This window comes from Myxocyprinus asiaticus, chromosome 21 (assembly GCF_019703515.2).
Source record: "Myxocyprinus asiaticus isolate MX2 ecotype Aquarium Trade chromosome 21, UBuf_Myxa_2, whole genome shotgun sequence".
Classification (NCBI taxonomy): domain Eukaryota; kingdom Metazoa; phylum Chordata; class Actinopteri; order Cypriniformes; family Catostomidae; genus Myxocyprinus; species Myxocyprinus asiaticus.
This window is the reverse complement of record NC_059364.1, coordinates 32,810,839-32,955,017: the sequence shown is the minus strand read 5'-3', so window position 1 is coordinate 32,955,017 and position 144,179 is coordinate 32,810,839. Positions and strand designations below refer to the sequence as shown.

At 38.8% G+C, this 144,179-nt stretch overlaps 4 protein-coding genes and 1 pseudogene across 13 annotated transcripts; 4 read left to right on the top strand and 1 right to left on the bottom strand.

Annotated features, from left to right (window-relative positions):
• The first annotated feature begins 22,861 nt into the window (after window positions 1-22,861).
• LOC127412480 (zinc finger protein 501-like) lies at window positions 22,862-30,861 on the top strand. Of its 7 annotated transcripts, none has more exons than XM_051648876.1 (4): window positions 22,862-23,092; window positions 26,323-26,368; window positions 26,557-26,688; window positions 27,285-30,861. In XM_051648876.1, the coding sequence occupies exon 4, from the start codon at window positions 27,418-27,420 to the stop codon at window positions 28,999-29,001; it is 1,584 nt and encodes a 527-aa protein (XP_051504836.1). In that variant the 5' UTR covers window positions 22,862-23,092; window positions 26,323-26,368; window positions 26,557-26,688; window positions 27,285-27,417; the 3' UTR covers window positions 29,002-30,861. The 7 variants fall into 7 exon arrangements, with proteins under 7 accessions (XP_051504836.1, XP_051504834.1, XP_051504835.1 ...); XM_051648874.1 differs by having other exon boundaries at window positions 26,502-26,688; XM_051648875.1 differs by having other exon boundaries at window positions 26,297-26,368.
• Window positions 30,862-37,547: 6,686 nt separating this feature from the next.
• LOC127412476 (toll-like receptor 4) lies at window positions 37,548-41,197 on the top strand. 2 transcript variants are annotated; one of them, XM_051648867.1, is made up of 3 exons: window positions 37,548-37,662; window positions 37,796-37,962; window positions 38,071-41,197. In XM_051648867.1, exons 1-3 carry the CDS (start codon window positions 37,594-37,596, stop codon window positions 40,307-40,309), a joined length of 2,475 nt encoding a protein of 824 aa, XP_051504827.1. In that variant the 5' UTR covers window positions 37,548-37,593; the 3' UTR covers window positions 40,310-41,197. The 2 variants fall into 2 exon arrangements, with proteins under 2 accessions (XP_051504827.1, XP_051504828.1); XM_051648868.1 differs by having other exon boundaries at window positions 37,564-37,662; window positions 37,913-37,962.
• Window positions 41,198-51,488: 10,291 nt separating this feature from the next.
• LOC127412479 (toll-like receptor 4) lies at window positions 51,489-54,524 on the top strand (annotated as a pseudogene).
• Window positions 54,525-80,913: 26,389 nt separating this feature from the next.
• LOC127412484 (transmembrane protein 150A-like) lies at window positions 80,914-125,600 on the top strand. 2 transcript variants are annotated; one of them, XM_051648884.1, is made up of 8 exons: window positions 80,914-81,180; window positions 81,338-81,526; window positions 89,393-89,440; window positions 91,991-92,077; window positions 95,713-95,780; window positions 106,042-106,169; window positions 123,757-123,934; window positions 125,356-125,600. In XM_051648884.1, exons 2-8 carry the CDS (start codon window positions 81,462-81,464, stop codon window positions 125,598-125,600), a joined length of 819 nt encoding a protein of 272 aa, XP_051504844.1. In that variant the 5' UTR covers window positions 80,914-81,180; window positions 81,338-81,461. The 2 variants fall into 2 exon arrangements, with proteins under 2 accessions (XP_051504844.1, XP_051504845.1); XM_051648885.1 differs by lacking the exon at window positions 89,393-89,440.
• On the bottom strand, window positions 125,541-142,945 carry LOC127412481 (S-adenosylmethionine synthase). 2 transcript variants are annotated; one of them, XM_051648879.1, is made up of 9 exons: window positions 142,609-142,945; window positions 139,475-139,552; window positions 138,704-138,826; window positions 138,475-138,587; window positions 138,226-138,369; window positions 136,692-136,910; window positions 134,609-134,791; window positions 134,279-134,412; window positions 125,541-125,870 (listed from the first exon to the last, which is right to left on the bottom strand). In XM_051648879.1, the coding sequence occupies exons 1-9, from the start codon at window positions 142,682-142,684 to the stop codon at window positions 125,681-125,683; spliced, it is 1,260 nt and encodes a 419-aa protein (XP_051504839.1). In that variant the 5' UTR covers window positions 142,685-142,945; the 3' UTR covers window positions 125,541-125,680. The 2 variants fall into 2 exon arrangements, with proteins under 2 accessions (XP_051504839.1, XP_051504840.1); XM_051648880.1 differs by lacking the exon at window positions 125,541-125,870 and adding an exon at window positions 131,586-132,761 and having other exon boundaries at window positions 142,609-142,943.
• Window positions 142,946-144,179: the final 1,234 nt, after the last annotated feature.

Here is a 144,179-nt window from a genome sequence, read left to right as displayed (position 1 = left end):
ATATACAGGGGGGGACAGGTATACAATTATTTCAGATTAATCTCTAAGCAATACTACACTCAGAGTATTATTCCAGCACCTTTCACCAGGTTGCTGAGGTGAGAAGCTCTGCAGGTTTAGGCAGGAGCCCAACAAATAGGGTTGCTGAATGACAGGTATTAAATGATGGCCAACTGTGTCATGTTTCATTCAGACTGCATTGACAAGGAACAAAGACCAAAGCCTCCCCTGTGTTCATAAAAGACAGCACAGGCACACTGTAAGCTTCAAACCACAACTGTTTTTACCAGGTCAACGACGTTAAAACTGTCGGTATAATGTTTAGTTTGTATTGTTTTCGCATTAGAGTCGGGTAAATGTTTTAAATAATTAAAAATGACCACAAAGAATAACTTAATTCGTTTTACAGCACAGTTTCATGGTTTTCTTTTAAATGGTATACTTAACAATGCTCCATTTAGCCTACATTTACCCATTCCACAGAAACTGAAAATAAGCAAAGAGCTCCTCGTTTTTCAAGCATTTTAAGAGTAAAGGCGCCCCATAGTGGCAATACAATAATAGTACCACTAGGTCTAATGAACAGACGCAATTAATTTTATTTTATTATTTTGGATTTCATATCTGGGCAAAGAACGCTGCTGAGCAAGCTGTTATGAGCAGTGAAGCAGGCCACTTTAAATTTGAGCAAAAAGCATCGCTTGAATATAAACTCTGCACAATTAAATGTGGTCGAATAACTAAAAGAAATACAGGTGCATCTCAATAAATTAGAATGTCGTGGAAATGTTCATTTATTTCAGTACTTCAACTCAAATTGTGAAACTCGTGTATTAAATAAATTCAATGCACACAGACTGAAGTAGTTTAAGTCTTTGGTTCTTTTAATTGTGATGATTTTGGCTCACATTTAACAAAAACCCACCAATTCACTATCTCAAAAAATTAGAATATTTTGACATGCCAATCAGCTAATCAACTCAAAACACCTGCAAAGGTTTCCTGAGCCTTCAAAATGGTCTCTCAGTTTGGTTCACTAGGCTACACAATCATGGGGAAGACTGCTGATCTGACAGTTGTCCAGAAGACAATCATTGACACCCTTCACAAGGACGGTAAGCCACAAACATTCATTGCCAAAGAAGCTGGCTGTTCACAGATTGCTGTATCCAAGCATGTTAACAGAAAGTTGAGTGGAAGGAAAAAGTGTGGAAGAAAAAGATACACAACCAACCGAGAGAACCGCAGCCTTATGATTGTCAAGCAAAATCGATTCAAGAATTTGGGTGAACTTCACAAGGAATGGACTGAGGCTGGGGTCAAGGCATCAAGAGCCACCACACACAGACGTGTCAAGGAATTTGGCTACAGTTGTCGTATTCCTCTGGTTAAGCCACTCCTGAACCACAGACAACGTCAGAGGCGTCTTACCTGGGCTAAGGAGAAGAAGAACTGGACTGTTGCCCAGTGGTCCAAAGTCCTCTTTTCAGATGAGAGCAAGTTTTGTATTTCATTTGGAAACCAAGGTCCTAGAGTCTGGAGGAAGGGTGGAGAAGCTCATAGCCCAAGTTGCTTGAAGTCCAGTGTTAAGTTTCCACAGTCTGTGATGATTTGGGGTGCAATGTCATCTGCTGGTGTTGGTCCATTGTGTTTTTTGAAAACCAAAGTCACTGCACCCGTTTACCAAGAAATTTTGGAGCACTTCATGCTTCCTTCTGCTGACCAGCTTTGTAAAGATGCTGATTTCATTTTCCAGCAGGATTTGGCACCTGCCCACACTGCCAAAAGCACCAAAAGTTGGTTAAATGACCATGGTGTTGGTGTGCTTGACTGGCCAGCAAACTCACCAGACCTGAACCCCATAGAGAATCTATGGGGTATTGTCAAGAGGAAAATGAGAAACGAGAGACCAAAAAATGCAGATGAGCTGAAGGCCACTGTCAAAGAAACCTGGGCTTCCATACCACCTCAGCAGTGCCAAAACTGATCACCTCCATGCCACGCCGAATTGAGGCAGTAATTAAAGCAAAAGGAGCCCCTACCAAGTATTGAGTACATATACAGTAAATGAACATACTTTCCAGAAGGCCAACAATTCACTAAAAATGTTTTTTTTATTGGTCTTATGATGTATTCTAATTTTTTGAGATAGTGAATTGGTGGGTTTTTGTTAAATGTGAGCCAAAATCATCACAATTAAAAGAACCAAAGACTTAAACTACTTCAGTCTGTGTGCATTGAATTTATTTAATACACGAGTTTCACAATTTGAGTTGAATTACTGAAATAAATGAACTTTTCCATGACATTCTAATTTATTGAGATGCACCTGTAATTATGTGTTAATATGCACACAAATATTACAGCATAGAGGTATCCCAGTGTTTTCGAGTTAACTGACAGTCGATGTCTGTATCTAAAATTGATTGACTCTTTTACCTGTAACAGAACCCTTCTACATAGGGGAGCGCCTCGCAGCTTCCAGTGTATGAACGTGTGTGTTTTTACTCTTTTCTGTCCTATACAGCTGAAAGAACTATTTACTATACAGTATATTCCATACAGCTAATTATACGATATGCAACATAAATTGTTGCTTCTTTTCTATAACTTCAGAATAGAAGTGGTTTAATGAAGCGATTTGATAGATGTGGGTGAGAAAAAAATCTATATTTAAGTCCTTTTTTACTCAAGGAAAGTCAATGTTTAGATTTACGGTAGAAAAAGGACTAAAATATGTATCTGTTTCTAGAATATGGTAAGAAATAATTAAAGATCTTATATTTCTTGGCTTACAGAAAAGAGAGAAATACACTGTCAACTGTGAATTAAAAATGTTGTTTTCTAAACTTGCTGCCTTATAATTATAATAATGCGGCTGCCTCCATATATTATTAAATCAATTCAAGAATAAAATTACCTTACAATATTTTCCGTTCTAACACTGTCTATGTGCTTACCATCAATGTGCTTATCTGATCAATTTCTTTTCCACAGCATTCTCAGAAAAGACTGAAATAGTTAATTACAAAAAATACATATTCTCTCATGGGAAGTGAGGGTTACCTTGATATGTTATATTCTTATATTGGCATACAGTGAAGCCATAAATGTGGGAGCCAGGCAAAATCAAAATTTTGTCATAAAAAAAATCTCATTCATATCGGTCATTATGGTTCAGGACAAAGTGATGTCACATATTTATTTTTTTAAGGTCTTTTGGCTTTTTACTGGGATAGGGAAAGTAGAGAGGTGACAGGAAATGAGAGGGAGAAGAGTGGGAATAGGATCAGGAAAGGACCTCACGAGCCAGGACTCAGACTCGGGTCACCCGCGATGCATCAGCACCACATGTCATGAGCACAGCCCACTAGGCTACACCTCTGACAGTGATGTCACATATAACTAATTATTTTCTATCCAGTACATTTATTTACTATTAATAATAATAAAAAAAAAAGTTCCTCCCCTTTTCTCCCCAATTTGGAATGCCCAATTCCCAATGCGCTCTAAGTCCTCGTGGTGGGGTAGCGACTCGCCTCAATCCAGGTGGCGGAGGATGAATCTCAGTTGCCTCCGCGTCTGAGACCGTCAATCCGCGCATCTTATCACGTGGCTTGTTGAGCGCATTACTGCAGAGACATATCGCGGCATCCACGCACAATTAACCACGCGCTCCACCGAGAGCGAGAACCACATTATAGCAACCACGAGGAGGTTACCCCATGTGACTATACCCACCCTAGCAACCGGACCAATTTGGTTGCTTAGGAGACCAGGCTGGAGTCACTCAGCACGCCCTGGATTCGAACTCATGACTCCAGGGGTGGTAGTCAGCGTCAATACTCGCTGAGATACCCAGGCCCCCAGTTTGATACATATATTGATATAACGTTCATCTTGTTTAATGATATGACGCATTAAGCACTGCTGCAGGTTATATAAAACACTCTCCCCTGCAGAATGTGCATTTTTAGAGACAAAACACTGATTCCTTGTCAAATTAGAATGATATCTTAGTTTTATCAGCAGTATCATCTGTAATCAGCATTTCAAACACTACTATGGCCAGTTGTGCAGTCCACCAAAAATGTTAGAGTAGCGGCAGCAGTAGGAGCGCCCACCAGTGACACAGACTGCAAAGTCTAGCGACATGCCGCCTGCGGTGTGAACCGGGCTTTACTCGGCAGTCTGGTTAATGGAAGTATTTTTCTCATAGACTTTTCATAAAAGCCTTCATAAAAGAGTTGTAAGTCATGAACCAAACCAACCAACTCAAAGTTAAATCACAACATCACAAACTTAGTTTTGAGCCAAATAAACATTTGAAAATTGAACAAAAAGACAAAGGTACAAGACTGTGTACTTAACATCTTTTATGAGGGCATGCACTACAATCCCATGAAGCATTGCGAATGATGTCACTGAATATAAACGATGGGAAAATATAACACTATTGATTTTAGGTTGTTGATTATAAGTAAAAAAATAAAAAAAAACATATATTTTAAGCTTATTGCTAAATATTCTGATATGTACAAATATATAAGTAGTTTAAGGCTGAAGAGACACCGACTCGATTATGTCATTCACAGTGCATCATGGTTAGGGCTGCAACTAACGATTATTTTGATAATCGATTAATCTAACGATTATTAGAACGATTATTAGACTATTCAGCGATTATTGCAATGATTAATCATTAGCTCTTAACAGATTATTCCGCTTGAGCCCCGACTTAAAAGGTTGTATTAAACGTGCTTACTAATAATAAAGAGGACAAAATCATCTTTTAAAAATACCTCTAAATGACATTTATTGAATTAAAGGGGGAAAAAAACATTTCTTTACGTTTAATTTAGTAAAGAAATTCACTGCAAAAAATCCTATTGTTATCAAGTGTTTTTGTCTTGTTTTCCATTTAATAATGTCTAAAAATCCTTAAAACAAGATACATTTACTGAAGAAGCAACATATATTTAAGATACATTATCTTAAAGCAAGTCTAAATATCTTATAAGTGTATTTTGTATATAAGTGTTTTTCACTTTGTTATACTTTTGCGAGTGCAGTAAAGACAAAATATACTTCTATTCAAGATCTATTCTCTGAAAGCAAGTCTAAATATCTTATATGCTGCTTCTCAGCTGAATGCATCTTTTATTAAAGGATTTTTAGATATTTTAAAATACTTGTATTTTTAAATTATATTCAACATTCTCAGATAACAATATTTTCTTCTGTAGTATAGCTGCTAAAGTAAATGTATGTTGTTTTAAAGGAGTTTTAGATATTTATATTGGAAAACAAGTCAAAACAAAAACAAATCAAAAATGTATTTTGTTGCAGTGTGTAATAAGGAGAAGACTACCTCTCTCACATTTCTGTTCACTTCAATCCATCTTTAACTCACAAAAAACAAACTTTCTCTTATTAATAAAACTGCGTATTGCCAATTTTCTTCACAATAAGAAATGCACTGTGACATATATTATGATTCAATAAGTCACGAGTAGGGATGTAATGGTATGAAACTTTTCACAGTATGAAAACCATCACAAAAAAATACCTCGGTATCAGGGTATTATGGTGCTTATCTTATAAACCTTTAATTTTAGGTTTGGCACATGTCTGATAAACACACAGAATTTTTGTTTTGTTTGTTATAACAAGTTCTTTAACTTTATTTTTTATTTCTTTAGAACACTTTCTTAATCACATGACATAAACATAAACATAAGATAATCATAAAACAAGTTTAAAAAAGTTTAAAAAAAATAATAATTTTTTTGCAATAAGTCAAATGGTTTTTAATATAATTGAAAAATGTCAAATATGTCAAATCAGATTCATACTCTATATCAAGTCAGGGTAGGTTGTGATGCAAAAAAGTAAGCATATTTATGTTATCTGTGCTGAGGCTGAGCATTTTTTTAAGCATAAACCTTGTTGAATTTTGATAAATTGCCCTGAAAACCCAACATTATATTATATTGTGTAAATATATTGTGTAAATGAAATCAAGTTCATATATCTTGAGAAAAATCATTTTTGCAGTGTAATGAATGGATGTAATTTTTTAAAATTTTATGAAATCAAATTGAGCCAAACAAGATACATTTGTGACCTGCTCCAACAAAATGAGACATAAGGATTTTCATTTTATTTATTTATTTTTTAAAAACATGATATTCACAAAATACAAAAAGAACAATAAATTCGAGAGGAGTATATTGCCAAAATGTTAAATATAATATTACATTTTTGCATTAATTTGTATATGTGAATTATATATTTTTTCTTAATCTGTTATTGATGGCTGAGACTTTTCTCGTTCATTCAAAATGCGTTTTGGGGGCAAAATTACCCAAAATTATGGATCTGGTCACATTTGTAGGTAATATATTAATGTTTTACCACAGTAAATTTGACTTTCTGTGGGTTTTTATTATTTTGCAAATACATCATTGCCTTAGTCTTTCAAAATGTTACAGATGCGCTTAGAAAGCAGAAGCACTAACGTTACGTAAGCTTATAAATCAATTCCAAATAATGGGTAACTAGTCTTGTAAACGTGTATTGCATCTGCTTATGTATTCTATGAGAGGGGATCTATATTTTTTAATTGATTACCAGAGAGTTCACAGAGTTTTACACTTACATTCATGTCCACAAATTCTGTGGGATGGTGCTCTCGGAGATGGTGCTTCATGTTTTAAGTGTTTCCCGACTGAGCCGATCACTTTTCTCCGACACATTTTGCACATAGGGTGTCCGTCAACACTGATGTTGCCTCTTGTGTCTTTTAAATGACCGAAATACTCCCACACAGCGGACTTTAACCATTTTGGTAGGGGAAAAGAGGCTCCTCCGAGTCCGACATTTGGTTCTACACAGCGCTCATGTGCTGCTGTCCGTTGGTCTGACAGAGTGACGTGTTGAATGCGACTTTCACCTCTTTCATTTAAACATTTTTTTATTGATTATTATTTTGTATTATTATTATTAAATGAACCATTAGTAAATGGAAATATAATTAATTAACTTGGGATTTTTTAAATTTATATATATTATTTTTTCCCACAATACCGTCATTAAGGAAAAGTCTATGGTATGGAAACCGTCTGTATACCATCATACCATTACATCCCTACTCACCAGCCATCACGTTATAATCTAGCTGCAGCAAGCATGCAGGCTCCAGGGATGAACATCCCCGCAAGAGTGTGCATCAGCCGGGTGCAGTTTCAATCTCTCCCCCTTAGATGATTGGGACATTCGCGCAACTCATACAAGAAGCGCTGACCGCACAGAGAAATGCCAGTTTCGGAGTTTGTAGTTATTTACATTATCTGCTTCCATATTATTTTAACTTTATTAAAGCTATAAAGCATTAAATGTACCTGCATTAAAGATTTAACGCCGTTGTGTTTCCTTTAAAGAGCTCCGGCTCTGCTTATTCCACAACGAGAGTGCTTCTGTATTTACTTATTTGGTATTTTTGCATTATAATTCCCTCATACTTTTCGATCTACATCACCTGAAGCTGTTTGGAAAGTTTAGAGTGCATCTGGACTGTGATCTGTGTAATTCTTCCTCTCCTCAGTCAGGCGCAAACTGCAGTGCTGCTCTAGCGCATCATCATTAGAGTTTCATATGATCTCATGCTATGTTAAATGAGATCAAGTGACTATTCGACAACGAAAATTTTTATCGGCAATTTTTTATTTTTGACGTTGTCGAAAATGTCAACTAATCATTTCAGCTCTAGTCATGGGAGTGCACGGTTTGACCGAAGCACGTTTCGTAACACAGTTCACTGATTGCTGAAGCTTTCACTGCTGAACCATGGGTAATGTAGTTGTTTATCATAAATTTTGCTATCAAACAGGATTTTTAAACAATGAAGTTGAAATAACGCAGATGGATGGCTTCAACAGAAGCATATCCCATTGATGAACAACCCTGGAACTCACTGTATGTCTGTCGTTAAAGGTTTATCCACCTTATTTTTCAGCAAAACTAGGGCACCGCCATTAGCAATATTGAATGTGGACCACTTCTGGTATAAGCCACTTCCAGCTATTATAGCAATGCAAACATACTACATTATGCTGCTTTATAGTGCAGGCTGGCAATAAATGTTGACATATTATTATCATGAATTACGATTTTCATAAACTCATTGGTTTTGAGCGCATATAGTTTTACCGTTTATCGCATTTTGCCATCGTTTAATCACACACTGTTGCTCATGCAGAATGAAATCAGGCGCTGACACGGACAGTCCTGGGAGCCATCTTAAATGCCTCCACAAACTTTACACAACCAGCAGAGGGAAGAAAGATGCCAGGAAAATGCTGCTTCAACTTTCTTTGCTCCAAAACTGCATCTTGTTTCTTCCTGGCAAAATAATAAATGCATTTTACTCTTCGTTCTTGTCACAGAGCATTCTCAATTTCTTAGTGGTGCATAGTAAACTGATACGCAGATCTCACATTCAGCATGGCTTATGAAACATTGCCTTTGGAAGTAAATAAATAAAGGCATCATCTCAGGTTATGCAGGTACATATGAACGGAGGTTTACATGGAGACAAGAAAGACTGCATCGTCACAATCTCGGTAAAGAAAGAAGCAGATTTTATTACCGTCTCTTCAATACAAAAACACAGCAACAAGTGAATGATTTACTTACTCTTTTACTTCATTGGCACATAATTCTGCTGTACATCTTGTGGTTGTGTGATAGTTTATAAGCCCAGATCACTAACTCTGGTATTATAACCTTCGAGTTATTTACACTGCGGTCAATGCCAGCAGAACTTTCTCACATTCGCCGGAAATGCAGCCGCTGCTGACTTCCACGTTGCAAAATAAGGTGGCTAAGTTATCCTTGAAAATCAATTAGTCTGTGGGAAAAATAAATTGGATTTTTACTTCCAGAATCAGACTGTTGCGCTCTATTGACATCCTATGGGAGGTACATTGGTGAGGAAATAAGATGGCCTTTTTTTTTTTTTTTTTTAAATGGATGTCTATGGAGGAGATGCTTCAGTGTGCTGAATAAACTGCATTTGTGAGGACACAGTTCATCACTTGAACCACCTGTCTGCCAATCTTCAGCATGTTTTACACTAAACAATCCTTTTGAAATGAACTATGTATGTGGTTTACTATGATAAAAGTGCTGTTTTATAAGAGAAGTCACAGACAATTTTGTGACAGGTAGGTCAGTTTTCTGCTCTACCCATTTTTTTATATGGTATATTTTTTATACTCGCAAACGGTGACTTATTGTCGTAACATGCTAGTTGACCATTACGCTCTCTCCTTATGGTAAAAGCACAGAGGTTGTTGTCTCAGTAAATAACAGAATCTCTGCCTTTATGGCGGGACTTTTTATCTTTCTTAATCCACCATATAGAGCTGTTTAGCTTGTAGTCCAAAAACCTGGAAGATAATTTGCTATGGGTTCCTTCAGGATTTTTCTATGGGTTTTTATAATGGGTTTTTTGAACTTATGAGAAAAATAAGGTCTGTGGTAAACATTACTTTAATTAATCATTAATAAGTGGATGTTTTGTTCTACAACATAAATTACACACAGTCATAATTCAAACATTCATTTTGAAGTCGTATTGAATTACATACTTTTCAAATAATCAAGTAATGTTTACCACAGACCTTATTTAACTCAAAAGTTCAAAAACTTCATTATAATAGGAAAATCCAGAGGAAACCCATGGCAAATTAGACTTCCAGGTTTGCCTACAAATTGATGTCATGGCTGAACAGCTCCCGGAAGTAAAAATCCCATTAAATTATCCCATAGACTAATTGATTTTCAACAATAACTTATAAACCTTTAAAAGACAGACCTATCTTGAGCTCCAAGGTTGTTCATCGATGGTATATTCCGTTGAAGCCATCCGTCTGCATTATTTCAACTTCATTGTTTAAAATCCTGTTTGATAGCGGAATTCAGGGTAAACAACTACATTACCCATAGTCCAGCAGATAAAGATCCATTAATTAGAGAACTGCAGCCAACAAAATCCGCAAAATATTCTTCGGAGCAATTGCGCGCTCCCATGACGCACTGTGAATGAGTTGAACGAGTTGATCTTGACTTACCCTTAAACGAGTTGATCTCCCTTTAACCTTAAACCACTTATATATTAGTTCACATTGGAATGTTTTGCAATAAACATAAAATATAGTTTCTTTAAGCAATATCACACGAGCAAGAGTGCGATATTGCCCTACATCAGCACTGCTGTCATTCGGCAATCATAACAGTGCTGATTTAGGGCCACATAGCATGATTGCGAGTGTGATATTGCTTATATACAACAGTTCAATGAAGAAGTACATTTAAAAAAATTAGAAAAAACTGAGTACGGTCCCAAAAAATTTAATTTGTGCATGGAACTACTTTCTTACACGATGGATCAGAATCTGCCGTTGCTGGTTCAAACCAAATGATGCATCCAAGCCTCTTAAAAACATCACACTTCAGAAATATCAGTATCACAGCTTGGACTGTTTCTAACATGTTATTGGAGAAACAAGGATGTGTGTGTGTGTGTGTGTGTGTGTGTGTGTGTGTGTGTCAGAGAGAGAGAGAGAGAGAGAGAGAGAGAGAGAGAGAGATGCAGCATGTGCGATCACCTGTTGATGATGCTGTAGTTTGTTAGTCAGCTTTCTGAAGATAATGTCATTTTGGTGAAATACATCCTATTTTCTCTATGTAAAAATAGCCATCCAAGCGGGGGTATTCCTCCCTATTTCACGGTAGCCGGTGCACAAGAGTCTTTCACTATAGAAACCGCAGTATCCTCTGCAATTTTGTCCTCTCCAATGTGGAAACACCGGTAAGAGGTAAGCGCCTTGAGCTTGTGAAATTAATCAGTCTGTTGTGTCTCTAAGCTCTGATGAGCCTTAAAGCTAAAGTTGTTAGTTTAAAGCCGTTTAAGCTATTTCCTAGCTTTAGTAGTGTAGTAGTAATATGAGCGATCACAGAATACTGTTGAATGTAAACACTGACTGACTCTGACTTCACATCACCAACTGGCTCATATTACACACAAAAATGGTCTTTTGCCTCCACCTGTTGGCTAAAATATGTAATGTCACAAAATTAAATGTAAAGAGACAGATGGCTCTTAACACATCTGCACTGCTCTTAAACTTTAGTTTAGAATGGCACGAACACAAGCGGAGTGATACACACAGTGAAGCGTCCGAGTGCTGATGGTGTGAGACCATCAGTACTCATGGAACGTCTCTCGTCCAATCAGACTCGAGGACCAGAACTAACTTTTGTATATATACTTATAATCAACAACCTAAAATCAATAGTTATTCAATGACATCATTCGCAATGCTTCATGGGATTGTTGTCCATAGCCTCATGAAAGACGGTAAGTTCACATCCTTGTACCTTTGTCTTTATGTCCGATTTTCAAATACCTTTATGCCTCAAAACAAAGTTTGTGATATTGTGATTCTCCCTGGTAGGTTTGGTTCATTTTTTGCAACTCTTTTATGAAGGATTTTATAAAAAGTCTATGGAAGAAATGAATGGGGAAAATACTTCCAGAACCCAGATGGCTGAAAAAGTGGGTGGACACTGTTGCACTCATTCCTGTTTTCCCATTCATTTTAAAGCAAGTGCTCCGTATTGGCCTAAATAGTCTCTGGTGGCAGGTCTCCCAGGCTGATCAGCCAAAAGTGCCCTCATCCCCTCTTGTCTAAAATGAGCCGACTGACCAGCCAGAGCGACCAGATTAGGCTGGTTTCAGCTGTTTTATTTTGCAGGGATTGGATACGTTCCACCGTTATTTATTAATTAAGTCACCCACTCAATGCAAATACCGGTAAAATGACAAGGCTGTTCTGTAGGCCAGGGATAGTGCTTTGTTGAAGGTGCCCTACGCCAGCACACCAGGGGGTGATCGCGCGCTCATTTCTTCATCGCTTTGTTTCTTTTTGCTCATGGGCTCAAACCATGGAGCAGAGGTATCTGTTAGCATACCCATTCGTCTCTATGGCCCTGTCCCAGTACCCCCACTTGCGTTTTTTTTTTTTTTTTTTATTGCAAAAAGTAGAATGAAAATGCAAGGGGTATACATTCAAAATCATATTATAAAAATATATAAACATTATAAAAATCACAGAGAGAAATGGTTTTTAGGGCTTTGGGGTTGCTGGAGGTAGCAAGAGTAACCAAATAGGATTTTATATCCTTACAAAAAATAGCAAAAAAGGGCACAACACATTGAAATTTACATTTGTGTATGAAAAACTTCGCAAAGAAAATAAATGTATAAAAATAAATAAATAAATAAAAAATTCTTTGTATGATACAGGAAAAACTCTCTAACAGACATACCCATATAAAGATACAAAAGTCTTTCCAAAAAGTTGCTGTATGTGTGCACTCCCAGAAAAGATGAAAGGCAGACTCCTCTTCAGTAACACAGAAAGCACACAGGGAGTACTTGCGGTTTTGGTCATGCCTACTTACCCACTTGTCTTAGGTATTTACTGTGTTTGGCCACTAGTGTGCAAGTAGACTGCGAGTGTGTGGATGACTTTTGATTGCATGTTGGGACACTCGTAGACTTAAAGATGTTGGTGCTGGTTGCGACAGCTGTTTTTGTCTTTTCACTCAGCTGAAGACTGACTGTTTTTGGCAGCAGTCACTGTTATAGCCTCCTTAAAATAATAAATAACTGAAAATGTTACCCATCTTTTCATTTATTAATACACTACTGGTTGTTGTAAGTGTATTGTACTGTAGAAAATATGTAAGTGAAATGTCTGAGAATGTTTTTATTGTGTGAAAATAATTGTAAAAGTTCATTATTTTTCTCATTTTGATTTTCAATATTTTTCACATTAAAAAATGTTTAACTGTAAAATTGTGTCATCCATAACTGCTGTAAAATATTAAATATAAGCAATTTCTTTCTACTTTATTTCTCAATACATTGCATAAAACGTAATAATAAATTTTTTTTTAAAAAATTAAAAAAACTTTATTCTATCAACCTGTGTGATCCACTCATCAGAATCAGAATCAGAATCAGAATCAGCATTATTGCCAAGTATGCTTACACATACAAGGAATTTGTCTGGTGACAGGAGCTTCCAGTGTACAACAATACAAAAACAATACAAAAACAGCAGCAAGACATAGATAATAATAAAATTCAACCCATTAAAATTAAATGCTTTGGCTATCATTTATATAAGACAACCAAAGACTGCTTTACACAACTTATCAGTATGTGGTTTCATACAACAAATTAAAAGCATTAAAACGTATATTTTAAATACATAAAGATGAGAAAGACCCTGTGGTAGTAGTTGATACATTTTTAATTTTAAAACAACATTTACTTGACTGCATATTGTATGCCACACTGGCTGATAAATGACCAAAATCACCAGCAGTATTAGGCAAGAACAAACAAAATAAGGTGATTACTGGGCGAGAAGGATAACAAAGAGGTATATAAATATACACATAAATAATATTTTGTAATTATGATGCTGATATAATTATTATTTTTTTTCCTTTTTCTCGCAATTTGGAATGCCCAGTTCCCAATGTGCTTTTTTTTTTTTTTTTTTTAAGTCCTTGTGGTCCTGCAGCGATTTGCCTCAGTCCGGGTGGCGGAGGACAAATCCCAGTTGCCTCTGCGACCGTCAACCCGTGCATCTTATCAGGTGGCTTGTTGAGCACATTGCCACGGAGACATAGTGCGTGTGGCGGCTTCACGCCATCCACCGTGGCAACCACGCTCAACTCACCACGCGCCTCACTGAGAACGAACCACATTATAGCGACCACGAGGAGGTTACCCCATGTGACTCTACCCTCCCTAGCAACAGGGCTGTAAAAGATGAGGCGAGAAGCAGTTTTCCTTCTTAAGGTGAGGCTTTATTTTTCCTCTTCGCCACACCACTTTACAGTTTTCCTTTGAAGCACTAAGCTAAACACTGTCACACACTGCTTTCACAAATAGACTTTCACTACTAAAAATCCTTGCTCTGGCTCAGCTCTGTCGTGTCCAGTCTCTAAGTGCTGTGTCGCTCTATTTATGCCGCTCTCCCCGTGCTCACTGAAATTAGAGACAGGTGTTAGACATAATTTAGCTCAGGTGTAAGCGCCCTTACCGCTTTCTCTCTCTCCGGAGAGATGCTTGACCACACCCCCGCTGCCACATATCCCCACCGCCCGACTCAGGCCGGGGTGGCATCCGGCCTGCCTACCACTCCCCCCCCATTCCTGGAAAGGAAGTCGGCGACAGCCATCTGCGCCCCCGGTCTGTGGACCACCTTGAACTTAAACGGCTGAAGAGCCAGATACCAACGGGTGATCCGGGCGTTAGTATCTTTCATGCGGTGGAGCCACTGGAGTGGGGCGTGATCCGAGCAGAGGGTGAAGGCCCGCCCCAGCAGGTAGTATCGGAGAGTGAGGACCGCCCACTTGATGGCGAGACACTCCTTTTCCATGGTGCTGTACTTAGTTTCCCTTAACGAGAGCTTACGGCTAATGTACAGCACCGGGTGCTCCTCCCCCTCCACCACCTGTGAGAGTACGGCCCCCAGCCCCCTGTCTGAAGCATCTGTCTGTAAAATAAAAGGGAGAGAGAAGTCAGGTGAATGTAAAAGCGGCCCCCCGCAAAGTGCATTTTTAATTTGCGTGAACGCCTGTTGACACTGCTCCGTCCACTGGACCGGATCTGGAGCTCCCTTTTTAGTGAGATCAGTCAGTGGGCTGGTGACGTCCGAATAATTGGGTACGAACCTTCTATAATAGCCAGCCAGCCCCAGGAACTGTCTCACCCCCTTTTTGGTCTTGGGTCTCGGGCAGGTCGCAATCGCCGCTGTCTTGGCCCAAGTGGAACCCCAGATACCGTACCTCCACCCGTCCAATCATGCACTTCTTCGGGTTCGCTGTGAGTCCCGCTCGGCGCAGCGATCTCAGAACCGCCCTCAGATGTTGCATATGCCGCTGCCAATCATTGCTATAAATGATGATGTCATCTAAATAGGCAGCGGCGTAAGCTGAATGCGGTCTGAGGATTCGGTCCATGAGACGCTGAAACGTAGCCGGGGCTCCAAACAAACCGAACGGAAGTGTCACAAATTGGTGTAATCCAAACGGTGTGGAGAAGGCGGTTTTCTCATGGGAAATTGGTGTCAAGGGGATCTGCCAATAACCCTTCGTCAAATCCAATGTCGAATAAAACGAGCAGTGCCCAACCGATCGAGCAACTCATCAACGCGAGGCATTGGATATGCATCAAATTTAGACACCGCGTTGACTTTCCTATAATCCACACAAAATTGCACAGACCCGTCGCTCTTAGGAACTAGAACAACTGGGCTGGACCAATCGCTGTGGGATTCTTCTATTACCCCCAAATCAAGCATCGCATCCAATTCTTCCCAAACAATTTTCTATTTGTGTTCGGGTAATTGATAGGTGCGGCTACGTACCACCACCCCCGGCTCGATGTGGTGATGGATGAGGTTTGTACGTCCCGGTAGAGGGGAGAACACATCTGCAAACTCCTGTTGCAACCTAGCAACCTCCGCGAGTTGGCTCGGTGAGAGGTGGTCTCCGCAAATGACTGGGGTGAACTGTTTATGTTTTGAACTCACCTCCGGTCCGAGCTCCGCCTTCTTGGGAACTACCGTAGCCAACGTCACGGGAACCGCCTCCCTCCACAATTTCAGGAGATTGAGGTGGTATATTTGACGAGCGTCCCCTCTATCGGTTCGTTTAACCTCATAATCGAGATCTCCCACTCGTCGTGTGACCTCAAAGGGTCCTTGCCACTTGGCGAGTAATTTAGAGCTCGATGTGGGAAGCAATACAAGCACTTTATCTCCCGGTGCAAATTCCCTTAGCTGAGTTCCCTTGTCATACAGTCGGCGCTGTCGTTCTTGAGCTTGGAGCAAATTCTCCTGTGTTAGTTGCCCCAAAGTGTGGAGTTTTGCCCGAAGATCAAGAACGTACTGAATTTCATTTTTACTGTTTGAAGGTCCTTCCTCCCAGGCTTCTCGCAATACATCAAGCACGCCGCGTGGGCGTCGCCCATACAGCAGCTCGAATGGGGAGAAGCCAGTGGAGGCTTGCGGGACCTCTCGTACTGCAAATAACAGGGGGTCGAGCCATTTATCCCAATTTCTAGAATCATCATGCACGAACTTACGAATCATGTTTTTGAGGGTTTTAATAAATCGTTCCACCAGGCCATCCGTTTGAGGATGGTATACACTGGTGCGAATCGATTTAATATTTAACAACTCGTACAGTTCGCGTAGTGTTCGTGACATAAATGTTGTGCCCTGATTGGTGAGGATTTCTTTCGGAATCCCCACCCGGAAGATTATTTTGAAGAGTGCCTCCGCAACACTGCGTGCTGAGATGTTGCGAAGAGGCACTGCTTCCGGATATCGCGTTGCATAGTCCACTAGGACCAATACAAAGCGATGTCCGTGTGCTGACCATTCTAATGGCCCGACGAGTTCCATTCCAATTCTCTCAAAGGGGACCTCGATCAGAGGGAGAGGGCGCAATGGCGCTTTTGGGGTGGCCGGTGGGTTAACCAGCTGGCATTCGCGGCATGCCGCACACCACCTGCGGACATCGCCGCCAATGCCCAGCCAATAGAAACGGGCTATTAGATGGTTCAGTGTTTTCCTTTCTCCTAGGTGACCCGCCATGGGATTATAATGAGCCACCTGGAATACCATTTCCCGACGGCTCCTTGGAATCAAAAGTTGGGTTGTATCCTCTTTGGTCCGAGTGTCCTGTGTCACTCGATATAACCGCTCATTTATAATTGCAAAATAGGGGTATGAAAGGGCGATGTCAGGCTGGAGTCGTTGACCATCGATGACTCTCACTTGGTCAAAGGCGTGTTTGAGGGTTTCATCTCACGACTGCTCCAAAGGGAAATCCCCGTCAGGGAATTCCTTGAGAAGGGGAGGGGCTGCAGCCTCTCCCCCTCTCTCGTCATTATGACGTGGAGCTGTCAAGGATGGCCCCGGCTCCGCCTCCCCTGCCAGAGCATCGCACATCACACATCTCCCTATTTTCATACAGGACCCATCCGCGCAAATTCCCTTTAATAAAACTCTAAAATCAGGCCAATCAGTCCCCAAAATCAGCGGATGGGTGAGGCGGGAACTAACCGCGACCTCCACTCTATGCTTTTCCCCCGAAATTTAATTGTCAGGGTCACCACCGGATACTTGTGAATATCCCCGTGTACACATTTCACCTTCACCGTTTTAGTTGTGACCAATGCCTCGGGTTGAACCAGGCGTTGGTGGATAGTGGTTTGATTACAACCGGTATCCACCAACGCTTGGTGAGTACCCCCCTTGACACTTACCGGTATCCGGTACGCTCCGGCCTGGTCGGGGGCAGCCTGTGGGAGGTCAGAGACCCGCACCACCGTCCCCAGCTCCATCAGAGGGCACTGATCTTGGAAGTGGCTCGGGTCTCCGCACCTCCAGCAGGCCGGCCCAGGCGCTACGCCCGCACTTGCGTCGGTGGGCGCCCCCCCCTGCGGGGGAGAGTGGCGGGGCATTGGAGTAGGGGAAGGTGTCGCCTCCCTCACCCGGGGAACTGGTCTCAGGGGCTGAGGTACTCCTCGTCTGCATGGGGCAGGAACGGGACCTGGAGAGAGAGCAGAACGAGAGGAGAGAGGGGAGGGGGAAGAAACAGAGGGAGGAGAGAAAATGTAGGAGGGCTCTTCCGCCCTCGGGATCGCCGCCATGTGGTCCTCCGCAAGTCGGATAGCTTCCTCCAACGACGCCGGGCGGTGGCACTGGACCCACTCTGCCTTCCCTTTTGGCAATCGATCTGTGAACTGTTCCAGTACCGCCTGGTCGATAATTCCCTGGACGTCGCGATCCCCCGCTAGCAGCCATTTTCGGCAGGTGTCACGGAGCCGCTGGGCAAAGGCAAACGGGTGGTCGGAGCTCTCCAACTTCAAGCTCTGGAAGAGTATAACGACTTTCCTCCGGAGTGCGACCAACCCGTTGCAAGATGGCTCTTTTCAAATCTCCGTAGGCCAGGAGGCTCGACGCTGGCAGTTGTTGAGCCGCGTGCTGGGCTTCCCCGGACAATAGTGGGATCAGTCGGGCTGCCCATTGGCCGAGCGGCCAGCCCCAGATCTCGGCGGTCCGCTCATACAAATCCAGGAAGGCCTCAGGGTCGTCTGCCGCCCCCATTTTCTGTAATGCTGGTGGGGGTAACGGCGTGGGAGTGTCCGGGGTCGCGGCTGAGGACGCCTCCTGGCTGAGGAGGCTCCGGATCGCCTGCCGGTCCTCGGCTTGAGCATGCAGGAGCTCGACAAACCGGCGGTCTTGATCTTGTCGGAGCTCAAGCAGCGTCTGTTGGTGGCTCTGATGTAGGCTGGCGAGGGCTTGGAGGATCTCCGCCAACTGGGAGGACTCTACGGGACGACCTCCATCCATCTTCGTCCCAAACTTCAATTCCCGGGTTTCGGACCAGTGTAAAAGATGAGGCGAGAAGCAGTTTTCCTTCTTAAGGTGAGGCTTTATTTTTCCTCTTCGCCACACCACTTTACAGTTTTCCTTTTAAACACTAAGCTAAACACTGTCACACACTGCTTTCATAAATAGACTTTCACTACTAAAAATCCTTGCTCTGGCTCGGCTCTGTCGTGTCCAGTCTCTCTCCCCGACTAAGTGCTGTGTCACTCTATTTATGCCGCTCTCCCCGTGCTCACTGAAATTAGAGACAGGTGTTAGACATAATTTAGCTCAGGTGTAAGCGTCCTTACCGCTTTCTCTCTCTCCGGAGAGATGCTTGACCACGCCCCTGCTGCCACAAGGGCCAATTTGGTTGCTTAGGAGACCTGGCTGGAGTCACTCAGCACGCCCTGGGATTTGAACTAGCGAACTCCAGGGGTGGTAGCCAGCGTATTTTACCACTGAGCTACCCAGACCCCCATGATGCTGATATTAAGTCATCCCAAACACGTTACATACTGTTGAATATATTCATTTATACTAAAATAAATATATGCTTCACTTACATTTCACTATCTGATTATAATAAATAACTTATGTTGAAAAGCTTTCCTTGACATCATCATGGCGAAAATACACCGATCGCTCAGGTAGGCGGGTTTGGCTCCTGATCGTGATGAACTCTGGGATACACTTAAAGACCGCTCTGAAGCGGTATTCGTGCTAGTGTGGATTTAGTGTGGGTTAAGTGCACTGAGCTTTGGCATGTTTAAGGCTGCGTTCCACTTCACTTTTAACATCCACTTGCTAACTCCCCTAAGCACTTCCTCTCGGGGGATTCCCCACCGCCATTTTGGAAGTCTGTTCCACTTCGTTCAGTGAGTGAGGGAAGTTTCTGTTGACAGACTCTCAACCCCTCGATTTTGACCGGGGAAGCGAGTCTACTCTGATGTACGCTTCAAGCAGCTCCATATCCCACAATACAACTCGACAGTGACGTGACAGCATATCGCTCTTCATCAGTCCTAACCCCACACAACTCTAATGTATGATGGAAGTGAAGTTAGGTCAATTAAGCAGTATAGAAAAGTTATATTGAGATTTAACAGCATAATACTTGTAGCTACCTTAAACTGACTGTTTAGCACACAGTTATACCCTATGTGTTCATTGTTATGTTAACATTTTCATTTGTGTAAATCTTGATGAATCCTTTCTAACAATTAATTCTAATAAAAAAATTTTTAAACATACTTGATTTATACATAAGCCTCTGAAATCAATCTCCCAAAACATTGTTTTCTCAGGTGCAAAAATCACTAAATAATTCCACAAATTGAAACATGCTCCAAGTGATCAAGGTTTAAGAGTGTTCCAGTTAAACCCATTGCACATCTTCCGCCAGTAGTGTTTTTATTTTTATTTTATTAATATTAAGAACATACAAAGCCAATGCCAGGGATAAGCACAGTTGACAATTCAATGACATGTTACAAAATTAGGAGAATATCATAAAAATGACATAGTGAGACAGTTTTGAGGGCTTTGGAGTTGTTGGAGGCAATGAGACTGTCCAGATAGGATTTAAGATCCTTACAAAAAACAAAAAAGTAAGGCTTAGTACCCTGAAATGTACATTTGTTTTCCCAGAAAAATAAACAAGTTTATAAAAAAATATTGGTCCTTTACACTTTCTTCAAAGTTGTGATGACCAAATAAAACATCTTTGTATAACAAAGAAAAACTCTGTGATAACATATACGTAAAAAGACAAAGAAATCCTTCCTGAACAAAATTATGCATTCCCAGAAGAGATAAGAAATAGATTCATCTTCAGCACCACAAAAGGAACATAAGGAGTCAATATCTGTAAACATCTTTTTTAAGTAGAGCTTAACGGGATAGAAAAGATTAAATAATTTATAAGATACATCCTTAACCTTATTGGTTATTAAGTATTTAGATGTCAAAGTCCACACTTTCTTCCACAGAATGTTGACAAACTGGCCATTCCAGTAGGACACAATGTATGGGAGAGAAACTATCTCATTCTGAAATAGTTGTCTAATACTCCTGTTCCGACCAGAAAGTTAGATAAGAAACAGATATTCCCAATCACAGTATCAAAAGGATGAGCTACTGACAAAGAACCTGGGAGCTAGCTGAGTCTTTAAGAAGTGTTATGGCCCCATACGGAATGGCGTCCATTACAATAGAAAACTCTCATGGAGTGACAGGTATATAATACCTATTCAAAAACTCTGAATAAGAATACAAGTCACCACCAACACTAATTAACTGAGAGACCAAAATAACATTATTATTGACCCAGTCTGGAAAAAACAAAGACTTATTTTTATAAAGAATATCAGTTATTCCAAATAAAGTAAGGGTGAGGGCTATATTCTTCTGACAGTAGTTTCTTTTTTTTCTTTTTTTTTTATTGAAGAAAATATCAAAACAAACAATACAAATACAATACAACATTTCAAATGCTAGGGGGAGGTATAAACAATATTATAAGAATACTTTTTGTTTCTGCGAGGGCAATATTGACTCAATATAATGCTTTACTTCATTTTTAAATACTATAAAACATGTTTTTTTCCCTGAAAATTTACATTTATGTATGTGAAATTTAGCCATCAAAATAAAACATTTAATAAAATATGTGCAGGTTTGTTTATCTTTGGAGTTTACAATAATACCTAAAAGAACATCTTTCCTCTGTAATGTAAAATTTTCATCAACATTTCCAACAATAAAAATCAAGTACATTTTGCCAAAAGAAAGACACATAAGGGTAGTGCCAAAATAAATGAACAGCTGTCTCTGGCTTCTGCTTACAAAAGCTATAACTTTCATCTGTATCTTTTTTAAACTTTGTTAAATAATGTTTAGCAGAGTATATTCTGTGAAAGAGTTTAAAAGATACTTCTTTAACCTTGTTTGTTAAGAGATAATGATTGGGCAGAAGCCAAACTTTTTTCCAGTGAACATCACTCACAAACTGACTCCAATATGCAATTATATTTGGTCTTGAAACAACATCCTTCTGGAAAAGGGCTCTTATTGATCTATTATAATTATTACAATGACAGGAGAAACATATTTTACCTACAAGGGAGTGATTTGGTGAGAGGGGTGGGAGTTGCTGGTAATCTAATCTTTTTTGCTGTTTAAATAACATACGTATTTTAGAAGAAATTGCACCAAAGACAGTTGCGAATCCCCTTGGTAGTATGGGAATATTATATTTGCCATGAATTCCTTATAAGTAAAAAGAAGGCCATCTGAATTAAATAATTGGTCCACCAAAACCATATTATTTCTAAACCAATTTTCAAAGAAAATAGTCTTTTGTTTAAACAATATGTCCTTATTATTCCAGATAAAGTATTGGTGAGGTGAAAAGTTGTGTTTGTAAATTAAACTCCATGCTAGAAAGGCTTGACGATGAAATGCAGAAAGTTTCACAGGTATTTTGTTAATATCAAAATTGCAAACAAGGAAGAAATTTATGCCACCAAGACTAGATAAAATATGGAGGGGAATAATATTCCAAATAGATACTGGATACTTAAGCTGTCTAATCCAGTTGATTTTAAATGTATTGTTTAATGTAGCGAAGTTCAGGAAATTGAGACCACCATTTTCATACGAGTTCATTAAGATCGTTTTTCTTATTTAATGTATCCTATTTTGCCAAAGAGCATCTCATCAATCTCCTTTGATATTTTATAATCAACCTGAAGAGCCATAGCTGTATAAGTTAACCGGGATATACCTTCTGCTTTGGAAATCAAAACTCTCCCTCTTAATGACATTCTGCCGCCAGTAGTGGACACTCTCGCACAACGTAACAGTGACGTACATCCGAGTCCATGAGAGGGAGTGAAGTTTGCGAGGAAAGGGGATACAAATTTGAAATGGATCGCAGCCTTAGACATGGGACGGTCTTGAACACTTACTTCCTTTCGCGTGCACGCGCACTCAAGTGGCCAAGACCGCAAGTGTGGGTATTGGGACAGGGCTTATGGCTGTGCTCAGCCAGCGCAATGGAGGCTGCCATCTTTGCTCATGGGTGCTCAGTTCCGGGTGTCACGTGACTGATCACTCGTCAATGGGAATAGATAGGGAAAAATATAAATAAACATCACGCTTTAATGAGCCCTTCAATGTAATGAAATAATTTAAATAGAAATGGTTCTTGGAATTGTTTTATTTCGTCATAAAACACAGCTACTTTTGAATGGCTGTCTATGGAGAAATATATTTTTTGCCATCAGGTGATGTAGTTCCAGTATCTACCAGCAGGTTGCTAACAGGGACCTGCTAACCAGCCAATTTCTGACCCCCTGGCTCAAACACCGTTGGCGCCAGATGAGCCGTGGCGCCATTCTGCGGCGCACAGAGGAAGGGAGCGAGTGAGAAAGAGTGATAGAGTGTGTACCGCAACTAGGCAGTGCATATGCAAGAGAACGAAGATCTACAGGCCGCTGTCTTCGCCGAGACTTCTAGCAGGGCATTTCACTAAACATCCATCAAAGGGCAAAGAGGTCGGGAATTTTTAAGAAAATTGCTTATATATATTTAAACGTGCGTCCAGTTTTTGAGATTATCCTTGCTAATCAATTTAGCTGGCTAACTAGCCTGCTATATTTGTCACATTCTTTCATAATTAATGTTACACGATAAGCTGCGCACGTTGTATTTCATGCTAGTTTTAGAAGTTTAACGGCAGACAGGATGTCTGCACGCGCTGCGCTTATCAGGCGCAAGATTTGTGGCCTCTTGAAGCTCGGTTGTGTTTTGTAGCAATGGCGGTGTTCCGCTAGCGAGGCAGCTTAGCAGGACGACAGGCCATGTTTGTTTCACGCAGCTAGAAATGGGCTAAGACGATAGCATGATAACCATAGCTTATAGCAATGCTGCGTCGGTGCTAAGTGAGGCGATTGCTTCCCGAATTACGTACATCAACAAAATACGTTAAATACATCGTGGTTTAACGTTTATTTCGACGCCACAAACGCGAATCGCGTTACTTGTTATATAAGAAGGGGCCGCCTTTCCCGGGCTTTTGCGAACAACGTCTATCTATGCTTAGCCATTTTAAGTAGCCATGATCTTAAGCTGTTGGCCTATGTTTGGAATAATTTTGGGGGGTGACAGCGAAGTTTAAGCCGCGAGTATTGAAATGAATTAATGTACAGGGTGGCCCATATTATTTGCATTTGTTCACGTCGTGTGTAGTCTTGGTGCGTATTAAATGCCTCTTGAGGGGCGGAAGCTAGTCGCAGCGGCCATTTTACAGCTAGTTAGCTGTTCCAATGTCTGGCGCACAAGATGCCCACAGTCAAAGACGTGTGTTCTCGAAGCTGCCCTGGCAGCCTCTACGTGGCTGTAGGCCACTTGAACGTTTTTTTTTTGTGATACCCAGAAATGTAAAGTAATGTTAGGAATTGTAGACAGACTGTCAGTTGAGAGTGAAATATTTTATGAACGAGCTAAACTGCTAGTTATCCTGACAGTTAGCTGATAATGCATGTTCAAGGAAGCTAACTAGCAGCTATTTAGCCAGCTAACCTGACAGGTCAGCTGTGTATATATGAGAAAGTTGTAAACACAGGTGTCATTTCATTATATCTGTTGGACATTTAAAGAGGTGAGGGGTGGTTTAACGTTGTTCTTTTGGCCACTAAAGGTAAAAGTTTAATCACAATGAATACGTGAGCCTTACACCTATAATGCACACATTCTCATAAATTAGCCAAATATAAACTGTCCATAGGCTAACCTTAGCCAATATTAGCTAGACATTTTTGCTAACTAGCTTTGGACTTGTTTCAAGATCAACCTCAGTTTTCAAGTTATTTTTGCAGGCTCTGGTGTTTACAGCTCAGTCCCTGTTTCAGTCCTTCTACACACCCCTCTTTTTTTTTTTTCCCATAAAAGGATATTGTATATTAGATTTGTTTGTGCAGTAGCCTTACTTGTTCGCTTTTCTCATTACTTAAGTAGGTTTGAACTTCTTGACCAAATATTTAACTTGCCTATTGCCCATTTTGTTGAAGTGCCATGTTTCTTTGTTACATGTATTATTAGTAATGCATAGGGATGTCCCGATACCATTTTTTGGAGAACGAGTACCGATACTACTTTTCAGTACTCGCCAATACCTGTTTTTTGTTTTTATTTTTTTGCAGTGTTGCAGTTTTCAAAACAATCTATACAAAAATAACTGTAAACGAAACCAAGAGAGCTGACCTGCTGACTTTATTGGTTTCAGCAACTGTATCTCAAACTAAAACCAAGATGTAAAGGTCATCTATCATTAAGCATTCTTTTGCAAATTTAAGGTGAAGATTATTTTTCATGAACAGAAGTACCTCTGCATGTGAACAACACAAATTCCATATTCAACAGTTTAATAAAATTTTATTGTTAAAGGGTGTCTAAAAAAAATGAATTTAATGAAACTTTAATCAAATGACAAGAGAACCATTATCAGCTATTTTCAACATTACATTGAATTATTTTTTATCATATGAAGTGCTTTTATACAGATCCTTAAAATACAACATTGAAGTTATTTTTGACAAATAATGATGTGAAGTATTGCTTAAATATAACACATTACTTAAATATTACAGTAAGTATTGCATAACCATATAGTAGTGAGAGATTTCTGTTGTCCTTTTTTTGTCCATTTAAATTGAGCTTTTATTTTGATGGGTGTTGCCGGTTTCCGGCTTCACATACCCGGAAGAGCTGATGATCACTACGTGACAGTGGCTGTGTCTCGTTTGGAAGGATGCATTCTCCGAGGCTGTCTCGTTTCAGAAAAGCGGAATTTGCTTCAACGGAAATGTCTAAAAAAAAAATGACGGCAATTTGCCCGTAAATATGATGTTCAAATGCAAGTAATGTTAATTCCCAAGTTGAAGTACCTCAGTAGATGGGTGCAGAGTATATAATATATATAAAGTATTAGACTAAAACTTCACCTGTAAAATCTATTTTCTTTTCTGTCGACATCATTATAACTCTCCTAAATTTTACCTCATACACTCCCTTCCAAAGGGAATTTGATACCTTCTCACTCAAAGCGCTTGTTAAAGAGTGGTGTGCTGTCATAGCAACCATGTTACGTTCCGTTTCCGTTTGTCCTACGAAGGCTATCTTGTTTAAAGGAGGACGCTCTGTATACCGCAGCCTTCAAAGGACGCTTCCTACCTAGCATGCAGCCTTCCAAACGAGACACAGCCAGTGTGATTTTAAACTGCAAATGCTGCGATTTAATCAAGTAAATATGCATGTGCACATGCAGACTATCCACCTTTTTCCTTGGGGTCTTACTGGGAAAATGAATGTGGGTGGGACTTCTGCCGGAAGTCATTCTATTAGCATTCCCTAGCTCTGGCTGCAATCATTTTAGACCCTGTTTACAGCTGGTAATAAGACGTGTTTCGAATGATCCGATCGTAAATGGTCAGTGCTAAATATAGTTGTACACAGGTTGCAAAGTGTTTTGTGATTGGATCACAAAAACACATACAGAGGTAGTCAAAACCACATTGTGTTTGAGGTTTAAAAAGCCGTCCTGCTGTGTCCCTGACGGCAGCGAAGTACCACCTCTCACCTGTCAATCATCCGCAAAACAAAAGTTTAAACTTACTTGCGGAGTTAAAAGGAAATAACCATCCAATCGGAAAAATTGAAAAAGCAATTACATAAGCTTGAGAACTGTGGCTCTTCCTCAGTGTGTCTGTCTGATTGGAACATGCAGGGTGACAAGATGACAAGCACACACATCTGAAGCTGAACTAACACAGGTACTCCACTGAAACAACTGATAATTTTGCTTGAAATGTTGTGTTAATGCTTAGATTAAACCTCAGCTGCATCTGGGAGAAACAGCACGCCGGTTTTGTTTGCGCTTTCTTTGTCTTTCTGACTTTTTTGCAGTTTATTATCGTTCAGTAACACTGATATAGTGATTGACATGTCGTCACGAAATCAGACATGCTGTCCTCAAAATCCCAACATCACAACGAAAGATGAATGGACGAATGCCGCAACAACAGCAGTGTTAACTTGACAATGGAAGTAACACCCATATTTCTCGCTAAGCATCACGGGACGTAGGAAAAAGGTAGATATATTTAATTGAATAGCAGCCTTTGATGTTTGAAGGGCGATACCAAGTGACGCTGGTTTCTGGCTTCACAGATCTGGAAGAGCTGATGATTGCTACGTGACAATATGATTTTAAACCTCAAATGCTGTGATTTAATTGACTAAATATGTAAATATGCATGTAATCATGCAAACTATATATTTAATGAAATTGCAGCCTTTGCTTGTTAATAATCACACTAGGACAGATCATGGATTTAATTTGTGCACTGAATGAATGACCTTCGTATGTCAGATGGTATCGGTTTTTGGTAGTGGAGCCTTTTTACGAGTACGTGAGCCCAGTATCAGACCTGATTCCGATACAGTATCGTGACATCCCTAGTAATGCATTCAGTGTTGCAATTATTTACTTTCTAGAAATCTAGGTAGAGGACTGCATTTGTTTCTGAATTTATTTTGCAGGCTTCAGTGTAGCCAGTTTCTTTTAACGTTTCTCAAACATGATCAATGAATTAACAAACATCAAGTTAAAAGGTAATTCTGTGTCAGATAAAGCATCTCATTTTCATTATGTAACAGAGTTTAAAAAGGTTTGTTCTCTCCCAACAGGCAGGACTGATCCTGACTCGGCCTGAAACATAAAAATCATTCAAGTTTCTTTTCGAGGGCGCGGGGCTCATTGAGCAACGCGTCGTTTCACTTAAACGGAAAGACGGAAGTTGTCAGGCTGGAGTGCGTCCTGATGGCAGAGTCAGAGACTGACTGTGACACACCAGGTCTCGATACATTGGGATCTGAGTGTGTCATAGCCCATACGCAAGTTGGTGACTTGCATTATGGAGCAGAGACTGAGATTATGACTCAAGAGGACAAAAGGCTTGACCTGGAAGCTATTCATGGTGACTTAGGGGCTGTGACCTGTGTGGATGTTGTAACCGAGACGGACCATGACTACATAAAATCTGAAATTCACCATGATCATCATCAGTACTTCAGCAGTGCAGAAATAAAAACCGAGCATTTGCTCGGCGAGGTGCTGTTGAAGACTGAGATCGGTGGTGGAGAGCATATTGTGAAGGTGGAGTCTGACCACGGAGGAGAGCTTACAGTGGAGTCAGAAAATGGTGTCATTATACATGAGGCCCATGGCCTGCAATGCAGTGAGTGTGGTGAAATTTTTGGCAGTATGACTGATCTCCACGAACATTTTGAAATCCATAGAGCCACTCACCCCTACATTTGTGTCCATTGTGGCGAGAGCTTTGCTATTGAGGCCAGCCTGAGAAGTCACATGAGGATTCACATGAAAGAGAAAAGTTACACCACTGGCCTTGAGATGGTTGGCAAAGGAGTCATTGATGCATTCAACTTGAAACCTCACCAGTTGATGCACTCTCCTGAAAAGCCACACAGATGTTCAGAGTGTGGTAAAAGCTTTGCAGCTGCCATTACTCTCCGAGAGCACATGAAAATGCATTCTGACGACAAACCCTACAAATGCACACAATGCAGAAAAAGTTTTGTACGCAGACGCCATCTAAAGAAACATCAAGAGCTGCATGCCCGTGACAAGCCATTTACCTGCCCACAGTGTGGTAAAGGCTTTGCGACGGCTTCCAATCTAAAACAGCACCAGAAGACCCATACTGGTGAGAAGCCACACAGGTGCACCCAGTGTGGGAAGTGTTTCGCAGCTGCAACCACATTGAGAGAACATCAGAGAATTCACTCTGGAGAGAAGCCCTACAAGTGCAACCAGTGTAGGAAGAGCTTTGTTAGGAAACGCCACCTCAAGAAGCACCAGCTAGTCCATCAGGGTGGAAAGCCGTACCGGTGCTCTCAATGCGACAAGGGTTTTAATCATTCCTCTTCCTTGTCAAGACACCACAAGGTTCACCTGGAGGCAAAGATGTATGCCCAGGGTGATAAAGATTTCCCGTTTGATACACCAATGAAGAGGGGAATGCATACAGGTGAAAAACCATACAGCTGCAACCATTGTGAGAAGAGCTTCAATCACTCGTCATCACTATCCAGACACCAGAGAACTCATTCTGATGGAAAGTCCTACACTTGTGCACACTGTGGGAAGAGGTTCAATCATCCATCCTCTCTTGCAAGACACCAACGGGTTCATTTGGAGGAGAAGCCCTCTTATAGTGCAATTGCAACAGGAAAGGGATTCCCCCACACTACCATCTTGAAACAGACAATCCTTGAAAATGAGAAACCCTATAGGTGCTCTCAGTGTGGAAAGGGTTTCAATCATTCTTCTTCATTATCTAGGCATCACAGAATTCATATTAGTAAGAATGAATATCAGTAAGGTTTTTCTTCTCCCACAAGTGGTTCATCCCACCCTTGATTCAGGCCAGCTTGGTAATGGATGCAAGAAAAGTCGCTGTGAACCTGATCTGAAGGAACTCATTTTAAAAACAAGTCCTTCATCTTTTCAAGAGCAATTAATTTCAATATGGTATGATTGGCTTTGAGTTTATAACTCCCTGTATAATGTGCTAATACAGTTTGACATGATACTTCATGTTCCTCAGTGACAATTGTATGATTAAAACTAGATGAAAGTTATTGATATTCCATCATTACTGACTTGTGTCAGTCATATTAAGCTCCTGGCTTTAGGAAGCTTTTGTAAGTTAATGGTAAAGACTGGCACAATCTTGAACTGCGTATTAGGTCTTGTCAGTTTTGAATTGCAGAGAATTTAGCAAATTTGTCTAGACTTCATTAGTCACTCCCTTAGTCTGTATCATTACCCACCTGTATCTATATCATTAATGGGCTGAGACGCTGATATCATGTGTAAATATGTGTTGATTTCCTGTTATATAGATATGTATAGGTAAGTAGTGTGCTTTTCTAAAAATTAAGGATTTTGATGTATGATACAGTTAGTCTTATCCATCTCGTATAGGTAAAATGGGGTGGTGTTTTCAGGGGATGTCACTAGTTTGGAATGAGCTGTCTTGAGAAAGTTAAGGCTATATTAATAACTGTAAATCCTTTTGATGTAAAATGACTGAATATGCAATCTAAAATATCATCACTTCTAACTTGACTAACTCCCAGCAGTTGACTAATGAGAGCTAAGCAAAATGGGGAACACTTGATTTAGAATTGAGTCAAGTGTAAAGCGATTTTGCATTTACCACCCAGTTATTAACCATTTCGTGCAATCAGTCAAGTGTGTTCATATAGGGTAGACCCAACAAAATCAACTGAAATTTACATTGTTTTTTTTGGGAAACTTTGCCCAATTTACATTTACATTGTGCCAGTCTACAGCAGACGCTGTTTGGCTTAATTTAGAAATTACAGTTTTTGTTTATTTTTTTACACATCTTAAGTATTCCCCAAAATCTCTTCAGTGCTTCTCACTGATACTTCTCTCTGTTACCAATGGCCTACTGCACATTTGCTACAAGTTGCTCAGCCATTGCTATTGTCAGACAGCCATGTATAGCAAATAGTTGTTTTCTGGATAAATTTAGCAGAGTATCAACATGTACTAAATAGATTGTGTATACTTTAAAGCAAATACAAAATATAGCTTGCATTTTTGAAAATGTTTGCTTCATTATTTTTCCTTCCCGAATTCCATGGGTTTGAGCTTTCTATTTACAGTCGTGTATGAAGAAAATCTTTTACAAATGGATGTATTTTTTTAATACGGTTTGGGTAATCTGAAAGGGAAATACCGTTTTTATGGAGTGAACATTGTATTGGAATTATTCATTCTTTTTCCATTGGATAACTATTGTGCTTCAAGTAGCAATAGATTCATTGTGTTAGTTAGGTGCCTTATTGCATGCCATGTAGAAATGTATGCTGAGCTAATAGAAAAAAAAAAATAATAATAATAGGGTTTTGGCTCCTGCTCCCTTTGTTTTGTTACATACTAATCAATGTTTTAATTTGACTTCCTGTTTTATTATTTTTATTATTATTTTTGCTTCTCTACATGAATGTTTACACTGTCACTTCTGTCTTTAATGTCCTTGTCTGTCAACTAGCCTCGTTTTAGATTAAAGGTTAAAGCAAGAAGTTGCAATGCCATTGATCCATATGTTGATTGCCCTCTACTGTGGTCAATTATTGTCCCATAAGTTTATTCCCTCATCTTTGAGTGGCTCAGATATATGGATAAATAAAGGTGGTTGCCTGTCAATAGTGTCTTTTTAGTTTAGAACAAGTACCTTCCTGATTTTACCCATCAGTGTCTATTGTATGTAGTGCTTGGGAGAAAAGATTAAACCACTTAGGACAATTCTTGGCAAATTTCACCTTCCTAAATGGGCTGTTACAGCATGAGTCACTGGGGAAGAAAATTGAGAAAAAACACTCTTGGATGTTTTGCCGTTCTAAGCCATAAACCAAACCAACCAGCTTTGTGGTGAATCCCATGATTACAAGCTTTGATTTGAAGCAATAAAAGTGTTTGAAAATTAGACAAAAGGTATAAGACTGCTTAACGTCTTTAATTTGATCGTGAACTACAAAGCCACGAAGCATTGCGATTTATGAAATGAATGAAAAACTGAAAGTATAGAAAACTGTTGATTATAAATATATTTAAAATGTATTGCAAATGATCCAGATACACAAGTAGTTTGAGATATAAGGAGAACCGACTTGATTGTGTCATTCACAGTGCGTGAAGGGAGTTGGTCGGTGCAGAGCTCTTTTGCTGCGACTGTGGTGGATCTATCTCTTCAGGCTTTATGGGTAGCTTAGTTGTTTAATAGGAATTCTGCAATTAAAAAATGGGTTTGATGGCTTCAATATGAGCATATACAACTAATTAATTACCTCTCTGCTCTGTGGCGCCGGTGTTCTGACAATCTGTGCTACTAGCAGTAAAATCTGATATGAAAAGTTAAACATCACGGAAAAACCTGTCGGTATATACAACAACAGCATGAAATGTGTTTAAAATCTTGATAGCATATCTTGTCAGGTAGATTAAATCTATCAGGATTTGCTACCAGCATAACTATCAGATAGTGTGATTATGGTGTGAGGCTGTACTAAGCCCTACCCCAAACACAATCCTAAAACTACGCGAACATAGCGTTGTCCTGATAGGTAGCATATATTTTCAGGACACCGGCCCTGAGAATTATTATGAACTTGTTAATGAAATCTAATTTACCCGAGGTAAGGGGTCACGTTACATGCTAATGGTGATATGTAAATGGAAGCAAATACAAATCCCAACAGAAAGAGTATTTGACAATTTTTAACCTCGTGGTAGATAAGATGTGAATTTACTAAATTAGACACGCCCTCTTTCCAAAACACTGTCCTCCAAAGATACCGTGAAGACCACGGAGCTCTAGAATACTGTTAAAACCGATACCGAACAGCGTCTAGTGAATAAAGGTACCTGAGTTTGTTCCTGGTAGGCAGCAGATGCCCTAACCCTCCCTAAAGGTAACCGGTATTTTAGAGCTCCTTGATCCTAACCAAATGGGAGTCCGAGGCTGAGTACCCTGCCAGGAACAACCTGAGGCACCTTTTTAGAGCAGTGCGTCTTCTCACAGTTGTCAAACACAACAGTAGCAAAATAGCGTCTTCAGCTGACAACTATAATGAATCTGAATATGACATTAAACCTCAAAGATCCGCTTCAGCTACTACACTATGAAAACATGCTAAATGTTTGACAGGCTGAAAGCACATATTCGGACGGGACTAGTTTTCCCTGAGGAGGTTAGGGAAATTCGCATTTCACAGACTTAGCTGTGATTTTAATCCCGTCCGAATCTGACAAGTCTGTGTTTTTCACACACAACCTCTGTAAAAATTCCAGAGCAAATTACCTGTTTTTCGGCTAACTCAAGGGTCTTCTGAGTAATTTAATCCCGTCCAAATGCGATTGTCTGCGATTGCTGATATTGAATTTTCACAATGCTTCTCCTCAGTATGAACTACCGTTAAGATCATCATACTGATGCGCGCCAGTCTCTTGCCTGCTGCGCGACTTTCAATTTGGATGCAGATTTTTTGCCATCCGACGAAAAAATAAGAAAATAAAATTAACAAGGATAGCCAAATCGCTGAAACTGCTAACACTGGCCACTGTAATGTAAGGTACTCACCTTAATTTCTCCGCTCAATTACATAATGTCCCCCGCATATATATATATATATATATATATATATATATCAAATTTAAGAATAATAGTAAAGTCATCAAAACTACGGAATAACATAAGTGGAACTATGGGAATTATGTTGTGACTAAACAAAATCCAAAATAAATCAAAACTGTGTTATATTTTAGCATCTTCAAAGTACTCACCCTTTGCCTAGAATTTGCAGACATGTACTCTTGACATTTTCTCAACTTCTTGAGGTATCACCCTGGGATGCTTTTTAAACAGTATTGAAGGAGTTTCCATCTATGTTGGGCAATTATTGGCTGCTTTTCTTTATTATTTGGTCCAAGTCATCCATTTCAAAAACGTTTTTTTATTTTTTTTATTAAATTTTAGATTTATAATGAAATAAATTAATATGGTGGCACAATTATATTTTTGTCTACAAAACTAATTTCAAACATTTAAACATACATCTTCAGATCAAAAGATCTTTAAGATCATGAGAAACATTTAAGTTAAGTGTTTCAAAACTTTTGACCGGTAGTGTATATTTATATATATATATACAGGGTTGGGGAGTAATAGAATACATGTAACGGGATTACGTATTTAAAATACAAAATATAAGTAGCTGTATTCCACTACAGTTACAATTTAAATCATTGGTAATTAGAATACAGTTACATTCATAAAGTATTTTGATCACTGAAGAGATTACTTTGCATTTTATTGTCATTTGTTTCATTTAATATTTAGTCTTTTCAGATGGAAAACATTTATACATATAAATGATGCGATCCAAAGTGCATTTGAACAGCAGTGAAACACTTTCTTATGATGTGTTACATTCATACGAGCAGACAGAGAAGTAAGTTTGAAGTAAGTTTGGAGCAGAAGAAATAGAAATAAACCTTGTGTAAATTGTCAGCTTTACGCTAAAATAAAATTATATTTCTAGCCATTTTACATGCACATGTTACCAGGCACGATCATATTTTTTAATCAAGAAAATTCACGTTGGATAATCATTTCTTTTTTTCTAGTAAGACCTTTGATATTAGGGCAAAAATCATATTCTTGATAATATTTTTTTTAAATTGTTTTCCTGTAAAAATATCTAAAAATCCTTAAAACAAGATCAGTTTGATTGATCTAGTTTTAGAAACAACACTGCATGAGATATTTAGGTTTTTCAGAGAATGTATTTTTAACAAGTGTATTTTGTCTTACTGTACTGGCAGAGTTTTTATAGTCAAAACAAGTGAAAAAATCTACCAGTGCTGAAGAAGTAATTCAAAGTATTTAGAATACGTTACTGATCTTGAGTAATCTAACGGAATACATTACAAATGACACTTTACAGCATGAATTCTGTAATCTGTAGAGGAATACATTTCAAAAGTAATCCTCACAACCCTGTATGTATATATATATGTAAGGGCATTTTATAGGCAACTGACACATATTTATAAAAGTCAAGTTGAGTTCTAACAGAGGCAACAGAAATAACTGATGTAATAAAAATCTTTATCTTTGATTTTAAAAATCAAATCTTTAAAAATAGTGGTTTATATGTTATTTTCTATTGGGTGGCACATGTTCCCCAATCTAACCTCGAAAAATACACTTACAAATTATACACCAATAGCCTAAATTATTTTTACATATTTTTTTAAACACTTAAACATAAAGCACCTTGTCAAGTCCTACTGAAATTTAGTTGACATGAGTTTTCTGCCTTTTAAATTTTTAAATAATTTATTAAGTTTGAAGAATAGTTGCCCTCCATTTTTTTGTCAATACCGAAACAATCACAAAAAGTCTCTAAGGTCTGAAGCAAAACTTGGCTATACCCCAAACTATGTGACCAGGAAGACAAATTATGCAATTTCCTCTCCCTGGACCATGTGGTGAGTAGATGTATTTTAGCATTTTGAAATAATAATGTTGTAAAGTCAGAAAACCTGGATGTGTTTTTAAAAAGTGTCATTACCGAACTTGTTGTTAATCTTATAAAACACAAAATGTGACATTTGAAAGAATTACATTTTGTGTCTGTCCTCTGTTCAAATGAGTAATGTCTAGAGTTCTACTGTGCTGACATTTTAATATAAGGGCAAAATTAGCTTGAATTTTCAAACCCCAAACAGTCAATACCGAAACATTTTTTGTCATTACCGAACAAGCTATGGTTGTTTTGGTATTGACATATTTGTTTTGGTAGTTGTTCGTTCAGATTTAATTTGTAAAAATATACATAATTTATACATATAATACATATACTCACGAGCACTTTATTAGGAACACCTGTACACCTACTTATTCATGTGATTATCTAATCAGCCAATCATGTGGCAGCAGCACAATGCATAAAATCATGCAGATATGGGTTAGGAGCTTCAGCTAATGTTCACATCAACCATCAGAATGGGGAAAAAATTTGATCTCAGTGATTTCAACCATGGCATGATTGTTGGTGCCAACTAATGATCTCATGGGACACACAACAGTCTCCAGATTTTACTCAGAATTGTGCCAAAAAACAAAAACTAAAAAAAAAACATCCAGTGAGGGGCAGTTCTGTGGATAGAAATGCCTTGTTAATGAGAGAGGTCAACAAAAAATGGCCAGACTGGTTCGAGCTGACGGAAAGGCTTCGGTAACTCAGATAACCACTCTGTACCATTGTAGTGAGAAGAATATCATCTCAGAATGCACAACATGTTGAACCTTTAGGCTATAACAGCAGAAGAACTAATCGGACACATAATTAAGATCATAATGTTCCTAATAAATTGCTCAGTGAGTGTAAATCTATTAATGTTTTTACTTGTAGACTGATACAGGCAGATAGACACAAGAGATGCAAATGTGCCCAAGAGTACAGCTGAGCGCCTATGTGAATATTGGTGGAGGATCAGGGATGACCCCATAAGATATCAACAATTAGCTTACAAAAAGAAAGAGAATAAAAATTTAAGACAAAAGCAAGAAGGAACATTTAAAAATGTAAAAGACTTGACAGACAGGGAGAAGGGATACACACGTGCAAGATGGAGCGCAACTCAAAAACAGCATATGGCACGGAAGAAAGCACAGAAAGAACTAGAGACCTTCTGCAGGGAAATAACTCCACCTTGTACGTCAATTGAAGGTGAATGTACAACAGACCACAACATACCTGAAACCTGAACATACCTGAACATACTTGCTTAAAGTGTCATTAAGTGACTTGATGTGCAAAACAAATAAGTAAAGGGTGTTCCGTGAAAATAAGGTCACTACCAAAACATCAAGGTCAAAACCGAAAGTTTTTTTTTTTAGTTTTTTTTTTACAAAACAGTTAATGTTATACCATGATTTCTTTTTCTTTCTTTTTTAATGGTGACCAGGATGGGACATGTATTCTATGAATATCAACATGGTATCATGGGATTGATTTTTACAGTAGTTGCATAAATTAAAGTATAACAGGGAATAGAAAATAGTTCTGAAATTACTTAAAAAATGTATATAGGCACCAACAAATTTACTAAAAATGATTATTTTATGTTGAATCAACAAAAATGAAGAATACTTAGTTGTTTCCTATTTATTACAGTTTTTTTGTTATGTTTTGATTTTGACAAAAATAGGGACGCTTTCTAAAATTAGGAATAATTGTGAAAATACATTAAAAGATATCAGTGTACCCTTAGTGAATTTATAAATTTCAGATACAGTGCAATACAAATGTAAAATAAGTTTGGGAAGTAATTATTAAAAAAATGTAAAACACATCCAACCTGAATTTGCACCACTTCTGTAGAATTACCCATATAATGTATAATTCACAGATAAGTAAGCTATTGTTTATTTCATTGGGTTTATTATAAGCAGCCACTTCTAAAAACTCATGCAAATTTTATTTTAATACAGCACTTCTAAATGAAATTATACCTCAAAATATAGGCTAAATATTTCAACCAGGGCCAACCATTATGATGTTGACATTGATGAGAAAAGTGGCCTTGGTTTTAGTTTTCAAAATAAAAATAAAAAAGTTTATGGCTGCAATGTAAAGGTCAGATCAGTGTAACAGGTTTCAGTGTCAATGAGGATAGCGCTCATAGCAGAAAAAGCATAAAGTGAAGTGTCCCAAAATTCTTGAGTTTGGGTTTTGTGCAGTGCCATTTGCTGGTAGCTCACCAAGTTCAAATCCCTTTTTGTCTTACTGAGTCCACAGCTACCGTAGATTTTATGTAAAGAAAAATCTGTGTTATCGTATTTGTTTTCTAAACTTTATTATTGATCCGGCCCAATGATAATATGTCATTACATAAGCATGCAAATTTATGGTGAGCTGGTTTCGATAATAATTCCTTTAAATATTAGGTGTCTTTTGTTTAGAATTGCAGTTACTGGTCATTATGGATTTTCCACATTTTCCCTGCTTTCTTTGGAGCTTTAGCTATTTATAAAATATATCAAGGTATAAATATTTAAATATTCCAATTATTATATGAATTAAAGAGGCAGTTAAAATCTTTCTTTGAATTCCTTATTTCAATGTGTTATTATTGATTATATTTATGAAGTGGTTTCCCCTTGTTAATTCATTTGGGCTATTCAGAAAGTTACTTCTTCATTCAAGATTTACCAAATTAAGCGTAAGCTCATACATTTCTATGACATCTTTATGCCAATAGTTCCCCTTTGATGAAAACCATGGCATTTGTTCCTTATATTCAATTACCTTTATCAGAGCAGACACACTTTTATGACAGATCGAGAGCATCTAGATAAGAGAATCTGAGATGAATTTCTTCACTTTAAGTGCCTTTATGGTATTTTTTTCCATAGGTGCTGAAGAAACATGCACAAAAGTAAGTATCTTGATTTTAACTTTTGAAATTACTGTTGTGAAATTTTATTTGCATTTGCATTCTGGCTGAATAACATAGCCAGTGGTTTTCTGTGTAATTGTTTTAATTTTGATATCAAAACTCAAAACCTTAGATTACTGAAAATCTGCACTACTCATGCATGGGAAGAAACCTCAGCTATATACCACTCAGTATACCTTCCTCGGTTCAAAAGCTGGATTTCAGTTTTAATGTCTTGAAATTCTTACAGAAGACTGTATTTCCAGTTTTGTCTTTTCTGCAACTCCTTGATCTGTCAAGGTAAGCACATAGCAGTCTTTACCATTTAAATGTCAGTTGTTGTACCATTTACCATGTAAAAAAGTTATGTACCAGTAAGTAATATTGAGTTTATGTACTTGGTTTTAGATGCTACATCAAGGGCATTGAAAATGATGCTTTCTACAATGTGCAGAATTTGACTACTTTGATTCTCACTGGAAATCCTATTACACATATTGGACCTGGATGCTTTAATTTTTTACGCAATATACAAAGACTCATGCTTGTGGATGTTGGTCTCACTTCCTTACAGCTTCATATGAATAATCTGACCAAGCTACAGGAACTTAAAGTTGGAACAAATAACATTCAATTCATGACTCTCCCTTCATTTATGAGCACCTTCAAAGACTTCTCTTTACTTGATCTACATGCCAACAATATATCCATCATAAAAAAGAATCACACCATTGTGTTGCGAGAGATGAGCAGAAACATAACTTTAATACTCTCTAGGAATCCTTTATTACACATAGAACCAGGAGCTTTCAAAGAAATGTATCTGAGGGAGTTGGACATACGATCTTCCTTTGTTTCAGTTGCTGTTCAAAAAGTTGGTCTAGAGGCTCTCTGTGGTCTTTATGTCAAAAGACTAATATTTGGAAAGTTCTGGGATGATTACAGGATTTACTTACCAGACACTGACTTTCTAGATGGCCTTTGCTCTATTTATTTCCAGGAGGTATATTATTTCATGAAAGACACGCCTAACCAGCAAGTTAATATCTTTCGCTGTATGATTAACGCCACAAATGTATCGGTAACGGGTGTTCTTATTCCTAATGGGGCTGTCATGCCATTTCATGAAATTAAGGAGCTTAACTTGATTTCCAGTCGTTTAGATATTTTGCCAGGTAAACAAATTTCACATCTCCATACTTTGGAAAAACTAGTAATAACGCACAACATTAAAGTACTTGGTGCTGAAAGCTTAGTAGACATCCCTAAGCTTCAATACATAGATTTGAGTTCTAATCAAATGACATGGTATTTCGGATGCTGCCCAAATCTTTTGAATGGCACCCCTCAAATCAGGTACTTGAATTTGAGTCTAAATTCGCACGTTAGTCTTTCTGAAAGAGGCTTTGAAGGACTTGATTCCCTTGAGATTCTGGATTTCCATCATACAAGGGTTGCAGGTATGGGATATCATTCGTATTTATCTAACTTAAAGTATTTGAGGTATCTGGATGTCTCCTATTCAAGTATCACATTTTGTAACATATATTGCTTTTATGGGCTGAGCAGTCTTAATGTTCTTAAGATAGCTGGCAATAATTTTCAGAGTGATGTGTCAAGATATATATTTAATAATCTCACAAGTTTAGAGCACCTTGACATGTCATTCTGTCGTATTGTAGAATTACACCCCAGCTCTTTCAAAGATCTTCAAAGGCTTCAACTTTTGAATCTCAGTGGAAACAAGTTAATGATTCTAGATTTTCTGGCCTACTCAAACCTGAATAAATTAACATCAGTTTATGTAGCTAAAAACAGCATTACTAGCATCCCACTTAATGTTCTTCAAAAGTTGCCCACTAACCTTTCAGTGTTTGATTTGTCCTCTAACCCTATTGATTGCTCCTGCTCCCAAACAGATTTAATTTTGTGGATTATTGAAAACCAGAAAGTTCTGAAAGAACCAAATGATATTATTTGTACAATGTTGTCACCAAACTCAGATTTTAGAGCAATTGACTTTGACATTGACAGCTGTGTGCACAACAAAAGGATTACAATTATTTTATTGTTATGTTTTCTTACAGTAATAGTTATTTTATCAATCATTGTTTATAGGTTCCAGTTTTATCTTAAGTATTGTTGTATACTTCTCAGAGGTTATAGGTCTGCCAGACAACAAGAATGTTCCTATGATGCATTTGTGATTTTCTCAAGTTATGATGAAGTCTGGGTCATGAATGAATTAGTGGAAAATCTGCAGAACGGGTTTCCACCTATTCAGCTTTGCCTTCACATGCGTGACTTTCAAGCAGGGAAGTCCATTGCCTCCAACATTATTGATGAAGGAATAATGGGTAGCCATAAGTTCATTGTGGTTGTGTCTCAACACTTCATTGATAGTGCCTGGTGTCGCTTTGAGTTTGAATTGGCTCAGTCCTGGTTTGTGATGGAACGTAATGCCAACATCATCATCATCATTCTGGAAGATGTGGAAGAGAAGAAGTTGAAGAAAGTGATTGATCTTCATAAGCATCTGAAAAAGAACACATACCTGAAGTGGAGCAGGGAGACTTTGAGTAGCATGAGATTCTGGATTCGGCTGCGAAAAGCTGTTATTGCCGGAAAACAAAAATATTGCATTTAAACTTTTAGAATTGCACAAACTTGTTCCTCAAGAATTTGAAGAGGAACTATTGCATTTTATGTTGTATTCAACCATTATTCATTGGGCAAACCCACTATAATACTATTGTTTAATTTGATTTAGCAAACAAAGGACTTTCAGATCTTTTTGGGAACGCACCTCTAAAATGTTTAACTTCTCTTTAGAAAACAAAAGGGAGAAGTGAGAGTTGCATGCACACATATAAAAAACTCCACAGCCACTGATAAATACATTTAAGTCATATTCTAAATATAGTTTAAAAAAAAGTTACAGTAGCTGGATGATGATACTGTAGCCAAACTTTCATCATCCTGACAAATAGTTTGTTCTTTGTCACTTCATTGCATGGTAGGAGTTTTCCATATATCACACAGAATATGTTTTTTAAATGATTGTGTCACAAAATGAAAGCATGTTTTTCCTTGGATCAGTCTTAATTCTCTTGAATGCTGATCAAGGAAAGGAATGTACCACAGTAAGGATAGCAATATATAGTTATAGTGTGTTTTAAAGCAAGCATCTCTGAGAATATGTAGTATTTTGTAACTTATTAATGTAATTGTATATTAATGTAATTCTCATTTTCTGTTAAGATTGATTTAACTATTTTGATGTTTTGGGTCAGGGTTAGGGTTAGACAACAATACTGTACATGTAAAAATTATAATTGTCATTTCTAAATTAACTTATTTTTTCCCTTCAAATTATTTTATAGTATGTTCTTCTGACCAAATCAAAACCCTGTAGACTGAGAGTATTGAACCTTTAACACACTATCACAAAGAAGACATGCACTTTTTTAGAGTGTTATCTAATTAAGTTACATTGTTTCTATTTAGGGTTGATTTGACCCCAGAAAAAGGACTGTAGAAGAATACAATAAAACAATAAAGTAAACAATTTTCAGGAGTGAACATGTAGCTATGTACACAAATCAGAAAAAGTAGCATGTGAAAATACATAGCATTTATTCATGCTATTAACCTGGAGTCTATCAAACTTCAAACATAAAAAATATTTCAAGGAGGATGCTGAAAGCATGTTGTCAAGTTGGAATTTAGTATATTACCAGTTCTCCTTAAATAATGTCTCGGTTACTGATGTAACCTTGGTTTTCTGAAAGGAGGGAATGAGATGCTGTGTCAGTAGCTGACACTATGGGAGCTCCTCCTAGGGGTGATGACCTTGAAACCCTATACCATTACACCAGTAACTGAGGCGTTCCCTTTCAAGTCGGTCACTTCGATGCTGCCTCAGTAGCTGATGCTTTGGGAGCCATATACCATAATGCTGTGCTACTGAAAGGGCAATGCCCACTAGCCAACAGGGAAGTAATAAGGCATTGCTATAAGCACCCCTTCATATTGAAAAATAGGAAGGAAAGTGAAGGAACTATAAAATGGAGGTTCGGGAGAAACATGTTAATTTTAATCTGACAAATCACAGCCAACGAGCAGGAGTATATAAGCGCTGCTTACCTACTTCCTGTGACAACTCTCCTGACAAGTGGGTCCCATCCTCAAGCCAGCAAGATGTCTGAACTGGATCTCTTTCCCTCCAATGAGGAACTCTTCAACTCTACCATCAATGCTTCATCGCAGCCATCCGATCCCGGCAAAGACACTTCTCCGTCCAATGCCGTTATCGATCCAGCTTCTCCAAGCTGAGGACACAGAGCTTCTTGCTCAGCAACCCGCACTCCAAGATGTAGGAATCTCTTCCACCATCCAGATCACTCAGATCTTCAACCTCTGCCAACCACCCAACTATACCTGTCATTTCAAAATGTACAGTTAATAAACCTCGCCAAGCTCTAGCCGCTACAACATCCACTTTTCTTGCAGGCTAAGCAAAATCCAGTTATATGATTTATACGTCTCTTCCCAACATGACATTCCTTCTACTTTTAAAACCCCTGAAAACATGATAACCAAATCCTTACCTTCTACCAGTTCCTCTAGATGTGACGCTCCAGCTCGCAAACACCCCGACTGCTCACAACCCTCTGGGGTTTCAGGTACAGGCCATTTCTCCCTCACCAAACTTCCATCCCGTAAAAGGCCTTCAGCCAGCTCGGCGTTGGCATCAGGCCAAGCGCCTAGCAAGCCACCACCTCTCCTTTCTCTCCCTTTCCAGTCTCCGCTCATTTCGCTCCCAACCACCGGGCACCCTGATGCAGGAGTCTGCAAGCCGCCACCGCTCGGAGTATCACCAACCTCAGAGGCTCTAAATCCTTCTCCTCAACCAGCCTTCCCCAGCTCTCTCCCCTGTCCTACCCTTGGACATTTGGAGCTGAATCGAGCGCAAGGCTGCCTCCGCTAACGACAAACGCTCCAGGGTTCAAAGTTGACCTTTTCCAGCTCCTCCCCCCTCACTCTATCCTGCCTTCGGAGCCGCCCCAGGCATGAGGATACCTCTGCTTTCAGAGCCGTCTCTGCCCCCACTCGTTCTTGGTGGGCCTCAACAAGCCTGCCCTCCTACTTTCACCCTCCATACAGTTCTGCCCCTAGCTATTCCCCCAAATGCCACAGCCATGGAGCCTCCGCAAGTGTCCAATAATCTCCGGATCCAGATTTTGTCAGTTGCAGATATAGACCTTTCTGCTCTCTTCTCTCTCTACCCCACCAACGAGCCTCAACACCTTTTAGATTGCTGCGACTTTTCAGTAACACTAAAAAACAAAAATATCACCTCCACTCGTATGCTCTCCTTGGCAGAATTCTGTATTTCATGTAGCCGTTATACAGAAGTTATTTGCTCTGTGTTTCCACACAGACGATGTGAACTAAATGATTACATGGTGATCATTGCAGAGCTCTCGCTCTCTTTCGGTGGCAGTCATTTCTACACCTCCCATAAAATGTTCTCTGCCAAATATGCTGTTCGAGTCGCGCAGTGGAACCAGTGTCCATACTGGAGAGCCCTGACAACTCTCGACTTAGATCTCCATAACAGAGTTTTTCTGGGCTGCCGCAGCATTTCCTGCGCAGTATGCAGATCATCAGACCATCAAACTGAACTATGCCCTCTCATAAATTCTAACCATCCCACTAGGTCAGCCCAAAGATCCAAAAACTCTACCAGCTACGTCCCACGCCTCTCCAACAACCCTCCCCTCGATCAACCAGTTCGCGATTTCAGAGGAAGGGTAGCAAGAGTTTCAACTGGCAGACAAGTTTGCAACAACTTCAGTGAGTTTGGTTGACTTAGGCAACGCTGTTGTTTCTTACATGTCTGTTCCCATTGCGGTAGCGCGCATGCTCGCCCTATCTGCCCTGCATCGAAACCTTTTAAAAATAAAAATCTTAAAAAATATCTCAGCATTCCTGTCAATATTTCTTCTCTTGCTAAAGAACTTGCAAACCATCCCAACGCCCAATTTACAAACTACCTCCTGAATGGTTTAAAACCTGGCTTCAACCTGGGCTAGAAAGCTTGCCCTCCACTAGCATTATTTGCAATAATTTGCAATCCACGCTAGCTGAACCCGAAGTGGTGGATGAACTAATCCATAAAGAGCTAAAATCAGGTTTTATGATCAGCCTGTTCAAAGCCCCCCCCTTCAAAACCTTCTGCATCAGCCCTATAGGGGTAGCGACTAGAAAATTCTCAGGCAAAAAACGTAACATCATCGATCTTTCGGCCCTGCACGAATCCCAATACTCAAGCATTAACAGCTTAATTCCTCTTGAAGAATTCTCTCTCCAATACCACAGTGTCGACCAAGCCATCCAAATGATAAAAAATGTCGGAAAAGGAGCCTGGCTAGCTAAAGTCGACATCACTTCAGCGTTTAAAATAATGCCCATCCATCCTGATTTCTGGCATCTTTTCAGAGTTCACTGGTGAGAGAATTATACTTTTTCCGTTCGCCTTACATTTGGCTGTAAAAGCAGATTTTCAACTTATTGTCCGAAGCTATCTGCTGGATCTTGTCAAATAACTACTCCGTTCCCCACTTAATTCACCTACTAGATGATTTCCTCTTCATCTCGCCACCGACGCCCCTCTCACTGCCCACCTCTGTATTGTCCAGAAACCTTTTGCCGATTTAGGAATTCCAATTTCCCATGAGAAAACAGTGGGTGCCTCCTCATCCATCGAATTCCTAGGTATCATTCTCGATACAGACGTCTTTCAAGCCTCCCTGCCAAAAGAGAAAATCAACAGGATAATCATAATTATGTCCAACCTCCTATCTAACAAAAGCTGCTCTAAATGAGAGCTCCTCTCCCTCCTCGGGCATCTCAATTTCGCCATGCACATCATTCCCCATGGCCGCCCCATCATCTCTCACCTCCTTACCCTCACCTCATCCGTCGCTGCATTAAATGACACAATAACCCTAAACCCATACTGCCGTGCCGAACTCCAGTTATGGTTAACATTCCTTAAACAATGTAATGGACTTACCTTCTACCTTTATGAGGACTGCCCCTCATTCCTTGAAGACATCCAACTTTTCACTGATGCTGCTCCGTCCGTAGGCTTTGTAGGATTCTACCAAGGTCACTGGTTCACCTCCACCTGGCTCCCAGAGCTCACCAGCCTGCCACAATCAGCAGCTTCCTCAGCCCTGTACAAATTATACCCCATTGTGGTCACAGCCTTTCTGTGGGGAAATGAATGGAATTCAAAAAGCATCATAGTCCACTATGATAATCAGACTATAGTTCATTGCATCAACAAGGGCCGTTCTCGTGCCCCTGAAATATGCCGTTTCTAAGATGTCTAATTTGGATTTCAGCCTGTAACCAATTCATTATCTCTGCTAGACACATACCAGGATAAAAGAACCAAATTGCTGACTCACTTTCCCACATTTCCTTTCAGAAATTCAGAGCATTAGCTCCGACTCCGATCCCAGTACCTCCCTGTTCGGAGCTGAGATTCCTATAGACCATCCCCTCAAACAACTTCTCACTGCATCACTCGACTCCATAATTTGAGCAGTCTCACCGAGAACTCTCCAAACCTACTTGACAGCCTGGAAAAGCTTCAAACAATTTCACCAAACCTATAAGCTGCAGTTCCCAAATTTTTCCTTACTATCCATTTCATCTATTATTTAATTCCTAAAACAATTCAAAGGCATTCAACCAGGTACCATCAAAGGCTATCTGAGTGGTGTATATTTCTTCCTCAAATTAATATTCGGCAAGTCAGCCCCAGCAACAAATAACCCCCAAATTTCTCTGCTCATTAAAGGAATTTAAAAATCCCAACCTGCACGCCCAGACACCAGAATGCCTCTAACCTAACAATGCCTAACAACCCTCCTCCTTGGTTATTATTCATTAAACACAGCCCGCATGCTTGACGCTATGTTTATCCTAGCTTTTTTCGGCTTTCTGCACTGTTCAGAAATCAATATTAGCACTCAATTCGATCCCAAAATCCATCCCACCTTCTCAGACCTGCATATTATAGATACTGAAACAATCAGACTCTTCATTAAACAAAGAAAAACAGATCATTTTAAAAAGGGGCATTCGATTTACATTTTCAGTTTGCCCTCCCCCATCCAATCTTACCAATCTCTCGCATCATTTCTCGCTTACAGACATTCCCACATCAAGTCCCCTCTGGATCCACTATCCACCGATGATAATAACCATGCAGTTTCAAGATTATTGTTTCAAAAGCACCTTAAATCCGTCCTCCTCCATTCCGGCATCCCGGCAAAATTTTACTCCAGTCATTCATTCCGTATCGGTGCAGCAACCACCGCTGCCCAAAAATGTTTATCAGATCAACAAATTCAATCTCTTTATCATTGGTCCTCAGACGCATATCACAGCTACATCAGATCCAATCGTTTCCCCATCAGGAAAGCTCATCAATCACTAATCAGCTAAATTCCTTATCAGTACCACCTGTCACCATCACTCATGTCACCACCCACCGCTGTGTCGATGCATCCTACATGCACACGTGCATGCATGCACATGTACGTATAGGCACGGGTGTGCATGCATATTCGTGTGCACATGTATGTGCGTGTGTATGTATTATGTGTGTGTGTGTATGTATGCGTATATATATCTAGGTGTATATGTATGTGTATATATGTGTATATATATTGAAATTAGAAGTCCTCCTGTTTGAATCGCAGCATAGCCCTCTCCATCAAATGCCGCGCAAGCTCATCCACATCCTCGTATCGCGGGCTCTCCCCTCCGAGGCTATCGATCGGCTTTCCGTTTCAGACACAGAGTGGCACCGGTTTGATTGCTTGCTGGGCTTACCCGTTCGAATGCAGTGAGCTCTCTCTCTCTATAGAGCAGTCTCCCGTTCGAATCGCAGTGTGAGCCCTCCCTTTCGAATGCAGCGTGACCAACTCTCGTGCTCATTTTCCCAGTTCGATTGCTTGCTGGGCTTACCCATTTGAATGCCGTGAGCTCTCTCTTTCCATAGAGCAGTCTCCCATTCGAATCGCAGTGTGAGCCCTCCCTTTCAAATGCAGCTTGAGCCAACTCTCATTCTCACCTTCCCCATTTGAATGCATGCTGGGCTTACCTGTTCAAATGCCGTGAGCTAAACCTCTCTCTTTTAGAACAGTCTCCCGTTTGAATCGCAGTGTGAGCCCTCCCTTTCGAACGCAGCACGAGCCAACTCTCATTTTCACCTTCCCTGTTCACATACCATGAGCCCATCCACTTCTATGACAAGTGGTGGTCTCTCGTTCGAATCGCAGCGTAGCCCTGTCAACCAGCCATCGTACAAGAACGCACCTTCAAACAAATGTGTAAAGCACTCCATCTATACAGATTTTGGGGGGAAGAACAATTCAGAAGCATCCGCCAAGCCAATTTACCAAATAGAATTTTTGCTGGTTGCTGTCCTAAATACTTCCTGCCATAGTCATGGTACTGTTCTTTCATCTTAACGCCTTTTTGGGGGTAATCAGGACTCGAGTCGAGTCTCGAGCTCCAAGCCCTCCAGTATATGGACAGCAAGCCAAATACGTTTACTGCTTCAACACAAGATTACATTAAAATACGAACTACTGAACCATATGACTTGATTCCAAGACAGAGATACTAGCCATACCAGGTATGTCTTAATTTATAGCCATATCCAGTCCAATGTCTTAACACGTTTTCTCACTTAGTGGGAAGCAGGGGAGCAGGACGGTCAAGCACATGGCCAAGTGCTTTGGTACAGTGACACTAGCCAACAGGGTAGTAAAACATTGCTTGCATGCTTGAAACCACAGTTTTGACCTTACACCCAATATGATGAACCAACTGATAAGAGAATATTGTACAGTCATCCCTCTTTCTCATTGAAAATCTGTGAAGAGAGGGAAGATACATGCAGGTTGTAAAACCTGTAAAAGGTGTTAGTGGAAGCCCAACCTGCAGCCAGACATATGTCTTCTAATGACACGCCCTTTGCCCATGCCCAGGAGGACACCATACACCTGGGGGAATGAGCCTTAACACCCATGGGACACTATATGCCTTGGAATCATAAGCGAATGCAATAGCATCAATAACTCAGTGGGAAATTCTTTGCTTGGAGACAGCCAAACCCAATAAATGGCCTCCAAAGCAAAAAAAGAGTTCAGACACTCTGAATTGACTCGTTCGGTCCATGTTTACATGCACTTAAGAAAATGGTTTATTCCAGGGTTTTCATAGAATGCGGGATTCTGAAATGTGTGGAGAGTCGGTGTTGCCCCTGGCAACAACCACCATGACAACCAACACATGAGCAGCGCAGCGTGATTGGGAGCAGCTGATGCTCATCGCCCTCATCAAGCGGAGACTATATAAACCCAAGTGATACATCAGAAATGTGAGCAGCATTTCCCTAGAACATGCTAATGCTCTGTCTCCTTGTTCTTCATGGAATCAGACTAACGCTACTCCCCACACACTGAAACTCACCTCCACGAGCACTGGAAAACAGACGGACACACGCACGCCATCGGCACCACACACGAGAATTTACAAGCTACACCCTGTACAGCACTGCTCACCTGTTTTCCTCACTTAAATTGTTCTGACTGTCTGTTCAATAAACCAGCCCTTCAGGGTAATTTACACCATTCTCTGCCTACGCCTCATTCTCATCTAGCTACAGACATCATGTACATGAGAACGGCTATTTCCTTACACTGTTTAGGGATTTCGAGTAAGCGGTTTGACACTCCTAGGTTTCTCCTCGAGAACACGGCTTAATGTGACCATGTAAACACATAAGCGCCTTTCTAACAGGTTTTTGAGGAGTGCGCATGAATGTGGAACAGACCGGAGAACAAACGTTATAGGATGGAGCACAACAACAAGTCAACACAGCGAAAGTATTAACAATTTCTGGGACTACAGTGGGAAAAGCACATACACTGCTGAGCCATAACATTATGACCACTCACAGGTGAAGCGAATAACATTGATTATCTCCTTACAAGGCCACATGTCAAGGTTTGGGTAGATTAAATGGTAAGCGAACAATCAGTTCTCATGCAGGAGAAATGGGCAGGAGTAAAGACCTGAGCTACATTAACAAGGGCCAAATTGTTATGGCCAGAAAACTGTGTCAGAAGATCTCTGAAATTGGCATTTTAAGGTATACACCCACCTTGTTTAGGGGGCCCTAGCTGTAGTATGGTGCCTAGCACCAACTGCAACAACTCTCTTGTCTCAGATAAGTGCCAGATCATGCCTTGAGCTTGCAATCGGCCTTTTAAGGAATTTCCCATGGGAAAGCATCCAACAGCTTTACCACCTCCAGGAACCAGTGTCTGTTGGTCCAATGTGGCACAACTATTATCACTGTTTCCTTGTCTTCAAGTATCTTGCTATGCTTGATGTAGCAAGTGGTTTGGTGGAACACATATTCACATTTCACTGGTCATCTGTGAGCTTAGGGGTCCAAGCCTAGTGGAGCTTGTGCAATGGAGTACCAGAGGCAACAATGCGTGGTCTCTGGGGAGGCAAAGAGGTCCACCTTCCCTGAAAACGTCCCAAATCCTCTGAACTCTCTGAGGATGGAGTGTCCATTCCCCCAGCCTGGCACCTTAATGCTAGATTAAATCTGATCCGCTGTTCAGGTGGCCTGGAACATGCATTGCATGTATTGTTAGGAGACATGACTCGATCCAGAGGAGAATTTTGTTTGCCAGGTTCAAATTTAGGCATGACCGATTTATATATGCCACAACTGCAGTGCATTCCATACGTGAAATCAGAACATGAAACTTTTGATCATCTGACTGAAAGGCAGTTTTCTGGCACCTCACTAACAACACTAAAAACAGATATCGAAGTGACCTGTGTCACGCCACCAACTCGTTCCTGGCTCGTGACAATGGGGAAACAGAGAGGGTTACTTGGCGACACGGAGACGCCTTAAATCTCAGTGTCGCGATATGTCAGTCTTCTGGCATGGTGTCAACAACAGTAAAAACAGGGTGAAACCTCCCTGTGTTACAGGGGAGACTATTATTCCTGGCTCACAATGCTGGGGTAAGCGAGAAGTGAATTCCTGACAATTTTTATCCAGAGGTGTCATTCCACTGAAACGAGGCTGCCCATAGACCGGCCAATTTTCTGGGCAGAGATCTTGGTAGCTGGATTGCCAATTAGTGGTACAGTGCTTTTAACAAGTGCCACAAAGGCAGCTGCACCAGAGACCTGAACTCTAACTGAACAGGGAGAACGTCAAGTCAGAAAGTGTAGCTTTGGAAAGAACAGCACTGGCGGCAAAGCTCGAAGGCAAGCTGACATTATGTACACTTTCCCTCTTTTTTTAAGGAGAACTTAATGGAGAACTTCAAGCAACTCATCCTCAGTGGCCACTTAGTCCTGTTTCTCACCCTCAGCAGAAATATGGTAAGCGCCTTACCATGATAAGTGCAGACCCATTTCAATAATGTAAGCCCTGCGTCCAGTGATATAGCATCCCCCTCATCTCCACCGAACATGAACATATCATGCAATTGTGCAATTCTGGGGCACAGATCGTCACATCCAGGTAAAGAAAAGGAGACAAGCAAGGCTTGAGCTGGCTACAAACTGTCCTAAAATCTCTGTGCTCTGTATCCCTGTATAGAGGAGCAAGTGGTTTTAGAGGGGAGTGGCTTCAGCTTTCAGAACGAAAACGAGTCGAGAGTGAAGGATGTTGAGTTTCATGTGTTTGCAATGAACACAATAAATCTCAGTAAGTGCTGTATCAGCGAGGGCTCAGCCCAGGCTATATACATGGCTCTTACTGAACGGGTGAACTGCTTGACACTGAAAAGAGCAGGCATGAAAGCCTTGAGCCGGTGACGAACTCCTAAATCTAATAAAATCAATCAATACAATAACACGGAAGTGTTCAAAGGATACGCTTTTTTGCTGGAGCATGCAGGGAGAAGGAGTTCTACTTGCTGACCAGATGCAGATGCAGTTCTGATGTGACTTGAAAGGGAACTAAAAGTTCTAATGTAGAAACTGGATTTCTATGTTAAATGATTGTTTTTTGTTATATTAAAAGGCCTTGTGGCCTCTCAAACAAAACATTGGGGCTCAGTGGGTAGCACTGACGCCTCACAGCAAGGAGGTCCCAGGTTCGAGTCCTGGCTCAACTGGGCCTTTCTGTGTGGAGTTTGCATGTTCTCCCTGTGTTCATGTGGATTTCTTCCAGGTGCTCTGGTTTCCCCCACAGTCCAAAAGACATGCAGGTTAAGTTAATTGGAGACCCTAAATTGCCCATAGGTGTGAGTGAGAATGTGTATGTCTGTGTGTGTTGCCCTGTGATGGACTGGCCACCTGTCCAGGGTGTTTCCCTGCCTTCAGCCCAAGATAGTTGGGATAGGTTCCAGCACTACCCACGACCCTACATAGGACAAGTGGCTAAAGATGATGGATGGATAAATGGATGTTCTTTTGATCCATTTCAAGATAATAAAAAACAAAAATCGACTACTCATGTGCTGGGAAAAATTTGACTAATATTCCTGCAAGTCTTCACATCACTATGATGACTGGATTTCAGTTTTAATTTCTTGAACCCTTTTCATAAGTGTGTATTTCCTCTGTTGTAAAATGTACAAGTCTTGGATCTCACAAGGTAAATCAATGCTAGTGATCATCAATCATTATTCAATTATAATTTGAAAATATGTTAATGTTTGCTAATGTTTTGACATCTTTCGGCCTTTCAGATGCCATATCCATTATATTGATGATCACGCTTTCTACAATGTGAAGAATTTGTCTACTTTGATTCTCACTGGAAATGCTGTTACAAATTTTGGACCTGGGTGCTTGAATTTTTTACAAAATCTACAATGGCTAGTTCTTGTGGATGTTGGTCTTGCTTCCTTACAGCTTCAAATGAATAATTTAACCAAGTTGCAGGAACATAAAGTTGGAACAAATAACATTCAATTCATGACTCTCCCTTTATTTACGAGCACCTTCAAAGACTTCACTTTACTTGATCTACATGTCAATAATATATCCATCATAAAAAATGATCACACCGTTGTGTTGCGAGAGATGGACAGAAACATAACTTTAATACTCTCGAGGAATCCATTATTACACATAGAATTAGGAGCTTTAAAGACCTTTATCTCAGGGAGCTTCACATTCAAGCTGGCTTTGATTCACTGAATGCACAAAAGGCATGTCTACAAGCACTTACTAGTCTCACTGTTGACAAGCTGTTCATTGGAAACTACAGAACGAAATGGCGAATTAAGGTGTCAGATGTCGAATATCTTGATGGTCTGTGCTCATTCAATCTGAATAAAGTATATTTTGTTCAGAAAGAATGTTCCGACTCTGAAATGCATGTCTTCCGCTGTATGGTCAATGCAACAAAAATCACTGTGAAAACAGGAAATATCCTAAAAATTGAATATATTCCATTTAGCTATCTTAAGGAACTTTATTTAGCAGCCACTTCAGTATCTGTCATACCATCTATTTAAAAGATACAGATCTTAGAAAAACTGGTGGTGAAAAATAAAATAACTATGGCATTTTATGGCATTAGTGACTTGCCTCTCCTTCGGTATGTAGATCTGAGTGGAAATCTTTTGATTTTAAAGGAATTCTGTTCCAAATTTTTCATGAGCACAATAAACCTTCGATACATGAATCTTAGTTGAAACTCAGAAATAGGAATGGTCAGTAAGCCATTTTCTGGACTTGACTTGCTTGAAGTGTTGGATTTCCACCATACTAAACTAGTCCTAGTTTTTCACTATGGAGTTTTACATAACTTGAAGAATTTACAGTATTTCGATATTTCCTATACGATTATCACTTTCACAAGCTACATGACTTTTCGTTATCTGAGCAATCTAGTGTACCAGAGTAACGGAATACATGTAACGGGATTATGCATTTAAAACACAAAATATAAGTAACTATATTCCACTGCAGTTACAATTTAAATAGTTGGTAATTAGAATACAGTTACATTCAAAAAGTATTTTGATTACTGAAGAGATTACTTTGCATTTTATTGTCATTTGTTTCATTTAATATTTAGTCCTTTCAGATGGAAAACATTTATACATATAAATGATGTGATCCAAAGAGCGTTTGAACAGCGGTGAAACACTTTCTTATGATGCGTTACATTCATACGAGCAGACAGAGAAGTAAGTTTGAAGTAAGTTTGGAGCAGAAGAAATAGAAATAAACCTTGTGTAAATTGTCAGCTTTACGCTAAACTAAAATGCTATTTCTAGCCATTTTACATGCACATGTTACCAGGCACGATCATATTTTTTTATCAAGAAAATTCACGTTGGATCATAATTTCTTTTTTTCTAGTAAGACCTTTGATATTAGGGCAAAAATAATATTCTTGATAATATTTTTTTTAAATTGTTTTCCTGTAAAAATATCTAGAAATCCTTAAAACAAGATCAATTAGATTGATCTTGTTTTAGAAACAACACTGCATAAGATATTTAGGTTTTTCAGAGAATGTATTTTTAACAAGTGTATTTTGTCTTACTGTACTGGCAAAGTTTTTATAGACAAAACAAGTGAAAAAATCTACCAGTGCTGAAGAAGTAATCCAAAGTATTTAGAATACGTTACTGGCCTTGAGTAATCTAACGAAATACATTACAAATGACATTTTACAGCATGAATTCTGTAATCTGTAGTGGAATACATTTCAAAAGTAACCCTCCCAACCCTGCATTTGAGTTATCTATTACAAAATCTAACAATTTCGAAGGTTCTTGACATCTCACACTGTGGCATTGAGGAATTTGTCATGATATCCTTGAAAGGCATGCAGAAACATAAACATTTATATTTAAGTCGAAATAAGTTGATGGTTTTGGACTTTCTGGTCCAACCAGATCTAAAACAACTTACATCAGTTTATGTCGATAGAAACAGCATTACTAGCATCCCACCTAATGTTCTCCAAAGTTTCCCACTAACCTTTCAGTGTTTGATTTGTCCTCTAACCCCATTGATTGCTCCTGCTCCCAGACAAACTTCATTTTGTGGATTATTGAAAACCAGAAAATCTTGAAGCAATCAGATTACATTATCTGTAACACTTTTTCACCAAACTCAGATTTTAGAGCAACTGACTTTGACACTGACAGCTGTGTGCATAAAAAATTGCTCTCAATTGGTTTATTGATATGTTTTCTCACTGTTTTTTATTTTTTATTATTATTTTTTTTATCAGTCATTGTTAATAGATTCCAATTTCATCTGATATATTGCTGTGTACTTCTGAGAGGTTATAGGTCTGCCAGACAACAAGAATGTTCCTATGATGCATTTGTGATTTTCTCAAGTTATGATGAAGTCTGGGTCATGAATGAATTAGTGGAAAATCTGGAGAACGGGTTTCCACCTATTCAGCTTTGCCTTCACATGCGTGACTTTCAAGCAGGGAAGTCCATTGCCTCCAACATTATTGATGAAGGAATAATGGGAAGCCATAAGGTCATTGTTGTTGTGTCTCAACACTTCATTGATAGTGCCTGTTGTCACTTTGAGTTTGAATTGGCTCAGTCCTGGCTTGTGATGGAATGCAATGCCAACATCATCATCATCATTCTGGAAGATGTGGAAGAGAAGAAGATGAAGAAAATGATTGGTCTTCATAAGCATCTGAAAAAGAACACATACCTGAAGTGGAGCAGGGACTGAGTAGCATGAAACCCTGGATTCGACTCAGAAAAGCTATTATTGCCACAAAGCAATAATATGATTTTTCTGATGATCTGTATGCATAAGTGTAGGTACATGTTTATGCATGAACATAATCTGAATAAATAAACTGGTGTTTCAATTATAAGAATTTAAAGGGGACTTATTGCATTTGATTTTATAGTCAACAATTTTTCAAAGGGCTCTGTATCAACATTGTTCATTTTTAATATTTAAAATAAGGGCTTTCCGCTCATCTTGGGAATGCACTTAAAAAATGAATTACTTCTCTTTTTACACAAAAGGCAGAGGTGAGATTTGCATGTACACAAGTAAAAGTTAAAAGTGTTTAAACAAATTTATGTAAAATGCTGTTGTACTTTTTAGCTAAATAAATTAGAGCACTACACCTCACGAAAATCATTCTGGAATCGCTGTTGTGTCATTATGTGTTGAGAGAATTACATGGATCTTACACAAGATATTAAAATGATTGCATCATGTAGAGAAAGGATGATTTTATTTGTATCAGTCTTCATTCTTCTGCATGCTGGACAAGGATGGAATGTACAAAGGTATGGTCAACAATACTGTAGTGTCATATACTAGTGTTTTATTATTGGCAGGATCTTAGAAAATATGTAGTATAACAGCACACCAGCAGGTCATAATATGGGAAGCCCTTTTAACATTTATTCCTTAAAACTTACTATTATCTATTTTTATGTTACTAGTACTTATTTTCTAGTTACTATTAAGTATTCCAATAGTGGATATATTTACTTATTCAATAGATACTAGTACTTATTCCAAAAGTGAGTAGTATCCCATCTAGTTTTACTAGTAATTATGTATTAGATACTAGTAAAAAATGGAATAGACACTAGTGTCTATTCCATTTGTTACTAGTAACTTTTAATTTTGTTGTAATATTGTTAATTGAACTATACAGTAGCCATTCAGACTACTCATTACATTTGACAAGTAAAAATGCACATGTAACTAGTGATATACAAAATGTTATGAGTAGCAACTGAATTAGACACTACACTGAAAACATTAGCTTGTAAGATTTACTTAATTTTTATTTCGCAAGCTTTTGCATCCACATAGCGTTTCTAAGTAAATTTGAAGGATATAAAATTAAGTTAAATCAACTTTATTTCATGACATAATGTTGATTAAAGTGAGTGAGCAAATGTAACTTAAACATTTCAGTTTATACAGTAACTTTTACTTACAAATCTGATGAACATGGTACTTAACCTTTGTAAAATTAAAGTGATCGTTTTATTAGAATATTTCACATTTTGAACTTTTCTTATAAACACAAGTTCAATCATGTACCACATGACATTGGATGCCTTCCACAGAATAGCTTAATGCGTGCTTTTTGGTTTATTAGACAACATTACCTTGCATTACCTTTGATAGAATCATAATAAAGAGCTGCGCACACAGACCTCAACACTTGGTGGACGATGAAAACACGATGACGGTAACAATCAACAGATATTTTGTTTTGATAATGAATGGGTAATTTTCAGAAAAAATGAACTTCAGACTTCACAAAACAAGAATTTACCAAACATAACAAAATCGACAATAAAAATGGTGTAAATAAATTTGCAAACAGTGACACCATGCAAGCTCATACATTTTTCAAGCCCAGTGCATGCTGGAAACACAAGCTTTGAAAAGTTAAGTAAAATGTACTTATTTTATTTACCTGTGAAATCCTCAAATTAGCTAATACATATGACAAGGTTTTCTACTTTAGGACTGATACATGATGCATTGTAAATATAACAGACAAATAAATATTTACTTATAAGCTAGAACTCATTTTTACATGTTTGAATTCAATACAAATGTAGACTTAATATTTTCAAGTTCAGGCATAAACTTATTTTATGTAGAAAGAACTTATTGTCTGCTATATTTACTTCACAAGATATTTTTTAATCTAATAAAAATTTAGTAAGCTTGAATAGATACTAGTCACTATTGGAATAACGACTACTCTCTAATGAATGGTTACTAGTACTTTATATAAAAAGATACTAGTCTCTCTTGGAATGTATACTAGTCAGAAGTGAATAGCTGATGTCAAAAACAGAATTACTACAGGTAGTATCTAGTAACTTGGAGATATCTTTAACTTAACCTACTGTTTTACTAGTTTCTTATTTGAAGATATCTCCATTCAAATAAATCTTTAAATAAACAGGAGTACTTTTCAGTCATATTTATGGTGTTTTAAATGCTATTACCATATTTATGTTGCCATATAAAACAATCAATTTCATTCTATAAGTAACTGGTTTTGGAGATGATACATGATAAAATACGTTTAATAGGACCATTTGTTGCTTCAAATATATTATGTCAAGTAATTTTTATTTGTATAATGCTTTTCACAACACACATCATTTCAAAGCAACTTTACGGTCACGGATTTGCAGAGACAGGACCCAAACACAGAGGTAAAAAAACAGGAAACTTCTTAAATGCAAAAAATAAAAAGGGAAACTCACTCTCACAAGGGGGAGAAACTAACAAACTACCCTGAAGGTGAAAAACAAAGGAAATATAATCCAGGCTGGGGCAGGGGAGACAGGACTGACCGGACCAAGGTAGGGACTGGAATAAAAAAAAAAAAAAAACAGGACCAACAAGGCACGACAGACTGGAACATTAAAGACTGACTGGATACAACAGCACAAGACTGGAAACAAGATGAACTGGCACTGGACAGCAAACACAAGGAGACTAAAATAGGGAGAGAAATCAAACAGGTTAACAGGGGACTGGTGAGGCAAATTAACCAATAAGCAAACAAGGAGGCGGGGTATGACGTAAGACAGAGAGACATGCGGCGATACAGAAACAAAAAGCCATGTACTCTCACAAGACAAAACACCCAAATGGCATGAGCACACATTGCCAAGACATTAAGGCAATATACGCCCATGCCAAATGACAAACAAGATGAGAGAATGTGTAGCAACCCCAAACAAGGCGATGCCACGCATTCTCACACTAAATGAAACCTGAGTGTACATCGCGAGGCAAACGCCATGTGATGCACGCAACAGGCGACAAAAATATGACAGGACACCTGTGCGAGAGTTCGGCCACACACAGTCCTGAAATCTCAGGCCAACATGAAGACAGCTTGCGACGCACCAGTGTTCGCGAGAGACCGACAAACTATTGACGTGAGTGCATTCTGCCAAGATGACATAAGCACGATGCACCCACGTCAATAACAGACAGACATGGAGCGTGAGTGTATGGATCCCGACACAGACAGGAGGTCAGGACCCAGACACCATACTCCAGACATTAAACAAGACAGACTGAAAAGCGCACGGCATGGAATACAACCAAAACTGTGTGCCAACACAAAGACAGACAACGAAACAAGGCATGGGATGATAATGCCACGGTCCTGTCAGACAAAAACCCAGACCGACAGAGTGACAGGACCACCTCCCGGCATCCCAAAACAGGAACAGCAAACAATACATAAGACAGACAAAACGAGCACTAACTCCCAACAGAAAGGGAGGGAACTTAAGGAAAGGGGCAGGATCCAGCGGCCGGGGGGAGGACTCCGGACAGAGGTGGGGTCTGGAGGCCTGGGAGGAGGCTTCAGGGCAGAGTGGACAGAAGACTGGGCAGCAGCCGTTGGACAGGGGTCAGAGTACTGGGTGGCAGCCGATAGACAGGGGTCAGAGGACTGGGTGGCGGCCACAGGACAGAGGTCAGAGGACTGGGCGGCAGCTGCTGGACAGGGTTCAGGAGGGAACTGCTCAGAGGGCGGAGCTGTGGAAAGCTTGGGCACTGGCTGCGGCAGGGGAATGGCCTCCGTGGCCGGGAGCACTGGCAGCGACTGGGGAGCGGGAGCCCTTCTCCTCCTCCTCTTCTTCTGGGTGGCCAGGAGCACTGCTGTGGGAGTGGCCGTCACGGCCGAGGACACTGGCTCTGGGACGGACGAGGCTTCAAGCGCTGGCTTGTTGACCGTGGCAGGCGTAGGCACTGGCTCATTGGCCGTGGCAGGCGTGGCCGCTGACTCGCTAGTCATGGCAGGTGTGGGCGCTGGCTTGTTGGCCGTGTCAGGCATGGGCGCTGGCAGTGGCATGGGAACAGCCTCCTTGGCCATGGGTCATTAACAGAAAATCATGCTTTATAGATATTACAGTTTCATTTTCTACTAAAGTCTTAGTCATCATTGTGTAGTTTGATTATATACGATTGTAAATGGTGTATAAAAATAATAATTGTATTTAGAACCCCAGTGAGCAAACCGAAGGCGACTGTGGCAAGGAACACAAAACTCCATAAGATGTTGGCAATGGAGAGAAATAACCTTGGGAGAAACCAGGCTCACTGTGGGGGGCCAGTTCCCCTCAGGTTAAACAGCATGAATATAATGCCAATATTAGTTATTTGTGTGCAATGCAAGTCATAGTTAAAATTTGTAAACTACGTACGTGTTAAGGGCCAGTGTTTAAACAAAGTTTTTGTATGAATTGTAAGATTAATGACTAATGTCCATCCTGGATTAACTGCAGACGTTCACAGATGCATTGCCCTTTGTTAGTTGGCTGATGAAGGCTTTTGTTGGCAGTTAATTGATAGTCTATGTATTCCATTTCAAGAGTGTAGTCCATCAATAGACAAAAGGTGATACAGGCAGAGATCAATGAGGTGCGTCGCAGTTCAACCAACAAGTCATTTCGGTGAGGTTCGGTGGGGTCCATCCTAAATCCAAGGTTCAGGCAGTGGCATATGAAGTATCCCATGTCTTACAGTTGGAGTTGGCATCAGTTCATCCTCTGAAGTGTCAAACACAGTGTACAGAGGAGGACTCAAATGCAGAGGGAATATTAACAGTCTTTATTAAAGAAGCACAGCAGGCAGATGAAAAGTGGCAGTTATGAATTAAACCAGCACAAACTGCAGAATGGAGAGTCCAGGAAGGATATTGGAGCACCTGGGCTGATGACAGTAGTGATCTGGTTGCAGAAGGTGAGTAATAAAGTCCATAGTGTAATGACAGAGTCCAGAAAACAGGTAAATCCACAACGTGAGGTAAATCCAACTGGGAGTCCCAAACTAGACAGGAAAAAACAGAAAAGACAGACTGACAAATGGTGAGACTGAATGGCAGAGAATACTGGAACAATCTGGTGACAAGACAGACAAACGAAGGGGAATATATAGTGACTGGTAACGAGGAACAGGTGAGGGTAATGCCTCGTGAGCGGTGCGAATCAGTGTTCCCATGGAAACAATAATTACACCGACCACATGGCAGAGGGTAGCACATGAGTGAAACGAAAACACACAGACATGCAGGAATAACCAGACAAACCCACCGATTTCATGACATGAAGTCCATTATAAAAGACTGAAGTGATGTCTGGCTAGCACCGGCTGCGGTTAGTCATCATCACTCAGCGACATGTATCAGTGGAGTCCAACCCCAAGAAGGAACGGAACTGGATCCGGCCGCCTCTGGTAACCTCGGGATATGAATCTCGAGGTTGAGATAGGGAAACAAATAGAATAATATTAGCATAGATGCCATTCAATTTATTGCGGAGTTACAGAATATGAGAAATGTTTCTGGTTTTGGCAGACCTAACTAAAGCAGTCTAATCAATCAGAATGAGCTTTATTGCCAAGTATGCTTACACATACAAGGAATTTGTCTTGGTGACAGGGGCTTCCAGTACACAATACAAAAACAGCAACAAGACTCTTAATTAAAATTGAATAAAAATTGATAAGTATTGAAAAGTATATATAGAATACACAAGACACACACACACACACACACACACACACACACACACCGCAAATCTAAATACAAATCGGTTATGTACAGTGCAAGGGAATGTAATAGCAGAAGAGGTAGGATGTGTTGGATAATATAAAAAGACTAAGCTGTGTATTGCACATTAATTATTGCTCAAAGGGGCAGTTTTAACTGTTCATGAGATGGATAGCCTGGGGGAAAAAAACTGTTCCTGTGCCTGACGGTTCTGGTGCTCAGAGCTCTGAAGCGTCGGCCAGAAGGCAACAGTTCAAAAAGGTAGTGGGCAGGGTGAGTGGGGTCCAGAGTGATTTTTCCAGGCTTTTTCCCCTCACTCTGGAAGTGTATAGTTCCTGAAGGGGGGGCAGGGGGGCAACCAATAATCCTCTCAGCAGTCCGAACTGTCCTTGGTTCAGCTACGAAATCGGACAAAACCAGATAGTTATTGAAGTGCAGAGGACAGACTCAATGACCGCTGAGTAGAACTGTATCAGCAGCGCATGTGGCAGGGTGAACTTCCTCAACTGGCGAAGGAAGTACAACCTCTGCTGGGTCTTTCGCAATGGAGTCAATGTGGGTCTCCCACTTCAGGTCCTGCGAGATGGTAGTGCCCAGGAACCTGAATGACTTCACTGCTGCCACAGTGCTATTTAGAATGGTGAGGGGGAGGGTCAGTGTTGGGGTGTTCCTCCTAAAGTCCACCATCATCTCCACTGTTTTGAACGTGTTCAGCTCCAGGTTGTTTTGACTGCACCAGACAGCCAGCTGTTTAACCTCCCTTCTATATGCAGACTCATCATCATCATCATCATCATCATCTCGGATGAGGCCGATGACAGTGGTGTCGTCTGCAGCTTGACAGAGGGCTCCTTGGTGATGCAGTCATTGGTGTAGAGGGAGAAGGAGTAGTGGGGAGAGCACACATCCCTGGGGGGCACCAGTGCTGATTGTACAGGTGCTGGAAGTGAATTTCCCCTGTCTCACAAGCTGCTGTCTGTCTGTCAGAAAGCTGGTAATCCACTGACAGATAGACGTGGGAACAGAGAGTTGGTGTAATTTAGTCCAGAGAATAGCTGGGATGGTGGTGTTGAAAGCCAAACTGAAGTCCACAAAAAGGATCCTTGCATATGTCCCTGGTCTGTCCAGATGTTGCAGGATATGATGCAATCCCATGTTGACTGCATCACAGACCTGTTTGCTCTAAGCAAATTGAAGGGGATCAAGAAAGGGTCCAGTGATGTCCTTCAGGTGGGCCAACACCAGTCTCTCAAATGTCTGTAGTCATTAAGTCCTGTGATTTTTGGTTTCTTTGGGATGGGAATGATAAATGGAACGTTTGAAGCAGCATGGGACTTCACACTGCTCCAGTGATCTATTGAAGATCTGTGTGAAGATGGGGGCCAGCTGGTTAACACAGGATCTAAGACATGCAGGTGAAACGCCATCTGGGTCCTGCGCTTTCCTTATCCTTTGTTTTTGAAAGACATGGCTCACATCATCTTCACAGATCTTAAGTGCAGGTTGAGTAGCAGGAGGGGGGGAGGGGGGTTGCAGGAGGTGTTGGTTTTTTTGTAAAGTGAAGGTCAGAATGGGTGTGGGGTGTGAGATTGGGCCTTTTAAATCTACAGTAGAACACATTAAGGTTGTCAGCCAGTTGTTGGTTCCCTACAGGGTTGGGGTAGGATTCCTGTAATTCGTAAGTTATTTCATGCCACTCCACACTGATGCAGGGTCATTCGCTGAAACTTTTTTCAGCTTCTCAGAGTATCTTCTTTTAGCCATTCTGATTCTCCTTTTCAGTGTGTTCCTGGCCTGATTGTACAAGACTTTATCCCCAACTCTGTAAGCATCCTCTTTGGCCTGACGAAGCTGCCCAAGTTCCACTGTAAACCATGGTTTGTTGCTGTTAAAATGTTAAATAAGTCCTAGTAGGAATGCACATATCCTCAAAGAAACTGATATATGATGTAACAGTATCTGTGTGCTCATCCAGGTCTGTGGCTGCAGCCTCAAACACTCCAATCAGTGCAGTCAAAGCAGGCTTGTAGTTCCAGCTCTGCTTCGTTGGTCCATCACTTTACAGTCCTTAATACAGGCTTAGCAGATTTTAATTTGTCTGTAGGTTGGAAGATGAACCAGACAGTGATCAGAGAGTCCCAAAGCTGCTCTAGGGACAGAGCGATATGCATCATTTATTGTTGTGTAACAATGATCCAGTATGTTCCAGTCTCTGGTGGGGCATGTGATGTGTTGTTTGTATTTGGACAGTTCACGTGTGAGATTTTCTTTGTTCAAATCCCCAAGAATAATAACCGAGTCCGGGTATTGTTGTTCCGTGTCTGTGATTTGATCAGCCAGCTGTTGCAGCGCCGCATTCAAACACACGTTTGGTGCGATATACACACTCTCCAGAATAAATGAGGAAAACTCCCGCGGCGAGTAGAAAGGCTTACAGTTAATAAAGAGCACTTCCAAATTAGGACAGCACATCCTCTTTAACGTGGTTACATATGTACACCAACTTTCATTGATGTAAAATCATGTTCCACTGCCTCTCGTTTTCCCCGTTAACTCCGCGATGCGATCCGCTCTGAACAGCTGAAAGCCCGGCAGATGTAACGCGCTGTCTGGAATGGCTTCACTCAGCCAGGTTTCTGTGAAGCACAAGGCAGCAGAGGTTGAAAAGTCCTTGTTTATGCGGGTGAGGAGATGTAGTTCGTCCGTTTTGTTAGGGAGAGAGTGGAGATTCGCAAGATGAATGCTCGGCAGCATTGGTCAAGCTCCATTGGCGGGGCTTTTGAACCGTGCACCAGCTCGTTTTCCTCGCCTGCGTCTCGGTGCGTTTAAACACAGCCATGCCTCCGACTAAAATGTCGGACAAAACGTCTGAATATTCAAAATCCAGGAAAAGATTTACTGGTATATGCTGTCGAATGTTCAGCAGTTCGTCTCTGGTAAAACTGACTGGAAAAAGATTACTAAACACAGGACAAACAAACAAAAACAAAACAATAGAAGCGCTCCACACCGCCATCATGATGTAAACTAAATTGTGAATTGATGGATAAATTAGGTGTATGCCTTGCTAAATAAATGAGTCTTTAGTCTAGACTTAAACTGAGTGAGTGTGTCTGTGTCCCGAACAGTGTTAGGGAGACTATTCCATAGTTTGAGCAAAATAGGAAAAAGGATCTACATCCTTTTGTGGATTTTGATATTCTAGGAACTATTAACAGGCCAGAATTTTGTGATCGTAATAAACGTGATGGAATATAGGGTGGTAGAAGTTCACTTAAGTACTGCAGAGCTAGACCATTAAATGCTTTGTACGTAGTTAACAATTTTAAAATTAATACAAAATTTAATAAGTAGCCAATGTAATGATGATAAATTTGCTAATTTGGAGAATTATGAAATTGTCAGGTTTAGAAGAAATATAAAGTTGGGTATCGTTGGCATAACAGTGGAAACTTCCACTATACAAGGATAAAAGCAGAGGCCCTAAAACTGTTCCCTGTGGCACTCCATACTTAACTTTTGTTTAATTTGACAATTCCTCGTTTACACATACAAAGTGGTAGTAGTCTGCTAAATAGGACCTAAACCATGCTAATGCAAGTCCACAAATGCCAACAAACAGTAATTCTCAAGCCTATTCAAGAGAATGTTGTGATCTATGGTGTTGAAGGCAGCACTAAGATCTAAAAAGCACTAGAAGAGAAATGTAGCCGTGATCAGATTTTAAGAGTCATTTGTACTGATGTCATTTGTAACTCTGATAAGTGCAGTCTCTGTACTGTGATGGGTCCTAAATCCTGACTGAAATTCTTCATATATACCATTTCTCTGTAGAAATGAACATAGTTGGGAGGACACTACCTTTTCTAGTATTTTTGACATAAATGGGAGATTTGAAATCGGTCTATAATTAGCCAGTTCTCCAGGATCAAGCTGTGGCTTCTTAATAAGTGGTTTGAAAACTGCCGTTTTAAAAAGTTTCTTGGGACATGTCCAAAGGATAGCGAGTTACAGTAAGAAGAGGTTCTGAGATTACAGGGAACACCTCTTTTCAGAGATTAGTTGGTATTGGATCTAACATGTTGTTGATTTTGATTTCTTTTTTATATTAACATTTTATTGATCCAAAAACAGGATTACACAAACAGAACATACACACACAGAATCAAATTATGAAATTATGTCCCTCCCCCTGAACATCCCCCCCCCTCCACCACTACAAACATCCAAATGGTCCAACACAAAATGAAAGTAAACACACAAAAAAACAAACACACACCCCACTCACACACAGACAAGAGGAAACACTTAAATATATAGAAAAATAAAAATCAACAAATATACCCAAACAAAATGTCTCTCTCCACTGTCCGTCACTGAGCACCCTCTAAAAAGGCCAAATACCTGCTTGTCATATGCATCCAAACTGTCAAGCCGTCTAAACGACATCCCTTCAAATGATGCTACCTTGCCCAATTCGGTGCACTATTCATAAAAAGAGGGAGCGCCCGCTGATTTCCATCCCCTCTGAATTATCGGTCTCCCGCTCATCATGCTGGTGAGGACCCACCTTTTTACATATTTATCAGTTATATCAATAACCGCCCCATCACTCAACACAAAGTCTGGGACAGAACAGATTGAGTGCCCAGGACCTCGCAAACAAAATTCTGGACTCTCAACCAAAATTCCTGAATCCTAGGACAAGACCAGAAAGCATGGGTTATATCTCCATCCTCCAACTGGCATTGCCAGCAGTGAGTGTATCTTTTAGACCAAGCCTAAATAATCTGGAGGGAGTCCAGTAGAAACGGTGTAATAAATTAAATTGCATAAGGCAGACCCTTGCATCTATGGACATAATCTTAACATTTTTCAACATCCTTCCCCACACCCAATCTTTCAATATCAAATTCAAATATTTTTCCCATAACCTCTTAAGAGATGTTAATGCCCCATCCCCAAGACTCTGGATCAATAAGGAATAATACGCTGAAGCTTCATGACCTTTTTTAAAGCAGCAAGCACTACCTCAAGGGTATCTGCCACTTTAGGGGGCTGTGCACTACTCCCAAATGTGGTACAGAGTAGATGGCGTGCAACTGCAAGTACCTGAAGAATTGAGATCTGATAATTCAAAAATGTTGAACCATATTTTCAAAGAATCTCAACCCTGCACTCTCATATAGGTCACAGAGCATATTACCCTCCCTCACAATCCACTCTGTCCAGCAGAAAGAGGACTTATTAATACATAATTTTGGGTTCAGCCATATGCTCGAAGCAACATTTAAATAAATGTCCGAATTAAACACTCTGAACACTTTTGTCCATACCGTGTGCAAATGCAAGATAACGGGGTGTAACTTCCAAGGTTAGTTTGATAGAAAGGCTTTGCAATGGCGAAATAGGGGTAAGAACTTCCTGTTCAATTCAAAACCAAGGAGGGCTCTCTCAAGTGGAAGCAACCAATGAGCCAAATGCCTGAGACCGAATGCATAATAATAATAAAACAATCTTGGGTAGGCCTAGCCCACCTTTGTCAATCGGCCTATGTAATTTGTTGAAATGTAGTCTGGGACGTTTACCATTCCAAATGAAGGACTTCGCTATGCTATCAAATTGCTTGAAATAAGAGAGGGGGACATCTATAGGGAGTGACTCTAGCAGGCAGTTGAATTTTGGAATACAGTTCATTTTAATAACATTAACCTTCCCAGTCATAAATAAACGTAATGAAGCCCACCTGCTCACAATTACTGGACAACCTTTTTATTAAAGGGTCAAAATTAACACAAATTTGCTGGGAATAAAATACCCAAATGCTTAATGCCCCGTTTGGGCCACTGGAAGGCACCCAGTTGGAAGGCTGTTACTTCTCAAGTCAAAGCTTCAGATTGAGACCAATTGACTTTGTACCCTGAGAACTTGGAAAAGGAATTAGTAATTCTGTGGAGGCAAGGCATATATCTAGTAGGGTCAGAGACGAATAATAAAATATCATCTGCATAAAGCAGAAGTTTATGCACCACACCTCCCACCACCACCCCTGGAAAAATCATCCTCCTTTCTTATCGCAACTGCTAATGGTTCCAGGGCAAGACAGAACAATAATGTGGGAAGAGGGCAACCCTGCTGAGTGCCCCCATTCAGAGTAAAATAATCTGCAATTAATGCATTTGTTTGTACCGCTGTTATAGGGCGTCTATAAAGTAACTTAATCCAACCAATAAATGTACTCCTGAACCCATACATTTCCAGAATCTTAAAAAGATAATCCCATTCTACCATAATCAAACGGCTTTTCAAAGTCAAGTAGATGGCAGCAGCCAGAGACTGATCATTCGCTACCGACCACATGATATTGATGAAACGCCTAATGTTATCAGAAGAACTACAGCCCCGAATGAACCCTACCTGATCTATATGTATAAGAGATGTCATAACTTAATCGGTTAGCCAAAATTTGACAACATTTTTACATCTAGCTGGATTACGGAAATTGCACGTTAACTTTTACATTCACTTGGATCTTTGTCCTTTTTAAGAATCAGACTGATCCGTGCTTGTGTCATGGTTGGGGGAAGCTTTCCATTCTTTAATGATTCCATATAAACTAACAAAATTGGAGCCAGTTCTCTAGCATAAGAGAAACTCAGTGGCAAAGCCATCTGGCCCCGGAGCCTTGCCAGTAGGCAGGGCCTTAATTAAATCGTCAAGCTCCTCCAAGCTTATCTCAGAATTTTGCTCAGTTGTCAATTTAGGGAGTTTTAATGGTTCCACAAAGTTTCCAATATCTTCATCAGTAGACAAAGACGTGTAACTATAAATTTCAAGATTGAATTCTTTAAAAGCATCATTAATATCCATGGCCGAGGTAAATTTCACCACCAGCAGATTTCACTGAGGGAATGGTAGAAAGAGTCTCACTGTTTTATATATCTAACCAAATGTTTTCTGCTTTGTCCCCCGACTCAAAGTATGACTATCTTGCCCTGAATAACCAAAACTCCACCTTCCGTGACAAAATAGTATTATATCTGTATTTCAATCGGGTCAATTCTCCGAGGCCATCAGACGACATTCGTCGCTTCAGCTCTGCCTTGGCACTTTTAATTTTTCCTTCCAACTCCACGAGTTCTCGTGCTTTGGATTTTTTTGATGAATGAGGAATACTGTATGATCCGACCCTTAAGAACCACCTTAACTGCCTCCCAAGCCACGCCCACAGAGGATACTGAGGACCAGTTGGTCTCCATATAAACATTGATTTCAGCCTTTATTTGTTGGAAATCAGGATTTTGCAAAAGGGATACATTAAAAGCACCAACTATATGATTTCTTTTTCTCCATATATGGCAACACCTAAACTCGCCAGAGCGTGATCAAAGACTAAAATGTTTCCAATTGAGCAATCAACAAAAGATGAAATGAGGGATTTATTTTATATTATATATATTATAAAACATCTATTCTAGAATAAATCTTTTGGACTGATGAAAAGAATGTATAGTCCTTACCAGATGGGTTCAAAAGTCTCCAAATAGCTGTAAGACCAAGATTTTTTACACATCCTGTGAGGCGTCAATGTTGCTCTAGGGGGCTTACACACTTTTGCTTCACTATGATCAAGGATGGAGTCTATCAATAGATTAAAGTTTCCTCCTAATATTATATCATGAGGGGTGCCAACGGTTTGCATCATCCCTTCAAGATCTATATAAAAAGCCCTGATCATCAGCACTGTTCATTTATCAATGTAATGTCTCCCCTGCTCTTTCTTGAGCCAGCACTAAAGAAAACATGTCCACCCCATATCTTCCCTCCCTTTTCAGCTTCCTGCGGAGAAAGATGAGTTTCTTGAAGAAACACTATCATATTTCTTACGTTTAAGAAAAGAAATAACCTTCCTTCTTTTTATGGGGTGCCCCAACCCATTCACATTCCATGTGGAGAGAGATAATCCACTCATTAACAATTTACATATTGATATTATATAAAAAATAAATTGTGTCAAAAACAAGATTATAAAAGACCACATTCCCCATTAGAGCAACAATAAAACCCGGAACTCCCCCCCCCAAACAAAACAAACAGAAAAGAAAAATGTGCGCATTAACCCCATGCACGACAGCGCCAACCAGCGTCAATCACTCTAAACTCAAAGGGCCCATGTACGCCTACGAGAACACCTGCGACAACTTTGCCATCGGATTGCTCAAGTCCAGTACCCCTGCACAAATTCTGCGAGGCAAGATTACACACCAGAAAATACTTTGTAAACAGACCCCAGCCAACAGGCAGAATAAACACAAAGAACATGTATATTCATTCACAGAACTGTCTCATGTGGTGTGTTCCTCCACAAAACAAACTCCAGCTGATTTAAAGCGGTTCAGTTTCCTCAGACAGACAGACAATTGTTCAGTGAGCCGGCTGTTATGAGTGCAGGAGATGACAAAATCATTCCAATGTCTCACGAATATACTCCACAAAAACAAACTCCAGCCAACAGGAGGCATAAGCACAAAGAACGAACAGATTCATCCACAACTGTTCCGAAGCAGTGTTATTCCACAGAACAAGCTCCAGCCGCTAGGCGGAACCAGCACGAAAAGAAACAAAACAGGCATCCCAGTTCCTCAGATGATCAAGAGCCAAACTCACTCGGAGGCTGCGAAAAAAAAACAAAAAAAACACCATGACTTACTCAGCCTGTCAACTTTAAAGACGTCTTTATGTGAGCATGTAGATATTTTGCGGTCATCCATAGTGTCCATTCTCAATCTGTCCAGGAATTTCAGTGTAAAAACGATCTTCCATCAATTCAAAAGTTTCTTGAAGGAAGTGTCATTCTACAAAACAAACTCCAGCTGCTAGGTGGAGCCAATGCAAAAAGAAACAAAAATGGCGCCCAGCTTCCTCAGACAATCAAGTCACTGAACAGCGAGTCAGTCCACTAATATAAGAAACATCAAATGGCTTACTCACTCCAATGTACACTATATTGCCAAAAGTATTCGCTCATCTGCCTTTAGACGCATATGAACTTAAGTGACATCCCATTCTTAATCCATAGGATTTAATATGACGTCGGCCAACCCTTTGCAGCTATAACAGCTTCAACTCTTCTGGGAAGGCTTTCCACAAGGTTTAGGAGTGTGTTTATGGGAAGTTTTGACCATTCTTCCAGAAGCGCATTTGTGAGGTCAGACACTGATGTTGGACGAGAAGGCCTGGCTCGCAGTCTTCGCTCTAATTCATCCCAAAGGTGCTCTATCGGGTTGAGGTCAGGACTCTGTGCAGGCCAGTCAAGTTCTTCCACACCAAACTCGCTCATCCATGTCTTTATGGACCTTGCTTTGTGCACTGGTGCGCAGTCATGTTGGAACAGGAAGGGGCCATCCCCAAACTGTTCCCACAAAGTTGGGAGCATGGAATCATCCAAAATCTCTTGGTATGCTGAAGCATTCAGATTTCCTTTCACTGGAACTAAGGGGCCAAGCCCAGCTCCTGAAAAACAACCCCACACCATAATCCCCCTCCACCAAACTTCACAGTTGGCACAATGCAGTCAGACAAGTACCGTTCTCCTGGCAACTGCCAAACCCAGACTCGTCCATCAGATTGCCAGATGGAGAAGCGTGATTCGTCACTCCAGAGAACGCGTCTCCACTGCTCTAGAGTCCAGTGGCGGCGTGCTTTACACCACTGCATCCGACGCTTTGCATTGCACTTGGTGATGTATGGCTTGGATGCAGCTGCTCGGCCATGGAAACCCATTCCATGAAGCTCTCTACGCACTGTTCTTGAGCTAATCTGAAGGCCACATGAACTTTGGAGGTCTGTAGCGATTGACTCTGCAGAAAGTTGGCGACCTCTGCGCACTATACACCTCAGCATCCGCTGACACCGCTCTGTCATTTTACGTGGCCTACCACATCGTGGCCGAGTTGCTGTCATTCCCAATCGCTTCCACTTTGTTATAATACCACTGACAGTTGACTGTGGAATATTTAGTAGCGAGGAAATTTCACAACTGGACTTGTTGCACGGGTGGCATCCTATCACAGTACCACGCTGGAATTCACTGAGCTCCTGAGAGCGGCCCATTCTTTCACAAATGTTTGTAGAAGCAGTCTGCATGCCTAGGTGCTTCATTTTATACACCTGTGGCCATGGAAGTGATTGGAACACCTGAATTCAATTATTTGGATGGGTGAGCGAATACTTTTGGCAATATAGTGTATTTATGAAGGAGAGTGCCTGTTTGGGACATGTAAATACTTTGCTGCCATCCCTGGTGTCTATTCTCAGTTTGGCTGGAAACATCAGTACAAAAGTGATCTTCCATTGAGTTAAGAGTTTCTTACATTCCTTGAACCGATCGCGTTTCTCTCGTTGAACTCACAAAGTCTGGGAACAAGAAAATATTGTGACTCCTCCAAGAAAGCTTTCCTTTGCTCCTCGCCTGGCGCAACACAAGATCTTTATTGGATGATCTCAGAAATTTGGTCAGAATTGATCGGGGCCTGTCTCCCTCAGCAGATCTGAGAGCCGGGACTCTGCGAGCTCGCTCGATTTCCAGTTTATGGCCTGTTATGTCGAGCAGACTCGGGAAGAGCTCGTCAAGGAATTTCACCATATCTCTGCCCTCTTCATGTTCAGGAATTCCAACAATCCGTATGTTATTCCTTCGGCTCATATTTTTGTGTGTTCCAAATCTGTTTTGGACGCGGTGGATTAGTGGATAATTCCCTTTCCGATGACTCCAGATAATTGATCCGTCTCTCAACCTCTGCCACTCGTGACCAACTCAGAGAATTTTGTTTCCATCGCCGTAATCGATCGACGTATTACAGCGAGATCCTCCAAGTCAGCAACAACCTTCATCAGCATCACCGAGATGTTGGACAGTTGACGCTAAATTTCTTCTCCCAACATGCCTTCCACATCGAGTCCCCAGCTCGCAGTCCCGTCAGAGGCCTCAGCTTGAGCATGTAAGTGTCTTTTAATGTCTCCAGAGTCTGAGGATTTTGACTTCTTTGCCATGTTTACCTCAAAGAGCAAATATGTAACTGGGTGTAATCGAATCTCACCGGATTATAACATGAAAATAAAATAAAAAAAACTAGTAAAGTGCGCAGAGCTAGTCGCTCACATGTCTGCTTCTCGCATGGCGTCTGAGAAATAAATATTGTTAACAATCCAGTGTTCCTTAAATCCTTGCTTAATGCTACAAAAACACAATGCAATGCAATTTGTTAACCTGAAACTTTAGCCCAAAACCATTTAGGTGTATTTTCCATGTTATGCATTTAAAATATATAAAAATAAAAATAAAAAAAATTTCATGGTAAACACTCGTTTAACTCCATGCTATGATTGACTCTTATAATGGCGAGTTGCATGCCTTAAATGAAATAAGAGAATCTAACTGTCCCTTTCTCATTCATTTATGTGTATTTTTCTCATTATAGCATTCTTCTCAGAGTGTGCCAGAAGAAAATGTGCATATTTTCGTTGAACTTCTCCGGGCGCTGGAGAGAAGGTATGCAGAAGTGAAGGAGATGATCCGAGCACAGGAAACCCTTCTGGTGACAAATGCAGAGGGACACCTGGACAAACTGGAGGAGGAGATTACACTTCTGAGAAAGAAACGCAATGACCTAGAGCAGCTGTCCCACTCTGATGATCATATTTCCTACAGGTTCAAATCAACCAGTGATGCAGTATGATTAAAAAAGCTCTATGGTCCATTTGAATGAATCTCATTCAAAAACAATGCACACCCTAGGTGGTAATGCCGACGCGCAGTGGAGTGATTGTTACATCTCGGGTGCGCATTATTTTTAAACAATTCAACAGGCCAGAGTCCATTATTCAGCTTATACCACTGTTACCACACCTTAAAGCATCGTTCAGGGTTTTATCTTAAGACATTTTCTGGCTTTCGTCCCTAAAACGCTCTTATGATAGGAACTACTTTCTTCCGCCACAGATTCAGCGTCTTACTTTGATACAGCTCAAGCCTTCGTTGCCAATTCGAAAATGACACATTAGAACTAGCAATGGAGGCTTGTGCTGCTTTACTCATGGACTTGTGTGTAGTGCGTGTGTGGTAGTACATTTGTGCTTGTGCGAGTTTGTATTTGAGGTATCAAAAGAGAGAAACTAAGAATGAGATCTCTCACTTCTGGGATTACCTTTTTTCTCGTCAGAAGTAACATCGCTTCAAAATCGCCAAGATGTGTCACCATATTCCCTTTGTAAACCTTAACTTTTTTTCATCCCCACTGAGATGCAGGAGTGCGCTGACATGACAACTGTTTTTCTTTCACTAGTATGTTTGGGCCTTAAGTGTGTGCGTTACGCGTATAATGTGTGTCCACGAGTGTGTGTGTGTGTGTGTGTGTGTGTGTGTGTGAGCGCGAGGGTTTTTCCCCCACAGATATTTCAGATAATATAGAAACAGCTGCATTGATCAAGTGTATCTAGCTTTGATACAGCTCAAGCAATATGGCGAAGTGATATGGAACTGTTATGCGGCCAAGACCTGGAACTACTTTATAGCCGTGCATTTCCTTGAAAAATAATTGCACACTTTAGAATGTCCATCAACCAAACAGAAATCAAGCATTCAACAGACACGTGGTATAAATATACTTAAGCAATATCACATGGGCAAGAGAGCGATATGGCCCTACATCAGCACTGCTGCGATTCGGCTGCAGGACCGAATGCTCAGGACCTCAGACTGGGCCGAAGGTTCACCTTCCAAAAGGACAACTCTGAGAATGTCCTTGAGTGGCCCAGCCAGAGCCCGGAGTTGAACCCAATCGAACATCTCTGGAGAGACCTGAAAATGGCTTTCTACCGATGGTCCCCATTCAACCTGACAGTGCTTGAGAGGATCTGCAGAGAAGAATGACAGAAAATCCCCAAATCCAGGTGTGCAAAGCTTGTCGCATTATATCCAAAGACTTGAGGCTGTAATCGCTGCCAAAGGTGCTTCAACTAAGTACTGAGTTAAGGTTCTGAATACTTATGTCAGTGGTATTTCAGTTTTTTCTTTTTAATAAATTTGCAAAGTTATCAAAAATCTGGTTTTTGCTTTGTCATTGTGGGGTATGGAGTGTAGATGTGAAAAATAATAATTTAAAGCATTTTAGCATAAGGGTGCAACATAACAAAATGTGAAAAAATGAAGGGGTCTGAATACTTTCTGAATGCACTTTAGGATAGCAGGGAAAGAGTAATTTATATTCATGAGTGAAGCAGTAATTGATTGGACGATTCACTAATATTCATCAGGAAAGTACTACCTGATGGGTTAAGAAACTACACAACCCCTAAACCTAAGCCTAACAAATTATGTGGAGCTTTCCTAACTAATATGAATGATTCTTCCCTTGCCATCCTACTTTACGGAAATCCGCCACCTGCTGAATTTCCTACAGATGCGTTTTGTAAACCACGTAGAAAGCGACTAGTTGACACCAGCCTGACAATATCCACTACATTAGTTATAGAACATAGACTAGTCGACTAGTCTATGTAACCCCTAGTAGCCATTTGTTCAACAACACTTCCAGCTCAGCCACTGGGGGCAGTAGTTGTAATTTCAGTAAGAACAGACCGAGTTTAGCTGAAGAACATTCAACTTACCAGTATGGTCACAGAATTCAAAGTAAAACTTGCATATTTCAGCTAATTTGATAAGAGCACCCTGAAGCACACTTTTAAAGAAATGTAACAAGTATGCTGCTGGAGCAATATGCAGAATGAGTATAGAAACTGAAATTCCTCTTGCAGAAAAACTGGAAACATAGTAATTAGCCTGTTGAATTTATTATTTTTAAGAGTCCACTATTACTCTCTTCAGGGACACAGCAAAATGTTTTGTATTGTGTTTGTTCTGTGCCAATCCCATTTATGTCCCTAAAGATAATGCAATTTCTCACATTAAAAAGACAAAATGTGCGTTTTAACAACACCAAAAATGAACACAGTCTCATCATTTACTCACCCTCATGCCATCCCAGATGTGTATGAATTTCTTCTGCTGAAAACAAAGATTTTTAGAAGAACATCTCAGCTCTGTAGGTCCATTCAATGCAAGTGAATGGTGACCAAAACTTTGAAGCTCCAAAATGCACATAAAAGCAGCTTGAAATTAATTCATAAGACTAGTGGTTAAATCCATATCTTCAGAAGTGATATGATAGGTGTGGATGAGAAACATAAATATTTAATTCCTTTTTTTACTATAAATCTCTACTTTCACATTCTTCTACTGGGCAGGGAATAGAATTTATAGTAAAAAAAGGAATTAAATATTTATCGGTTTCTCACACACCTATCATATCTCTTTGGAGGACATGGATTTAACCACTGGAGTCGTGTGGATTACTTTTATGCTGCCTTTATGTGCTTTTTGGAGCGTCAAAGTCTTGGCCACCATTCACTTGTATTGTATGAACCTACAAAGCGGAGATATTCTTCTAAAAATCTTTGTGTTCAGCAGAAGAAAGAAAGTCATACACATCTGGGATGGCATAAGGGTGAGTAAATGAAGATAAAAAAACGTCATTTTTGGGTGAACTATCCCTTTTATTTTGCAATCTAATATTTTTTGTATTTTTTTTTTAAACAAACGATTCCATAAAATGGAGTTAATTAACGGAGGTTCGGGAGGAGCATGTTAATTTTAATTTGGCAAATCACAGCCCACGAGCAGGAGTATATAAGCCGCTGCTTACCTGCTTTCTGTGACAACTCTCCTGACATCCCACCTCCACCCCATCTTCACCAATTCTCTAGATTAATTATCTAAATAAGTAAAGTCCGGGAGGGTAATCAGGACTCAAGTCGAGTCTCGAGCTCCAAGCCCTCCAGTATACGGACAGCAAACCAAATACGTTTACTGCTTCAACACAAGATTACATTAACATACAAACTACTGAAGTACTTGAGGGGAGCTTAAGCAGGTGCCACTGATGATGAGCTAATTGGAGGATGAGCAGTTGTCTGGGTAATGGAGCTGGCGTTCTCCAGATGGCACCTGCAAAACACAAGAGGGAGAGTGAGAGACAAAACCAACGCAGGAAAACACTCAGACAAGACAAACTGACAGTCAGAGGAGGCACAGTCAGGCCAGACTGAGACACTATCAACCACAGTTTTATCACTGCATCCTGTATTAACAGTGGCTCATCTCTAACAGCAAAGCAATACTGATATTTTTCATGCGTAAACCAATAACTAGCTTATTGATTTATTATGTCTTGACTCTAAATACGCTAGACCACCACTTCAACTCTGTCTAATCCTAACCCATTCTTGCTTTACGTATTAGAAACACTTGACACTTGCAGTATGCTAGCAATGAGGTGGAAAAAGTAAGAATAATTTGCAAGCTTTTAATTAATAAAGATGAAGAAATGGCAGATAAAAACACGTTATCTGTGACAAGTTATGTATTATAGTAGATCCTTCAATGTAATGGTTTGTTGCTATGGTTTGTATGTTTGTATAATAACATAATATAATGCAAGATCATTTGTATTTATTGTATTGTTATAGTATATGATCTTTTATTAGGCTAAATATCTGAAAGGAATTTTATTCAAATAAAAATGCTTCACTCTTTGAATTACCCTTTCGATTTTATTTTAAAGGGATAGTTCACCCAAAAATGATAATTGTGTTGCCATTTACTCATCTTCATGCCATTCCAAACCTGTATGATTTTTATTCTTCTGTGGTACACAAGAGGAGAAATTTTAAAGAATGTTGGCGGTGCTCTTTTTCCATACAATGAAGGTGAATTTTGACTGTCTGTGACAATCAGAAAGTCAAAAGTCCAGATGTGGGGTGCACATGCTAAATCTCACCACTAGATGAAGCTGTTCCAAACGTTTTGAAAATTAAAGATTTGTTAGAATTCCTTCTAGAGCAGTGGTTCTCAACCAGGGGGCCGGGACCCACTAAGGGGCCTCAGCTCACTATCAAGGGGGCCTCAAGATGACTTAAAATAAGAAATATTAAAATAATCCTACTTAATTCAAATGCTAAAAAAATACGTTAAGATGTATGCCTACAGATTATAAACAGACTCTTTCTGAAACTTCTAGAATAAAAAATGATCCATGATTAATTATTTTCATCAGACACGTCTAGTTTCGGGCGCAGGGGCGTCATTTGCGTATGGCAGGGTATGGCAGCTGCTAGAACACCAGCTATGGTGAATTGATGCCACTGTTTGTGCGAGGGGGCTTCAAATATTGTCATGGACAGTGGGGGGCCTTGGAGTCTAAAAGGTTGAGAACCACTGGCCTAGAGCACAGAGCTCCACAACTGTAATAAACTCACTCAACTGGATTGCCATTTTCACATCTTTCATCTTAAATTCAAGTTACTTTAATCATGATTTTAATGTTCAGGGGTTTTATCTTGCATTTTAACAATTTAAAATACACTCACCGTCCACTTTATTAGGTACACCTGTACATACTTATTCATGTGATTATCTAATCAGCCAATCGTGTGGCAGCAGTGTAATGTATAAAATCATGCAGATATGGGTCAGGAGCTTCAGTTAATGTTCACATCAACCATCAGAATGGCAAAAAAATGTGATCTCCGTGATTTGGACCGTGGCATGATTGTTGGTGCCAGACAGGCTGATTTGAGCATTACTGTAACTGCTGATCTCCTGGGATTTTCATGCACAATAGTCTCTAGAATTTACACAGAATGGTGCCAAAAACAAAAAACATCCAGTGAGCGGCAGTTCTGCAGAAATGCCTTGTTGATGAGAGATCAACGGAGAATGGCCAGACTGCTTCGAACTGACAGAAAGTCTACATTAACTCAGACAACCACTCTGTACAATTGTAGCGAGCAGAATAGCATCTCAGAATGCGCAACATGTCGAACCTTGAGGCGGATGTTCTACAACAGCAGAACCACGTTGGGTTCCACATCAAACTGAGGCTGCAGTGGGTCTACCATTTGTGTACCTCAGATTTGTCAGACCAGGCGATGTTTTTCCAATCGTCTACTGTCCAGTTTTGGTGAGCCTGTGCCCACTGCAGCCTCAGTTTCCTGTTCTAAGCTGATAGTTGTGATACCCGGAAGGGTCTTCTGCTGCTGTAGCCCATCCGCCTCAATGTTCAACGTGTTGTACGTTCAGAAATGCTTTTCTATATAGCACTGTTGTAACGTGTGTTTATTTGGGCTACTATCACCTTCCTGTCAGCTAGGACCAGTCTAGCCATTCTCCTCTGACCTCTGTCATTAACAAGCCATTTTCACCCACAGAACTGCTGCTTGCTGGATGTTTTTTGTTTTTCACACCATTCTCTTTACACTCTAGAGACTGTTGTGCGTGAAAATCCCAGGAGATCAGCAGTTACAGAAAAACTCAAACCAGCCCATCTGGCACCAACAATCATGCCACAGTCGAAATCACTGAGATCACATTTTTCCCATTCTGATGGTTGATGTGAACATTAACTGAAACTCCTGACCCGTATCTGCATGATTTGATAAATTACACTGCTGCCACACGATTGGCTGATTAGATAATTGCATGAATAAGTAGATGTACAGGTGTACCTAATTAAATGTGTAAATCATTGTGAGGCTTGAGAAATAGGCCTATTGATATGCCCACAAACTTTTCACAATCAGTATTTAGCTATCTATTTGTCAGCACAATATAACAGCCTATTCACTGAGAACATCAAAAGAAAATGAGGAGAATGATGATGAAGAAACACCCACAAACATTGATTATTCAGTAGTGTTCTGAGATACTACCTTTGATACATAATTTACACTTGATAGGTGAATACAGACGCTAAGGGAGAGGATTAGGCAATGGTTACTACTGCTGACCTGATAGCAGTCGTGTGAGCTGTCAAGCTTGTCTGATAAAAATGCACTTTTAGACAAGATGACCTACCTTTAACATTACAACACTGGTAGCACATCTTATCAGTAGTAAACTCCTATCCAAAATCAGAGGTCTGTTTATCTTGTCTAGCAGAAGAAACAAACAAACAAACAAAAAACTTATCAGGATGTACAACCACTTTAATAATAAGAATAGTGCATTTTGTTAAGCAGAACATACTGTAACTATTACCCCAATTTAAGACATCTTTTTCATAACATTTGGCAGACTGTGTTATGCAACAGGACCACATAGACCTAAGTGGATTGAAGCAAGATAATAAGCATATTGGTCATCAAAAGAAAAGTCATATGATATTGCTTCCAGTTTGTAACTTCTTATTTCATACAATGGTCATAGTATAAAGTGGGGTCTAAAGCAGACAACTGGTTTTGCATCTACTTTGCATTTTCTTATTGAATACAATATTTTTGGTTACAAATTATTTTATCAGCAAAACAATGCGAGTGAAAAGTTCAATTGAATTTTTTTATTTAGAATTTTATAATTTATTTTCCCCATTTTGCTTTAATGACGAATTTGTGCAAAATTTCATGATCCATATTATCCCAGCATGATTTGAGAATATTGCAAAGAGCATCTTGTGTGCTTCATTGGAAGGAAGGAAATCAAAATCAATATAAAAAATGTGCTTACACTTGATTCATGACCAAGAAATAGTGCCACATTTTTCATATTTCTTCTTTTTAGACAACAACTTCATTTTGTTTAAAATCTTCCTATAAATGTTTTATTCATGATTAGACTAAATGTAAAAGTGGATCCCACAAAACTGAATCTATAGACCTCACAGTAACGTAGTATTTCTGTCCGTCTGTGCTATTTTATTAATTGTTTTTGTATGTAAACACGCTATATAGACAGATGTTGCGCCATGCTGTGCCACGGCTCACTTTTTGTAGTGTCTCGCGCAGAAGCACTGTGTTTTTTAGATTATGTTTTAAGTTTAAAAGAACGTAAACTTTTAAAAATCAAATCGAGACATCTGTCTTGATTTTTTTTGAGCAAGAATATGTTGGGTCTGAACAGCACCTAACTATAGGCATTGTTCGCAATTTTGCAAATGGGAAACACAGCTGGAGGTGTGTATCCATTTTGAACTTTAGGGTGGGCAATACATTTCCTCTTTGTCTGACTTTGGGGGGTTGGCGGTTCCTCTTGGTCATTTCACCATTACAAGGAAAATCTAGGAAAATCTTGTCAAGTCAAACTTTGATGCTGCCTTTAAAAGCCTTGCCTGAAAGTTGAAAATAGCTTTAAAAACTTGAATTTTGAAGGTTTTACAGGTCCAACAGAAAAGTTCAGAAAGATAGATACTTCAGTGTAAGTCAGTGGGATTTTTGGCTACTTTAAAGGTCAGATACCAGAAAAAACAAAAGTCTGATCAGTTAGAGAAGACATAGAAGGTCTGTATCAAGTCTAGTGGATGTAGCTTGAAAACGTTAGTTAGAAATTTTGGTCTTTGTTTAGGGATTTTGGAAAAACTCTAGACAAAGTCAGTAGAATAAAAGTATGATTGGCCAACATAATTACGAACAGCCAAATCAATTATTAGCAACTTAAAGGTGGTGCAAGCGATTTTTTCATGGAAAGGTATGCAAAACGTTTTCCTGCTCTCTTAAAGATACGAGTGTCCTGATATATCTCACCGGTCTCTGCGACAGCTGTAGACTTTTTAAACAGCAAACAAAAAAACTCTATTCACCTGTCAATCATTTTGCTCAGTCTCATAGTGTTGTATTTGAAGCAGATCATTGAGGCTATGATTCATAATGTTTGTCAGTCGGGGGGCGCTATTGTGCCACTGTTGAATTTGACAGCCACAGGAACAAACAATGCTGCTCTATTGCTCGGTTTTGGTCTCAAAATTATCTTTGGAGGGTGGTATTTTGAAAAGAGGGTGCATGTCTAATTCAGCGGCTCAGTCATGTGAAAGCTTCAGAATGCTACAGTTGCTTACAGCACCTTTAAAGGTGCTGTAAGCGATTTTAGCTGTTCTGGAATTTCCACAAGACACTGCTGTTGAATTAGACACGCCCCTTCTTTTCAAAATACCACCCTCCAAAGAAACCGCTGAGACCGTCACGTTCTCACGGTTGTCATGAAACACAACAGTAGCAAAATAGCGCCCTCAGATGACAGCTGTTATGAATCTGAATATGACATTAAACCTAAATGGTTTGTGTCAACTACTACACTATGAAAAGGTGCAAAATGATTGACAGGACGGAAGCTTATCAAAGTCTTCCTTTTTGTTTACTCATTACACAGTCTAGTGCTGTCACAGAGACCGCTGAGATACCTCAGGACACTTATTTCAGTGATATCTTTCAGTGAGAAGAAACATTTTCTGCATTCCATTATATAAACAAATCATACACCACTTACACAATCTTTAATTCAGATAATTTTCAACAAGTACGTCATGACATTACGTCAAACGACCTCTTCAAGCAACCCCTTCTCGCAAAATGCAGTCTTATAATGTTCTATACTATTACGCTTCTAAACCAATTAAAGACTATGAGGAATCGATGTAGGTGTGTATAAATGTGTGTCACTTGTAAGCATGGAGGAGGGAGGCGGAGCTTTGCGAACAGCTGGACTGTTTTAAGATCGCATTCAGTTCACACACGGCGGGATACGGGATATCGCTGATCATCTGAACGGAGCCGACCGAGACTAGAAATCGTGTGTTCAATGCTCGAGAGCAAAGGAAAACGACTCATAGACTCAACAGTCAGCTGGATGTTTGAGGAGTAATGATAAACCTGTAGCGGTTTGATAAGTCTGATGTGATCTGCCTCTGAACAGTCTACCGTCTGTTGAGGGATTAACAAAGGTGGAAAGCGCGTCTACTGTTGTCCCCTGTCCAAGGGGGAAGGTGAGATAAATACACGTATATTTCATAACAGCCTTGTTTCCAAAAAGATACATTTCTGAATGGATATGAAATTGGTTCTCTTTCCATTTTAAGTAATAGTCCAAACATTGACATCAGTGTTCTTCTCAGTCTAAAACCTATTCCCTTTTCCTCGCAGATATGATGCTTAAGTTTGGGGTCGTGCAAAGAGTATAAATGCACATTGATGAGCAAAAAGAGACAGGCTGGCGAAGGCGAAAGAAGTGGATGTTTTGAGGGGTGCTGAAGATCGTGTGCCGGAGATGTCTCTGTGGATGATCTTACCCGTCAGCCTCCCAGCTCTCACCATCACTGGAATATGGGTCGTGTAAGTCAATATTTATTTCATGTCAAATGGAAAGTGTCTGATTGAAATAGGTATGAATGAAATGCCATGCATGCTTTGATTTAAGATGACATACCTTACTTCAGACCCTTACTTTAAACTCAATTCACACAACATCCAATTAAATGGACATCCATATGAACTTAGATGAAACCTATAATATGTCAGTTTGGTGAACTTCAACTTTATGGGCCTAGTTGGTATTAAACATGTCAAGACAGCCTTATAGTTTTGTATGTCAAATTATGTTAATGGTGTGTGTAACAGGTAAGGGATGGGCAAGGAGGAGACGGGAACCGGCAGAACAATCAATACAAATTTTAATGAAAGAAATGAACTTAAAACAACATAAAACACATACACACACACAGCGGCCGCAGGTGTCTCCGTCTCTTTTGAACTGGTGCCTCCAGCTGGTCTTTATCCCCCTCCTGGCTGATTAGCCCAATTCAGGGCTGGGCGTGTGTCCTCATGGCCCGGCCCAGCCCTCCTCCTCGTCACACTCTTCCATGCCTGACTCAGGCCGGGGAAATCCCCTTTTTGTATGGGGCAAGGATGGGCAAGGAGGAGGCGGGAACCGGCAGAACAGTCAACGTAAACTTTAATGATAGAAATTAACTTAAAACACAGAAACACACACACAGCGGCCGCGTGTGTCTCTCTCGAACTGGCACCTCCGGCTCGTCTTTATACCCCTCACAGCTGATTAGCCCGATTCAGGGCTGTCCTCACGGACCGGCCCTCCCTCCTCCTCGTCACAGTGTGATATAGCCAATATGCTGCAGTCAGTGCACTTTTATACAGTTATCCCTGGATATGTTGCGTTTTGAATGGCGGTCCACAACATAGGATGCTCGTCTTCCAACAAGGCTTTTTGACTAGCTTAACCAGCAAGACTTCCTTGGTTAACCAGCATTACCAGAAAAATACTACAGATTTTGGGTAAATTACTGCAAAATAGTAATCCACTACAAGTGACTAATTATTTCCCTTGAATTGTAATCAGATTACTTTACCAATTACTTGATTGAAAAACCTTTCGCACCTCACACTTCTTCACATTGACTCTTTATGGGGCCATGATTCATGTATTTAATGTATGTAATTAGTAATATATAATAAAAAGCATAACCCTATAATGTACTTAAAAGTAATTACATTAATTGAAAGTCAGTAACTGTAATCTGATGACAATCATTTTAAATGTAATGCATTATAGTACTTTTTTTGACTAAAATATAATTAGATTACAGTAACTGATTAATTTGTAATTGGATTACAACCAACACTGAACTTTTCGACCAGTTTTACCAGTTAAAGCAATGTTCCGGGTTAAATTCTGCAGCATTCGTGGCATAATATTGATTACCACAAACAATATTTTCAACTTGCACCTCGTTTATTTAAAAAAAAAAAAGCAAAAATCATGGTTAGAGTAAGGAACTTACAATGTAAGTAAATAGGACCAGTCCATAAACACTAAAATACACATTGTACATGTTATCATGATTTTAGTGTGATAAGATCGTTTACTAACCATATTTGTGTAAAGTTATATCCAATAATACAACTTTGTTGCAATGATGACACACAATGGTAAACCTTCTAAGCAATTTTATCAGACAAAAATAATGTATTACTGAGAATTTTACATCTTAAAATCATGTTACATCAAACCTTACAAAACTGAGAGTTCATGGCAAATTTGCTACAAACTTGCAGCAAATTCGCCACTGATTATTTTCACATGCAAATGAGTTTTGCTGCAAATTTGCGGCAAATTGTCCATTGTTGCCAGAAGTTTGCTGCAGGTTTACCGCTACCGGTGAAGAGCTGCAAACTTCTGGCAAACAACTGCGGCAAATCACAAGCTCATTTGCATGTGAAAATATTGAGTGGGAAATATGCGTCTAGTTTGCTAGAACTCCAGATTTTTTGTAAGGGGTTGTCTTGTGGTTAAACCTTTGAAATTAGTGTGTTCTAATGTTTATAGACTAGCCCCATTCACTTCCACTGTAAGTGCCTTACTGTAAATGCGATTTCTAATTAAACAAGGGACAATCTGAAAATATTTTCTGTGGTAATCAACATTATGCTACAAATTCTGTCAAACTGAGCTTGACTGGTATTGAAACTGAAACGTTCTTTTAGGTTTTGCTGATGAACAACATGGGTTTGTAAGTCCACCTGCTAGACCGGCACTAACCAGTATAAACCATGGGAATTGCATGCTGGTTAAGCTGGTCTTTTCAGCAGGGATATCACTATTAGGTATGGACTGCATACATTTAGCATAGTTTTTTTAAATACTTATTATGGAATGCTGTGACCAAGATTTCCCTCTCCCTACCAAGAATAGGCTATTTTGTATCTATTTTGATGCACAAAATCTCAAAGCTCTTTTGCAAACATTAATTTTTTCAATGTAACTTCTTATGGAATGTGTATTATCTGAAAGAGGATTAAATATGAGCCAGATGATCTGAAATGCCATATTCTTTCACATTTATATCTATATTAATAAACCTTCTCTTTGGGGAGCTGGTTATTCATATAAAACTGCCACAAACTTGCCCATAGCTGTCTCATCTGAGCTTGCCTGAAAAATGCTGAGGATTTCAAGGTCATTTATTAGTAACATTGTCATGGCACAGCAATGGAGAGTTGCATAACACTATGCACGAGCAAGCATGTAAACACTAAGAACGGTGATGAATGGTTCAGTTTAGTAGATTAGGAGATCAGGATGAGGGACTTTGGCTCCAATATGTGATCAATGGTATTAGAAGACCCAGGGGCAGACAGAATACATTTTATTCCTTTTTTTTTTGCTTTAAGGTGCAGCGCTGTGCTGGCCTTTCATTTCTTGTCCATATTTTCTTCCTGTGGAATGCCTGCAGGTGCCCTGTTTCAACAGTTCCAATTCCTCTGCTGTAGAGACTTGAGAGTGAACTGACTGAGGTGGTTACATAAACCCAAAGTAGGGAGAGCAGCATCAGCGACTTCTCATTTACTATGCCAGAGAGAGATGTAGGGAGAGAATATTTAGTTTATTCTTTCCATGACTCCTGTAGTGACGGTCTGGGAGAAGTTCCCAGTACAACATGGACTAAATTTGTCCTGTTCCAGCGACTTTTTCTTTTAGATTCTATACAAGAAAGGATGTGTTTTTATTGCTGAAAATGGAATCTCTATTTAGGACCTACAAAGAAACTGAGTTTACCCGAAAAAAAAAAAAGAAAAAGAAAAAAGTTCAAAGCACAACGGAAACTGCAAATGGTTGTTTGGTATGTTTTCACACTGGATTGTTTCATAATGGTAGTCATCTGTTTGTAAAATTCTTAATTGGAGGCAATTTTGAGTAGTTCACAGTGCACAGCCAGCTGTTGCACCCCAGTGGAACAATGGTTGGTGGCTTTGAATTATTCAGGGTACATTGTAAAAAATTTTCCATTTAGGTAAGTGTAATTATCCAGGGCAATATTTCCATTTAGACTTACTTTCTTTAAGTTCAGGCTCAGTTGTTTATGAATCTGGATAATTTGGCTCAGTTATCCCACAATTATGTAATCTCTGTGGGATTAAACATACTGTTTAAACAAACAACACATAATTTTTTTTATACACAACAAAGGCTTTATTATGTATGTTTTGAAAGATTTATATTGCTTGAGTGTGCTAGCCAAAAGCTAAAAATATGTGTTACATCTATGTCCTCAGTGGCTGTGAATTAGATCTAGAAATAAAGCAGTCTGCCTCTCTGGATAGAGATGTTGGCTGTTTCAATCATATCACAGGTCTGGCCCCTGGTTTGATCAGAGCTGAAGCTCCTGGTCATTAATTTTTCACACATACACAGGCTTGCTGTAGAGGCACAGCACAAGGTCTTTGTGTGAGTGACCCGAGTGAATGATGTTGAAGGGAGGAGGAATGGAGACTGCCATCTGTCTGAGATTTGTTTAAAAAACAACAACAAAAGCAATTAGTCTCCAGAGGGTTTATTAAAAAGATGGGTTTTGTCGTCATTTTAGTTTCAATTTATAATGGTCTCCTTTTTTTTAAAACTGTGTTTGAAAGAACAAACCAGTTCGTTGAGTAAAAAATGAAAAAAAAAAAAACGGTATCTTTATCTTGTTTTCCATTAACAATGTCTATATATCTTAAAATAAAAAACTAACTTCACAAGCAAAATTGTATAAAATAATAAGACTTGTTTATTTTTCTTACCCCATTGGCAAATTGTTTTTACTGTTCTTAAAGAAATGTTCTGTGTTCCATACAAGTTAAACTCAATCGATTGCATTTGTTGGCATGGCAACGGTGATTACCATAAAAATAAAAAACATTTCACCAGAGACTGTTTAGCAGAGACAGGCCACTTCTATTAAAATGAATGGTAGAAATTGGAACACCCAATGGTCAACGGATGTAGAAAAGGAAGTCCCGCCTTACAGGTAAAATAAGCCAATTACCTTTTAGATACAGACATTGCCCTTTAATTAACTCGAGAATGTGCATGCACATTAGCTATACGAGCCGGAAACATTGCATGTTTTGCGTAATCTGAGGTGAAGTAGCACAATTTATGATCCCAGTGTTGTGAGATTTTACTGTTGATTTGAAATGTTCTTTGATCGTAATCTTGACCAACCATTTTTGAGATTTCTGTCTTTCCCCATTAAAGTAGATGGGAGCTGCAGTTGTATGCCGCTTGTTTACATTAAAAAAATAGCTGCCCAAGAGCGTTCCAAAGAAGGCCGCCGAGTGGACTGATTAGCTAAAATGACTTTGTTTCGACTTGTCCCTCATTTTATTAAAATAAATTTTGCTTTAAACATAAGTGAAAATTGCTGTTACACTTACAATAGAAGTGAATGTGGCCAGTCTATAAACATTAAAATACATTTCTTAAAGTTTAACCACAGGATGTAAACTTTAGGGGTGGGTAAAAATATCGATTTTCTGATGCATTGCAATCGTCATTTGAACATTCATGATATCGATTCTTAAATCACAAGATCAATCTTTTACTCTATGCGCAACCCTCTACTACACTGAGAGGAAATCACTTGCATTTGCAACCAAATTGTGCGCTATACGACTAAAATGTATACTGTATATTTTGCAACAGGCTGGTAAATGTTTACATTTCACTCACCAGTGAATTAATTGTGTAGTATAGTGGTGAAGAATTCAGCAGTGAGATCCTTTCACTGTGTTTTGAGAATAAAAGTTGTTCCGTTTAATGTGTCCACGCGACCCATTTGTCATTGAGTAATGTCTCTTTTAACACCCTTTCTGTTCTCTACAGTCAGTTGTTGATCAAAATAATACAATAAAAAAAATAGACCTTTAATTCTAATCATGCATGGCACAGATGAGAGAAAGCCAAGTCTCTCTCTTAGAAGGTCTTCACAGAAATGGCAGTTTTCTTAAAGAGACAGTACTGGTTTAAGCACTTGTTCAACAAATCAATGTAAATACTTGTAAATAGATACAATTTATGCAATTATACAATAAACAAGTTACAAAAAATAATATGCAATATAGCTTCATATTTATTGATTGAATACTTGAATTTGCCAAAATGTGACCAAAATCATGAAAAACTAATACAATTTAATGAGTAAAATTAATATATTTGTAATGTCCCCTGTATAATTAACAGCATTAACTGGGAGAGAATTTCCTTCATATGTAAGCAAAAGAGACATTATAACAGAAATATACCCAAATGAATATGTATCGAATCGAAATCAAATTGAAACGAGCGCTTGTGAATCAGAATTGAATCTGTGAAATCTGTATCAATACCCAGCCCTAGTAAACATTATATTTGTTAACATGATTTTAGTGTGATAAAATCATTTCTCAACTTTGTGTGTGAAGTTGTATCGAATATTACAAATTTGTTGTCATGGCGATGCAATGCCGGTAAACTTAAATCATGTTAACGCATATAATGTTTACATCTTGTGGCTATACTTTGAAATGGTGTGTATTTTAACGTTTACAGATTGTCCCCATACATTTCCATTGTAAGTGCTTTAGTTTTTTAGTTTTTAAATGAGGGATGAGTCAAAAAATCTTTTTGTTATTAACATTATGCCACAAATGATTGTATTGAACCTGGAAAAAAATCAATATAATATAATAATATTTTAAATTTAATTCAAGATTTATTTTCTTAATTTATTAAGTTATGAATGAGTTCTCAAGTAAAAGTATCATGCTATAAATGTATTTTAAAGATATTTTTACTGGGGGAAAAAAAAAAGGCAAACTCTGATTTAGAAAACTTTTTAATTTTATTTATACAGTGTTGTGCCATGCTCAAAATAAAAATATTAAATGTGATGACAAATATCCTAAACATTTAGCAGGAAGTCACTATACCCTCTTGTCACAAGTTGTCCCCTTTCTCTGTGATGTTGAGTGACCTGGTAACATCCTGCGTGATTATTCACAACACCAACCAGGGCAGATGGTAGAATGTTTGTTTACCAAATGTAATTTCTCTCAGCGTCATGCTAAGTGTAGTGCACAGCTCAGGTGGGCTGTCTCGCTGTAGACACACACACACACATTTACAAGAGATGAAAACAAAGCTAATTGCTGCTTAGCCCATTGATGACCCTGCATGCTGTCAGATGCAGTTACACTGGACAAATGCAAATATGTTTGTGTGTTTATGTATGCCAACCGTTACAACAGCATGAGTGAAAGACGACTGACATGGTATCCAACTGTAAGTGCAGTGGGTGTATTTAACGTCCGTTTAGTGCTGCTTACCCTTCTGAAAAGACCAGCATAGCTTACCAGTATATTTTGTGTTTTCGATGCTGGTAGGCATTTTAACAACTCACCCTCATGTTGTTCCAAACCCATATTACTTTTGTTTCTTCTGTGGAACACAAAAGGTGATGTTAGGCTGTATGGTAGCCTTGGTCACCAATCACTTTCATTGAACCACCATAAACTAGCCTAAAACAGCTGGTGTAATCTGGTCATTTCAGCAGGGCAATACTCTTTCCTTATCTAATTGGTCAGTTATAAAAAATGTTTGCTTGCTTGAAAGTGCTTTTCCTTCAGATTCCAAATAAGTCCGAAAATAGGAAGCAAACATTTGCTTTGACTGTTATCTGATGCCCCTGTGTTCATTGACATCCTTTGAGGGTCAGTGTAACTGAATCAGGAGGTTGTTGCTCTTGTTGCATCAGCTTGAGTAAAGAGTGACACATAATGCCAGCATGTGTCTGAAGATGTACCGGTCATATTGACTACCATTCCAGAGCTGTCCGGTTATTTGGTTTTATGTTGCAAACAGAAAGTCACATCAAACTGATATTCATTTTATCAGAGAAGACACTGCTGTGTTAGAGGTTTCCACCGCATATTTTAGAAAGTACTTTCTGTCTGTTCATTGGCCTCATCCCACAGTAGTGTCATCCATAACAACGCATCATTTTTTTTGAGCTCTCATTGCATATTTGAAGTGATGTCAGATGTTAGTGGTTTACAGTGTTCGTGTGGTCAGCTTTGACTTCTGTAATTTGAAACAGTCCTTTTTTTTTTTGACAGAATAATGGCTGCATTCAGAGTTTTTAGGTCATAGTGTTAATTTTGGCTTGTTCTTGTCTGTTATGTTTAGATATGTGTTTATATTGTGTTTATCATCTACAGATGCAACAATAAATGTTGAAGAATTTGTATATTTTAAGGGAGACAAATGTCTCATATCAAAATAGCAGTTGCAATGAAATGCAAGTGTACATTTTCCTGAAATTTTTCTTCATGTTTGCATTGATGACATTATGTGATGATCTACAATCATTTTTGTCCATTCAGGTATGCTATGGCCTTGTACAACCAGCATGTCTGTCCTGTGGACAATTGGTAAGAATGTATATATTTTTTAAACTAGATATAGTAAGGTGTTAAAAAATTAATTATTTGTAATTATTTTTATTGATGAAATTTAAATGAATTATTAATAATTTTATATTTAATTTAAGTATATTAATATAAATTACATATTAATTTTGTAAAAAGTAAAATGCATATTTTTATTTATCATTAATATATAATACATGTAAAATATAAGTATAATGCTTTTTTAATAATAAATTCATCCTTTTTTTTTTTTTAAATTATTATTTAATATTATGAGATCTAATATAAAAGTCCCTTCATGGCAAGTCAGGTCACTCTGTAGCCATGTTTGTAATGCCCCCGGGACACTATTTTCTATGGATACAAGTACAGCTCCTATCTTCTTGAATGGGGAAAGACCGAAATCTTCAAAAGAGTTGGTCATGTCTATGAGCAAATAACGTATTTCAAATCAGCAATAAAATCTGACAACATTTGTATCATAAATAATGCTGATTGGCTCTTTTTTTACTCCAAGGCGGGACTTTATAGAGCTGCCATATGCATCCATATTCGTCCATTTGTAGAGCCGCCATATTCAGCATTATGATTTCTGGCATTCATAAGTATACCAGTGATCTGTCTCATTCTTTGCAGTCTGCTAATATTCAGATTAATTTATTTCTGTACTTCTTGCATGACCATAAGAGTAAGTGTTTATTCTTTTTTTATTTTATAAGTTTATTAATTTGGTTATAACTAAAATGGTAAAATAATTTTTGTACATGTGCAGTTAAGCTATTAATCATTTACTGATAGAACCTAAGAACTAACACCTTTTTTAAAATGCACTTCAGAGTTAGCGCCCCTGGCTTCCAACAATGAGTAATGTATTTGATGTGAGATGTTGAATGAGTGTCGGAATCCTTTCTCAGTAACTTTATTTGGCTCAAGGATGCGTCAGCCTGTGAAGAGAGGACTCACGGTTTATTTATTTTATGGTTAATGGCAAGTTAATTTTTGCTTCGTACCATGAGAGCTTCTAGTCAAACATTTGCTTTTGGAGGTGGTATCTAAATAATTTAAAGCAGTAATAATGGCAGCTGTTTGTGGATCCATGAGCAGTGGCAGTTGCAGGGGGTTAAAATGACTCCTCACTAAAATGACTAGTAAACAGTTTTATTAATTGGATACAACATCATTGGGAAAAATTTGTATGGCTCCAAAACTAGATAATATAAAATAAAAATGACCAAAAATATATTTTTGATGCACAGTATATTATAATATTTGAAACCTTTACAACCTGCCTTAAACATGAAAATGACATTAGATACTGATAAAACTAGACAGCCCTGTGAAATTTTACGCTGTTAAACATATTTAAATAATATCAGTAGTGCATTAACTTTGGCAGCCCTATAATACTAAAACGAAAATAAAAGCGAAATATACATAAGAACTAAAGCTAAACAAACTAGAAAACACAGCCATCAAGTAAACACTAAAGAAAACTAAACTAAACTGAAAGGACAAATTGAAAATAAAATGGAAATAAAAACTAAATTAAAAACTATAATAGCCCTGCTGGTGAATAAAACCAGAGACTATTTAGCAGGGCCACTTCTATTAAAATGAATGGGAGAAATTGTAACGCTCAACAGTTAACGGATGTAGAAAAGAAGTCCCGCCTCATCTTCTGTCAATCAACTCGAGAACACGCATGTGCATTAGCCGGGAAAATTTTTTTTTGTTTTGTTTTTTTTAAAGCAGAATCTGAGGTAAAGAATCACAATTTATGATTCCAGTATTGTCAGATTTTACTGCTAATTTGAAATATGTTCTTTGATCGTAATCTTGTCCAACCGTTTTTGAGATTTCTTTCTTTCCCCATTCAAATAGATAGGAGCTGCACTGGCATGACTGGAAATAGCCTTCAGAGAGCGTTCCAAAGATGGCTGACAGTGGACTGACTTGCTAAAAAACTTTGATAAAACCCACTGTCTCACAATATCAGTGAAAAATATACTCTTTCTGTCTGGGTGCATGTAGACCAAAGAAATAAAAGTTCTGTTCAGTAAACAGGTTAAACGGACAAGGCCAACTTCAGTCTGTTTAATGAAATGTGGCCTACCTTTTACCAAGGGCAAGAGTTGGGCTTGCTTTCCTGGAGAATTTTGCACTGTGGTCTTTCAGGGTTTTTTTTTTTTTTTATCTGTTGGGGAGGAGTATTAGCCCTGTAGTGCAGGTTGTATTTGCTTTAGTAATGAAGTTTAGCTAAAATATGTTTGTCATAAAGATCTGCGTGGCATAGTATGAATTGAAAATTATGACAACTGTCAAAATATATTTATTTTGTAAAAATGAATTGAAACTTTGGTCATGTCATCCTGTGTTCAGTAGGAATGTGGCAGTGTATAAACTGACTGCTCTTCAAATTACCAGCCAGATGTGGCTTTTCTATTGAATGCATTTAGACCTGTCTGGAGTCAATTGGGCTCTGTTACAACACCATAATGCATTTTTTTTTGTTTCTATTTATATGTGGGGCTTTGTGTATTTGTTTACTTTCAGGATGTATAACCAGTCATGTGAGATGGATCTGTCCTTGCAGAGGGGACCAACGCTATGCTGTACTCTGGACAATGTTCCCCTCATAAGGTCAGTATGAACTGTCAGCAGGAGCCACTGATCACCTTTGTATTTAATATTTTATGTGCAATACGTCTCACAAGTCAGTATTATATTACAGCAATAGAATTTTTAAGTGTAGTGGGTTCCAAAAAAATAACAGTGCGAGTAAACCGTAAACATCACAACTAAAGTGGACAAAAAAGAGGATGGGATCCACTTTCAAGTCCATGTATAATGTGAATGGAAAGAAGTCCTTTCTCACATAGAGGTCTGAGTTTTGTTGTTTTTTTTAAAAAATTTTTAAAAGGAATTGTTCACTCAAAATAAGTTTTGTCATAATTTACTTGCCCTCATGTTTTTCCAAGCCTATGTTTCTTCCTTGCGTGGAACAAAAAAGGAGAATTTTACATAAATATCCTGATCCGTCTTTTCAGTACAATGGCAGTTGATAGTTACTCACTTTAAAGCTTAAAAAAGCTTTGCAGCTCGTGTCATATTCCAAGTGTTCTGAAGGCATGTGATAGGTTGACTTTAGTACCAAACAATGCAAGTTCTCGCATTAAAATGCAAGCCACAAGCGCTCATGAACGTGAAACGGAAGTCAATATTTTCTCTGTAAAATGACTTAAATTTCATGTTGTTTTTAGTCAAAACCTTTCGTATCCCTTTAGAAGACTTGGAATAATATGCCCAAGTCACATGGACTACTCTTGCATTCTTTTTTTAAGCTTTAAGTAGGGATGTCCCGATACCATTTCTTTTTTTTTTTTTTAAATGAGTACTGATACTTGCCGATACCGAGTGCGATACCTGTTTTGTTTTATTTTTTTTTCTGAACTCTATATCAACAGATTATTTCAATTGTATCATCAAAATGGTATTTAAATAAATGAATTAATTAAAACTTTTACCAAATGAAAATATAACAATTAATTTTCAACATGATATTGTATTATTTTTATCAAATGAAGTGCTTTTATACAGAACCTCACAGCACAATTCAAAATACAGCATTGAAGTGATATTTTGTCAAATAAGTGCTGCATAACAGAGCATCACATGTGAGATATTGCTTAAATATAATGCTATGTGACTCAAAGTGATTATTAAACTGCAAGAGCCTGCTATTTAATTAAGTATGTACTCTGTATGTGCCTCGCTTTACAAAGTATTTGCGCTCTGTTCGCTGTCATCTGCAACAAACAGAGCGCTCAATGCTCATGATGGTGTTTTCTCCTGTATGAGCCAAGGAGGAGCTCAAAAGTTACGTGCGGAGCTGCCGGTATCGGCAGAACACTATCTCCACACATTCACTACTGCTCTGCTCATATTTGAAGCGCGCTGCACATGCAAAGTAAACTATATATTTATCTCATTAAATTGCAGCTTTTGCAGTTAAATAATTTCACTAGGACGTAACTTTATTAGAATTTTTGCGCTGATTGTTTGCGTAGTGACATTCGTACGTCAGATGGTATCGATTTTTGGTATCAGAGCATTTTTACGAATACGAGTACGAGTGTGGTATCAGACCTGATTGGTATCGGACCATCCCTAGCTTTAGGTGAGGCACTATAACTATCAACTGAGATATTCTTTAAAGATTCTCCTTTTGTTTTCTGCATAAGAACGAAAGTCATATGTATTTGGAACAACATGAGGGTGAGTAAATGATGAAAGAATTTTCATTTTTGGGTGAACTATCCCTTTAAGAGGATTTAAATTTCAACACCTTTAAAGAGTAGCCTAACTATATTCCAAGTGTGGGCAAATCTCAATTTGGTGACAAAACATATTGCTTATTGCTAGTTTGTAGTTTTTCACATCCTGTGGAATATTAAAACTATAGTTTAAATATGATTTTTGTTTGTACAGTTCAAATGATCACAAAATGACTTATTGACCAAATCATGCCGCCCTATTAGTTACCCTTCTCATCTTGCCTCCTCACCTGAGGCAGTGGTCCGTCAGCACATTCTTCATTTTCTTCTGCATGCATCTCTTGTTTTTCTCCTGTGTGTCTTTTCTATCTTCCTCCATCAGTAGACAGAAAGAGAGGATCAGGGAGAAACAGGAATCCAGGGAGATTGTTTGATGTGACCTACCCTGCACCTTTGCAAAACAGTTTAATTTTGAGAGATTTTTCCTGCTAGGAGAAGAACTCAGCTGCTCTCCTCTCAGTAATGGACTTATCTACCAGATACATTTTTTGTAGAGACAAAACCTCTGACCCTGCTAGGCATTTTTATAATCAAAGAGAAATCCAACAATGCATATGTTGTGGATTCTGGAATAACTTTTGGGATCTTTGGCCCAGAGTCGCTCAATAGATCATCTGTCTCCTGTACCTTCAGTGCTGTGGGGTTGATGGAATATGAGAATTTGAGTTATATGTTGGGACTTATTTACGTGTGCCTTTGGGTGTGTCCTCAATCTGCATTCATGCTGCCATCAGTGTTTGTGTGTGTGTGTGTGTGTGTGTGTGTGTGGCAGCTTGTTTTGACTGCTGCTCACCATATTGTGTAGTTCCTAGCCCAGAGGTGCACTGAATTGGGTGAAAGGTCACACACACACACATACGTTTACTCGGCTATCTAAATGGGGACATACAATAGACTAATGTTGTTTTTATATAAAGCTAACTATAATTATTATAAACTAACCCTAACCCACATCCTAAACAACCCTAACAGAAAGCATTTTGCATAATTAGAATTTTAAAAATCTTTATTTAACTTATTTTAACTTCTATTGTCTCCAAGTACACACACACTGCACAAACAATTCAAGCTTATCTTAAAGACTTGAATGCTGTATTTATATAAAGCATACTATGTGTAATCCAGTAAATGTGCATTTGGCATGGTGTAGGGTAGGTCACTTGTGTTCAGAGAATTTTTAGAATGTAAGTTTTCGAGAGAATATTTGGACTTGAGTGCAAAAAAACAAAACTTTTTAAGCATTTTTTTGTCTTTTTCAGTAAACATATCTTCCCATCTTTAAATTCCCCAAAATAAATCTACTTGAAGCAAAATGTTGTGAAATTCAAGATCTATTTTCTGAAAGTCTTATCTTGCACAATTTTGCCTCTGCAGTAAATGTGTCTTGTTTCAAGGATGTTTACATATTTTTTACTGTAAAACAAGACAGAAATGCTGACTTAATTATTTTTCCAGTGTTTACAGTTTTACTAGTGTCATTTATGCTAGTGTGCACTTTTAGGTGGATTGCCTGTAAATTTATATATGTTTACCCTATGTATAGTATCTCCTTTTAAAGGCTTCTTGCCACAGAGACAAGTTATGTAAGGCTGAATAGTCTTCAGTAATCATTACCTGTGTGTTTACGAGGAAGATTTCCTTTCATGGTTCGACACTTGCTTAGTCTTTCATCACATCCTTATCTTTTTTGTCATTTCCCATACAGTGTGACAGCTGTGTGATAAATGTTAAGGGTCCTAGAGCCCTCTTCCAGCTTCGACCCCCTTTCTCCCAATAACACACAGCTGCCAATGTACTCCCAAGAGCCAAACAGCCTATTTTAGTCAGCTGCCAATGGGAGGTTATCCCTCAGGACCTTTTGCTTTGAGATGTGTATGTATGCGTATTGATGTGGTGAGAACCCTGGGCATCTAACCTCTGCTATGATATTCCGATCTGCAGTAAATGTGGCACACTTCCTCCAGAGAGCTGCTTCTTCAGTCTCATCTGCAGTACCGGATCTTTTATGGGTGAGTTTTTGATGTGTATCTCACATATGACATCCCTTAAAGCCTGATTCCCATTTATATTTGATTCATTTTCATTTGTATGCCTTTCATATCTGTGAAAAATCTTTGGCCTCAACCCACAAGTGCAAAACCTGTTGTACCAATTTCAACTTCAAATTCTGCCATTATTTACTGATCCTCTTGTCGTTGAAAACCTGTATGCTGTTATTCTTTCCGTGTTACACATAAATAGACATTTTTAAAGACTCATTACATATCGACAGTTAATAGTGACCAGAGGCTGTAATGTAATAAAAAGGACAAATAAAACAACAAAAACAACATAAAAGTAGTCCATTTGGCTTATATGCTGTTTTCCGAGTCTTCTGAAGCCATCTAATAGGTTTGTGTGAGGAACAAACTTAAATCTTAGTCATTATTCACTAATAATCTTGCTCTCCTCCAAAGCTTGCTTCTAGCCTACGTCTGCATCCAGATTAAAAAAGATGCATCGGCGTCATTGACACCAAAGCAGTATTTGTGTGTGTGTGTGTGTGTGTGTGTGTGTGTGTGTGTGTTTGGTAACCAAATGCGACGCACCATTTTTTAATTCTGGACGTGAACATGGGCTAAACGCAAGCTTTGGGAAAGGACAAGGTTATCAGTAAAAAATTACATACATTTTAGACTGTTGTTTACACAAACCTATGGTAAGATATAAGATTTGGAATATAGGGCACAAGTTGCATGGACCGCTTTTTAAAATAATTTTAAGGTACTTTTGTGTTTTTAAGGTGCTTTTCAGAGCTTGACAGCCCTGGTCACAATGAATGTTGAAATAAATATTGTGGAGTTGTTCCTGTGTAAAGATTATTTAAAAAAATGTGTACTTTTGTGTTTCATGGAAAAAATAACAAGGGTTTGGAATGACATACAAATTTAGAACGGCTGATGATGATAGAAATTTCATTTTTGTGTGTACTATACCTTTAAGACTTGCTCTACAAACCTAATCGCATCTGGCTGGGTGATAAAAAACCGATCTCGATATTTATTGAGATAAAAATAATCCACAATATCAATAAGTTTTTGAGTAATTTTCTGTATTTAGCCTGTGTTCTACATCTAGACGATCAGGTGCGTGTCGCTAAATTCGCAAGCAGGTCGGCTTTCTCAGACTGTATGAAGTTGCTAACGTTAGCTGCCTTGCTAACGGTTAGGCTACGCCAGTCACCACTTCCATCCAGACGACGGTAGCACCCTCATCATCTCTAGTGAGCAGCATGAAAAACAACAGTGCTGTGTACACCAGATCTGATCTTTCTGCGCTGTATTCTTGAATATTTTTCTCTAGCACCGAACACGCTTTATTTATGCCCTGTCCTGCTCTGTACACGTTGCCTCTTTTCCCCGCATGCGAGTAGACATGAGGTGCCGCATAATTTAACGTGGTTCCAGAGCGCCTTTAGACCATAATGTATTTTCCTTCTAAATGTAGCTTTATTAATCGGCATGTTATGAGTCTTTAATAATAAAGATTTTTGTTCTAATTTTGTGAAATTAATCAGATGTCATCATCTCTGGCATGGATGACAATAAAATTACTAGTTTGTAGCCCAGTCTTTCTCACTTTAATGAAAATATCAAAATGGTCCATCAGATTTGACATTTTCTAAATTTTCTCTCAGGGGATACCCCTGAACCCCTATACAATATCATTCCTCAGTCACAAGGGTTCTATGTCCCCATACTTGCTATCTGAATATAACTAAATATAAAAATGATTTGAATGTAAAAATGAAATGCTGTCATTATGCTTCAAAACGAACAGATAATCTTTTAACATTATTATCCAGCTGCACTCGGTTGATAAACTCAATAAAATATTTTTTAATATTTTGGTAGAAGATCCCTCAGACACCACTGCTTTGGCTGTTTCGGGGCTCCCAATGCAGTTTTGTATTGACTATTCTGACTGTTTAGGATTTTTTTCCTTATTTTTTTCTGCCAACTTGGAAATCCAAAAAAATTTGCAAATGTGAATGTATATCATGATAAATATCGATATCGAACAATATGGAAAAGAATATTGTGCTAATATTTTTGGCCATACTGCCCAGCCCTACATCCTATCAGCAGTATTGAATAGTTACATTTAGTTAAGCTTCAACTTCCTTTTCACTCTAATTTAAAGGATCCCTGAACATATTTTGATTTTGGTATTTCAGATCAATCTGTAGTTGACTCCCCACTAAATGATTCCCATCTGTGCCCCAATGATTCACTGTCTGGGCAGTAATCAGCCCAGGAAACCACAGGCTTACTGTGTTTGTTTATGTGTGATATTCACAGTCATTGCTTGATGAACTATACAAAGCCAACTATCTTCATTATAAATGTGTTTTTTATGTTCAGAATTTTTTGGGGAAGGCATTGTCATCTCAAAACTGATGATGCACACTGTTCCTTTCCTACACTTAAAAATAAATCTTTCAGCATCACTTTGATATTTCACAGCTCAAAAAAAGCAAGACATATGCACTCAAGCATTTACAAAACTGAGTGGGTGATGAAGTCACTGTGTATTACCAAAAGTTGGCAAGTGTGTTGCTGTACAAGAACGATGAATAATGAATCATCTTCAAAAACTGTATTATCTGAATTGAATTTGAATCACATCACATCAAAAATATAGACCAGAGAGTTATTTTAAAGTGGATAAACAAGAACACAAATATACAAACATCCTTATGTTAACAGTTAACATTTTTATATTTACGTCATATCAGATATGAAACGTATTTGTCTATAACAAGAACAAATCAGGAGTGGTGAGTCATATCACAGATCAGTAGTTCCCAGTTGATTTCGCTTCATGGCTCAGATTTGACTTTGGACATCAAGTGGTGACCAAATACAGTGCCAAAATTGTTTATTGTACAAAAATAAGCAAAAATGTCCTTAAAATCAAACATTGAAATATATTGATATTATGATGCAAAATTATTAACATGACTTTGGCTGAATAGGAAAATTGACAGTTTGGTTTTCTAAATGTCTCTTCGATTGAAGAGATATAACTTTATAAGCCTGGGTCGTATAATTTTGCACTTTACATAGTTTTGTTCATGGTTTAAATTCGTAAAGGTCATGTAATGCTCCATGTTGGCATCGGCCTCATTTGGCAAACTTCTTCCTAGTGACAACTGAATAACGTAGAGTGCGATTGGACACACAGACTTTGATGTCAACAACAAAATAAATGGGAAGCGTATTAAAAGTTGTTAAGCCTGATCAGCCCATTTATTTTGCTATCCATATTTACATGGTTATATGATTAGTTGCATTTTATCATTTGCATTTAGAATTTCCTTCCCCTGCTGTCTGCGACCATTTCAGAAGTTCAGAACAGATCTGTGAATCAATTTTGGGTCAAGATACATGAGTTCAGAACCTCTGCAGGTGATAACAAAGGCTCACTCTAAACTCTGATGGCATTCGTGAGACTCGTGGGCACAGACAATCATAAATCCTGCTGTATCCTGTGTGCCATACACCGCATCATGCTTGGATACTGTCAGTTACAGACAAGTGCAAAGTATGCAGCAGATCTGTGAGAAAAGAGACTTGAAAAGAATCATTGGTTTAGTGTGACCTTTAACCTGAGCATCTGGGCCTGGTGGCAGTGTGCATGCTGAGAGCTGAAGGGTTGTATTGTTGTGTCCAGCTCTCCACCCTGTGTAACTCTTAAGTGAGAGTGCTATCCTGCTGTGAGACTCGGTCTCTGCCTGTTTATGGAAGGAAATTACTGTTGTTCATCCAACAATACAAGAAAGTTGTGGTTTTGAATACTGTTTGTAGAGGGTATTATATAATACTGTTATCAAAAGAAAAAACTCCTCTTATGCTACGTGATTTATTGCATCGGCATTCCCGGACAATAGGATCTTAAGGAAAATGTTTACAGTATGCAGTGCATTGAAAATGTATGGCGACTGTCCGATCAAGGGTGACCAATGGTTCCCTAGGGCTGCATTGGTTTATTTTTTTAGATTCAGGAACAGTAACACAGCATTATATAAGCTGAGTTTTCGAGAGGTGTGTTTTCTTTATTTTTTTTTTATTTTTATGTATGGCATTGGAGGAAACATCTCTCAGTAGAGTAGTGCTTTAACAGAGAGGAAACGGGCGGAGAAAGTTCACAGCAGGAACTGACCAAAGCTAGTTTAGGCTCCTAAAGATCTGACAAGATCTGAGTACACTTATCTGTGTTTTCTTCTTCCCTTGAAAAAGTGTGGCACCAAATTGTAAACTCTTGATCGTACCTGCTCTATAAATACACGGGTGTTGTCTCACTAATGTGTTTGAACTATGGCATTTCCGCCACATTTCACTCCTCGCTAACTGGAACCTTCTCGGAGCAGAGATACACAGAAATGACATTGGGAAAATGTTACATTGGAGAAAAATCAAATATATTTGTCCTGTTTTTTTTTAAGGATAGGTAAACGTCCCAAAAATTACATTTACTTAAAAGGCAAAAAAAAAAACAAAAAAAACAAAACACACATATATATATATATATATATATATATAAAATAACTAACTAAATAAAAGATATTAAGACTTATTTTCTGAGAATAATCTATATTTTGAAATAAGTTTCTTCTTAACACACTGGCAAATGCCTTTTGTTAAATGCCTTAAACCTTGTTTAAAGCATAACTCTAGTGAGATTTTTAAAAAATCCCAAAGGGATAAGAAAAATAAACTCAAAGATATGTTCTCCGAAAGCTTATTATCTTATACAATTTTGCTTTTCATGTATTAAAGTATTTTAAGAGAGATTTTTACTGGAAAAAAGGACTCTCAAAGAGATTGTGCAAGTGAGATATGACCACTGATTTAGAGTCTGTGTCATGCTCTCACAAGCTACAGTAATTCACCATGTCTCACTGAGCTTCAAGGGTTTTTTATGGATTGTTGGTAGATGGTTAGATCCGCCCTGTTTGAGTCATTGCAGTCTTATTTGCGTTAGCCATAGCATATCTCATCAAATTGAATAAGATTGTTTGCAAGCATCCTGTGTGACCGAAATTGGTAATTTTGGTCTGTGGCGTGCATAGGATTCTCACAGTGTGTACTAATCACTAAAAACGTGCTCTGATGTATTTAGAACAAACATCATCATGCATTCAGCTGGAAGGCTGTAGTTGTGACTGCACTAGTTCATCTTGTTGTCATGTTGACGTCAAACCAGTGACATGCTCAAGGCCAATTATACTTGCCTTGGCCTTGTACAATCTGAAATATCTAGCAGAAGAGAGGCACATTTTGAGTAATGCAAAACATTGCCATTAATGTAGTGCAAGTTTGATTGGAGTGTAACATAGTTTAATGTGTCTCTGAGGTGTGCTGGTAGTTACAAGGCAGAATAATAATGGCCCGTGTCCAATGGACACCATGTGTTTCTGAGTCCCCACTTTTGTGTCCATCTGAGGTAGAGAGCTTATTTCCAGGAAACGGCACTTACAAACACACTCGCGCACCTACAAACACACACACACACATACACAGTTAGTTGGAAAAACGGCCAGTTTTCATGACCTCTGTGGGCTTTCATTGTGCACAAGGGATGGGCAAGACCGCATATTTTCATTTCAATGCAATGCCAGTATTTCCCATTCTACCAGTATTATCGATTCTAATACCGGTACTTCTGTTAAACTGTTTTTTGTGATTTTGGTGTATTTTTATTAGGGCTGTCAATTGATTTCAAATTTGTAATCGAATTAATTGCATGATGTGCTGAGTAATTAATCAAATTAATCGCATTTCAATATTTACTGTGAAAGGCCCTCAAAAAAGATAATTTAGTATATAATAATTAGGGCTGTTAATAGATAATTTTACAGGATATGCAATTAATTGAATTAATCACAATCACATTTATAAATATTTGCAGAGAAGGGCCCTCAAAAATATACCAATATATAATGGTTAAATAATTATAAATAAAATATGTTATAAATATAATAATTCGGATAATTAAAATGCATTACATTATTGTGGTGGATGAGAAAAGCATTGATAATGCAAAAAGTGGCTTTAGAAGTCAATGTATTATTTATTTTCATAGTATTGAACAAAAGCTTACCATTGGCCTACAGTTCACCGAAATCCATTTTGCAACTGAATTTGTCAATATGTCAGAGATAGATTTATTATAAAAGCTTTTCTGAGGACGCATCAATGAACACATGCATCAGACAAAGCGTCTCATTTTTGGAGCGTCTAAGTTTGGTTGTGTCGCGTCACAAACGCAGTAGTTTTCGGTCGCTGTGTGAAGTTAAATGTGGTTTAAAACTTAGAAAAACACATCTCAAGACCCTTACATTTGGAATTTCACTCCGTCCCAATTGTGTTTAAATGCAAGAATGCATTCTCAGATTGTGCTAGTGTCACTGCCAAGCAAGTCTGTCCCTGCGTCTGAAATTGCGTACTGTCACCGTATGTACTGTATTTGATCAAGGAAGCACTTCTCAGCCAGCAAAACAGAACGTTCTTTAGGTGTGCACCTGAATATATAACATAACAACCGTGAAAATAATCGACTCGGATTTGTTAAACAAGCACCATTTAAGCATAAGGAACAACTTTCTTGGTACATGTATCACTTACAGTTGAGAAGAGCCATCTGACTCAAACTGTTTTAAAGTTGTATGACACAACACAAAACCTATTAGCCTATAACAAATGTTATATTTTAGTGCTTTTCAGCTTGTGTTTAGATAAGTTAATGGAGAAATAGTTCCAATCCTAAACAACTATTTTTTTTTTTTTTAATAGTAACAAATTCGAAGCGTATGGTATGCATTAATTATCATGCTAAGAAAATAATAAAATCATTAGGATTAAAAACATTTAGGTTCGATATTTTATGTGAGGATTGATACTCTCGATACAACATCAGTATCAGAAACATCGATATTTCAAAATGTCGTCCATCCCTATTATGCCCCGCTATCAAAATAATGGCAATCTGGATTGTCTAGAGAACAAGATTATTATTTTTTTTTAAATTCCTGACATTATATTTCAGTCAGTGATTAGCAGATAAATTTAGCAGTTCACAGATTGCTCTGTAAGCTGAATTCTCATTGTTTCCTGTGCCTGCATTCACTGAGGGCCTTATTCATAGAGGAAAATTCAATAGGCCCTTTCCCACTTACAGTCCTGGTACTTTTCCTTTAGTAACTTTCTAGATGAGAACTCTTACGAGGAACAGAACACCCATGGAGACTTCTCCCTTGTTGCATTCGCATTCCCAAAAGTTACCACCGTAGTGACATCATCTAGTATTGACCATTTTTCTTCCGACATTGTTAGCACACGCGATTCAATAGCAGCAACAACAACAACTAAATCAACAACACTGATGAAGGATGCCGGGATTGGAGTAAAACTTTTGTTAGGGTTGTTTTACACGAGCTTTGGCTGCATCCGAAAATGTAGGCAGTTGCCAAATCAGTTAATGGTTTAAACAACAGTGTTTTTGGATGAATGGAACTCTAAAGGAAACTGGTCTCTGAACATTTTAAAAGTCACCATCCAGTATTAGATGCTTGGAGGGAAGACTGTAGCTGAAAGTGTAGTCTAATGCAGTAAACAACAATAACGCTACACAATTTTTGTTGTTGTGGTACCATATCATCTGGATTAATCTTGTTTGTTTAATTTTGTTTGTTTGTTTTTCCATGTTCGTAACCTCTCCTAAACTGTTATTTCAAGCATAATCAGTTGGTTACTTCCACAAAAGTTACATATAACAGAACTCTGTATTACTGTATATGTTATATTAGGACTGAATGTGTGTACAAGCAATAAGCGGTAATCCTACTATGGCTAGCACTTAAAGGGATAGTTCACCCCAAAATTAAAATTCTCTAATCATTTACTCACCCTCACCCCATCCCAGTGGAGATTTAGGGTGCTTTCACACTTGGTTCGATTGCTTGAACCGAACCCGAGTTTATTTCCTCCCCCCCCTCCCCCTACCTCTCTGTTCACATATTTTTTGGATCCGAACCGCGGTCCAGTTACGCCATCAGCGTGAGTACAAGCGGCAGCTGTTTACCACTGTATAGGTAACAAATCGAAGACGTCACTGTGTTAAGTGAAGTATTAAAGTTTGTCTCTTTGGATTCACCACGAAGCTCGCCATGCACAGAACGACACTTGCATTTGTCTCCCATGGATGCATTGAACGTGCAATGATGTGATGAATATTAGCATTTGTCTGCCACGAGCCTGCAGATGCATTGTTAAAGATGTAAAGAATGTGAGCTGCTCTCTGAAGGCGGTGTATTTGGACACAAGCAGGTAGTAGAAATGCATTGTACCATAATTGCGATCACGAGCCTGCAGAGGTGCAAATTAACGTCATCACAAGTGGTTCACTTCTGCAATTTTGTACGATTGCATTCATATCAGCAGCGAATCGTACTGGAGTTCACATGAACCGTACCCCAGACCACCTTTTCAAGCGGACCCGGGTGTGGTTCGCGAGTGCGCACTTGAGTTCGGAAAACAGCGTTCACATTATCCAAGGAACCGAACTTTGATGTCATTCGACCCCGGGTATGCACCAAAAGTGCTAGTGTGGAAGCACCCTTAGAGTAAAAAAAGGACTTACATTTTAAACTGCTTCTCACCCAAACCTATCATATCACTTCTGAAGATATAGATTTAACCACTGGAGTATGGATTACTTTTATTTTTCCTTTATATGATTTTTGGAGCTACAAAGGTCTGATCACCATTCACTTGCATTGTATGGACCTACAGAGCTGAGATACTTTTCAAAAAATCTTCATTAGAGTTCTTCTAAAGAAAGAAAGTCAGCTTATTTTCATTTTTGGGTGAACTTTCCCTTTAACAGTGTCTGCCTTTCAACAAATCAGTTAAGACAACTGTGGGTATGTCACATCGATATTTATGATCAAAGTTTAGCTCCTTTTCTACCAAAATTCCCTTCTCTCGTCCCACTCTCTCCTCAGCTTCCTTTTGCAGAGTTATTTTGTGGTCCAAAGAATACGGGAATAGTATTTTAATTTTTTTTTTTCAAACTGAGTTTGTACAGAGGCCAGCCTTTAGAAATGAGAAAATGTGGTGTTCACACAGGACATATTGTTGAGTTCCGTTAGTGCTATTTTTTTAATTGTTGGTCTATGTACACATGCCACATGGATGTATTGGATGGATGTCACGTGTCAATATGGGAAAAGCCCCAAAACAACATAACAAGGAGATGTTAAAATAATCCTCACAGAGCAACATGAGCTTGGCTCTCACACAACCACGCTGTGTGTGCGCACGCACACTGTCGCTTGTGGCTGCCCGAGTCTCTGCTTGAAGGAAAGAAGCCGCAGGAAGTCAGAGATTCCTAGCTGCAAGAAAATAAACCGTTACAAATTGTCTGCAATAATTATGGCAGTAATTCCACTATCAGCGTGATAATATTTAGATTTTCCTGGTTGTCGGCCAATAATATATCGGCCGATATATCGTGCATCCCTAATACAAATTCTGTGTGAACGACCCATAAGTCTATCATGAGGGTGGTAAATACAGAGACATGCTTTTGTCTGATTCTCATTTGTTAACTTGTATATTGACTTCTAGGTGTACAATAATATTTTGACTTATGTGTGTACAAACACATGGCTTGTTTCCTGCTGGTTTCTCCTGGTTTGGTGCTGGTTTAGTTGTTGGACGAGCATCTTAGCTGGTGAAGCTGGTCAACCATTATGGCCTTACTGTATTTGAGAAGCTGGTTGACCAAGGAAGTTTTGGTCAACCAGACTAACTTAACCAAGCTGGTTAAGTCAGTCAGGAAACCTATGCTGGTCTTTTCAGCAGGGAATGAACTTTACTTTTTAAATAATTGAAAACAACTGCTGAATGTCATTAGCATTCCATAGGGAATATCAGTGTGACAATGCAGATGGAAAAATTACATTCTCCTGATGAAAAACGCACACATTAAATTTCAGCGACATACTGTATATGCATGCTGTCAGTGAAAAGATTAAAGGACCAGTGATGGTTGCCACTAACTACTTTATATTTTAGAAATTGTACATAATTTAACAAAAACTACCTTTCAAATGTAATTATTATTTCGATGTTCAATTTAATATTTAATATTTCACTTTCTGTTAAATGTGTGCTTGTCAATTGTTGGTAATAAAGAGATTCTCTCTCTCCCTCTCTGTTTCAGTGATGGTGATTGTGTTGCTTCGTTATGCCCATGTGATAGAGAAGCACCAAAACTGTGTGCTAAACACAGCTAGTCTCTCCACTGGCTGGATCTGTGCTGCAGGACTCATCATGGTGGGCAACTTCCAGGTACAACTTTCATAATCTTTATTACTTGTGTCCAAAAACAGCTCCACTGTCAGCACAGGAACTGTTTCCAGGAATTTTTTCAGCATCCTTAGGTTGGGTATTTGACAACAGAAAGTAAGCTCCCTTCCATAGACCCCAGTTCTCTTTCACATACAGTGTCTTTCTGTAGAAATACTCTGGTATGCCCTGGCTGACATTTGAATTGAAGATTAAGTATGGCCTTATGCTATATGAGTCCATTTTCTGAAGGTATATTCAGGGGGAAAGTACTCACCCAGAGGAAAAGTGTATTGCTAAGATGCTGCTGTTTCATAGCTCATGAAACTTCAAGGAGTTTTCCGTTATGTTGCATTAAGTGTCTACAGGTGTAGTGGTTGACCAATATGGGTTTTTTAATTGCCGATGCTGATATCCAGAGAGCAGGGTGGCCGATAGGCTGATACAAAGCCGATATATGTAACAGAATTTTATATAGTAAATAACAAGCATAAAATTGCAAAAAAAAATAAAAAATAATAATTATAAACTCTTATTTAGCACCATACACTATATTGCCAAAAGTATTCGCTCACCCATCCAAATCATTGAATTCAGGTGTTCCAATCACTTCCATGGCCACAGGTGTATAAAATGAAGCACCTAGGCATGCAGACTGCTTCTACAAACATTTGTGAAAGAATGGGCCACTCTCAGGAGCTCAGTGAATTCCAGCGTGGTACTGTGATAGGATGCCACCTGTGCAACAAGTCCAGTCATGAAATTTCCTCGCTACAACAAACTGGAAGCGATTGGGAATGACAGCAACTCAGCCACGAAGTGGTAGGCCACGTAAAATGACAGAGCGGGGTCAGCGGATGCTGAGGCGCATAGTGCGCAGAGGTCGCCAACTTTCTGCAGAGTCAATCGCTACAGACCTCCAAAGTTCATGTGGCCTTCAGATTAGCTCAAGAACAGTGCGTAGAGAGCTTCATGGAATGGGTTTCCATGGCCGAGCAGCTGCATCCAAGCCATACATCACCAAGTGCAATGCAAAGCGTTGGATGCAGTGGTGTAAAGCACGCCGCCACTGGACTCTAGAGCAGTGGAGACGCGTTCTCTGGAGTGACGAATCACGCTTCTCCATCTGGCAATCTGATGGACGAGTCTGGGTTTGGCGGTTGCCAGGAGAACGGTACTTGTCTGGCTGCATTGTGCCAACTGTGAAGTTTGGTGGAGGGGGGATTATGTTGTGGGGTTGTTTTTCAGGAGCTGGGCTTGGCCCCTTAGTTCCAGTGAAAGGAACTCTGAATGCTTCAGCATACCAAGAGATTTTGGACAATTCCATGCTCCCAACTATGTGGGAACAGTTTGGGGATGGCCCCTTCCTGTTCCAACATGACTGCGCACCAGTGCACAAAGCAAGGTCCATAAAGACATCGATGAGCGAGTTTGGTGTGGAAGAACTTGACTGGCCTGCACAGAGTCCTGACCTCAACCCGATAGAGCACCTTTGGGATGAATTAGAGTGAAGACTGCGAGCCAGGCCTTCTCGTCCAAAATCAGTGTCTGACCTCACAAATGCGCTTCTGGAAGAATGGTCAAAAATTCCCATAAACACACTCCTAAACCTTGTGGAAAGCCTTCCCAGAAGTGTTGAAGCTGTTATAGCTGCAAAGGGTGGGCCGATGTCATATTAAACCCTATGGATTAAGAATTGGATGTCACTTAAGTTCATATGCGTCTAAAGGCAAATGAGCGAATACTTTTGGCAATATAGTGTATTTACTCAATTTCACACAAAACTAACTTTTTAAAAAAGAATCATGAAGAATCAAGAAAAAAATTTATATTGTATTTTAAATGGTAGATAGCAGTTTCTTCTGTTTAGTCATTAGATTTTAGTAATTTATTTGCACATGAAGAAATTCATATATTAGGAAGAAGGAAATAACAGGACACGCAGTAGGTCAGCAACCATGGATGGCGTGTCCACATTAGCAATCGCATTTACTCAAAAAATACTGAATCAAACCAATTGTACATACAGTGCATAGTGAATAAGACATTTACTTATAACTCATGTGAAGTGCTTTTACCTTGAAGTTGCACCAGAGACTATTTAGCAGAGACAGGCCACTTCTATTAAAATGAATGGGAGAAATTAGAACAACTGCAAACAGTGGTCAACGGATGTAGAGAGGAAGTCCCACCTTACAGGTAAAAGAGCCAATCACCTTTTAGATAGACATCGCCTGTCAATCAACTCTAGAACGGGCATGCACATTAGCTATAAAAGCTGGGAAAATTGTGTTTTTTAGCGTAATCTTAGGTAAAGAAGCACCATTTATGATACCAGTGTTGTCAGATTTTACTGCTGATTTGAAATGTTCTTTGATCGTAATCTTTACCAACCGTTTTGGAGATTTCGGTCTTTCCCCATTCAAGTAGATAGGAGCTGCACTGTCATGACTGGAAATAGCCTCCCGAGAGAGTTTCAAACATGGCCGACAGTGGACTGACTTGCTAGAAAGACTTTGGTTGCACTCACGCGCTCGTGCAGATCCAGCACGAGCAGCAATCTCCTGACAGTTTAAATGGCCTGGATCGCCTGCTTGGATTGTCATTATGATTTGTGAATCAGAGGAACTTTTGATCCTGATCCTGAAGATACACTCCACAATACACGCTTCAGAGTAAGTTATTAGATGAGCGCTCAACGGGAAGAAAACACTGGATTTTTGTGAGGTTCGTAAATACATCTGTTTAAACGAGATATCTGCATATTTGCAAACGGTATATAAGTTTTATTGATATTTGCCTTTATCATTAGAAAAGTTAAAGGGAACTGTTGAGGAGAGACTGAGAATACATGCTTCAGAGGTAAATAAATGAGCGCTCCACAGAATGCTGGATCTGCTGAAGTTTTGTGAGGTTGGTTTATTACATATCTTTAAACAAGATATGCGCATATTTGCAGACAGTATATAATATTAGTTGTATTGATATTTGCCTTTTTATCATTAGACAAGACAGTTAAAAGTTACAGGGAACTGTTGAGGAGAGAGGGAGAATGAAACAGACGAGCACTTTAACAAAATGAGCTCAAACGCATCTGCCACGGCTCTGATACGTGGACCGTTTAAATGACACTGTGTTGCACACCGGTCTATCATTGTAGTAACAAGATGGCACGTAACAGCAAAACGAACTGTTATATGTCTCAGACGCAAATTTATTGGCCAATGCCGATAATTAAAAAAGTCAGAATATTGTCTCGGCGATATATCAGTCGACCACTATACAGGTGTTCCTCCTAAAATTCCTTAGGATAAATGAAATAGATTCAAATGAGGGGGCCTGGGATGCTCAGCGAGTATTGATGCTGTCTACCACCCCTGGAGTCGTGAGTTCGAATCCAGGGTGTACTGAGTGACTCCAGCCAGGTCTCCTAAGCAACCAAATTGGCCTGGTTGCTAGGGAGGGTAGAATCACATGGGGTAACCTCCTCGTGGTCGCAATTAGGGGTTCTCGCTCTCAATGTGGCATGTGGTAAGTGCGTGGATCCACGTGCTGTGAGTCTCTGCGGTGTTGTGCACAGTGAGCCACGTGATAAGATGCGTGGATTGACTGTGTCAGAAGCGGAGGCAACTGAGACTTGTCCTCCACCACCCGGATTGCAGTGAGTAACCACGCCACCATGAAAACCTACTAAGTAGTGGGAATTGGGCATTCCAAATTGGGAGAAAAGGGGATAAAAAAAAAAAAGAGAGAAAGAAATAGACTCAAATGAGCCAATTGTTGATATACAGTAAGGGTATACACTCAGACCACTTTATTAGGAACACCTGTACACCTACTTATTCATGCAATTATCTAATCAATCAATCATGTGGCAGCAGTGCAATGCATAAAATCAAGCAGATATGAGTCAGGAGCTTCAGTTAATGTTCACATAAACCATCAGAATGGGGAAAAATGTGAGCTCATTGATTTCGACTGTGGCATGATTGTTGGTGCCAGACATGCTGGTTTGAGTATTTCTGTAACTTTTGATCTCCTGGGATTTTCATGCACAACAGTCTCTAGAATTTACTCCGAATGGTGCCAAAAACAAAAAATATCAAGTCAGCGGCAGTTCAGCAGATAGAAACACCTTGTTGATGAGAGAGGTCAACAGAGAATGGCCAGACTGGTTTGAGCTGACAGAAAGGCTGTGGTAACTCGGATAACCACTCTGTACAATTGTAGTGAGCAGAATAGCATCTCAGAATGCACAACACGTCAAACTTTGAGTCGGATGGGCTACAACAGCAGAAGACCACGTTGGGACTTTATTAGAACCATAGTGTTCCTAATAAAGTGCTCAATGAGTGTAAATCTGTAATATTAATGTAGATAGCATAGATCATATACATTGGAATTAGAATAATTTGATAAATGTAAGAGCTCATGTTGAAACCTTTTTCAGACTTTGGTATCTTGGCAAAGTTTGACATTGTTGAGATCTAATCTGAAACTCTAGAGGAGACACATAAACCAGCAAAACAGCATGAACCAGCCTTGATTGGGAAATTCATGCTGGTCTAAGCTGGTCTTTTCAGTAGGGGTATCTTCGGCATGCTTTTGTGTATATGTGTATATACTGTATAAGAGTGTTTGGATGAGTGTTTTCTGTTAAATATTTCTTCAGAATAGCTGTCATCTACTCCTGTTCTAATCTGAACATCCTACATCCTTTACCATTATTTATGAATCGTGTGAGCCCTTGGCGACAGCCTTTTTGCAGGTTAAAATGTTTGGACGATTGGCTGAGTGCCCAGACTGCTAGCGATGTGGGGAGGTCGGTCAACAGGGGCATCGCAGGTTTTTAATGGGCTGGTTGCCATAGAGATGGGGGGGGGGGGAGCAAACCTTTCTCCTGATAATGTAAGCGTCCACATCTTAACTATGTACTACTTCAAAAGCAATGCAGAGAGAGCACAGGTTCAGACATGTTTGTCCATATATTTATCCATCCTTCACTGAAGCATGCTGTATTTATGTCTTTTGAACTTTTATAGGCAGATGTTATAGAGGGAGCATGAACTTTCGCCCTTGCAGCATTATGAACTTAATTATTCATCTTATCAGCCATTTTGTTTTTAGTTTAGAGTTGTTTTGGTTCTGTTCCCCTGCATATTTGAAATGTTTTGAAATCCAGCAAAATTACTCCCCTGCATTTATTCAGAACCCCATTAAAACTAAATTGAAGTTTTTTTTGCTTTTAGTCCATGTCTGTTAGCTTTGAGGTCATCTATATGCTAGTGTAGTTGACAAAATAAACTTTTAGCAGATATACTGTTGAAGTCAGAAGTTTACATGCACTTAGGTTGAAGTCATTAAAACTCATTTTTTTAACCACTCCACAGATTTCAAATTAGCAAACTATAGTTTTGGCAAGTCGTTTAGGACTTTGTGCATGACGCAAGTAATTTTTCCAACAATTGTTTACTGGCAGATTGTTTCACTTTTAAGTGACTGTATCACAATTCCAGTGGGTCAGAAGTTTACATACACTAAGTTAACTGTGCCTTTTAAGCAGCTTTGAAAATTCCAGAAAATGATGTCAAGCCTTTAGGCAATTAGCCAATTAGCTGATAGGAGGTGTACTGAATTGGAGGTGTACCTGTGGATGCATTTTAAGGCCTACCTTCAAACTCAGTGCATCTTTGCTTGAAATCATGGGAAAATCAAAAGAAATCAGCAAAGACCTCAGAAAATAATTGTGGACCTCCACAAGTCTGGTTCATCCTTGGGAACAATTTCCAAATGCTTGAAGGTACCACGTTCATCTGTACAAACAATAGTACGCAAGTATAAACACCATGGGACCACACAGCCATCATACCGCTAAGCAAGGAGATGCATTCTGTCTCCTAGAGATGAATGTAGTTTGGTGCAAAAAGTGCAGATCAATCCCAGAACAACAGAAAATGACCTTGTGAAGATGCTAGAGGAAACAGGTAGACAAGTATCTATATCCACAGTAAAACAAGTCCTATAATGACATAACCTGAAAGGCTGCTCAGCAAGGAAGAAGCCACTGCTCCAAATTGCCATAAAGAAAGCCAGATTACAGTTTGCAAGTGCACATGGGGACAAAGATCGTACTTTTTGGAGAAATGTTCTCTGGTCTAATGAAATAAAAATTGAACTGTTTTGCCATAATGACCATTGTTATGTTGAGGAAAAAGGGTGAGGCTTGCAAGCCGAAGAACACCATCCCAACTGTGAAGCATGGGGGTGGCAGCATCATGTTGTGGGGGTGCTTTGCTGAAGGAGGGACTGGTGCACTTCACAAAATAGATGGCATCATGAGGAAGGAAAATTATGTGGATATATTGAAGCAACATCTCATATTCTGACATTCTTAAAATAGTAGTGATCCTAACTGACCTAAGACAGGAAATATTTTCTACGATTAATTGTCAGGAATTGTGAAAAACTGAGTTTAAATGTATTTGGCTAAGGTGTATGTAAATATCTGTCTTCAACTGTACTTTATATGCATTTAAAATCGGGAAAATAGAACAAAAATATTGATGACTCATCTTGCACTTAGGGACATAGCTATATTGTTGTCCAATCAAATGCTCTCTAGAATAAGAACGGCCCTTTCCCAATACCACCTGCTTCTGAATAGCAATAGCAAGTGCCATCATGGTCCATGGCTGTGATGTAAACTATAGCTTATTGGCTATTAAAAATGGGATGAGCCCTTTGATGTCCTACCTTTTGATGTTATGGGGTCTTTAAGCTTAAGTCAGCTAGCTGGCAGTTTGTAACAGTTTTGTATTTTACATTAAAACTTGGCTCAGTATGTCCACAGCAGTGCTGTAATGTATCTGTAATGTCTTAAGCCATTACAATGATACAGGGACCACCCACACTGCGTGTGGAGAGCAACATTGTGTACTGAGTAGAGATCCATGTTTGGGTGAACATGTGAAGTCTGCAGTCTATTAGGTCACGTTTTTCAGCCCCCTCCCATACCAATTCTCTGTTTTCCTCCATCTGTAGTCTGGAGCTAGACAGAAAAAATCAGCCCTGCCCTCCTCTCCTCTGCTTTGTTTGTGTAAGAGAAACGTGTACGGAGCATTCCTGCCCACTGCCCACCACATTGTGCTTCAGCGTCAGGCCTTCATTAAGACTAGCTGAGTTGTTAACGTGAATGCTGTTTGCCAAATAAAACTCCCTTGACTTCTGAGGTGTAAAAGCTGTATGCAGGTTTTTTTTTTTTTTTTTTTTTTTTTTTTTTTTTTGCCAATCTCTCAAGTGGATTTTTTTTTTTTTTTTTCACCCAATTTGGAATGCCCAATTCCCAGTGCGCTTTTAAGTCCTCATGGTCGCGTAGTGATTCGCCTCAATCCGGGTGGCGGAGGATGAATCACAGTTGCCTCCACATCTGAGACCATCAACCCACGCATCTTAATCACATGGCTTTTTGAGCGTGTGGAGGCTTCATGCCATCCACCGCGGCATCCGCGGTCAACTCCCCACGCGCCCCACCGAGAACCGACCACATTATTGCGACCACGAGGAGGTTACCCCATGTGACTCTACCTTCCCTAGCAACCGGGCCAATTTGGTTGCTTAGGAGACCTGGCTGGAATCACTCAGCACACCCTGATTTGAACTAGCGAACTCCAGGGGTGGTAGCCAGCGTCTTTTACCACTGAGCTACCCAGGCCCCCTTCAAGTGGATTTGAGAAAATGCGTTAAAGTCAGCATGAAATGGCATTCATAAGCCGTTTAACTTCCATTATATGATGCATTTCCGAGTGAAACAGGATAAAAATGTTTCATAGTGAAAAATGTAGGACAGGACTTAAAGGGATAGTTCACCCCAGAATAAAAATTCTCTCATTTACTCTCTCTCATCATTTACTGACCCTCATGCCATCCCAGATGTTTATGACTTTCTTTCTTCTGCAGAACACACAAAGATTTTTAGAAGAATCATCCAGCTCTATAGGCCATGCAATGTAAGAGAATGGTGACCAAAACTTTGGAGCTTCATAAAGCACTTAATGTCAGCACAAATGTTATCCATAAGACAGGCCTGACAGTTACTACCTGCCAAAGCAAACTGCAGATTCCTTGTGCCAGCCTGTGAAGGACTTTTCTGCTGCATTCCCAGGACAGAGAATGGGGTACCAGATGGATCATAGGGGGAAAAAGTTATGCCTGGTCATGGTAAACAAAACCCCAATCTTTATTCAGTCAATTTAAATATAAAATGTATAATTTCTGCACCTCTAGCATCATCAAACTGAATTGCAAAAATTGTTTTCAAATAGTTGCCAAATCACACACAGCAGAGATGCATTCAAAAATAAGAACAATATATCCATTACAAGCTCTAAAACTGCTCCAGTGAGAAATCATTCATATCTATGATTTGTTTACTGTCTTTGGCATCTTGTTGTAACACAAATCACTAATTATTAAGCAAATGCGTGAATATGCGGTGCCGTTATGGTTAAAATGTAATTGCTGTGATTAGTGGTAATGTGACCAACATTAATCTGATTTAAATTGGGATCCTCACTGAATAGCGCTGAGATGAGTGACTGAGATATTGAGAGCACCTGGAAAGCGCATGTTTGATTGACACTGCGAGTGAGCATATTGAAGGTAGTGAAGCTGAAAGTGTTCATGATCGCTCAAACAGTCTCTATCGCTCAACACAACGTCTGATTGTCAAGACTCATGTTACATCAAGTATACTCTGATTTGTATACGCATGATTATTTGTTGTTTAATTCGTTTTTATACCTGTTTGCCGTTTCTTTATCCTCTCCGTGCTCATAGTGCAGCGAGTCAGAATAACTACCGTAATGACTTTAGAAAATGGGCAACTTAATATTCATACATGTGTAATTCTTACATATTTTTAAGAACAAACCTGCATATTCATCTGAATAACAGTATGTCTGAAAGTTTAAATTCGTGAATACTTAGAATTGCCAACAATTCACCCTCCAAAGGCCACTCTGTCACGAATCAAGGGCTGAGAAAGTGCTCATTCATTAGAGTAGTGGTGTATGTGTGATTCCCTGCGTGCTGAAATAAAGATCGGCCCTGATTCTAGGCACGATCGGCCAATTGCAGGCTTGAGATGAAGATTGGCCAATCAGTGGCCGATTGATCGGTGCACCCCTAATATGTATATTACAAGTTTATTGTCTACATGTATAATTTGTTCCGTTTTCATTACATTCTATTTCCATTTACAAAGTATTTACATTGTTATGTACAACAAGTACTAAAACGGTACTACCTCTTTCAGAATAGTAGCAGTTCAGTGAGCATCTCAGAGTAATTTTTTTTGGTTGAGCGTACATTAAAGTTTCACTATGTAACTTTTAGCCCTCTAGCGGTTGAAGCATAAAACTGCAAGTTCCTTGCGGTTTCTGGCAGAAACTCATGGTTTGAGGACTCTGAGATTACCTGCAGAGCGGAGTCATGACAAGCTGTTTTCAAAAATGTATAACCAGTATGTTACTTTGAGGAAAATAAACACTCTTAATTATATTTTCATGTATTTGTTAGTGTTTTATCCACTACACAATTAACATTAATATTTGTAATGTACTACACATATATTAAGAGGTGAAACTTGTGAAATGGCTGATATGAATCCATTTGAAGAGACTTTGTTTTTACAGAAACAAATTTCTTTGTTTGTAAAGAAATACATCTAACTAGGGCTGTAAATTGGGCAGAGAAACTAAATTCAAATTTTTAGTTTAAGTCAGAAGTTTACATACACCTTAGCCAAATACATTTAAGCTGAGTTTTTCACAATTCCTGACATTTAATCCTAGGAAACATTCCCTGTTTTAGGTCAGTTAGGATCACTACTTTAAGAATGTGAAATATCAGAATAATAGTGTGCACTTGCAAACTGTAGTCTGGCTTTTTTTATGATGGTTTTGGAGCAGCGGCTTCTTCCTTGCTGAGCAGTCTTTCAGGTTATGTCGATATAGGACTCGTTTTACTGTGGATATAGATACTTGTCTACATGTTTCCTCCAGCATCTTCACAAGGTCCTTTGCTGTTGTTCTGGGATTGATTTGTACTTTTCACTCCAAACTACGTTCATCTCTAGGAGACAGAATGTGCTTCTTTCAAGAGCGGTATGATTGCTGTGTGGTCCCATGGTGTTTATACTTGCGTACTATTGTTTGTACAGATGAATGTGGTACCTTCAGGCATTTGGAAATTGCTCCCAAGGATAAACCAGACTTGTGGAGGTCCACAATTTTTATTTTTTATTTTTTTTTTTTCTCTGAGGTCTTGGCTGATTTCTTTTGATTTTCCAATGATGTCAAGCAAAGAGGCACTGAGTTTGAAGGTAGGCCTTAAAATACATCCACAGGTACACCTCCAATTCAGTACACCTCCTATCAGCTAATTGTCTAAAGGCTTGACATAATTTTCTGGAATTTTCCAAGCTGCTTAACGGCACATTTAACTTGGTGTATGTAAACTTCTGACCCACTGATATTGTGATAGTCAATTTAAAGTAAAATAATCTGTCTGTAAACAAATGTTGGAAAAATTACTTGTCATGCACAAAGTAGATGTCCTAAACGACTTGCCAAAACTATAGTTTGCTAATATTAAATCTGTGGAGTGGTTAAAAAATGAGTTTTAATGACTTCAACTGTATATTACAATCTACAGCCTCGGTGGACAATGCAAGTGAAATGTAATGCTACAATAGTAAGTCTACGCACTGCAAACAATAAAAGACTGTAATATAAAAGCGCGAAGAGGATTTAATAATGATGAAATACTTTATTGAACATGACAATAATATGCAGAAATATGCAATATAACAATAATACATTTTTAATTGTCTACTTGGAAGCAAAGTTACAACACAGAGATGGTTACACGCTAAACAAATTATTAAACATTACTGTGCTATGAAATCGGTAAATTATAGATGACTGGAGATGAGCATAAATTCATGGGGAACCACCTTCTACATATTGTAGCTTTTTAGATCTGTTTAAACTTCTGTTAAAAGGATAAAATGGCAAGTGTCCGTACACTGATTTATTGCTCCAAAAATACTTTATTGGTTTACACTTGCTTGCAATTTTTAGACCATTAGGTCTTTGTCAGGTAAAAAAAAAAAAAAAAAAACATTTTAAAATTTTCTGCTGTAAGGACAATGTACAACAGCTTGTGCATTTAAATAATGAGAAAAAATAGCCTAAGAAAACAGCAGCACACACATTTAGAGACACACAATTTAGTAATCTTGAAACTGCAGCAATGTTATAAAATATTCAGAAGTCATGAATATTAGGAAGATTGTAACGGTAACTTCACTGGAAAAAAAACTTAGAAACACATTGCGATCGGTACACATGAGTAATGTTTGATTCATTAAAGCCTGAAAAACAATATAAGCTTCAACAACCCTACCAGAAGACATATCCAAGCAGTATAGCAGGTAAACAACTTCGCCAAACAGTAAAAAACTTTTAAATCCATTAGGAGACTGATTGAGCAGCTGTCATACTGTGATTAGAATTAAATGTTTCTGTTTGTGTTGTTCTTGATCAATAACTGCCTGTAAAGAGCACAAAGGGTATTAACAGAGACATTATACAATGACAAATGGATTTTGTGTTGTTGTATGGACAGAGATTTCCTAAACCGCTGTCGACAGGATTGTTTTTTGACTGCATCTTAAGAAATATCCATGTACATGTGAACAACACAAACGACAAACTTTTTTTTTTAATTTGTAGAATGTGCACTGATAAATCAAAAACAGTAAGACCTAGAATGTAGAAAGTAAATAGTGTCGATTTTAATTACATGTTGACTAAGTTCAAAGTAGTCTGTGTACAACAGGGCCATTCAAATCTGATCCCGGAGGGCCTCTGTCCTGCAGAATTTAGTTTTAACCATGCTCTTACACACCTGCCTGTAATTTTCAAGACATCCTGAAAACACTGATTAGCTTGTTCAGGTGTGTTTGATTAGGGTTGGAGTTAAATGCTGCTGGAGCAGATTTGAATTGCCCTGGCGTACAACTTGAATCTTCTTGATTGCAATACCTTCCAGTCCGTCAGTAGTTTGTCTTTGAACTGTTTTATTAGGACATTTGAATCTAGACATACTTGTTCCATTCAAAACACTCAAATCCCAAAACTGGCATTTTTGAATGTAAGTGGGATTGCTCCATCCCCTCTTCCCATGTTCCATGAAATGGAGGAGAGTTTTCTGGAAACGTTGGTGAATGAGTCACAGCGTACTGTGCTGTGTGTGTGTTTGGAGTACAGAGCTGACATAATCTGACAGGCAGGAGAGCCAGGAATGAGCACGTGGCCCAAACACCACATCTGCACCTCATCAGCGTGCCTGCCTGCTCTTCTGGAGCGTTCCACTGCTATGGTGTAGTATGACCAGAGGGCGCCATCAGACTCATTATTACCATCAGAAATACGAGAAGTCACGTTATGTAACTGCTGCACTTTTGAGGGTTTTTTCTGAATGCTGAATGTGGTTCCAAGAAGGTAGATTAAGAAAAACAGAAGATAAAAGTTGCATGAAATGAAAGATGATAAATGAAGAACCAGGTTGGAGCTTGAGTGTGTACTGTTTTGAGAAAGTGTGTAGGGGTGCAAATCTTTAGGCATCTCACAATTCAATCCTCAGTGCCTTTTAGTTTTTCAGCAACAGTCAAGGGGCAAAATTCTTTTCATGTCCTTCCAAACCCATATGACTTTATTTCTTCTACGGAACACAAAAGGAGATATTTTAAAGAATGTCACGGTTGCTGATTTACATCCAACAGAAGTCGATAGTGACTCACTTTAAAGCTTAAAGCACCCAACAGTGTGATTAAAGTAGTGCATGCTGTTTGCGTATCATATTCCAAGACTTTTCAGGGAATTCGATCATACTTTGTACGATGAACAGACTGAACTGTAAGTCTTTATTCTCTCAAATCAAATCATTGATCAACTCCTGTTTACAGAGTCTAAAGCAAATATGGCAACATTTGAATAACATCGAACCTCATGGATTCTCGCGTGTCTCGTGACCAAATGCCATAATACAAAGAATGAGGTTTTATGTTATTGACGTGTCGCCATACTTGATTTGGGATGATCAGTGATTTTGGTCTGTTAATCCAACAAAATATTGGTATGCCTTCAGTATATTTGGAATATGATGAACAAGTCACATGGACTACTTTTGACACTTTTGGGTGCTTTTTTTAAGCTTTAAAGTAAGGCATTACCTACTGCCCTTGTATGGAAATCAGCAATCGTGACATTCTTTAAAATATATCCTTTTGTGTTTTGAGGTTTGGAATGACATAAGGGTGAGTAAATAATGAAGACATTTTCATTTTTGGGTGAACTATCCTTTTAAGGTGGCTTGTTGACAAATTTAGTGTATAAAAAGCTGTGTAAAAGCCGTACTAATATGTGTCTTCTCTGGCCTGCCAATAGAAATAAAATACGCGGATATAATAAACCGGTATCAGAGCTGCGACTTCTGTTCAGTGTATGTGAAATGCCACATCAGAGCCTGTCTTGTTTTCTGTAGCTTTGCACGAGCGTGATATCACAACTTTTGAGCTTTATGAATTGTTATATATAGAGTGTGTTATATATAGTTCACAACACGGCATGTTGGTTGTTTGATGCTTCGTTAAGATCTGGTAAAATAAAAATTCAGGCTTTATGTCTTCGAAACGAACATTTATCTGCACAGTGTACATGCACGTTTTCGTGGTATACTGCATACTGTATGTTGCTGCAGATGTGCCATTTTGCAGTGTTGCACAGTGCATGGCACTTCTATGTTTGTATCGTGGAATTTTTGTGGATGAATCTAGAATCATTTGGGAAAGAATTACCCCCCCCATGCCTAGTAGAATAAAGGTACTGGTGTGTGGGTCTTAGTTGCTGCAAACCTGTCTGAGCTTGCTGAAAAACCTGCCCCACGTTGCTCCTCTTCTGGCTTGTGTTTTCCTTGTGTACTAGAGATTTCTTGAGAACTGCTAGAGTTCCTGTAAGCATATAGCAAATGCATGTATGTTTTTGTTTATATGTGTGCTTGTGTGGTCCCCTATAAACATTTAACTACATTCAAAATCCTTCAGTGGAAAGCGTTTGTTCTTGCTCAGACTGGATTGAATCATCCTGGATAAATGAAGCATAGTGCTCTTCCTGTGTAGGAATGTTACTGTGTGTGTACATATGTATGTATATGTGTGTGTAGGTGCTTGTGTTCACAAAGGGGTCTCCCTTACTTGGGCCTGACAGTTACTGCCTGCCAAAGCAAACTGCAGATTCCTTGTGCCAGCCTGTGAAGGACTTTTCTGCTGCATTCCCAGGAGAATGGGGTACCAGATGGATCATGGGGGGAAAAAGTTATGCCTGGTCATGGTAAACAAAACCCCAATCTTTATTCAGTCAATTTAAAGCTAAAATGTATAATTTCTGCACCTCTAGCATCATCAAACTGAATTGCAAAAATTTTTTTCAAATAGTTGTCCCGAACACTCTGCTGTAAACCTTTAAACCAGCCTTATTTGCTCATCTAAGTTGGTTTATGCAGGTCTCCCAACCCTTACCAGTTGGCAAGTGCCCAAAACCCTTCCAAAAACATCAAACCAGTCAAGTCTGACCAGTGGAAACTAGTTTGGTGGTCAGCTTTGGCTGGTTTAAGCTATTTTTATTTTATTTTTTTTCAGCAGTGTTGAAACAAATAAGGTGAATGGTGATTGGGCATTACTTTTTATCTGGTCTGGTCGATCATTTTTTTTTTGTGTGTCCGTGGCATGTGTCACATGATGACAGTCTCATCTAATGTGCATTGTGGCAGTGATTGTTACCCACATTACAAGTAAGCATTCTCTGGCTTCGATCCCTGTCATTAAGCATTCCTAACATTACAGAGTTGAGAACATGTCCTTGTCCTAATGACGGTGCGTGTGTAAGCACAGAGAACTGCAGCTCATATTTAGACATGCAAGTGAAGGGGAAGTCCTTACCTTATACAGGATATCGTTTACAGAGATAATCAATGGTTCTCTAACAATAGCTGGAGATGGTTGATGGTTTCCAGAGTTACCGCTGCAACACTTTGATATTAAGCTTTTGTTTGTCTGCATACAAAATGGAAGAGAGAGAAAGTAAATGCAACAGGAGTTGATGGAAGGAAAAGTTTGAACAAGTGAGTGAAGGAGAGATTTAGGGTGCTTTCACACTAGCACTTTTGGTGTACACCCGGGTTTGAATGATGTCAAAGTTCGATTTGTTTGGATGATGTGAACGCTGTTTTCCGAAGCTCGGGTGTGCACCAAGAAGAGAGAGTAAATGCTAGAGTTGATGGAAGGAAAAAATGAACAGCGCTGAATTGTGTGTGATGGAGAGATTTAAAGTCAGTACCTGCATCCGAATTTGTGTACTGTCACAGTATATACTCCATTTGATAAACTACGCCGTTATTAAAGTACGTTCTTTAGGTGTGCTGGTGAGTAGTATGGATACATTTCCGGACATACTTAACATGGCAATCGACATCATAACAACCACAAAAATTATTTACTTAAATTTTGAGGAAGTACAATTTAACCCCAAGGAACAACTTTCTTGGTAAGCTATAGCACTTATAGTTGAAAACCAGCAGAAAACCAGCTGTTGTCAGCTGGTTTATTTTTTATTCGTGTGATATTTTTTTTTAATTTTTTTTTTTATTTAATGTGATGTCTTTATGGGATAGTAAAGTGTCCAGTGGACCCGCACTTCAGAATCTCCCTAGTATATCATCTGGGTATTTCTTGCTTTTGGACATACTACTCAGTAGGGAAGAATGCATATTCAGATGCAGGAAAGACTATGTTCAGAATGGTATACTGTGGTGCTGCATACTGCACTTGTATATAGTATATGCTGTCTATTAAACAATCAATGTTTCATACAGTAGTAGGCTACATTGACCTCACTACATTGCATGTTTAATACTGCAAGTGTCATCCAGTTATCATCTTCTAAACAAATAGCTATTTTGTGTGTGTGTGTTTAATAATTTTATATAAAAGTGGCTTTACTTTTTGCAGTCCAATCAAAGTGTGTTCCAATTGTACAGTATATTGCATGTTCTGGCAAAGGCTGTAGGCCATCCAGGTATTCCATGCATAAAGAAAATTAGACAATGCACAGAATACATACTGCAAAAATAGTATGAGTTCTATGAAACTATGCTGTTCTAAACATTTCCAGAGCGAGATCTACAGTAAGCTGATATTGTGGTGGAGTTTTGCCCTCAGTGTGCTATGGTAGAGGTGGAGTAGTTTACTGCAGCTTGTTCTGCTGCCCTCTGCTGGTGTTGTTTAGAAACTGCCACATGAGTTGGTAGTGATGTGGCATTGTGAACTCACTTTCCTCTGCCTTCATAAGAAGAACTCAGATTATAAACACATGCCACACAGTCATGTGTGGTGAGCACAGAAATGCTTGAAGCTATAAAAATTAAATATCTGCAAAAACAGCAGTTTCCTTGTATGTCCCAATATGTTCCATGATGATTTTGGGACTGTGATTTTGTAACTGACTTTATCCAGGACTTAAACTGTAGAGTACTGGAACCATATTCATATGATGACTATTATAACTAACCCTTCATTGTTTCAGGCAGGGAAAAAAAACAAAAAACAGATGTTGAATGGACACTTTTACATATTTATCATAAACATATGTGAACTTGGAACTGTTTTGAGCAAGTCATATTTATAAAATCAAAAAACATTGATTGCAGAGTACTGTCTGTCTAAGAGATGTTCACATGTGTCCTTTGACCTTTTAGAGTTGAATTTGTTGCCATATGACTCATGTTTTGGATGGTTCTAATTAATCCTTTCTGAACTGTTTATTCTAGTTTACACTAAACAGTTTAAAGTGTGGGACTCTGTGAATGTGTTTTTTCCATAGATACAGTTGTCAAAGAAGGCCACGCCCACTTGTGTGGGAAAACAAATCCTGATTACTATAGTTAGCTATCCCTTATTTCTATGAGGAGAGCCTTATTTCGATGGGGAGAAATATCAAGTAGAAAGCGAAACACTCCAAAAAGTATGTTGTTTTTTGCACTTCAGATAAGCAGCAAACTTATGTGTTTTTTTTTTTTCACCTGCAAACTGAATAAAAGAAGCTAAATGAAGAAGACTACTGTGAAAACACGCAATTCAGCGACAGGATGACAATTACACATCTAAACATATGCATCTCTGCAGCAGACTTTACTATGCATTTTTTTGTCACCATAATTCATTGTACATTAACTTTTGAAACAAAAGTGCAAAAACGACAAACTTTTAAAAGTGTTTTCTTTTTTTTTTTTAAATTGCCAAATCAATTAGCCATTTCTCTTAAATTTCCCAGTAGAAATGAATGGGTAACTATGGTAACTAGAATTTGTTTTCCTCCCACACTAAAGCACACCCCCAGTTGCTGACTGTATGTTTTGTTGTCACTGGTGGATATGTTGCTTATATGCACTGATGTCTGTCATTGTGTTACAGGTGGATAATGCCAAGGTTCTTCACTATGTTGGTGCAGGGGTAGCCTTCCCCACAAGTATGCTGTTTGTGTGTTTGCAGTCTGCGCTGACCTACCGCCTGGCCAAGACTCCGGGAGAATATAATATGGGTCACTTGCGCCTGTTTATGACTCTGCTGGCCTTTGTAGCTCTGGTGCTTAGTATCCTTGCCACTCACGCTTCCTCATGTTATCTTATTGAATGGATATTTATATCAGTATTTTTTCTTTGGTTTGGTTAAGGGATGGGTGGTATGACACTATATATATGTCATGTGATGGTAGAAATGTGTCAACAGGAAGAGATTTTGCAATTAGCGTTTATACCACCATAAATGTATTGTGCGGCTATTAGTGGGAGGATCTGCTTTACACTATTTATACGGAAGAGTGACAAGGAACTGTGGGGCGCAAACAAGCCAAGGCAAAGATGAACCTATTAAAGGGATAGTTCACCCAAAATTGAAATTTTTTCTCATCATTTACTCACCCTCATGCCCAGATGTGTATGACTTTCTTTCTTCTGCTGAACACAAATTAAGATTTTTAGAAGAATATTTCAGCTCTGTTGGTCCATACAATGCAAGTGAGTAGTGGCCAAAACTTTGAAGGTCCGAAAAGCACATAAATGCAGCATTAAAGTAAATCACACGACTCCAGTGGTTAAATCCATGTCTGCAGATGTTATATGATAGATGTGGGTGAGAAACAGATCCATATTTAAGTCCTTTTTTACTATAAATCTCCACTTTCACATTCTTTTGTTTTTGGTGATTTGCATTCTTTGTCATATCGCTACCTACTGGGCAGGGAGAAGAACTTATAGTTCTGAAGACATGGATTTAACCACTGGAGTCATATGGATTACTTTTATGCTGCCTTTATGTGATTTTTTTTTTTTTTTGGACCTTCAATGTCTTAGCCACCATTCACTTGCATTGTATGGATTTACAGAGCTGAAATATTAATCTAAAAATCTCTGTTTATGTTCAGCAGAAGAGAGAAAGTCATACACATCTGGGATAGCATGAGGGTGAGTAAATGAGTGAATTCTTTTTTGATTGAAGTATCCCTTTAAGGGGCGTTTGTTAGGTATAACGCAAACTGAGTTTAGTTGTTTTATGCAAATTGCTTTCACATTATTATTGAATTCAGCTGATGTGCAGTGCTCTGGCTTGAAATTTTTTTTTTGAAAATAATATTCGAAGTCCAAGAAAAGTATTTCAATACCTTTTACTTGGTTGCACAATTTGACATTTTTAAAGTCATTAAATCATTTTATTTTTATTTTTTTAGAAACTGCTGTGATTTTCAAACATTTATGAAACCAGCATGGACAAAAAGATAACATTTCTTCTAACTTGACACATTTTAAAAAAGATTTCTCATTTTTATCACCTCGGACAACATTATTTGTCAATGACCCTATTTTGGTAAGTGTCCAAGTTCCAAATAGAAAGAGAAAATAGTCAAATTAAGTCCTATTACATTCAGCTGTGATAACACGCAGACAATATTTTGTTCTGCTTTTCTTTTGTTAATAAGAAATTTCACTATGATGCCTTGACCAGACTGTCCTCCAGGTGGGGTGTTTTTTGTCCAGGAGAGTTTTGTCCTGCAACACGCATCCGCCATTTTTGAGTGGGTCTTCTGTGTCATTATCATGCTCTTCTACGGCACATTTGCTTTTGAATTCGCTGGGATATCCAGTGACACAATGATGGTGCTGGCCCGAGGGCAATCTCTACAGACCACAAGCCGAGACCACAAAATGGAGTCGCTTGGTGGAGCCAGTCAGCACCAGCCTGAGAGTCTGTCCATAATGTAACCTCAGTGTACAATAAATGCTAATCTGTCTCTCAACACTAGAACTGCAGAGGGAACTGAACAGAAAGTGGAACCTGGCTCTCATACAACCAGCTTACCCATGCCAAAGAATCCAGTAAATTTGAGACCAAATCTATGCCCTCTCTCTGTAATCCACTCTCCAGGGACCTTTAAATCCAACAGCTTCCATGCTGAGAAAAGGGAAGTATATCGTCTGGATGTGTTGGAGATTCTGTTAGATTTCATCTGGATTTTGAAAGCATCTGTGTAACTTGGATAAAAGCAAATACAGAGTGTTAGCTGAAAACTACCTGTGTCTGTAGATAAAGCTGGATAAGCTAAAGCCTTCTGCAATCAATATTATACTCAAGCATTTAAACATAGTGCCTCAAAACAGATGTTATTGTGCCAATTCTAGACATTGCAAGACAATGAATACCAAAATGTTGATTTTATCTTTGCCTTTTGTTTTTAAAGGCAGAGATAGCATTTTTCTTTTCACGTATCTCTGATCTCTTCTAGTTAACTGATCAGGTTGTTTTATTTTGCCTTAATCGCAGTATGGCGTCTAAAATTCGTGTTCAATATCACTACCACTGTGCCTTATAACAAAGAACCAAATACAGCTATTTAATAGAGCTAGACACGTTGAAAGACATGCGTGTCCAAAAACTGTCCAAGCCTTGAATATATATGTATTTGATCATATGCAGCTAATATTAATGCTGATTTTAAGCTGAATGAAATCAGCAGACACCTCACGCAAAACAGGCGCATAAGCTTATCACAAGTCGCCAGTAGTTGTTGCCATTCCAGAATGAATATGAGAAGTTCTGAGCGTTGCTTTGCATTGTGACCAAATGTAATTTGGCTATTTTTGTCCTGAGGTAAATGTGAGTAGGGTTCTCCCTCGCTGTCACTGGGACATGTCATGTGTTGATGAGGTGAGACAGTTCATGCGAGTTGGTTACAAGGAAGCATCTTGTATTGAAAGAGTTCTCAAAAGTGTCCCCAGTAAATAGTTTGAAATGTGCTCACAGATTGAGGTCTCTGTGAACTATTTTTTGCTGGAAAAAAAAAATGCAGCCGGACTGCAAGTTCATAATTAATTATTGAAAATAACCTTGTTATACATTTGGTTAAATGTGTTCACATTACCAGTCTGACATCAACATTTATATTGTTCCTCATTAGAAAGGGAGTTTGTGTCATTTAATCTGTCAGGGTGAGAGCCATGTTTGTATTGCCTTTCCATTTATCACCAGCTAATGCTACCAGCGCTGTCCTGAAAACATATTCCATGTCATGTTAGTTTATTAGTTGTTACTAATTCTCTGACCTCAGGAATTTCAGAAGTCTTTCTCTTGCTGTTCCACAACATTTTTAAATTATGTTGATCAACCTGAGTTGATTGAACATGTTACACTGCCTTCAGCTGCTTTCCCTGCTGAAAAAACGGACCTACTTAAACCAGCCTAAGATTATTTGCATGTCACCAAGCTGGTTTTAGATGAGTCTTGGGCATTTTTCAGGTGGTCAATGTTGGGAGACCAGCTGGCAGACCAACTTAAACCAGCTAAGACTAGCAAACCATCTTGCAGACCAGCAGAGTTGTTTGAAGCATTTTCTTGATGTACATTTTTTTACTTCAGTTGCATAATTTTTGGCTCAAATCGGTGTTAAACCATATTATTTGGTCTAATCTGTTTAAACGCATCGTCTTGCGTACCTCGGAAACATTATTTTGGACATTGCTGAAAATACAGCTCAAAGAATCAAATTGCTGCATTACCCTTTGCCTAGATTTGCGCTCCTTTTTTTTTTAATCTACCAGTTTACATAAAACCTCCATTAGAGCTGTTGCTGAAACCTGGACTCTGACAGTTTGTTCATACTTCAAACACAGAAATAACTAAATCAAACCTGTGGCAAGTACAAATAGTTGTAGAACTTACTAATTCAAATCTGCTATAGTCATTCAACAAGGCTCTGGCACATGTCAGCATTTAATGACATACCAGAGAGCAAAAAGTACCTTCATGTGCCTTTGTTTCAATTAAACCAAAGATTTAATCAGTCTGGAGAAATGTTTTGTTTATTTGGCAGGATATGTTTGATTTTTCTGTATATTTGCCTTAACTAAAATTTATGGAAATAAAGCAGAATCAGACATTACTCTCATGTACTTGTAATTTTCTTTCATATCTATGGATGAGCAATGAACTTTGCTTAAGGGAATAGTTCAGTCAAAAATATAACCTCTATCATTAACTCACCTCATGTCAATTGAAACCTTGAAAATGCATTTGTTTACAACAAACATACAATCTAGCAGAATGTTACAAAGGTAAATTGTCATCAAAATAATTTGCATGGGGGGTGGGCAGAACTAATAATGAATCCAATTACAAACAAGGGCTGGAGCTTTCAAGCTTAAAAAATGACACAAAAGCACCATAGAAGTATAATTAAAGTAGTCCATACTTGGACATCGTTTGAAGCCATATGAGAGGTTTGCATGAGTAATTATTCACTGATAATCTAACTGTCCAGAGAGCTGTTAACAGCTGCAACCAGTTAATTGATTCAGTGAGTTGAACTTGGATCAATTTGAGTCATGAACAAATCATTCAGACATGTTTTGTGAACGTTTTGATCACAAATCAGATGCTGATACTTCTCTTGTGAACTCTTATGAACGTGGAATATGGAAATAAACGACCAGTAAGTTCGTCAAAATTTCTCCTTTTGTGTTCCACGGAAGAAAGAAAGACATGCATGTTTGGAAAGACGTGGTCAAGTAAATGATAGCTAATTTAATGGCATTGTATGGAAAAGCAGCTTGGACAAAACATCATGTTTGGAATTACATGAGGGTGAATATATTGTAACAGAATTTTCATATTGGGGTGAACTATTGCTTTAAAGCTTGTTGCATCACCTGTTAAATTCAAGTCATTTCAGTTCCTGTGAATGGTCACCATATCATTTGCTTTAGAGTTACAATGCAAATAAAAGCACAATCAATTTTGGTGTTCTTGGTTTGACATCCTAGATGGTATTCTAGTAAGTGTATGTGACCTGTTGAAAAACTGAATGAGTAATTCCTGAAGACATGCATATATGGAAACCACACAAATATGAATAATTTTCCACAGTTTAATTATTCACAATTATTTACATATTAGATCTTAAATTCTGTGTCAAAAGTTGACCATCTAAAAGGAAAGGGTAAGAATATAGTGGGTTTCAATGTTTGTAAGCATTCATGCCTCTGTAGAACACAGAAGTCCAAAGAAAAAAGATTGCAAAGTGGCTTACACACACACACACACACACCTCAACATAATTTGGCTTTACTTTTGTTCTTAAATTAACTACACATACGTACAGTACACTTGCACACATACATCTTCACTCTCTAGTGGTGAAAAATACTTTGTAAGATCAGCACAGGCGATATGTACATGTAAACAAGAAGGCATAGCTTACTCTCATATTAAAATCCCTCTGCCAGTTTATAACATTGAGATGAATAGCTCATAAAAAGCTAATGTACTTCTGATGCAAGAAAAAAGCACACAAATTAGACCTTTTTTAAGACTGTTAGTATATGATGTGAGGAATATAATAACAATTAGCAACATTCCTTGAATCTGATTGGACAAGCGGCATTACAAGAGTGTTGTTATTTAGTATAACGGCACTGTTTGTAGTCATGTTACAGGCAGTGGTTGATCCTGCTTTGGCTTAGTTTGAAAAATTTTCATTAGAGGAACAAAATTAGACAAAATAACTGCCCATGCTATGTCTGAAATGTAAATTACTTGATAGTACCTTCTTGTTTATAGAATGGTGTATAAAAGCAATATCATGCGCACAATGATGCTATTGTGCTGTATTCAGCATGGCTGTGATTTCATATATATATATATATAGATAGATAGATAGATAGATAGACAGTTGAAGTCAGAAATTGACATACACAAGTTGAAGTCATTAAAACTAATTTTTTAAACACTCCACAGTTTTCGTATTAGCAAACTATAGTTTTGGCAAGTCATTTAGGACATCTACTTTGTGCATGACATGAGTCATTTTTCCAACAATTGTTTACAGACAGATTGTTTCACTTTTAATTGACTATATCACAATTCCATTGGGTCAGAAGTTTACATACACTAAGTTAGCTATGCCTTAAAGCAGCTTGGAAAATTCTGTCTCCTAGAGGTAAATGTAGTTTGGTGCAAAAAGTGCAAATCAATCCCAGAACAACAGCAAGGACCTTGTAAAGATGCTGAAGGAAACAGGTAGACAAGTATCTATATCTACAGTAAAACGAGCCTATATAGACATAACCTGAAAGGCTGCTCAGCAAGGAAAAAGCCACTGCTACAAAACCACCATAAAAAAGCCAGACTACAGTTTGCAAGTGCACATGGGGACAAAGATCTTACTTTTTGGAGACATGTCCTCTGGCCTGATGAAACGAAAATTTTACTGTTTGGCCATAATGACCATCGTTATGTTTGGGGAAAAAAGGGTGAGGCTTGCAAGCTGAAGAACACCATCCCAGCCGTGAAGCATGGGGGTGGCAGCAACATGTTGTTGGGGTGCTTTGCTGCAGGAGGGACTGGTGCACTTCTCAAAATAAACTCAGCAAAAAATGAAATGTCCCTTATTCAGGACATTAAATTTTAAAGATAATTTTGTAAAAATCCAAATAACTTTACAGATCTTTATTGTAAAGGGTTTAAACAATGTTTTCCATGCTTGTTCAGTGAACCATAAACAATTAATGAACATGCACCTGTGGAACGGTCGTTAAGACACTAACAGCTTACAGACGGTAGACAATTAAGGTCACAGTTATAAAAACTTAGGACACTAAAGAGACCTTTCTACTGACTCTGAAGAACACCAAAAGAAAGATGCCCAGGGTCCCTGCTCATCTGCATGAACGTGCATTAGGCATGCTGCATGGAGGCATGAGGACTGCAGATGTGGCCAGGGCAATACATTGCAATGTCTGTACTGTGAGACGCCTAAGACAGCGCTACAGGGAGACAGGAAGGACAGCTGATTGTCCTCGCAGTGGCAGACCACATGTGACAACACCTGCACAGGATCGGTACATCTGAATATCACATCTGCGGGACAGGTACAGGATGGCAACAACAACTGCCTGAGTTACACCAGGAAAGCACAATCCCTCCATCAATGCTCAGACTGTCCGCAATAGGCTGAGAGAGGCTGGACTGAGGGCTTGTAGACCTGTTGTAAGGCAGGTCCTTACCAGACATCACCAGCAACAACATCGCCTATGGGCACAAACCCACCTGTGCTGGACCAGACAGGACTGGCAAAAAGTGCTCTTCGCTGATGAGTCGTGGTTTTGTCTCACCAGGGGTGATGGTCGGACTCGTGTTTATCGTTGAAGGAATGAGCATTACACCGAGGCCTGTACTCTGGAGCGGGATAGATTTGGAGGTGGAGGGTCCATCATGGTCTGGGGCGGTGTGTCACAGCATCATCAGACTGAGCTTATTGTCATTGCAGGCAATCTCAATGCTGTGTGTTACAGGGAAGACATCCTCCCTCATGTGGTACCCTTCCTGCAGGCTCATCTTGAAATGACCCTCCAGCATGACAATGCCACCAGCCATACTGCTTGTTCTGTGCGTGATTTCCTGCAAGACAGGAATGTCAGTTCGCTGCCATGGCCAGCGAAGTGCCCGGATCTCAATCCCGTTGAGCACGTCTGGGACCTGTTGGATCGGAGGGTGAGGGCTAGGGCCATTCCCCCCACAAATGTCCGGGAACTTGCAAGTGCCTTGGTGGAAGAGTGGTAACATCTCACAGCAAGAACTGGCAAATCTGGTGCAGTCCATGAGGAGGAGATGCACTGCAGTGCTTAATACAGCTGGTGGCCACACCAGATACTGACTGTTACTTTTGACCAGCCCCCCCCCCCCCCCCGCCCCCGCCCCCGCCCCCGCCCCCTTCAGGGACACATTATTCCATTTCTGTTAGTCACATGTCTGTGAAACTTGTTCAGTTTATGTCTTAGTTGTTGAATCATTTAATGTTCATACAAATATTTACACATGTTAAGTTTGCTGAAAATAAAAGCAGTTGAAGGTGAGAGGACATTTCTTTTTTTGCTGAGTTTAGATGGCACCATGAGGAAATTATATGGATATATTGAAGCAACATCTCAAGACATCAGCCAGGAAGTTAAAGCTCGGTTGCAAATGGGTCTTTCGAAATGGACAATCACCCCAAGTATACTTCCAAAGATGTGGCAAAATGGCATAGGACAACAAAGTCAAGGTATTGGAGTGGTCATCACAACAAAGCCCTGACCTCAATCCGATAGAAAATTTGTGGGCAGAACTGAAAAAGTGTGTGCGAGCAAGGAGGCCTACAAACCTGGCTCGGTTACTCCAGTTCTGTCTGGAGGAATGGGCCAAAATTCCAGCAACTTATTGTGAGAAGCTTGTGGAAGGCTACCCAAAATGTTTGACCCAAGTTAACAATTTAAAGACAATGCTACCAAATATTAAAGTGTACGTAAACTTCTGACCCACTGGGAATGTGATGAAAGAAATAAAAGCTGAAATAAACAATTCTCTCTACTATTATTCTGACATTTCACATTCTTACAATAAAGTAGTGATCCTAATTGACCTAAGACAGGGAATGTTTTCTACGATTAAATGTCAGGAATTGTGAAAAACTGGGTTTAAATGTATTTGGATAAGGTGTATGTAAATTTCTGACTTCATCTGTATATTCAGTACAAAAGCAGTCTTTCTCGTGTGATGATGGTTATCAACATTGAACTATTGTGGTCATTATTGTGGGGGGTCCTTTCATGACAGACTTTTAAATGTAAAGCTGGACTTAATTTCTTAATCATGACATTTACAGTATCCTGCTCCAATCTGCAATGAAGTGTATGGGGAGAAGAGCATTGAAGGAAAGAGATAAAGGGTGTGAGAACATATTCTCTTCCGTTGCAACAGCTGAATGATGAAGTCAGATGAGCATGTCATTTTAAACTTTGAGACTCTTAGCCACCTCCCAAGGAAACTCTGATCGGCCAAAATGGCCGTAGCAGGCGGTGCTCTGATAGATTGGCCTCTTCAGGTTTAGGTCCCTGTTTGTGGAAATCAAGTGAGTTAACGTTTTGCCATAAAGCATACAGTTTTAATCAAAAGCAAATTATTCCCTCTATGTTTTCTCTCATACCTGCGTTGTTGCACATAATCTACTACACATGTGACTGTAGTGTACCGAATATGCATTATTACACTAATTACAGCTTATGTATTTGAACATGTACACTCACTGAGCACTTTATTAAGAACACCTGTACACCTACTTATTCATGCGATTATCTAATCAGCCAATCGTGTGACAGCAGTGCAATGCATAAAATCATTCAGATACGGGTCAGGAGCTTCAGTTAATGTTCACATCAACCATCAGAATGGGGGAAAAAAATGTGATCTCATTGATTTAGACCATGGCATAATTGTTGGTGCCAGATGAGCTGGTTTGAGTATTTCTGTATCTGCTGATCTCCTGGGATTTCCACACACAACAGACTCTAGAATTTACTCAGAACGGTTCCAAAAACAAAAAACATCCAGTAAGCAGCAGTTCTGTGTACGGAAACGCCTTGTTGATGAGAGAGGTCAACGGAGAATGGCAAGACTGGTTCGAACTGACAGAAAGGGTATGGTAACTCAGATAACCACTCTGTACAACTGTAGTGAGAAGAGCATGTCAGAATGCACAACCTTGAGGTTGATGGACTATAACAGCAGAAGACCACGTCGGGCACTTTATGAGGACCATAGTGTTCCTAATAAAGTGCTCAGTGAGTGTATATAAACAATCAGATCGAATATAATACTTTAAAAATATTATATTATAATACTTTAAAAACCTACAGCTCATAAAGATGTAATTTCTCATTCCATGTGAAATCTTTTTAGAGTTAACAGAATACATTTTTATCTACCAATAGTTAAACCAAAATTGACATAACTAGATAATCTGTATCTCTGTAATTTATTTGCAGCATTGCATACTTATCAAGTAATTGTACTACAGTTGCATGTGTTATTTGTGTGGAACTATTAGAGAGGTATTAATACAAAGTGGGTTCAAGTGTGCATTGATTAAAGTGATTCACACTGGAGGAAATGCCATGCTCACAAATCACAATGGCCCACTGGTGATAAAGCATGTTTGTTGTGATGAAATTAATTCTTCAGTTGCAGTCTTGAGGTTAAACCTTTGCAACTGTTGCATTAACAGCTCGTGTCCTACCAAGACCATTAGGCTTCCACCATCCCCATTATTTATACTCTATTTAACTGGACACTTATTGCAAGGACAATCTATTTGAAGCAAGCAAGCACAATTGCTTGCAGTTGTCATAGACAGATCTAATATTAGTGGAATAACGGCAACTTTAAATCTCTTTTTTGATAGTAAACTGAATTCCATGTAAATAATGTTAATAATTTACCTACAATTTTCAAACCGCCCCCACACAAAGTACAAGCTTGATAACCAAATACTATTTAAGGCTGAAAAATACAAAATGTTGTTTTCTCTTCCAGAAGCAAAAAAAAAGATCATATTATCTTATTAATTGTTTACCTAACAATGACGCCTGGTCGGAGGTCAAAGTTCTTGTTGACAATCTGTAGCAATTCCTTCTCTGTTTTTTCCGATGAACCATAGGTGAAGAGGGAGATTGACAGTGGGTGGGCAACTCCAATGGCGTAAGACACCTACAGAACATAACATAATAAATTATACATGGCCCTGCTCCAGTCCAGACAGCCAGCTTATCCATTACAGTGGTATCTACTCCAAATACAAATTGTTCAATAATGTGTTGAGTTGTTTGTGACCTTTTGACTAGACAGAGTCTAATGGATCTTTTCTATATTTTTTTTTTTTTTTAAGTCTTCACTTTTGTCTCACCTGCACCAAAACTCTTCTGCACAGTTTGGCCTTCACTAGAGACTTAGCCACCCATCGTGCAGCATAAGCAGCAGAGCGGTCCACCTTGGTGTAGTCCTTTCCAGAGAAAGCTCCACCACCATGTGCTCCCCATCCACCATATGTGTCCACAATGATCTTTCTTCCTGTAACACCAGCGTCTCCCTGAAAGGCAAAGATTATTTAATTGTTAAAGGAACACCCAAAACTTAAAATTCAGCACTTATTTACTTGGGCTGCGTATTGATACAAATTTTCAGATTTTATTCGATTCTGATTCACAAGCTCTCAACTTGATTCAATTCCGATTTTGATAAGATTTGATTAGATTCCGATTAATTTGGGATTATTTCAGTTCTAATGTCCATTTTGATTACAAATACTGAAAATGATACAGGGAACTTAGTACAATAGGAATGTTTTTTTAAATGTATTTTTTATAATTAACAACAAGGCCCAAACTTTGCAGTTCAATTGCTATTTATTTAACCTTGTGCAACCACGCATCCATATGCTTGGACGTTATATTTTGGCATCGCTATACGTAACGCATAATTTAAATTAATTTAAACCGATTGAGTACTGTTAACAAGACTCTAGACTGTCATTTAAGGGTTAAACTTCTGCCGCATTGAGTCACGTATGCCGTCGATTTCCGTGGACACAACAGTATGCCGTCGATTTCCGTGAAGCGCTTCTACGGGCGCAGAGCCTACAAAAGTGCCTCTGTTAAGAAATCTATTTATGTTTTTCATTTCAACTGGTTTGGGTATAAAGAGTAGCATCTCTAGTTTCGTTTGATATGCTGCTTTAAAAAATGCATTCAAATTTCAGGTGTCCACAAGCATGTCAACATAGTGGATTTTGGGACATTATTCCCTCAAAAGTTGAAAAAACATGTTAGTTATTTTGAATAACTTTCAACATTAACACATCTGCAAGTAATTTTGCTTCATTTTAATATACATTTTGTTATATTTAATTTTTTTATCAGAGAACAATACGGTTCTATTCATTAACATTAGTAAATGTATTCCTATATTTCTATATTCACTGTGCATTTTCACATTGAGAATCAATGGGTTTATCCAAAAGCTTAACATTTTTGCTTTCAGAGGCTTTGTACGGAGTTAGGATGAAGATAAGGTGCATTTTGAACTGTTCTAAGATCAGTGCAGACAGACAGCACACTGGAGGTTAAGTCATTCATTAAATAGGGAGCAAGGGAGCATCCTATATCATTCAATCCAAACTTCATATCAAAAGTTCAGTTTCAGGCTGCAGATGATGTTTGGAGATTGGTAATCAGTACATAGATTCAGAATTTAAAATGTATAATTTTATTCAACATGGTTGGCAGTGATTGGATGAATGCTGGCCATTACTTTGAATCAGAATTAATTTAGCTAATTTCTGATGTAATGTCTGTAATGTCTCAAAAACATGAATAACCAGCATTCCTGGAAACACAATAAAAAACTGGATGAAAAAATCTTTCTATAGCTTGGTATAATTTAAAATTTCATTACTCAGTCCCACTGTCCACATATATGGACATACATTTTTAGAAAAAACTATTTGCTCTAGAATTATTATTATTATTATTTTGCATGTTTATTAGGTGCTACTAGTTACAAATCAAAAAAGGAAATGGAAAATGCACATAGCAGTCATGCTCGAGTCTCAGGAGGTTAAAATATATAATAAATCAACACAACCAAAATTGAAGTGAATTTTAAAGTAAAAGTAAAAGATTGCTCATGGGATTTTAAGAATTGATATTAGGATTGTTCAAATGAAGATTGCGATTAATCGTAAAATTTATATTTTTACCCTGCACTATATTTACTCACCCTCACATTGTTCCTAAAATTTTAAAAATACTTCAAAAAATTCTCCTTGTGTGCTCCACAGAAAAAATATCAGCATACAGATTTGGAATGACATAAGGGTGTGTAAATAACAGAATTGTCTTTTTTGGATGAACTTATACAACACTGTTCATATACAACAGATAAAGCCCTAGAACTCCATAGAAATCCATACACTTGCTGAAGGAACGCACCTGAGGCCCTCCAATGACAAAGCGGCCACTTGGCTGCAGGTGGTAGACGGTTTTATCATCAAGATATTTTGCAGGCACCACAGCCTTGATGACCTTCTCCTTCAGAATGCGTTTCTGTTCTTCTAGTGAAATGTAGTCGTCATGTTGGACAGAGATGACCACTGTGTGAACACGCAAAGGAATCACAGCTCCATTCAGCTGCTTGTAGTGCACAGTGACCTGGAGTCATGGAAAACATATAGAGGAAATCTGTGAGGTCATCATTTCAATCTACATGTACAACATAGGGACCGTTAACAACATTGGACACTTCCTGCTCTATGGTCTGAAAATGTCATAACTCTAAAATAGACCAGAGGTTTCAACTTCCTGAGAGCTGCCCAGCTTGGGTTGCTGGCATGTGCCTAAGATTGAGTGCACAACTGTGTCCTCTTCCCCACTGTGGAAATTAAGGACCAGAGGCCCTGGATGTCATGCCGAGGATCGTTTTCTCACAAGCATTAAAAGAAACCGCCTCATGGTCACTATCTTGCTCAACAGCAGTTACACCTATTGGCCAATGTACTGGATCAATGAACACTCAGACTGATAAGATAGCATGGTCAATGTCAGTCAGGGGCTTGGAAACTACTTAATATGTCTCTAAAGACACAATTGACAAATATATCAACTGGACACAAAATGTGAAAAATCAGCTTCTTATTACAACATTTTTGTTCTTTAAAATATAAAATTTTACATTAAATTACACAGTATTTCTTTTTTTCTTTTTCTTTTTTTTTTTTTCTTTTTTACATTTAAAAACAAGCTTCTATTTGTTAACTTACAACGAACAGGATTTTTTTTTTTTACAGGATTTATTAATCGTTGTTAATGTTAGTTAATAAAAATACAATTGTTCAATGTTAGTTCATAGTCCATTAACTAATGATAACAAACACAACTTTTGATTTTAAAAATGTATTACTATATGTTGAAATTAACATTAACCAAGATACTTCCAAATACTTATTGGAAAATGATGGTATATGGTGCAGCATTAATGATATGTTTATAATTTGCAGCCAATTCTATTACTATTGCAATTTTGACAAAACTTAAAAATATCCCAGAAAACCAAATGTTTATGTTTGCAAGTTATAAAAAACACATGTATATGATCAATTAATATAAGATCATTGAAACATAAGAACATAAAAACAGAAGCACTGGCCCGATAGGGCACATCACAGTTACAGTGTTCATTTCAACATACAGTAAAATATTTTTAAAATCAAATGTTGTATTTAAGGGTTAATGAATGTACTATGAACTAACAATGAACAATTGTATTTTTATTAACTAGCATTAACAAATATTAATAAATGCAATACAAAATATAGTGTTTATTGTTAGTTCATGATACCTAATGCATTAACTAATGTTAACGAATGGAACCTTATTGTATAAGTGTTACTGTTACGTCAAATGGCCCGCAACTCTCTCACTCTGGCCCTTATTGTTGAGCCCTGGCTTTTAATGTTACATTACAAACCTGGGTTTTCGAGTCTGGACGGAGCCATGGAATAGTCCCGTCCCGCCGCAGCTCAGCCATTTTGGCATTGAGTTTGTGAGCGAGGACGATAGTGAGTGGCATACACTCTTCTGTCTCATCTGTGGCATAACCAAACATGAGTCCCTAAAACACAAGGGAAGGCAATAAAAGAAATGAAGATGTTTATTGTGTGAGTTACTGCAAATGATGATCCTCAAACACATCTTAACACTTCCTAAGTGTTCTGACCTGGTCTCCAGCTCCAATATCTTCCTCATGTCTGTCAATATGGACGCCCTGTGCTATATCAGGAGACTGCTGCTCCAGAGCCACCAGCACATTGCAGGTTTTATAGTCGAAACCTGAACAGTGAGGAGAGAAAGAGCAGATATGTGGAAGGAAACAAAAGAGTTTGATGAACAAGTAAAAATCTTATATCACAGTAATCACAGTAATGAAAATATTCAGAGGTCTTGACCTTTTTCAGAGTTGTCGTAACCAATATGTTTAATCGTATCACGTACAACCCTCTGGTAGTCCACATTGGCCCGAGATGTGATCTCACCGCAAAGGAGTACCATGCCAGTCTTACAAACTGTCTCTAATGATGAAGACAATTAATCTTAATTAGTCACACAACCCATGTCAAATGGAAATGATCATCTCTGTAGATGAATACTATATAATCCATTGCTATGTTGAGTTTGAATGTGAAGATGTTGTCTATTCAAATGCCCTTAAAAAAAGACCACTCTTTACACTCTTAAAAATAAAGGTCTTCAATGGTTCCTTGGCCCCTTAGGCCCTTTTGAAGAACCATTTTACTCCAAAGGTTCTTTCAAGGGTTCTTAATTTTGGCTATGTGGTTCTTCGGAGATTTAAAAAGTTGTTAATGTTACATTTAAAGGTTCTTCAGATCAGTATGTTGGTTGCTGGGTTCTTTAATGCACCAGTAGAGATGATTTTCTAAAGAACAACAGAATAAAAAGTTATTTGTGGAAGGTCCTTCTATACCATCAGGCTGTAAAACTTTGTCTAGTCCTTATTGGAAATTTATATATATATAAAAAAAAAAAAAAAAAAGTAAGGACAGAGAGAGTGCAGGCAATGATCACTTTATAACCAAAGAAGAGTCAAGGTAAGTGACAAATCTTTGGACTATACTTAAAAATAATACATGGACATTTATGATTTTCCCTGAGAGCTTTCATGTCTTTATTTTGTTTTTGAATCAGGAATGTCCACTCACCGCAGGCCACCTTAGCATCCGGATCCTGCTTCAAGTGTGCATCAAGGACTGCATCACTGATTTGGTCACAAATTTTATCTATGAAAAAGAAAACAAATATGCAGTATTATGAATCAAAGTTATATAATAGTCCAGATAAAGGTTCAAGTATAACTTCATGTGTTAATTCAGCTGAAATTAATGGTTACTCAGCAATAAAGTGGTCAGCGGACCCACTTTATATTAGGTGTCTTTAACTACTATGTACTTAAGCATTTAATACAATGACCTTAATTTGTACATATGTGTTTTTGCATTCTATTTACATTTAAAGTACCTGAATTTAAATACATCTGTAGTTATGCTGTTAACCTGACCTCTAATCCTAAACCTATCCCTACCCCAACCTTTACCCTAACCTCTAACCTAACCCTAACCTTAACCCTTCTCCTAAACCTACCCTAAACCTCAACATTAGTTACACAATAAACAGTGCTGGGTAGTAATGGATTACATACAGTCTGGATTATGTAATCAGATTATGAAAATCAAGTACTTGTAATTGGATTAAATTACATTTTACAATACTCATAATCGGACTACAGTTACTTTTTATAGATTACATGATTACATATTAACAAGGCAACAGAAGTAAATTGTTAATAATTTATTGATAATTTTCATATCAATATCATCATATTCTTACCCTGAAGTGCAATAGTCTCACAGATGAACATTTTGAGCATGTGCTCCTTTTACATTACAACAGTAGGATATGCATCTCAGCAAAGGAATAGGTGATGGACTATTACTAAGTAGTAAGTGTTAAAAGTGTGTCAGAGTTTTGAGCTGTTATCTTTGACCTAGCAATGCAATTGCTGTTGATTTCAGGTTCATTACTGTTTGTTCATGTAATGTTTTTTTTTATTTTTTTTTATAGTTTTATGCAGTTAAAATAAACTAGATATGTTTTTTTTAAAAAAAATATTATTTCTTACTACCTCACCAATGGGGTGCAGCTCACACATTGAACTTAACTGCTTCAAAGGATCTAGTGGATGCCATCTCTAAGGGTCTGCCCGCAGGGTATACAGTAGTTCAACTGCAAAATGTGCAGCAATATGAAACAAACCCCATCGCTCTTCTGCTGCTGTTGATGCAGTGGAGTCCACTGCATGAAACTTGACATAAAACTTGTGTGACTCAGTGGAACTCTGATGTTTTAAAATATTCTGCTCTTTTAGAATATTCTTGCTGTTCAAAAGATAATATCTTGAACCTCAGCTTTGGAATAGGCGATGGACTATCAGTAAGCAGTAAGGGTTAAAAGTGTTTCAGTGTTTTTAGATTAAAACTTTGACCTAGGCAACGTTGTTGCTGTTGATTTCATGGTCATTCATTTTTGTTCATTTTATGATAGTTTTATGTTGATTGTATGGTCATTATTGTTCATAGTGCTGTTGTTTTATGCAGTTAAAATGAACTTAATTATAAACTTTGGCCACGCACTGTCATTGCTGATATATTTAATGTTTATTTCATTCATGTAATGTTTAATGTACTTTTTAAAAATATCATAAGAAGCTGTTTTTGTGAGGTTTATGTTAGTAATAAAGAATGGAATACATTTTCTTCCTCTTTGTACTTTAATGTTAAAATGTTTATTCTACTCAAATGCATGTGACGTAAAATAAAATAGAAAGAGGTTTAAAGTAATCCAAAATAATCCAAAAGTAATCGGATTAGATTACCCAAAAAATTTAATCTAGCAGATTACATTACTGATTGCATTCTTTGTCATGTAATTTGTAATCAGTACCTGATTACAATTCACAAGTAATCCACCCAGCACTGACAATAAATACATTGTATTGGATGTAGTTTAATGTTAGTACACAGTAGTTAAAGACACCTAAAGTGGGACCTAATCAGCCAATGCCCTGCTTATGTTTAAGAGTTACAATGTCTTTCCTATTTTAAGACTAAGAATGCTATGCTTTACTATACACAGGAATCCCAACAAAGCAAAGCCTTAGCTGAGCAGCTGGAGGACAATACCAGTGGTTCTCTCCTTTCAGAATCATTCACTCAGTCTTTATTTGGGCTGCTAGCTGAGGCAACAGCTTAGGTGAGTTACATCAGAATTGACGCTGTCAAAAACAACATCCCAGGTGATAACACAAGACTGACAAACTAGTCAAATCTATGAGATCGCTTCGGTCTAGAACTTAGCTGGATATGTTATGGCATAGATTTTATTGGTCTTGCTTTATTGACCTGTTTAAATATGTGCTGATGAAAGATGTTTAGCAAGACTCTAAAAATCTCACATGGTTTGAGTGGTGAATTTCATAGTTACTGTAGTAAAGTATGATATTGTTGCAATATTTGTCTTCTGGCAGTGGAACCAGACAAGATTTGACTATTCATTTAGATTGCAGTTATTTGAACCTGTAGAATATGAACCTGTCTTGACCACTTTGGCCTTGTAGCAAGGCGTGAGAGAACTGCAATGTGGCTGATAAGAAATCTGAGGTCTGGCATTTTCCCACACCAGACAGAATAAACTACTGAAGCAAAATCTCTTGGTAGACTTATGTGCCAATTATTGACTCCCACTTTGTTCTACTGTGCATGCATCTCAAGGACAGATCTAGTAGGGTGCCATCATAAAATTTGTCATTGTATCAGATTAAAGGTGTAACATTATAAAGAAATAAATTGCATGGTAAATATGTAACTGAGAAAACCCTCCCAGTGGTACACTGTAATATAACACCCCCTGTAAAAGTCACTACCCCGTAATTGACTATTTATGCCTACTACACTTTCACTCAATGAAATTCCAATGGAGCACATGGTACTTTGGAAGTATTCTTGCTCAATGTGAGAATTACCTGTGTGTGTCAGCTTTTGAAATCTATTGACCTATTGCTTAACCACCTTATTTCAACATGTTCCAGTGACTTGAGGCAGGTAAAATAGTCTATTAGTAGGCACATGTCTTTTGGGTTTTCAATGCAAGTTCAGAGAAACAGAAGTCATTACACAGTGCAGAGATACAGTAGCACATTTTAGGGAAAATGCTTAAGAAATGTTTGAGATTTTAATTTGAAACTCAGATAAGGTTTTGTGTAGATGAAAAAACAAATCACCTGGATGCCCTTCTCCCACCGACTCTGAAGTGAACATGAAGGAGCCATCATCATGAACGTCATTCATTCCTTCCATGTTTGCCAGCAACTCAAAAGAGCTTTAAAAATCAATAGGAGAAAATATATCAATCAAAGGCTCTGTAATTTCTTCCAACTTTAGTTGATGTAGGCCAAGAATGCAGAGCTCCTTATAGTCCTGAGGCTCTCAACGACTTCATGTAGAGGAAAGATAGAAAGAAACAGAGGTTTGCAGATAGATCACTGACTATAAAACAGACAAGCACAACTTGAAGCAAGTTTGCCCCTATATATGGCAGAAAGAAAACACACACAAAGCTTTACTCACTCTCTCACTCACAAATATACACACATACACACATGTGTCATGTGAACACCCGGGGCAAACCATTCCAGGGGGTGTTGTTTTGGGGGAGGAGATTCAAACTCCCAGAAACTCTCTGTTAACCCCTTGTGCACACAAATCTGTGGCAAAGAAAAGTTTCCTTTTTTGGTCTTTGTCAATGGACACAATGGGCATATTGATTTATAGCACTAATGGGTGCAATTAATTTTTCCTTTGAAATCACTGGTGATTACATCATTCTACTAAACAGTATCAGACCTGGAGTGTTTGGAAACAGACCTGTGGGTGCCTACCTGTGATAAAAACTTTATGGAACCTAAAAGTTTTTTTTTAAGTGATATCAAAACTTAAGGGGGAGTGGTGAGGTCTACTCTATAGTGATTGGAAGAGACAGCACACCTCTATGTTGAAAAAGACGTGCTTGGCAGAAAAACTTATTTTCTGGTTATGCAATGAATGTATTGCAAAATCTTCTTAAAAACTTTGTGGATTAACATATAACAATTAAGTTACAAGACATTCACTGTGGTACTCTGTGATACAAATGTCTTTGGAAAACTAACCAGTGCATTTAATGTATAACATCTTTGTCCGTGTCTAGAGTTGGCTTAGTCTGTGCGTTGTTGATGCATGTCCATGGACTTTTTTAATCAATATCAAGGCTTTAGGTTAAAATGTGTTCAGTTTTTAAGGGAAAGTGAATGGTATATCTTAGGTCTGGTAACTGTTCACTGTTTCTTTTAAGTTTTTGCATTCACTAGTTAACTTTAAATGGTCCTGTGGTGTGGCAAATAAAAAAAGTACAAACGTTTAATTACAAAAGCATTCAACAAAGAATTAGCAAAATGCTGTTGAGGAGTATAGCATGTTACACTGCAGGGCATGTGAATTTATCAAAAGTATTTAATGCCAACTACCCATGTATCCTTATGTGTGCCCATCGTCTACTTTGTCTTCTTCTCATATTATGGACTGGTAGTTTCAAGATTTCAATATTCTGATGAATCAAACTAAAGGTTCTCTTTAAAAGGTTTGAGGCCTGTGGCAACATCTCATGCTACAGTAATTTGTGTCAAGTCAGGGTGTGATCAAAGGTCAAATGTTGAGCTATTACAAGCCACCCATGAGCCATTTAAAACAAAATTATTTTTGAATTGGACCTCTATGACAAAGTGAAGCAAAGTGAAGCAAAATGGTGTCTATTCTT

Bases quoted from the DNA above. Each gene is read 5' to 3' on its own strand.
- LOC127412476 (XM_051648867.1), top strand. From the start codon at position 37,594: ATGAATTTCTTCACTTTAAGTGCCTTTATGGTATTTTTTTCCATAGGT. The intron at 37,663-37,795 runs GTAAGTATCTTG...TCAAAACCTTAG, and splicing joins CTGAAGAAACATGCACAAAA to ATTACTGAAAATCTGCACTA. The intron at 37,963-38,070 runs GTAAGCACATAG...ACTTGGTTTTAG, and splicing joins CAACTCCTTGATCTGTCAAG to ATGCTACATCAAGGGCATTG.
- LOC127412481 (XM_051648879.1), bottom strand. From the start codon at position 142,684: ATGGAAGGAATGAATGACGTTCATGATGATGGCTCCTTCATGTTCACT. The intron at 139,553-142,608 runs GTGATTTGTTTT...TCTTTTTCATAG, and splicing joins GGTGGGAGAAGGGCATCCAG to ATAAAATTTGTGACCAAATC. The intron at 138,588-138,703 runs GTCAAGACCTCT...CTCACTGTTCAG, and splicing joins TTACGACAACTCTGAAAAAG to GTTTCGACTATAAAACCTGC.
- LOC127412484 (XM_051648884.1), top strand. From the start codon at position 81,462: ATGTCTCTGTGGATGATCTTACCCGTCAGCCTCCCAGCTCTCACCATC. The intron at 95,781-106,041 runs GTGAGTTTTTGA...TCTCTGTTTCAG, and splicing joins CAGTACCGGATCTTTTATGG to TGATGGTGATTGTGTTGCTT. The intron at 123,935-125,355 runs GTATCCTTGCCA...ACTGTCCTCCAG, and splicing joins CTTTGTAGCTCTGGTGCTTA to GTGGGGTGTTTTTTGTCCAG.
- LOC127412480 (XM_051648871.1), top strand. From the start codon at position 27,418: ATGGCAGAGTCAGAGACTGACTGTGACACACCAGGTCTCGATACATTG.